The following is a 144,179-nucleotide window of genomic DNA, read 5'->3' on the forward strand; positions in this document are numbered from 1 at the left end:
GGCCAGCTTCCCGCGCCTGGGCCATACCTTGGCCAGCATGGGATGTGACACACATGCATCTTTGTCCTCTGAGCCAACCACTCCAAGGTGGACCGGCAAGGTTCAACTACTGCCACCAAGAGATACTTCGGGCGTCCCTGGTGCTTCTGTTCTGTCTGCAGAGCCGCCTCCCCTTTTCCAGTGACTGGTTTCATGGTGACAGTGCCACCTGTGCTCCTTGAATTCACCTCTTTACACAAACCTTCTAATGCCTTTATGTGCTATGAGGTCAATACTGGTATGTTTCTTTACTAATCCTTTTTAATAAATAAAATGGCCTCTGCGCTGACTCTTAATTCCTAGAAACACTTAGACTGAACAGTCTTAAAAGGGAACTTAATTCAAATGTGTTTCTACATAATATCTTTTGATGAGTTTTTCTTAACCTACCTTTTAAAATTCTCTAGAGCAATTTTTGCATAATAAACTGACACTTATAAAGATTTAAAAAGCTAAATACAAAAATGATTTATCTAATACATAGTACCTAAATCAGTGCTTCTTGATCTTGAATATGCATACAAGTCACCTAAGATTTATTAAAATGCAGTTTTTTCTTTAAATAAGGTGTTTTAAAATTGACGCAGAGTTGATTTCCAATGTTGTTAATTTCTGTACAGAATGATTGTTATATTTTTTTATATTCTTTTTCCATTACGGTTTATCACAAGATAGTGAATATAGTTCCCTATGTTATACAGTAGGACCTTGTTGTTTATCCATTCTATACAGACTAGCTTGCATAAAATGCAGATTCTGATTACTATCCTGGGATGGGAATTTACGCGGCTAACAAGCTCCCAGGCAACGTCCAGGCTGTAGGTCCTCAGATCACACACTGAGTACCAAGTGGCCATAATCATCTTTAATGCAATAGGTGCAATATATATGCTTTAGATCAGCGGTCCCCAACCTTTTTGTCACCAGACACGGGTGTCGTGGAGGCCATTTTTTCCACGGACGGGGGTGGGGGGATGGTTCAGGCGGTAATGTGAGCGATGGGGAGCGATGGGGAGCGGCAGGTGAAGCTTCGCTTGCTTGTCCGCCGCTCACCTCCTGCTGTGGGCCCGGTTCTGGTCCACGGCCTGGGGGTTGGGGACTCCTGCTTTAGAGAATTCCAAACTAATACTATTTTACACTAACTTTAAATACAATTATTATTATTGACTCTTACACTGCTTTCCATGTTCTTCATGCCCTAGGAACCCGGAAGTGTTTGCAACAAGTACTCCTACACACACATACCCCATCCTTTATTCAAATGCTGGGAGGACAAACCTGTCCAAAGTGCTGCAAATTGCGGCTTCTCCATCGATACAGAGTTCCCACAACATAAACTCCTCTCTCTCCTGCTTCCTTCAGCTCCTGCTCAGCCTTAGCCCTCAGTCTTACATTCTACTATTCTTTCAAGGCGGCTACTCCTTTATATGTCTGCCTTAGGCAGGACTGAGATCCCTCCTACTCTCCAGAGCCCTTTTCCCTTCCCTTGGCTTGCGTGTTTGTATACATCAGCCTTCCCCCATCCAGACGATCAGTTCTTCCGGGGCACTGTGGTGGAGAGGTTCTGAACATCTGCTTGGAGAGTTCTGCCACTTACTTTCCTTGAGCAAGTAAACTGCCATATTAGCCTGTTTCGTCTGGTAAAATAGAAGTCATATAAGGTTGTGAATTACAGGAAATAATGTTTAAAAAACATTTAGCAAAGTGGCACCAAATTAACACCGACTAGATGGAAGCTACTATGACAATAACATACAGCATTCAGTATAATTTCTTTCACATGAGAAATTCTCAAACGTTACTTAAAAAGTCAAATTTGTTCTGCATTTTAAAAGGTATTATTTCTGAATAGGGGAAACTCAAAATATTGGAAGTCTCTGCATGGCGCACTAGGATTTGCAAGGTCCTCTCATCTAAAATTCCCCCAGTTTAGGATGCTGGACATCTTATCTGGAAAGCTTGGTAACTCCTCTCTTCTCTGAGGGAGCTACCCAAATATATTTAGTAACTGGAAAGAACAATAAGGCTTGAAAGGAACTGTACGGTTCTAAAATCGTTAACTACTGTATTCTGTAAGTTTACAGTATTCTCTGGTGATAACCTTATGGAAATTTAGTCTGAATTGTTATTTATAACCATAAACATTTCAATATTTGAAATTCTATGATTCCACAAAATTTTATTTAGTTCCCTCATCAAAAATTCTCTCTCTTAAAAACCTTACAGGTTTTTAAGAAGAGCATACTGCAGAGATAACATCTGAAGACAGAACAGACAAGAAACTTGCAGAACTGGTAAAAAGAGCGATCCAGACTCAAGAAGCACATCAAATTCCAAGCACAAAATAAAAATAAACACCCACATACAGACACATCGGAGTGAAACTAATACCCGCCCCTCCCCTCTCCCCGCCCGCCCCCCCACCCCCGCCAATAGCCATTTCTAGGTTGCTATGTGTTGCAAATTACAGGGTAGGGAGAAAAGATGAGCTTCTGAACCTGAATAATGATCAGTTCGACTAGAGTATCTGAATACATTCATCCTTCTCTAACTGGTTTAAAGGGGGAAAAAATTACGGAACTAAAAGGAAATTTCTAGATTTCAAATTCCATTACAGATGACGTTATTCAGTCTGAAACTTAAATGACATTATTAACAATAGAAAAGTCCTTGATTGTGCCTCTGTAATTTCAAAACAATATAGAATGTAATAAATAAAAATTCAGATTTAGGTGATCCAATTAATATTTCCAAGTTAACTTTTAGAACAATTCATAAGTGAGAAAATGCAACTAGTAAACCATGGTAAAATCAACCCCACCAATAAATAAAGATAAAGCATTATTTCACATGCCTTAAATTAGCAATCATTAAAAGGAATTCCCTCTGACAACTGGAGATTGAAGAAAGAATGGCCCACATGTCTTTTTCGTACTTGTAAATATTAAAATAATCCCTTTAAACAGTAATTTAGTTGAGAGGATAAAATGCTAATCCTTATAAGCCATCAGTGTGATTTTTTTTTTCAGAATTTGTTCCAAGAAATAACACAAATGAAAGGTTATATACAGCAAGGTACTCAAGTAACACTGAACTATGAAAAATGTTAAATGACCATGAGACTACATAGCAATACAGAAAATATCTGAGACGTACCCAAGTTCTTAAGATGTACATTCTTGACTCAGCAATTCCATTTCTAAGAAGCACGACGCCAAACCCCAAGTGTGCAAAAGTATAGGTAAAATTTCTGATGTTGAAAAATTGGAAACAATCTAAATGTTTATCATAGGGATGAAACATCACTGTAAGAGAATACAGATATTTGAAATTGAAAGAAACCCATGATATACTGAGGAAAATGTTACAAAGTAGTAAGCATAGCATGATTCCATTCTGGAAGAAGTCTTTATATTCACTTATACATGGAACAAAATCCAGAAGTACTTACAATATACCTGCACAGGATTATAGTTCTTTAAAAAACAATTTTCTGTATTTTCAGATTCTTTACAGTGAGCATATATTATTTTTACAATCAGGAAAAATAATAAATGTTGTTCCTATTTGGAAGAAAATTATCTGGGAAAAGTACAATATTAAAAATTAACCAGCTATGATCACAATGCAGAATTTCATATGGGCAAAAAGCAAATATGGAGAGAAAAAAAACCAAAATTAGATCACTGGGGATAAGAACTCTGAGTTTGAGTTCCATTAAATGTTTGTGAAAGGTTTTTTTGTTTTTTTTTTTTAAACTCACAGTCTTCTTACTAAAACTGCTGGAACTAAGAGCTTCAAGGGAGGAATACAATCTGAGAGGATGAATCTTAAAAGTCAGGCAGACTTCTAGTCCTGCCACTTACTAAACAGCTGTATAATCTCGGCGAAGTAGACACCTAAATGCCAATTTTCCTGTGACAAATACTGCCTGGAAGTTGTTGTGGCCATTAAATGATATCAATTATATGAGGTTCACCTCACAAAGTTGGTAATTAACAAATAGTGGCCATAACATTAAACTATATGATGTTGTTGATACCTGGTACTTTCAACCTACAAAAACACAAGTTTGTTACGTTCAACCGAACAGCTGTTATTCTGAAATGTCTCATTCCAATTTCCAAAGCTTAACTGTTCTCTAAACATGTATACCAAACGACTGACGTTCTACCATGTTTTACCATTTGGAAGAGATCTCACTTTAAAGCTGGGGAACTGGCATCTAACTTACCTGCTTGAATGCCAGTTAATGGCAGAATTTAAGACTGAAACACAGGAAACTTGACTCTGGGTTAGTACTTTTCAGACTCCCAATCCTAAAGTTCAGTTAAAAAAAAAAAAAAACCATTAGCATACTACTTAAGAAAAAAGTAAGAATTTGAATCTTTCCTCATTAAATAAGTGAGACTAAAATAAATATTAGCTTCCCCCTAGGGGGAGGGGAGGGAAGAGTGGTGGTAGTGGTGGTGGAATTACTGATTGTAAGGAAAGTAAATTTTCTTCTGGGTTCTGGTGATGATTAATGAAAATAACTTAAACAACAAAAATGACAGAATAACTGAGACGGATATACAAAAAATAATGGTGACTACTACCAGGAAATAAGATTAGGAGTGTGAAGAACTAAAAACAGTTCACTATTTACCTTTTAAATTTCAATAGGCAGTAGAGTAACTAAAATCCAATTACAAAAAATACTGTCTTAAAACCAAGCTAGACCAACATGGATTTCGAGAACATTGAAATATACGGAAAAATAACCAAGTTAAACAAAGAGAACCAAGTTATAAAACCATACATTTAAAATAAGGGAGGACAGTGAGAGGCATTTAGAGAAAGAGGTATATAAAATAAATGCTAACATTTCTGAAAGATTATACAAAAACACAAGAAACTGTATTTCTCTGGGATGTGGGAATCAAGTCACAGGAAGGAGACGTACTTTTTCACTTTGTATATTGCATACTTTTTAAACATCATAAACATGTATTATTCTATGGTAACATATAAAAAAACCTTTAAAGTCTTTAAAAAACCTGATTGTACCCACAGCATTCTATGAAACACTGTATAACATCAATTCGCAATCCTTTGCTGCCTTTTACTTAATGGTCATTTAGTCAAAATTAGAAGGCTCCTTGGGTTGTTTGCTTTCTCTGTCCCTCCATTCAAGATTGAGGGAAATGTTGAGAATTTAGTTTAAGTTTTAACTCTCATTGCCTAAACTGTAATTAAAGAATTAATCAATGGACATCTGAATCACCAATTAAAATATTTTATCTAGGATCACTTTTCCTTGTTACAAAAGCCTGAATCACTGCACTCTGTTTTCATTAAACTCTATAGCCCTGTGAGTTGGACAAGCACAGGTTTCAAAAATATAGTTAAATATATATTGAATTTTTATCCATTGGCATAAAATAAGCAAAATACATAGAGGTTATCAAGTTTGAAAGGAAATACATTTTTGGCAAGAGTCTTCACCAGAAAATATCATCATAAATTCAAATCCTACAGGACTCCAAAATTAGAACAGTTAAGAGGTGGCATAAGAAGAGCCCTTTTATGTCCACTAATGATTTGCCAATTCAAAGGCCTTAAAACATGTCTGAACGTTTGAGGCTCAGAACACTGTGAGTGGTAGGCTAGTGGCCACCATGAGAGTATGAATACCCTTCAAACTATATAAAATTGGAGTTTTTAAAACACTGTGATGGTCAAACAAAACACAACTGCAGACAGAATTCAGAGTATATGCCATGAATGTGCAACCTCTACATTAGCACAATAACTGGACTTTTTAAAACCAGAATTCACAATACTTGGGTCTTTCCAGATTAAATACTTCAGTGCCCAGTACACTTCTAGAAGTAAACTAGTGTTCAAATGTTTTCTGGATTAACAACATAAAACAAAAGCTTCTTCAAATATTGGATACAATCACCAAATAACCAGTATATTTAATGAAATGGGTTGTGGGATTACACATCAGTGCTGTGTGCTGGAGCTGGCCTGAAAAGAAAGGCTGGTGTGTGTCTCTTTCTAACGCCAAATTTAATATCAGACTGGTAGGTGAAATCAGCCATGGTGAGAGTATTTATAACCACAAATGTCAGTAAACACTACAAAACAGGGCACTTTTTCGTAAGAGAAGAGCATTCACCAGTACAATATATGACCAGTACATCTTGGTCATATTTTCATTTGTTCAAAACTATCACATACAAAATTTTAATGAATGACATGTTTTAAAATATACAAAGAAAACATTTTAACTAATGAAGATAAATTCAATACAACAGGCTAATAAATGTAACACAAATGTTAGTAACAGCATCCTTTCAAAAGTAAATTTTACTACTGTGTAGGGCACAGACTTTATCAATAAAGTTGAAATGTTTCAGAAAACAGGAGTCCCTGTGATACTTCAGATGTCTCTTTAGTTTAAAACCTGATCCACTAATTATTCCATTAATTTACTTGTGAAGTTTAAATAAAACCCTAGAGAATAAACCGTACTGATTTCAGCAAATTATGAAGAGAACCCAGATTAAAAATGATTAAGTTTATTTAGGTATATAGGATATAGAAAGCAATTCTCTCAGAATTTCCTAAGATTTTGTAAAAAATCTACTTACACGTAAATGTAGACAGCATTTTAATCCAACAATAAAATATTTGCTCCCTAGAGCAAAAGCTCTGTCGTTAGCCTGTGCCTTGCTTCTTTCATCCTTAAAGTATGAGTGCACTTTAAGGACTGTATGAGATAATACATGAAAAGCATTTAGCAAGTTTCTGATACATTGAAAGGGCTTAATAAGCCACACTCTGTAATACCACCACCAGGTTCTTTTCAAGTCATCATTTTTGAAGAAATATATCTTTATAAAGTCCCCTAGAGATTAATTTTCTGATGTAAGTCTGAGACTACAAGTGGAGGCCAAACATGAGGTGAGTCACTCTGAACGTGAGTTCAGCAGAGGAACACAAATATATGGACAAAGAGGCCCCAGAAGGAAGGCACAGGCCGGCCTGGGGACGGCAGGCAGCGTGTTCTGCGGTGTGCCAACAGCAGCAGCAACAGAGCCAGAGCTTTTTGTGGTGACTATGTACCTACCGTAAACTACCTTTTACAAAGTCACTCTGTCTTCAAAAGAATTTTAAAACATTCTGTTTAAATGAGAAGCAACAAGTGCTCTCTCTAAAAATGGACAAGGTATAAAAAAACCACTGGGGGAGAAAACCATAGCAAACCTCTTTCTTAAGAAGTAAACACATTCCTTTAATTGTAGCCGACTTCCTGAAGGGTAGTGATTTCTGTTAGAGAAATCCAATTTTCATTTAAAACATATATATACATACACAAACAAAGCTAAAATTCTTTGTTAACTATAAGCATAGGAGAGAGAAGAAATTATTCTTCATTTTGAACTTTCTTTAGCAAGGTGTTTTAATTTTTAAATAGCTATTTGATACTCCCCCAAAACAATTAAACAATTTCAAAGTGGTCAGAATAGTAAATAATTCCCAAATAAACACTCATAACCAGGAGTCAGAACTTGTAATATCCCTTTTAAAAAGGAGCTATTCACTAATTTCAGCATTATTGAAATACAGTCAAATAAAAATAAAAGAAAACCCAGAAAACAGTGTTTAAAAAGTTTACAATTTCAACTGAAATTTCAATTCTTCCCACCAAGTCAACAAAAACACTTAGAAGTTCAGGGAGTAGTATATTTACCCTGAAACTAAACATTGTTGTTCCAGAAAATACAAACGTAAAGTGTAGTGTGGTCTCAGGACCCTTGAGGGTCCCCCCAAAAACGCAAGGTCAAAACTATTTTCATAATACTAAAATGTTACATGTCTGTTTCACTCACGGTTTCACAAGTGCACAGTGGAGTTTTCCAGTGCCCACATGCCATGTCATATAAAAAGAACTGTCATGCAGAAGTAGTATGAGAATCCCACTGCTTCTATTGGGCCAGATATTAAAGAGATGTGCAAAATGTAAAACAATGGTCTTCTAAATAACTGTTTGTGGAAAACAGTACTTTGTCATCAAAAAAGGTATTTATGTTAACATGTAATGGGTTTATTATCGTTATATTTAAATGAATAAACATGTTTTTAAAATATCTCAGTATTAATTTCTAACACAACAAATTCTGAGCGATATAAGTTACATAAACAAGAGCTCTTTGGGGATCTTCAATAACTTAAGAGTTAATAACAGTCCTGAGACCAAACTGTTTCAGAACTCTTGGTACTGTGACAGGAAAGCAGCCAGTTACTGCTTCCATTTTACCAATTTACAGGAACTGTACCAACGAGGATGTGTACTGGGAGCAGGGGCAACACCCAAGTAAAGAAAGCACTGATATGCTTCTTCAAATTTACAGAAAGAATTATTCTACAGAAGAAAGTGATTACCTAATCTCTATTTTCACAAAAATGAGAGTAAAATATGCCTTTAAACTTATCAATAAAGTTTGTCACCCTAAAAGAGAAGAAAATTTTCTTTCCTCAGCAAACAGAGAAGACCTGATTCAACGGGTAAGTCAGGAAACTCGAGTCTTCATCCTTGCCACCTCTGAGTATTTTCTCCTCTTCAGTTCTCAACACAATTCTGATGGTCTGTGCAAAACCAGAAGCAAATCTGAATATGAAAGTCTAACTGAAGATTTTAATCCACATCAAATCTGGATCACTTCTTACACTAAGCATTTCAATTTCACAAGTTTTCATTTAAAGTCAACAAGAGTTCCCACTTAATTACAAACCTCAAGATTTACCCAGAAAAAAATAGTCTTTAAAATTATTTTATTAACAACTGTTTAATTAACTTGTTTCTTAGATGGAAAGCCTGGTAGGTTAATTGAATAATGGCCTACAATTTTATAGCATAACTTTGTACATGAGTTGATTGGGACCCAATACAATCTAAAACATAGGAATTCAAAGACATTTCTTAAGAATTCCCTCCATGAGAAGGGGTCTGGAAGGACACCCCCAAAAAATGCAGACATTTCAAGTATACACCAACACACACCCAGACCTTTGCAGCATTCATTTAATTCTAAGAGGCATACTGCTCAGAAAAGGGGCAGCGATTTCCCAACTTTCTTGCTTATCAAAATAGTTCAGATAACCATACATTCAGCTAGATATGCACTGGACAGCAATGTTTCAAGAAGTCGGGAACTCTACACAGATTTTAATATAGTATGAAAACAACTCCTGTAGTCACCATTCGGAAAGGTATTCAACATGAATAAATAATGTTTGAGGAAACTGATGTTCACCTCTTTTAATACCAAGCTTTAAAAACAATTTAAATCATTACAAGAAAGTTTTTCAAACATGTATCACATATTTATATACGTAATCTCACCTTTTCTTGATGACACAGAGTCACAGTAATAGACAATTATCAGAAAAAGATGTAATATACTGATGCCCTCTAAGCTGGGCTGGCTGTCCCTACACTAACTGGTCTTTGACAATATATGCTCTTTTGGTCTGGGAAATCTATTAATCAAAACTTCACATAAAGACAAATGCATGAGCTCTAATGTATAGACATTGTGACTTATAATGGGCTGCTCAAAGGCATTTTTTAAAAAAAGTATTACAAGTTTCTCAGTTGTGTTCTGTTTTGATGAGATTGCCAGATTATCACTGGATGAATGAGGCATTATATAAATATTTAAACAAGTTCATTTGAATATTAACATAAAGCTATAACTAAACATTAGTATTGTTGCCTTTTTAAAACAAAGTATTCTATAACTTTAAGGTAACACTGGGTTCCAGTTTCTTTCCCCCTAGAAATGAACATAAACAAATGTCCTATTAATATCAGTTTGTCCAAACAAAGAAAAAAAAACTGAGGTGCAATCATGTCACAGTTAATGCATGTCTGCTTCCAATACATTCAAAGACAGTATTAAAAAAAAAAAAAAAATCAATAGTTAAAATAAGCCTTTTGCAGTCTGAGAATTCAAGATACTTTAAAAATTTTGTAAATACACATACATGCAAATTCTTCATATATACAAATTTTCACAAAATTAAGAAGTTGCAAAGAAATCAGAAGGATTACGGTGAATCTAACAAGCTACACTTAAATGCTTTACCACTGACATATTCCTGAACATAGCAGTTTTAATAAATTTTCTACATGGCCTTTTTATAAAATTTTCTCTTTTAGACATAAAAGTTAGTCACTAGAAGTCTTCTGAAATTCTAATTTAAGAATTCAAGATGTTCTCAATTCACTACTGATATTTAAGGCCACTTTGGTAAAGGCATTGCAGCAAGAACACAAAAACAATAGCATATTTTCTAGTATTTATTTTTTTTCACCTGCAAACTGTAGCAAAACATGATCAGCTTTATTATGCAGACAGGTATCCCTCTACATTTTTAAAGAATTTAGGCATGTATAAATAGAAGAGCTCTTTAGAAAGGAAAAATTCAAGAATGAATAAAACCTTCCAATTTTGACTCTAACTTTCCAGAAGCAATGGTTAAAGTGATTTTAGGTCATTCATTCCAAGATATATGACAGCACCTTAAAAGTGGCTGATCCATTTCCCCAGTAACATTTCTCACATAACAATGTGTTAAAGTTACAAATACTGATATGCACAAATAGCTAATTTCTAAGAAAAATATGTACAGTACTGCAGCATAATGAATGTGGTATCTGCAATAACTTAATATTAGCCAATTTTTAATATACATGATACCGCTACTTTTTTTGCCAATTCACAGGTTAAAAGTTGTTACTGGAGCCCTCTGTTTTGCACATATTTCCTGGTGTTTAATACACAATGCAGGCTTTTTAAAGACTTCTCTTGTGTTTAAAGCTAAGATCAGTGAAACAAGACAACAGTGCAAGAGGCGGAGAGATGTAATATGTGACCATGTAAAAGTTCGTTCCAGTAAAGTGTCTATGTAAGGCTATAAGAAAGGATTGGTTGATGAGCTTCCTGTTGGAAATTGTCCTGTCGGTGCACCAGTCTAAAGGAAAACAAGAGACAAAATAAATAAACAAATAAGAATGTGTGGAGAAAATATGAAAATATTTAATGTTATTTAATTAAACTAGATTTAATTAAATAGTATTTAGATTAGGAATTGTTTCATAATTATTGGCAATCATATTTATTCATTATTGTTATTAGCAATATACTTTAATAAAGCGATAGGTAATCAGGTACTGTGTTGTGCCTCTTATATCTATTATTTCATATAATTCTCATAATAGATTCTAAGAAGGAACCTGGCCCTAAAAAAATGCATTTATGATTGAAACCAAACCTGGCTCCAGGATTCCTTTTTCACATTGTTCACTAAATCTACAGCCTCTCATAAAGCATTATTTTGACAAGAAAGCAGACAAGTTTCATGTCTAAAATAGCTTATTTACTGTCAGTATTTTGATTTGCAACTGATTAATGTGTTTTCTGGGTTTTTTTTTTTGAATTTTATTTTTTTAATACAGCAGGTTCTTATTAGTTATCCATTTTATACATATTAGTGTGTATATGTCAATCCCAATCTCCCAACCAATTCATCACACCACGCCCCCAGCCCGCCACTTCCCCCCTTTAATGTGTTTTCTTAAATCAAAAAGAGATCGTGCACAATGGCTGCCTCGATTTGTATAATCGTGCAGAATACCAAAGAGCATCTAGGCGGAATCACATCCTGCTTTTCCCAATTTGAAAACAATGCAACAACTTATAAAGTGCTTAAAATTGAATTGCATCTCACTTACCATAAAAGGATTACTAGATACTCCAGCAGCTGCAACTTGACCAAAAGGGGTTACCACTGGCTTTGTTTGTCCAAATGCTGCAAAACCTGCACCTTGTTAAAAAAACCCACCAATTATAACCATACCTTTGAGACAATCTGATGCTTATAAAGCTTCATAATGAGTTTCAGAAAAATTCCTACCAGAGTAACAATAATAAAAAAGTCAATGTTAAACTGTTGAGTCTCATGCTCTTTCAAATGGCAGTTAAACTTCCACTGGCATGTCTTAAAGAGCTTACACTGACTCTCCAGAAATGGTTAATTCCAGTTTGTCTCAGCTACGTGAATTGCTGGCAAAGGATTTAATCAAGAGATAAGCTTGTGACTATTTGAGAGGGGCTGTGATCCAGGGATTTCAAACTTTAGCAAATGAGTGAAATGGGCTCCCCCCCACAAAAAAAAAACCAAACAAAAAAACCCCTAAAAACAAAAACTGGTCTCTAGTGAATCTCCCTGAAAACAAGTAACAAACTCCAACCACAACAGTTACCTATTTAGAAAATGAGTTTATGTCACAAAAAAAACCCCAAAACAACAACAACAAAAAACGTACACAAAATGGAACAAAAACAGTTCTTCCAATGCAAAACAAACAAAAACACTCTAGCTCTATAAAGTGTCCTTTTAAAAGCAAGAGGCATATTAGAACACAGAAGATATAAGAAAGACACTGGAGATTCTGAGAAAGAAGAGGTACTCTTTAGTTCCTGATTTCTCCTAAACCTATAACCTGGTCACAAAAACTTACTAAATCACTCAATCTTCTGTGGCCCAAATCACCAACGGCTTCTATATTTGCGTAGTAAACATTCAGCAGATAATGCTACAGCATTCTCCAGATAAGTCTTTTTGTCCAAACATTCACATTATGATACATAAAGGATACCTGCAGTGGACCTACAGCTAGCCAAATGTTAGATCTTACCATTGGGCTGCTGAGAAAAAGCTGTCTGTTGAGGGAAAGCTGCTTGGGCTGGGAAGGCCGGCTGCTGGAAGCTGCCGCTGAAGCTGGTGGGAAGACTGTAGGGAGCAGGAGTCCCGAACCCCGCAGGCATGCTCATGGATGCGGTGCCAAAGGTCGCCGCTGGCAGGAGAAAAGGAAGGCTGATCACTTACAAACGAAGGATAGGTTTTCGTATACTCATACTCAACATTATGAAACAGACATCATTTACCTTAAAAACAGCACGATGTATTTTAAATTCCAAAACTCCCAACAAACTTAATAGTAAGTTTTAGCTCCAGTTTAACATAATCTATATCTGTTCTCCTGAAACCAATGACCAGAATGAAACTAATAAAGCTATCATTTGAAATCACAAGAAAACTTCTCAGAGTAATTATATAGTTTGAGTCTAAACAGCAGTCTACTTTTAAAGTCCATCATCATGCAATTCACATGTATACTAGTATATACACTTTTAAGTTTTGTTTTGCTATATGCAGTAAAATAGTCATTTAACTGTATCCAGTGAATTGTCTGCTATAAGGTAATATCTGTGTTCCTGGAAAAACATTTAAAACCTCTGCAAAACAGTTCACTATAAATAAAACTGACAGGAGAAATGGGGTCACAGGCAGGCCACTCAAAACCGATGCAGCTTTCTAACCCAAGGCAAAAAAAGGGGTGGGGCGGGGGCGGTCCTAATAAAAACACTAACACAATTAAACTGAAAACATATGGACTCCCATTCCTTTTTTTGGAAAGTAAATGAACACTGCTTTGGATAAGGGGTATAAGGAAGGTTAGGTTAGGACTGATGAGTTACAGAAACTGGGGCAGAGTACATAAAAATTGAACAGAAAGTGAAATAAGCATTCTTACAAGAGACAAAGAATGTAAGGTGAATGACACTGTGTCCAATAACTTCTCCATGGCTTGCCATGTCCAGCCACCATAACTTGATGGAATAAAGCATTCATTCACAAGTTGGGGAAATTCGTGTGTGAACTACAGCTATATATATACATGGTATGCTGCCATCACTCCCCCCATTTACGAATTACTTATGAACTAATTCACATTATTACATTATCATATTATTTATATAAACACACATAGTAGCAGAACAGTATTATTACTTTTTGCTAGTGAAGATTCAAAATAGAACCTTCCAACTATATGTTGTAGGAAAGGCCTCAGTGAAATAAGAGCCGATAATGGTGCTTTTAATACAGAACACTAGTAATTACATAGTGAAATATTTTCAGCATGATGCTATCAAAAAACATAATTCACTGAATTTCCTAATTTTAAGAAAAAATTACCAACTTGATTGCTGATTTAAGGCACAAGAAATTAATACTAAAAGTGCTACACAGAATTATCTTTTATTAAAAAAAAAAAACTAAAAATCATGTTACGGATGTTGCCCAAAGTAATTCTCATAATCCTAATTTTTACAACAGTGCAATTCTCCGCAATGGACCTAATCAGATTTTCCAATTTTAAATATTACTTTTTATTACTGGTAAGAAAAAAGGGGAACTAAGCCACTGGGAAGCAAGTGAATTAAAGAATAATAAGCACACTGCAAGGGAAACAGGAGGGTTTCAGAACAGACAAACAACAATGCACTGACATAACTTTGACAAATCACTTTTAAGAAAGCAGTATAAAGCAAAAGTTGGATACAGTTAAGCAAAACCAAACTCCATGGAATAATGTGGTAAAATGGTTTGGTACATCGAAAAGGTGTGTCACTCAAAGTACTATGAATTCAAACTTAAGAAAAATAATTGAGAAAGCTATTAACATTCTAATGTGACCACGGAGGTAAGCAATATGCTTTTCAGTATTAAAACGCCACAGAAGATTTTCATGTAACTTTAAATATAATGTATTCCCAATGCCACACATCCATGACCACTCCATTTTAAAACATGGAAAAAACTTAATTCCACATGCAGGGATCCAGAACACCAGCAGAAGCTTCCACAAGCAGGTAGACAAATTGCCACACAAATCTAGATATTAGTTGTGGCCACCTACCAAAATGAGCGTGAGGAAACACTTGAGAATGCATTGCTCCAGAAAGGCCTTATGGAAAGCCATAAAGAGACCAATGTCAATTAACTTATGAATAACTACTGGCAAAATAAAAGTAAATTTGTTTCATTAAAATGTTCTAAAATTAGAATATACTGTTACAAAGTAGGTAGCATCAGAATACATAATAAAGACACATCCAACAGAGTCTTTTTATTTCAACTATATTCATGACAGTGGTATTTACACTGTTTGAAATAAAGGGGAGATTAGAATAATACCAGAAAAACAAATATCAAATGAAGAAACATTTACGAAATCCATCTTTTAGACAAATAACATTTTTTTCATGTGAAGATACAATAATATCCATAAAAAGACTTTCTAGGCCTCACCACTTACACCCAAAAATGCTATTCATAGGATCATCTAAAATGATCTAGCATCTACCTTTAGCATCTAAAAAGTCTAATCTAAAAAAATAAAATAAAATAAAAACTCAAATCTTGGAGAAAGCACTTGAATAATGTTTGATTGTTTTATTTATGACTCCATACATTAACTAGAAAAGCCTAACGATAACTCAAGTGAACTAATTAAATATTACGTAGGGAAAATTATTCAATGTAGTTCATTAGAAAGGCGAGCAGCACTTTCAGTTTAAAATATGATGGCTAAAAAGAGAGAGAAAAGAAAAATACATCTTGTGCAGATCTTACCTGGCATGACTGAGGTCAGACAGGTTACATATAAACAAATGTAATTAACAGAAAACAAATTTAGGTTGTTAAGTACCAGAACCGCTGTTTTAACCATCTGGAGTGGGGCTGTTTCTAAAATATATGGCCATGCATTTTAAATTAACATACTCAACACCAACTAAATTTGGGGAAACAAAGCGACTGAGAGATTAGAGTGGTTCTGTCTTGGTTCTGTAGTATTCTAATTACAGGATACCACAACTTCTTTAAGCCTCAGTTTCCTCATTTGCAAACAGGGGGTGGAGGGACAGGGATAGTATAATACGTATCTACTTTACAAAGCTGCTGTGATTAAAAGTGCTACAGCGTAAATATCCAAGGAGTGTTATTTTTTTCTTGCTAACTTAAAAAGATGTTTACAGTGTGTTCTAAATTCAACAAAAGGGTTGATTGAGGGGGAAGGGTTCTGAAACAAGTTTGGTCACTTTATGTTTATCTCCTTTCCTAGAGCACTTTATAAGCTCTGAGAAATCCTGCATTAATAATACTGGTTAAATTTTGTTTAACTCAGCATTTCCCATATATATTTGGGCATAGAATCCCTTTCCACGAAGCACTGATAACACCATCTCAGGACACATGTTCTACAAAATAGGCTTTGGCAAAGACTGACTTTTAGTCAACAGTGATTGTTAACCAGTATTAATTTCTGTACCTCAATCTGCAACAATGATGCCTAGTCCTGGGCTGCTATAAAAATATTTTAGACTTGTTTTAACAAGCTTTTTGATATATAATTCACGTATCATACAATTTGTCCACTTAAAGGGTAGAATTCAGTGGTTTTTTTTTTAACATATTCACCAGGTGTACAACCATCATCACAATCTAATTTTAGAACATTTCATACCCCCCTCACTAAAAGAAATTCCATACCTATCAGCTCTCCATTTTGCCCCACCTACTTTCATAGATTTGCCCATTCTGGACAGATTATAAATGGAATCATACATTATATGTCACTCTGTGACTAACTTCCTTTATTTAGCCTAATGTTTTCTAGGTTCATCTATGTTGTACCATGTATCAGTACACGTCGTTACTTTTTATTATCAAACAAATTCCACTGTACGGCTATACCACATTTGGTTTATTCATCCATCAGTGGATGGACACCTGGGTTGCTTCCACTTTTTGGCTATTAGGAATGATGCTGCTGTGAGCATTTGTATACAGGTTTTTGTGTGGATATACGTTTCATTTACTTTCCTATGAGTGGAATGAGCAGAACCACTGGAAACAGTGCTGGTTTAGAAGCACTCTGGGTACTAATACTAGATTAGTCATTGATTAATTGTGGACCCTTAAGGCAAATCCATCAAATTGGTTTCCACCTAAGTAATAAAGACACCTGGCTAAATGCTACCATGATTCTTTCAGCTCTACACTTCTACAAGTTTATCTCCTTGTGGGGGGTGGGAAATCTTCTAAAATCATTTTTTCATTAAATGAATGTTAGAAAATAAAGGTACTCATTCAGGGACAAAGGAAAGATTTAAGAGTTATACGAGAATTTCCTAATAACTGAAAATTATATTAACTTTATTAATTAGATTTAAGGGCTCAAGTGCTCTGGAAAAAGAATGCTAAATATTATAGAATCCTAAAATAAAAAAGGTCTTAGGCCACAATGGCTAGTTTACTGAAGGTTTCTATATAACATGGTAAAAGAAAGCCCAAAAGCTTTGTAAATGCAGGAAAAAAGTTATTATTAAAATGTGCATTTTAAGAATGAAATACATCAGTAAAACTTTTTAAATAGTTCACATTGAACTATTATCAATACCCTCTTTCAAAAGCTACCTCAAATGGAATTTAACAATACTAATATATTTGAGAACAACACAAAATATTTCCTAAAGAACTAATATTAATTTTGATGGTATAAAAACACTGGAAATACCTAAGCACAGTGTATTTGTCAAAGTGTTGTTTATATTTCAGCTTCAACAGAAACATGTTATATAGTTAACATTTACTTTGACTTAGTCAATTCAATAATAACCTAGTAAGGATGATCAATGTGATAAATCAAAATGGTTTATAAGGGGAAAAAATTTTTTACCTTGAAATAAAAATTTGTGGACACAGCAGATTTACCTTTCAATAAATTTTGCTTAGGCTAATATTAAAATTACTTTATATCATCTGAACATACTTTGTACACTTTATATTATTTCACATCCCATGTAGAACCTTAACTTTAAAGGACTTTCATACTCCAAATAATTAGGGTGGGGGGGGCGGCCTTAGCTCTAATAACAGAACCAGTCTGGAGGTACAGTCATGAAAGGAAAATAATAGGAATGATTTACCAAGTATACACAATAATGCAAAGACCATGCATGGTGATTTACATCACCTAATTCTCAAAACATCCCTGCCAGAGAATAGTGTTCACATTTTACAGAAAAGGACAACAATAAGGTTCTGAGGAGTTACATCAACATAACCTTGGTCAAGGTATAACTTGAGTTTCCATCCTTCAGTTGTCAAACGGGGTTATAACAGCTATAAACATCTCAACAGTATCTTGCAGATAATATATCTTCCTATCACTTTTCCTCCATTCATTAAAAAAATAATATACAGAAAGCATTTTTAGGATTACCTAGCAAGTAAATCTAAATCAGGATTTGAACACAAATCTGGCTGTACCCAAAACATACGCACTTAACTTTTCTGAGCCTCAGTTACCTCAGCTGTCAAAGAGTGATTAAAACATTTATTAGATGAGAGTTAAGAGGACTAAATGAGAAAATGTAGAAAACCCTGTGTCATGAGACATTTTATAAATTCATTCCACGAAGTCAAAATAATATGCTTAGAAACAGAAATATTACATAGATCACAAGTGATGTATAAATATTTTGTCCAAAACACAACAGAAATTTGAAACAATCGCTGATTATGTATATTTGAATTAAAATAAACCATTTTTAAAAATCAAATTATGTGCAAAATTCAAATAGTTATTAAACATCTATTATGTGAGATATCAACAGATTATGACTGAATACATTTATATGAAAAGGAAAGTTATGGTTCAAACTCCCAATATCACATATTCTCAACCTTGCCAATGACAAAAAGATATGCTAGTAATTACCAATTCTTAATGGTGCAAATTTATTGTGATGTTACAAACACCTTAATCTCTCAAAATACCACATCAACAAAGGCTATAACTGAAGTTCAAGGCTTTAGTTCTAAAATTATCTAAATCTAAAAACAAAACTGACGAATTCAGTTTAATGGGTATTGGGCCATACCACATGCACCTGTTAATATTCCAAGGTACTGGCAAATAACTCTGGTGTTCAGGGTAATAAGACAAAAATCAGAGAGGTACAATACAAGAAATACGTAGCTGGCTTACACTGTGAACCAAAAAGAAAAAAGGGGGGAGCGATAAAGAGGATTTTAAAAAAATTATCAGAAGAGAAAATATTCAAATCTTTTACCACAAATTAAACCAGTTTCCCACAACCTAAAAAAATGTGAACACCTAAAAGAAATATGTACTAGAAAAAGACCTCATTATTAAGATCTCATGTAATAATGCCCATCCATTCCTTGCAATCCCATGAAAAGGAAAAAAGCAAAAAAACTTACACATTTTTTCTATTCAGATTGAGTTATAACCAATAATTGTGAAACCAGACCAACAAATAAGCCAGAATTACAATGTTCAAGTACCATCTCTGTCATATATTGGCTGTGGGCTTTAAGGCTTTAACTCTCATCTCCATGCTTGGGCTTCCGCACCTGAAAAATGAAAGCTTTGAGTGGTGGGTGCTAGATAACTTCTCTGGTCCATTTTCAAATATTAAATTCAAGGATTCTATAAACTTTCAGGTACTATATGTCTTTACGGACAAAATTAATCCACTTTACAGTCACTTCAGTAAGAAAGGAACCTTATTTTCTGATGTTCTTCACATGATGTCTTTGCAGTATATACCTTTTCCAAAGCTTACTGTTCTATAATTTATATTTATTTCTTACCTGTTGCTCCTCTGGCACTGGTCTGAAATGGATTTGTAGAAGATGCCACAGAAGGACCAGCAGCAGCAACAAATGGATTTGTGGAAGGTGTAGCTTTAAAAAATTATAAAATACACTATAAAATCCTAATGCATTTGTATTCAATTATTTAAAGTATTTGTTCATATATTTATGAAGATAGAAAAAACTAGAGCTTTCTGATAATAAACTGGTGCTTTGATTGTCTTCTGGTATCCCTAAGAAAATGCGATACAATATGTATTAGGGTTCTTTATAAAAACCAGTATATATATACCAGAAACACGTACCTCCAAATGGAGCAGGCACACTTGAAGAAGCAGGCTGTGTCTGTGCAGAAGCACCCACTGGCACTGTTCCAAAAACATTACTGAAAACAAGTATTGAAAGAGTTCATGTTTTGAGGGGAAAAAAAAGCAATGGTAATCTATCTACAAGGTTGCCATAAAATATGGAAACAAATAATATTGAACATATCATGTATCACGTCAGTTCTCAAACTTTAAGTCTCAGAACTCATTCACATTCTAAAAAATTAGTGAGAACCCCAAAGAACTTTAAGTTGCTATATTTACCAATATATATTGTACATCAATTAACACAAATTTAAATAATTTTATTCATTTAAAAATAACAATAAAGCCATTACATGCTAACCTAAGTAGCATTTTTATAAGTAAATATATTTTCTAAAACAAAAGGAACCTAATGAGAAGAGTAACACTGTTTGATACTTTTACAAATCTCTTTAATGGCTGGCTTAATATAAGATCAACCTGTTGTGATATGTTGTTTAGGTTGATGCATATGAAGAAAAACTGGCCTCACATGGTAACATAGTTGAACAAAACAGGAGGATTTTAACACCTTTTCCAGATAACTGTGGATATTTTCCTTGACATCATACAAAAAACACCAGGGATAGTTTCCTAAAGGTTAGTTGCAATATGGAAGTTGAAACCATATCAATGGACTTCTATGTAAAGTAACATCCACTAGTCTATCGTCTATCTTACACTTTAAATGAATCTTTTACTAACTTTATATCATTTGGAAAATACTTGATGCCAACCTTCAAAATGTCAACATATATCCCTATGCAAAATAAAAAATTACAATCATTAATATCACCATCCATCTCATCAGAAAAGTAATGGGAAGCTTAATTTTAAGCCCACGGTGGTCCCTAAATTTTCCAAAACTCTACTATTTGCTTGAGAGTATGCACTTTAAGTAGTTATTTTCCTTAAAGTGACAGACTTAAAATTTCATTTTTGAGAAAATGTCTACCAAATATCCAAATCTGAATAACCATGGTTTGTCTATCAATCATACTTTCAAGGAAAAATGGTGTTCCATAAAACAAGTGGCTGGTTCATTCCACAACTCAAACAACCACACAAACTGATTTTTTACTCAAGACAGCTTTATACTTCAGTATATAGCAGAACTACCTGATGCATACCTTACTTCAACACACAGAAAATTAAGAAGACATATTTAAGGGTCAAGACTTAAATTCCCTTACTGCTTCATAAAGCATATTCATAATAAAAACTGCATCAAAAATATTCCTAAGTAAAACTGAATGTGTGGTGGTAAGGAATATAATGACTATTAGATGACTGTACGGCTTGGTGCCAAAGCTGTAAATCAATGCTAAGGCACCAGCACGTTTTACCTGTCATAGTTTTTGCACCATCAATACAAATGTCAATTACTGAAAACACAAATAACCCCTCAGAATTATTATGAATTTAGGTTTTAACCTCACAGACCTTTTGAATGGGTCTCAGGTACTTCAAACATTCCATGGGTTACACTCTGGGGACCACTTATGATTATAATGTAGTACCAATAAACCATTTCATTACATATACCTGTCTATGTTTCCAGACTTTACGACCACCTTGCTATAGTCCACTATTATATATGTGTAATGTAGACAACATTAATAAAGCAAAAAATATATAAATACTCTAAATTTTATTCTTTGGATTCAATTTTTCCCATCTGCCATACAGGAAAATTTGTTACTGGAGAGTGAGCCAAACTAGTTAATGTTACAATCCTACCATTTCTCTCTGCAAAAGGTGCTAAAGGGAAATAAAAAGCTACTCGATAACAAAAAAAGAAGAGACAATCTGCAGGAATGGAAAACTAAGAGATGGGTAAGACACTGTACAGGTAAGTCACCTGTACTTCTAGGTCTGCTTCCTTGACCCAAAGATGAAGAAGTCAAAACTAGAAGAGTTTTTAAAGACTGAACACTGTTACAATGCAGTAGACTTTCTGCTGCCAAGAATTTCTTACACCAGATCTATCTGAACACAGTAACAGATATGTCTATTTGTAAATACCAGTATGACAAAAGAGATACAGAATTGGTCTTGGGTTCTGGTGCAAACATTTCTAAAACTGCTTATTTACAACTAAGGCTATAACATGCTACTTTCAGTGTTTAATCTTCATGACTGAGAACTGTACATTAAAAGCAAATAATTTTGTAAATGGACTCTCTCTGCTGAGTACAATTAAGTGTGTACATGACCATCCATTTCAAGATGTGTATATACTCTGAATTACATTTTAGTGTTCAAGGGGAAAAGTAACAAAGCCTTCGATTAAATAAAAAAATAAAACTATGGCACTTACTCAAGGATTATATTTTAATTAGAAAATTTAAACACAGTTTCCTCAAACTTACAAAAATATTCAGGAATCTTTAAGCCCCAAATGATCATTACTTAACAGCATTATTATTCAGAGTTGAAAAAAAGTTTAAAAGATAAAACACAAAGCAGGTACACAGACTAAGACAAGCTACCTGCTAGCATTACTTGTGGAAGAATATGCGTTACTGGAGGTGGCCGCGGAGCTGAAAACGCTGTCCAGTTCTGCCAGGGCTGCATACTTGTCTGAAGATGCACTTGACTGACTGGGAACTGAAACCACAGAACCAACAGGAGCTTTACCTGTGGTCCCAAACCCACTACCCTGATCACCACCTGTGAACAAACAAAAACATATTACATCAAAAATTTTAACTTACGCTTAACTTACGCTTTCAACTTAACAACCACATTTGCCATGAAACACATGTAAATTTAAAACCGATCTGGAGCTTAGCAAATAAATGGACATGATTCTAGAGTCTTATCCAATAAATAATCCAGAAAATATTGGACAAGATTAGTGCTATACGTACCACTCTGATAAAGACAAAATACTGTTTCTGTAACAAAAACTAAGATCCAGTACCAATAACATGTCTAGATTACACATAAAGAAGAAATTCTCAAAGTGCTACATTAAATCTGCAAGATGGGGACATCTCATTCAAGTGAACATATACACTCATAAAATGCTTGAACTATGTGAACAGTCTATTAATAATATCATTTTCCCAGGGTTGTTCATGAAAAAATTAGAGATAGTAGTAAGAGGAAACATTCACAGAGCACTTAACGATGTGCCAGGCACTGTTCTAAATGCCTCCCATGCAGTAACACATATAATACAACTTTTTAAGTTCAATGCTATTACTACTGCCCTCGTTTCGGAGGGTGGATGAGAAATCAGGCTCAGAGATCAGGATGCAGAACCCAGTCTGAAAAGAGACCCCCTGCTGTTCCCCCACTACGCTACGCACTTTGAGAGGCAAAAAAACTAGCCTTAAGACCAAAACTAGGTATAAAAACACACTGTAAATATCTTGTTTTTTTTTTAATAAATACTAAAATATTAATAGAACATAGTTCAAAACAAATATATCACGGAAACTACCAAATAATCCTCTAGTCGTCTCTATTAATAGGATTTCTTGGCCCTTTGTGGCCTTAGAACAATAAAGCAAGCTTTCTAAGACAAAATTAAATTTTTGTCAATTATTTTCTTTTAAATCTAGACGTTTACAAATTCGTTTCTAGGCCTTCCATTGTGTAGTTATTTCAGATCCAAAATGTGCCAAATAGTCACGAACATTTAGTGTAAACTAAACGGCTATACAACTAAGGAAAGCACACCCTCAGATTTTAATAAATACAACCAAATTTAGAGGACTGTTTAATATACAAATTTGTATTCGTTTGTTTAAAGCTTGATACCTTGCCCGGCACTGAAGATATTGTCTAAATTAGCAAGTGCCGCATATTTGTCTGTAGTCTGTAGACCAGCTTTGTTCGCTGAAACTTTACTAACAGCTGATGCTGTCTGATGACTCTGGGAAGTACTGAACGTTCCAAAATCAGCACTGGAGGATTTGGGGAAGTTATCAAAATGAGCAAAATTAGCATTTACTGATCCAGCACTTCCACCTGTAACAGAATAGACAGAAAACTTGAAATTGCTAGACTTTTCCCAATATCCTTTGATAAAGATTATATGATCATTTCTTCCTACATTAAGTGTTCTAGAAGCAATCCTAAATTCCTAAAATTAAAAACTGGCAAGTGGCATTCAACTTTAATTATCTACACGTGACTTTTCATAATTTACAAAACTAGATTTTCAAAGGCCCTGGCAACATATAGGGCAACAAGTTTCTGTGTGTAATTGTCTACCCTGGAATGAAGAAAATAATTCACAGGAGAGTGTCTCCATGCTACCTAATTTGAAACTCAGTTACTTCATAGAACATTCAGCTATGTATACTATGACCTTTTACCAATTCTCCCTAAACAAACTCTGTAGGCAAGATGCAAAATATCTTACACTACAGAAGTTTTTGTAGTTACAATGGAGACCTGGTTGAAACAAATCCCAGGGTAGAGATTTAAAATGTTTACAATGTACTATTTTGATCCAAATTTCTTAAAAGGTGGTTTTTGAGCTTTAGACTTATTTTTACTTGAAGAGCTATTACTTAATGCCACATAATAATTTAATGTACACACAACACCACAATGTCTTCAGTAAAATTATGCCCTAATATATAGTTCAAGGAAAAAATTATAGCACATAATATATAAATAATATAAATATTACATCAACTTTATCCTGCTAAGATTTTAAAGACTGTTCTGTATTCTAGAGTACTCCCTAAGGTACTACTAAAATACTAAGACCAGTATATATTCATTCTACACTTTTGGTGCTACACTTTCGATGTTGGTTCTTTATGCCTAAACATTAGTCTCAGCAATCAAGATAGTAGGTATAGATATAGATATTTATATATTAAAGTGAGAGCAAAGCACACTTACAGGTATTTCAGAAACAGAAAGGTTACACCCTATTTTTTAAGAAACCACAAACACTTTCCCTCAATCAGTTTTTTATGCATTCTAAAACAAATATATTTCTTTCAGGAATTAAACTCTAGTTGTTTTCGATTAAAACTAAGTAATGTTTGTATTTAAAAGACTGTGATCTGTTACAAGGAGCTGATGAACAAAGTACATACTGAGCTTTCAAAATCTGTATGAAGAAATTTATTTCAAATTAATAAAAACTGAATTATTAAATCAACTAACTCTGTTATGGTATACTACTGTGTTCTCTGAGTTTAGCAATAGTGGAGAGAGTAAAAGTGAGAATTTCTGAAGGATTATCGTTAAAAGATGATTAACATTCTATAATTGAAAAACCTATAAAATATAGCACAAAACATACAAATTAGTAAAAGATGCCTACTTGACAACAGAACTTACTGTTGGAAGCCTGGAGAGGAAAAGCTGAAGTAAATTCACCAAAACTGCAGCTAGATGAAAGCATTCTAAATGCTGGACAGCCAGATATTATGTAAATGATGAAATTTAAAGGAAAAAAAAAAAAAAGAAAATTGAAAGAAAAGGCTTTAAGACAATACAGAGTTAAAAGTTGAACGAAAAATAATCAGCCAAAAGATCTAAACAAAGGTTCAATGAGTTTCTGAAAACAATACAGTTTATGGGAGAGTATTCAATGTTTAAAGACCAATTCCTGCACAGAAAACTATTTAAAGTTTATTGAAGTGATTGTTAAATAATCTAACTCAACTAATAATATTTATTTTCTGAAGCCTGTCGCCCTGAAAATTACTTAACGTTTTTAGTTCTATGGAAGCAATCAACTAGCTTCCTTTATTCAGAGCCTAAATCGTAATGTGTTTTGTGAACCTAAAAAACTTTTAGTACTTTAATACCTCTGTGCCTAAGAAATTTAAGGAAGATTCATGTGCAGGAAAAGGAGAATAGATGTGAATTAGACAAAATACTAGCGTTCAGAAAAACGAACAAAGAAAACTATAAAGATTTCAGGTTTCCCCAGAGCTTTGTAAGACAGAACTATTTTAGAACCAGATAATCACAGAATTTAAGTTTAGAGTAAATTTACCAAAACTACCTCTAGAGAGTTTTTTATTTTTTGAAGTAAACATTTAAGCATAATGCTGGAGAGCTCTACCTGTAGATTGGGGCTGAAAAGAAGAGTGGCTTGCTGTGGGGAAACCTCCAAAATTACTCGAACCACTAGACTGTCCAAATGCATCAAAGTTTGCAAAATCTGCATTTGCAGAATTCTGAGCTGTAAATGGTAAGGAACAATATATGTTAATGAATATGAAAATTATAAATGAAAAATATGATAAATGAATTTAAGAATTTTATGAAAGTTTCTATGTCTCACACTTACTTTAAAGAAAATTCATTTAGAAATCAGATTTTAAATTCTACCAGTGTTTATTTCACCCAACTTCAAGCAATTTATCAAAGGGTATCCAGGAATTTCCAAAAACGCTTTGTACAATGATAAATTTGTACACAATAGCCTTTGAGTGACCTCAGGAATAGTACTGTAAAGTGCCTCTATTAAAGGAAACTCTGAATTAAGAGCACTAAATATTTAGTTACAGTAAAGCAGATAGAGATGCAGGGTACAGGATACATTTGGAAAATTCAGATTTAAAATAGTGATAAGTGATTCATCAGTTATGTGACTCTAAAATAATGATACAAAGATGGCTTAATTACATTAAATCTTTTGGTTGCTTTTTAAGTTTATAACTATGTCACACCATAGCATATTTAAAAAAAGAAAACTCGAGTGTATAAAAAGAAGGACATGATCACCAAATAAATTGAAGATACTCATATTTTATTAGGAGCCTGCCATTTTAAAAAACATATTAAAACTTAAGAAACGATAGAAACGTAAAAATCATAGCATAAATGCACCTCATACCCAGTGAAAAAGACCAACTGGTATTTCCCAACTGGTCACCAACCTAAGAGCAAAATTCTAGGCTTCCCTAAAGTTAAAATATGTAAGTAAAACGAAATAACTCAAAAGACTTTTTTTAAGGCCAAACAGATGCTGGATAAGATTTTTATAGAGGATAAGATAAGAATAAGAAGTGGTTGGCATGCAGGAAAGGGAATGCTAAGTGGTAAGAACGAAAAGCATGTCCAAAAGATGGAGAAAGGTTATATGTCACCAACAAAGTGAGTGAGCCACTTAAACCCTCTGCAGGCAATTCTACTTCTAGGTAGTTTTTGTAAAGAGATAATATTGCAAATGAGCATGGCTGAATCTAACAGCTAAACAATGTGTTTTTTGTAATAATGAAAAACTTAGAAACTCAAATGGCCAACAAGAGATCACTTAAATATATTATGGAACATCATACAATGGAATATAATGCAGCCATTTAAAAAATTCATGTAAAAGAATATTTAGCCCTATACAAAAATACTTACAGCAAAGTAAATAAGATAAACAGGTTAATAAATTCCAGATACATTTTCATCTGCTAATTTCATTAAACATGGCATCATGTGCATAGAAAATCTGCATTTTAGTTAAATCGAAGTAGTGAGATTTCATGTAGGTATCATTTCCTTCTTTGTTTGCCTGAGTTCGCCAAGCTTTTTCAATGAATATGTACTCTACTTGTAAACAAACCAAAAGAAGTCACTAAGCAAAAAAATTTTCCATTAACAACGTAAAACATTATTCTAGGAAGAAAATCAGGAAAACTTAACAGTATTTCATGTAATTGCTGTTTTATCTATCTAAATGGATATGATGGGGGCGGCTGGGGGGAATGTACCTAGAGTAACCCCCTTTTCCTACACACCTGTGCCACTTCCCTTCTAGTGTCTTCGAACCCACCACTTCTGACGAGTGGAGTGCTATCCCCACATGTCATTGCTCACACTGCGTTCTTGAAAACTTTTTTGAAACACATCTGACCTGGCCCTTAAGCACTATACAGAAGAACCTAAATTAAAAGGCTGCTTACTGCTTAACAATATAAATTCTGTATTCTGGACTCCCTACAATATTTTGTCTGTTTTTACTTAATATGATAAAATTCAACTCCTTTACAGGCTGAAATTTTACTTTCCCCAAAAGAAATATAATGGAAGAAATACTAATAGATAAATAATAAATTTTAAAAATTAATTTCCTAAAAAATATTTTGAAAGGAATATCTATACCAGTTTAAATATAAGCTTAAATACAGTTACCATTTAGCATTGCTGAGAACACCAGTAAGCAAGCACAGTCTAGTGAAAAGGGAATCTAAGATAAGAATCAGGGAACTCCATCCTAACAGAAGTAACTGTAAACCGTTGGACGAGTCCCTCAATTGTTCTGGCTCTACCAGTATTCTCACTAACAAAATGAGAAGATTTGCTAGATGGTCTCTACTAGCAAAACCAACAAACACTATGATTCTACAACTTATGAAACAACAGAAATAAATTTCTTAAGAGCTCTGAAATACTAAGCCAAAGAGAAGAAAATTCTACTAAAAGACAAAACGAGTTTAAGGCCAAAATAGATAATAAATAGATAATGTATACAACTATAAACCAAATGAATAGAGAACATGATATAGGAAATTCTCAAATTTAGAGTGGATTATATTCCAAAACGCAAGTTTCCAAGTTTTTTGAACACTTAGCTGTACAGTTGAGAACAACAAATGAAACATCTGTCCCTTGCAGAAACAAGAACTGGATCCCTAAGCTAGTTTGTGGCTTATAACCTCGAACATATATGTAGCCTATAATAATAACATACTCTACATTTAACTTATATTTAGAACATCATATGGGAAAATTTTGCATTTAACATGTTTCAAACATCATCGGGGAAAAAAATCAGTTCAATGCAATCCATTTTGTTGGGCCAGCCTATTTCGTCACATTTATATTTTCCCAGTGTTTTCCAACCAGAGCACCACACACACTCCTCAAGTACCTACTCACTACAGCAAGATAGGGCTTTGTAATGCTACTATCCGTTTTTATCTGTAGACACTGAATTTACTGTCTTCAACAACTGATTATAGTAACTTTCTAAATTTGTAAAGTGTTGTGGAATGAAACTTTGATAAACACAACTTTGGAAATTAAACGCTAATAAATTCAATAAACAAAAATTACTATCTGGAACCTCAATCAATCTCTACACAAAGAAATCCAAACTAAAAAGAATATGACAAAATAATAAAGATGTTTTTTACATAGTCTTATTCAACAAGTACAAAGGAGTTCAACTCAGAATTTAGAATTTAAGGCACCAAGTTCATGAGCCTGAATCTTGCCAAGAGTTGTCTTTACTCTTCGTTGAGCAACAGATACTCATGAGAAAGGAAAACAAAAAACGTAGAGACCAGAGGATGGAAACAGGCAACCCTCATCAAATTCAGCTAACCAACAGACTTTGTTTCACCTATATGATAGTTTATTTTCATTAATTCCTAACATTTAAAAAGAGAGCATTTCACATTACATAACAAGTTTTCGTACTTCTCTTAAAAGAAAATCGGTGTATTTAGTAATCCTGAGCCTGTATTTTCATGTGGCAACAGGAGATTATAGACCATCCCCCTTTGAAAGGGGCACTGCATTATATTATTCATTTGTGTTAACTGGGTGGCAAGGCAGTTGAGTTTGACATCCCTCATATAAGGTGTGGCCAAAATCAATTACAGTTTTGTTTTGTTCACAGGTTTTGTGATACGTTTATTACCAGGCAAAATAACTATTACATGCTGTAGTAAATTATGTTTCTAACTGCACGCCTATTTCTGTAGAAGATGACTTTTCCTGAACGTAATACTGACCCCACCACTGACACATATCCACACACACACCAACTCAGCCAGAATGTTCAAATAAAGAAGGGTAAAGACTTCTGGCTTTTAACCCATTGAACTATCTGCAAAAGAACAGTTTTCCCTTTAAAACAATGCCAGCCAGATTGGCGTATCTGAATAATTACTGTTTGCTATTAAAAGTTCCATTTGTCACATCAATGTGCTCAGGAGAAAATTTTCACCAAATGTGTTTTTTTTTTTTTAAATGATAATTTCAGGGCAAAAACTCACCTATCAATGACTTTGTATCTATGAACCATGTATGGAAAAGTAAAAATTCAGAGTGCTTGCAAAGGCTCCGGAAAAAGACATTTCAGATTGAACCGTGACACCGATTTAAAACTTACTTAAGGTAAAATGTGAAAGATGGTATCAACTATACTAGAAGGAAAATAAACGGGTAATTTTATTAGCTTGTTCTTGCAATATCCATATATATTTTATGCTCCTGGGATCAATCAAATGAAGTAAGAAAAGAGTGATGTGAGTAGTCATCTGTAAATACAAAAGAACTTCAGGCTAAAAAACTATTACTCTCAGGCAACCTGACCTAATCTACATGGTTATTCAACTACTTCCTCACAGACACATCTGTCCTACCATTTCTGCCACATGTGGAAAAGAGACAAAACAGTTAAGATATACTACCTTCTATCAATCTGATAAAATCATACATTTCTCTCTTTTAACATTTTCTACAATCAAATAATGACAATTATTTTCAAAAAGCATTTTAAGGGAGTTATTGAAAGTATGAGGGTAATCACGGTACAAATTAGCCTGTGGAGCTGCACTGTCTTGTCTATTTTTGGCTAATATGATTACACAGAAAAGTGTAACATCAATTCCCTGACTTGCAAATATTCACAAATTGCGTTTAGAGACAAAAACACAAAACAAAAACACACACACACAAGGGAAACATGAAATAAGTCATGAAATAAGCTGAAAATTTACAAAAGAGTTTGGCAGTTACTTTTCCATCATTTCAAATTACATTTCCATAAACCTAAAACTGAGATAAATGCAGAATACTCATAAATTACAGAAGGTTCACTCTATTCACTGAGTCTTCCACCAACTCTTTTGGCCACCATTCGAAAAGCAAGAGGGGAAACAGAGAGCTAGAGCTCCTGTCTGCTCAGATAGGGAACTGGCTTCCCACCTACAGTATGAAGGGAAAAGAGTCTCCTCAGTCTCCTTCTGGACTTCTGGGCTCAGCTAATGTAAAGCAGATGGAAATCTACCACAGCCCTAACAGCGTGAGCCTCCCGATTTTTACCCTTCTCAGTATAATCTCTCCTGAAATTCTCATCCTAGAATCCCTTTTGAAAAAGCAAACACACACACACACACAAACATACATAAGTCGCACCACAACTTCCTTCTGTAGCATATTCTTACAAAATGTTTCCACTGGTATTTAAAACAAAAAATTCCTTCAATGCTTGATAGAAAGAAATGTGGCTGAAGAGCAGGTTTTCTATAATTTTCCAAACTATCTCAAAAGGCACATTTCTGGATGCATATATACATGTCATACTTTGTACCATTATTATCCAACTATAAGCCAGGACATGAAATTGAAAGGAAAAAAAAAGTGGGATAGCATCACAATTTCATAGGTGAATAAAAGAAGGTAAAATAAATCCCAAAATACAAATAGGAAATCAATTCAGTAAGCACTGGCTTCTGTTATGCTTATAAAACAGTGAAATATATACACGCAAAAAACATAAAGCAAAGTTCCAAATTATCAAATAAAACTGCTTCAAAATGACCAAATCAATTCTTAAATTAGTGTACAACATTTAATGTGATGATTATTCACTCACTCTGGCAAAAGCTGCTGGGAAAAAACTTACCTGCATGACTGTTGAAATGTGCAAAGTTTGCAAAATTGGCTGTAGCTGTTGACTGTGGTGCTGGAGCAGCAAAGATGTCTGAGCCAAGATCACTTAAAAGGTCAAACTGCTTCTTTTCCTGCTGCTGCCCTTGAGAGCGACCTACAACAGGGGACTATAAACCACATATTAGCTATAAAGAGCTTCCAGTCAGATCTGCTGAATTTTTATAACACTATTTCCAATTCACCAAGCTTAAAACACAGTTTAAAGATTACATAATCTTCTATTTGTAGAGTTTTGAGTTCTTTGATGTTTTTTGAAAAGCACAAATTTTCAACATCTATTCCCATATTATCTTTCAATGTTAAGTACAGAGTCAAAAGCAATGAAATACAATTACAACAGTTGTTACACCTCATGACACGAGACAGACTTACTGCTAAGACAGTATGATGATAAGGCTTTCACAGAACAAATCTTTTATCCATGGGAAGAGTTACGATATACTGACTTTACCCTTCTCTTCATTTTCTACTCAAACCTTTGATGAAAGTGGAGCAACTTATCTAGATGCCCTAGTATACGCATTATTAAAAAAGGTGGAATTTAATTCAAATAGTACCATGCCTCAGAATCATTCGTGTGTGACAGACATTGTAACGCCACACAGTAACAGATCTGTCACAGCTCCCTGACTATCATGAAGTACATACAGAAGCATAAACTCTAGACACAAACTGCTGAAAAGACTTCAGTTTTTTAGAATAAGCTATGTAATGCAAAGCCACCTGCGTTTCAACGATAAACATGCTTCACAATCAGGATGGAGAAAAAATTCTATGCTTGAGAAATCCTTTCCTGTAAAAGAATATCACAGAGGCCATACTGTTCTAACTCTGATGGTCACCACAGATTCATGTTTTACCACTGTATGTTATATGATACATATGATACATATATGTTGATAGATAGCGATAACAATGTTCCTGTACAGCTTTACAAACTCGTATTTGCAATAGCATTCGCAATAGCAAAAAGAACAAACATAGACACATTCTAACCACTTAACCAAGTATCTTTTAATGTATTATAAACCATTAGGACATAATGCTACTGGTATACAAGGTTATGCAACTGTCTTAATGAATTCCCAAATTCATGGTACTCAATCCTCCTTAAATAGAAGCCTCTGCAAAGACTTAAAAACTACTCACCTGACTAGGTGTGCCCTTATTTAAATGCAGTGCTGGTGCTGAATCTCCTAAAAGAGATTTCAGTGGTTTGACCTCAGGTGTGCTGCTTGTGCTACTGGCAGAGGACCCTGAAATAGATGCATGAACTGATGCCACCACTTTGGCTTGTTCTGGTGGGACATACCTAAAACATACGCAAAGTTGAACAGGCAGTTAACTAAGGAAGATGTAGGGAACACTAAGCTCAAAATGATAAGCTTAGTTCTAATTTTGTACAAGACTGTTTTGATATTAATCTTATTTCAAAACCATCTTAGAATTGATAGCTTAAGACTGCACTTAATTAAAATATTCAGAGAAAGGGTAATAAAGACTAAACACAAAACTTGTTTCGATTATTTACTTACAGTTTTTCTAATAAATACAATATATTAAATAACTGCTTTTTTAAAAAAAAGAGAGGACTCGTAGTTAATCATGATGACAGTTAATAACTCTAATTTTTAAAAACCAAAGTACCGTAAGCTCATAAATAACGTTTGAAAACAGAGCAGAAGGAAGGAGAAACATTTATTATATTACAGTTAGTAGCCCAAAATATAAAGGTCTATTACAAATCTGTAAGATTAACAACCCAATTTTTAAATGGACAGAAGCAATTCACCAAGGGAGACAAAGAAATGAAAATACTTGTAACCGAATAAAAATGTAAATTAAAATGACAGTCGCATTTGATCTGAGTATAAACTTTACAAACTGTGTCACTCTCTATTAAAATACATAAATAGGTATACTCTGTGCCCCAGAAGTACCATTTCCAGTAACTTATCCTTAGGAAATAACTGACTAAGTGTACACAAACAAATGTATACGTAGGTTATCACAGCACTCTTTAAAATTTCAAAAAATTGGACAATAAACCAAAATTCACCAGGAGAAAAATGCTTAAAAGGATTATACTAACATCTATATAATAGAATAATACATAGCTACTCTGTCTTGACATGGAAAGATGTCCGTAAGACTTTACAGGTCTTTCACATTTGATCTCAGTCATGTAAGAATTCACGGGATCAAGGGAGTAAAGGAAGGAAAGAGAGGTAGTAAGAATATAATGCCCAAATATTGGCAACACTAATCTCCAGAGCTGGGATTGTGTGAGAGTTTTTGCTCTCTGTATTTCTGGGTTTTGTTCTACCTACCCTCCTTCCCCATATAACACAGGTGGGAGAAGTAGAAAAACAGAGTTTTTCTACTCTGTTCTAGAATCTGAGTTCAAATCCCAGCTCCATCACTCGATAGCTATGAAACGCAGGGCAGACTACTTCAACTCTCTGTGCATCCAAATTTTCTTCTGAAACACTGACATATGGTTGCTATGAGGTATAAACAAGTTAACATTTATGGCACTTAGAACCGTTTTCTGGTACAGGTGTTAGCTACACAAGTGTTGGCTATTATCAAATTATATAATAATCACGAACAGTAAAACTGCTTTGTTTTTTCCAGTATATGGGAGAAAACAGTAAGCCACACTTTCCCATAATTTGGTCTATCAGTGATAATGCCAATTTCTGAGTATAGCCAAGTCTTATTCAAGGATAAAATCAGATAATAGTCTTTGGCTCAAAGTCTTGCTTAACTAAAAGTAAAACAGCTAAGCATGTATAGCATAGGAATTGAGTCTGAAAACTGGTTAAAAGAACAATTTCAAAATCCCTTTAGATGATGGCAACAGGCTCAATGTTTTAAGTGTAGTTGCCCATAGTGAGGGTTTTTAGGGAGACTGCATTTGGATAGTGCTTATGTCCTGTTAAAAACCCACTGCACCACTCTAGTTACATGTCACAGGTATGCAGGTATGCAGGAGCGTGAGTTTAAAATGCACAGGTCCCAGCCTAGCTGAATGTTGGTCACTCCCTCTCGCCTACCCACCAACTGAAGTTTGTATTTGTATTACTCTTATTAACTATCCTGTTTCTCAGGACAGAAAAGATAACACAAATTATAATTATTGGAGGTTTACAATTATTTGAGGTTTACAATTATTTGCTTACTGTTTGAATGAGTAATTTTTATTATTATTTTTATTTTGTTGTTATTATTATTCATGTCGGGGGGGGGGGGGTTCCTGGTTTTAATTCTATAAACCTTATTCACACACACTTTTCTCTTACTAGTTGAAGCTAAACTATCTGAAATCCCAGCTAAGTCCTATTCAAACTAACTCTGAGCTGGTAAAAGTAAAACTGTTGGGAAAATCAAAAATTAGGCCAAGGCTATCAAGCAGAAAGGTCTTAACTACAGGAAAGGGTCTAGGAAAAGGTCTAGGAAATTAAGAACTAAAATGATAAAAAGATAATTATACACTTCATTTTAAGAGAATCATTTATGGCACCATGTTTTTACTATCACCGCATCTTCTAAGTTTTTTCTTTCCTGAACTAAAATCTTACTGATATGTTTTCTTCTATATTCATACTTAATGTTTCTAGTAATGCTGAATATATAGCCCTGGCAAAAATTAGTCTCCTCTAGGGAACAGCAAGAATACAAAGTTCACAGAACATACAAATCAGAGCCACTTCTTTCTACTATGCTCACCTAATGAAGGTAGAGATACCTCACTCAGAACCACGGCAAGTATTCCCTCAACCAAAACAAGCTCTTGAAGATATTCTCTGGGTTCAAATACAGCTCCTCGGGGAAACAAGAGGCCATGTACTTCCTCATTACCTAGCCCTTCTATTTGTGACTCTCTCTCTCATCTTCTTAACGTCCCAAGAAGGAAAATATACACTACTGAATATGGATAAAGAAACAACCAAGAATCCATCATTAATGAGTCTTAGTAAACTGACTTAAATTGTACTCATACAGGTAAAAATGAAGAGCTCAAAGTAACTGAACACTACTAGTTCTACAAATATACCCCCTGCTCTGCTTTAAAAGGCTTACTAGCCAATATATACCTGTTTTAATTCCTTTTTAAAAATTAACATCTGACAGATTTAGTTAAAAAGGTATAAAATCTTCCTTCTTAAACAGGTAATAAAATGACTTCTTGGTTGGGCAGTGAGTGATTGTTTTGAGCAAAGAATTACTACAACATGCAATTAAGTGAATGAATAGATTGCTTCATGAGTGCTTTAGCATAGTGCCTAGTATATAAAAGATACTAAATAAACACTTGCTAAATGAAGGAAGATTTTAAGAAAGGAGACTTTATAAGACTAAAATGTCCAGAGAAGCTAACAGGGATAGAGAAGGTTTAGAAGGAAGAATCCCTAACTTCCCAAAAAAGGGTAGGAGGCCTGGTGATAAGAAACAGGCTACTGCTAGGCACAGATGAGTTAAGATAAAGCAGAAGTAAAGGTCTGTGGAAACCAAATTCAATAAAAAGCCAAAGTATAATGAGTATCTACCTATTTCCTTATTCCCTATCTACCTACCTACCTATTTCCTTCCTTCCTTCCTTCCTGTTATACTAATCTTACCCATAATTAATGCGATTTGGGGCAGCTTTGCTCTAAATACAAACTATTCACTCACCATCTTTTCTTTTCATATTTTTCTTGTAGGAACTCTTTCACTTTTTGTGGATCCCTGAAGTCTGGAATTGCTGAAGATCTATCATCAAATAATCCTAGCCAAATCTGTTTACAGACCTTTGGAAAGAATTAAAAAAACAAAAGTGTTAAATTCGACATCTTAACTTAATGAAATTTTAAGAGATAATTAAGATTCTCTCAGAAAGATAACCTACTTAATTTTAATAACGTTGCTTTCAATGAGGATATTTATCACAATGAGCAATGAAGAAGCAACAAATGAAGGAACTGAATTGATGTTAATGTTATAGCAGTAAAATCTTACCAACAGCATCACAAAAAGCAGCCCCTCACAGGGGAACAAACAGTGAGATGGCATTTAAGAGGACCTCAGATTGCTTGGTCTTAAAATAATCATACACTGTAAACAATGAGCAAAGTCATGCAACCTTTATGAACCTCAGTTCCTTCACCCCGTAAAACAGAGGAATTAGACCAGTGAGTGGCAATTTCCTGAATCCTTGACAAGTTTAAAAATCAACCAAAAAGAACAAATAAAAAGTACTAGAATCATAAGTAATTTGCTATTAAAATATAACATAACACAAATACAACGCAGATAGAACTCTTAGCTTTATAATTACCTCCTATGCTTTTTTTCCCTAATGGCTAAAAAATGAGAATCTGAGATTTAAGTTTTCAGTAAAATCAAAGAAATGAAATGATGCAGAACTCAAATAAGACACAAAGCATAAAGAGAACTGTAAAGAAAAAATTTATAAGGTGGGCTTCATCAAAATTTAAAACTGTTGCTCTTCAAAAAAATTAAATGAAAAGGCAAGCCACCAACTGAAAAAAGGTAGTTACAAAATGTATAAAACCTTGAATTCTTAAAACTCAGTGATAAAACAGACCCCAAATCAATATTTTTTTCAAAGAGTGGGCAGAAAAGTTGGCCACTTCACCAAAGAAGATATACAAATGGCAAATAAGCATCCCAACATCATTAGTCATGTAGAAAATGCAAATTTAAAAAACACTGAGACCCCACTACACAGACACCTATACATACCACTAGAATGGCCAAAAACAAAAAGACTAAAGGAAGGCAAAGCAAGGATTTTTTCATGAACTATGTTAATCAAAAATGCAATGGAGAAAATGCTTCATTAGAATTTCCCCTAGAATAATTTTCCTTCTCTCCTCTATAGACCATTAACTCTCTTGTGCCATTTGTAAGTTTTTTTGATACATAAGAACTTTTAGAAGTTCTTATGAATGAAATGAATGTATGATTATTGAGATACTTGGTGTTTTGACAAATATTTATTACAGTCATCCAGAAATAACTATTCTAACCACCTCAAGTTACACTGGATGGTTATTTCTGAAATAATAACGGTTCTAGCCAGGAAAAGAAAAAAAGACTGACCATATCATATGTTGGTGAGAATGTGGAACAACTAGAACTCCCAAGAATGTAAAAATGGTACAACCAGTTTGGAAGACAGTTGGTAGTTTCTTAAAAGTTAAACATATACCTACGATATGACCCAGCCATCCTACTTCTAAGCATTTACTCAAGAAATATAAAGGCACATGTCCATACTCAGATTTGTACACAAATGTTCACAGCAGCTTTACTGTTAGTAACTCCAAACGGAAAACAACCCAAATGTCTATCAACAGGTAAATGGATTAATTGTGGAATATCCAAGTAAGATACTATCCAGCAATAAAAATGAACAAATTATTGACACAAGAAACTACATGCATAAACCTCAAGACAATTATGCTGATGGAGAGACCTCAGAACCACCCTCTACAAAGTACATACTATGTAATTCCATTCATTTAAAATCTTAGAAAATGTAAACTTATCTACGGTGATGGAAAGCAGATCAGGAGAAGCATTACAAAGGGGCACAAAAAACTCTTGGGGATGATGAAAATGTATGTTATCTTGTTACTGTAATGACGGTTTAACATATGTCAAAACTCAAATTGTACACTTTAAATATACACAATTTATTATAATTATTCCTCAGTAATGCTATAAAAACACATCCACAAGTTTCCAAAATTATATTACTTTAAAGAATAACCAGTTGTAACACTGTGAAAAGAAGGCAGTATCTAACTTCAAAAGCCTGACAAAGATTTGAGAAATCAGAGACAGAAAGGTAGCACCCTTCTCAAGCTTACCTCCTCACTGAAGTGGGTAAGAGAAATAAAGATAGGAAAAAAGGATTCACCCTTTTCCTCTCTTATTATGTACCCCAAGCATGTTTCAAAACAGCATTTCTTGTGGTTCCTTCCTACTCCAGGCTCAGTACAGATACTACAAAGTCATTAAGGCAGTACAAGTGACACAAGTGAGGCCTAGGTGAAGGCACAATCTCATTATAAAAACATTTCAGTGGCAAAGCCCAAGAAGTTCAGATACCCAGGAATGGTAATGCAACTTATGCTAGAAATACTATATAAACCCTGTAGAGGGCCAGCTTCTCCAATAAATATTTAGCTACTTTTAAAAAACCACATGATCCAAAAGGATACATGCATCCCAATGTTCACTGCAGCACTATTTACAATAGCTAAGATATGGAAGCAACCTAAATGTCCATCAACAGAGGAATGGATCAAGAAGATGTGGTATATATATATATATATATATATATATATATATATATATATATATACAATGGAATACTATTCAGCCATAAAAAAAGAATGAAATAATGCCATTTGCAGCAACATGGATGGACCTAGAGATTATCATACTAAGTGAAGTCAGACAGAGAAAGACAAATATCATATGATATCACTCATATGTGGAATCTAATTTTTTTAAATATGCAAATGAAGTTATTTACAAAACAGAAACAGACTTACAAATATTGAAAACAAACTTATGGTTAAAGGGGAGGGGGGGATAAATCAGGAGCTTGGGATAAACAGACACACACTACTATATATAAGATAGATAACCAACAAGGACCTACCGTACGGCACAGGGAACTCTACTCAATATTCTATGATAACCTATATGAGAAAAGAATCTAAAAAAGAATGAATATACGCATATGTATAACTGAATCACTTTGCTGTACACCTGAAACTAACACAACATTGTAAATCAACTATACTCCAATAAAATTAAAATATTAAAAAAAAAAAACCAAACCCCACATGAGACTCTCCTCAGGAAAAGATTCTGTGGCTTTACAATTATATTCATAAAGGGAGAACTGGTAGTTTCTAATTCTTTTATTTTAAAAATTCCCAAGTGAGAAAACAAGAGAAATTTGCTCAAAGACTTATTAACTGTAATTGACAGAATTAGTTTAGGACAGACATTTAGTCCTTCATGACATTTAGTCTTTGCATTCCAAAACCCCTATTAACTAACATATACAATTTTTTTAACTAAAAACAATTAATGAATAGTAAATAATAAACATATTGATACAAACAAATAAAAAGGAGATAGGTTAAAGACAGATCATAAAGTTACTGTCTTGGCACTCATCATGGGAACACAAAGCAAAGATGGAGTGCTGGATGATACATTTTATAGCTATCTGATATTAGCAGCCTGGACGAGTCACTCAAAATTCTGTACTAACTGCTGGCGGTTCTGATCCTTCTCTCTGACAGCTCAAACTGCTGGGGAAAATCATTAAAACTCACTGCTTGGGTCCACTACAAATTCCTGCTATCCTACTATCAAAGTTCCATGCTGTTGTTAGTCAGCTCTTATTTCTTCTGACTATGCTATCCCACAATAGCTATTTGCTATATTGCTCAGAATCCTAACTCTACCTGCCACTCTTGGCAGCTGAATTCTTACTCAAGTGAAGTGACTCTCAAAATGGGATTCCCCAATTTCCTGGACTGGCGGCATCAGTGTCACCTAAAAACGTGTTGTAAATGCAAATTTTTAGGAGCCACCCAAGACCTGTGAAATCAGAACCTCTGGAGGTGCTACCCAGCAATCAAGCCCTTCAGGTGACTGTGAAATAGGCCAAAGTTTGAAAACCAATGCTTTAGTAAAATCTAGGCCAGCAAATGGAAACTTCCTTTCCATATAAATACTATACATAGTTTTCCGCACTTCTCCAATTTACTTAGCCACTAAACCTCTTCTTGAGCAAGATTCATTAAATAAAGACAGTGTTCCAGAGATACTTCTGGGAAAACGTCACAGTCTCTATCTCTTTTGATTCATTCACATTTTAGTCCCTGAAAAGTTGGCTTCTGCTCCCACCATTCTCCTGAAACGGCTCTTTCAGGTTTGTAGATCTGCTGATAGGAAAGGATAAAGTTCTCTTTTCTCCATGTTTGTTTTAGGTTTTTTTTTTTTTCTTTTAAAGTAAAATAATAAATACCACCAACTGAAAAGGGAGGGTTTTTCAGAGCTGAAGAAAAATGGGAGAGTGAACCAACTAAAACTGCAGGCAGCACTAAGGTTTTGCGGTCACGAGTATTTAAAGTCAAACTAGTCAAGACAGTGGTGTGTTTTCCACCAGTCTCATCTGGTTGTTTAGGTACAAAGTAGGTAGAGTATTGGCTTTAATCAGGTAAAATACAACAGGAGTTAAAGTGAGTGGATATATAACAACAGACCACAGAATCAAAGTTAGGTTAAGAAAAATGACAACACAGTAAGGATGCTACACAAGAAAGAAATTCAGCGTCAGAGGACTGGAGGCCTCCTGTGGTTGACCCAGAGCTGCTGGAGTAAGAAATTAGAGGTAACGAGCTGGGAGGAGAGAAGCAGTGATGGTCAGAGAACAGGATGCTTACACCTGAAATCTGAGAAGTAATACAGTTACTGCTAAATAAAGTCTAAAACAGAAGGAAGGATTACTGGACATAAGAAGTCAAAGAATTCCAGAGGCTGAGTTATCTGTGTAGACACTGGGATTGGCAGAAATGATTAACACTACTGGAAGAAAGACACTCACTACGTGAAGTGCTGAAATCTATACTGAATGAGGGGGGCTAACTGGTATGACTGCAACAGATGACAGAGCAAGTCTGCAAGAGGAACACCGGGCTGCGGGCCTTGAAACATCACCGAGGAGCAAGGAGGACGCCTAAAAAGCCAGCATTTGAAAGGGCTGCATATGTGATGGATTCGTTTTGATGATCTCTCTGGAGAGGTGGATAATTAGTTTTAATTAGAGAATAATATTGTAGGTATGGTAGTTATGAGCCTAGACTAGGAAATCAGACTGCCTTAATGTGAATTCCAACTCAGGTAAGAGAACCTGCTGCATTGAGATGTTGGAAGGGTTAAATGAGTTAATATGTTGTCTACTCAGAACAGGTATATGTAAGTGAATTTTAAACAGTATTAGTTATTATTACTTTGGGGCCTGGTATCTTATGTGGTTTGCATTGGTGTGTTATGGGGTGATGAAGTAAGCAAGGACTGGGAAATAGAGGCCTTACCAGAAACACAGGAAACTGTAGGTCTCTCTTCAGTCCTGCTGCAGATGGAATCAAAGTGGTCTTAATGGAACAATCACCCTCTCTGAACTACTATAGCACTTTGTAATTCTCACATGAAACTCACCACAAACTGCTTTTTATTAGAATTACTGAGCATGTGTCTCACCTACTTCTGAATTCCCCACAATACTGAAAACAATGGGTTGTGCCATATTAAGTGTTCAGTAACTAGGCCGATACTACTCAAAACCAGATCTTATGGAGGAATTAAAAATAAAATCACACATCAACCAACAGAATAAATTCATGAAATTGTCAGAATAATTTTTTCCCTTATTCTAGTGTTAATCCACTTTAGAATTGCAATCACAATAACCACTGACAGAATCTAAAATACTTTAAAGTATATTTATCAGTCAGGGTTGACTTAGGAAACAGATGGCACACTCAATTTGGGTAATTTGAGAAGTTTAATAGAGACTGTTTAAAGCGTAGGTAGGCTGTAAGGAAATCACAAGTGAGAGTATAGTGTCCCAGGGTTAGCAACAGGAGGACCTGCCACCACCCGCTGGCAGTGAAGGTAGAAGGAGAGGAAGTGGTTGGCAACCTTAAAACTAAGAGGGCTACTTGATGGGAGTTTTGACCTTCAATGAAAGGAGGCAGCCAGGCTACAGAAATCCCACATGAAAGAAGTCTAGAAAGTAAGTATCTTAACCTTTCCCTCCTTCCTTTCTTTGATCTGCTGACAACATTCTCCCATCAGCGGAACCCCCTCCTCCCAGAAGCCAGGAGGCAAGAAAGCCCGTTCGCGTATCCAGACAAACCAGGTGCTTGGAGACAGAGCAGGATAAAAGCTAGAGTTAGAAGGGCAGCTGAAAGCTATGCAGCACTGAACCTAAATCATGATAGTAAATACATGCAGTGCAAGCAATTTAACAAACTCAATTATGAACACCAAAAATAGGGAACATCCATACTAATTCTCAATTACTCACATATAAAAGGAAGAGTAAGAAAACAGTGTTGCATCAGACAAATAGATATGAATAGAGATAACATGTTATAGTTTTATAATCCTCTCAGGGACAACAAAATAGAGTGGTGGAAACTTGCTGGAATAGATACTTACCTTTAAGATTCAGACAACCCCTTATTTTCATAAAAGAGATACAAAGAATAAACAATGTGACATGACCCTGCTTGCAACATCTAGGTCCAAAGATATAAAAATAAGGAAAGGACAGAAAGATGCTCTGGAAGTAGAGAAACTTTTTTCATTAAGCCAATCTATACACATCAACTAGAGTTCAGACTCTTTTCTGTCCTTTCTCTCCTCAGTAGAGAGATGGAGTGCCTTTTTCTGTAAGATATAATTACAGCAGTTAACAGTACTGCCCATAAAATATAGGAACAAATAGGAGACTTAAAGAACTGAAAAATTCATGAGCAAGTAACTAACATCCACTTTTTGGAAGCAGAAAGAAAAATTTAACAGAAATAAATATTAACATTAGAAGCTCTCTGGAGAGTTATGATAGACCTACACAAATTCTATCAGCAACATAACATTTTTTCCTAAAAGGGAAAACAAGGTTTGTTTTTTTTTTTTTTTGCCCTATTTTGTCCTAAAAACTAACAATCAGAAACAATATCTCATATATATGTCATGATTTAAGTTAAATACTGAAAAAACAAGTACATTATTAAAATTTTCTACACTCACCGAAGTCTACATGAGCATGACTATGCTAGTATTTCTAGGTCAACAGCTGACAGGTTATTTCTCAGTGATGACCTATCTATAAAGGATTTATACTCATTAATAATGCTTAAAGAAATAACACTATCCATGTGCCTTATGCAAAGAAACAGACAGTCTTGCAATTATTTACATCTTTTTAGGACTGTATGGTATATTCCATCTTAAAATTTGGTTTTAAAAAATGTTTTAGCAAGAATTAGAGCATATGCAACTGAGTCATTGAAAACAGGCATGCACAAGCTGTATGTGCAGACCACTGAGACACCAGAGCCTTTGTGAACCAGACAGATAATTTGGGTATGTGAGGGAGTATCAGATTTATGAGACATCAAATCCAATTTATTTAATCCTAGTTTGCTGTTGTTGTTTTTTAATTTAAGCACGAACTACCTTATAATGGCTTCCTTAGCCTAAGAATCAAATTCTTCATCACCACCTGTTTAGGCCCCATAGGATCTTACGCCTGATTAACTCTCCAAACTCATCTTACATCACCGCTCTTTCCAGCCACAAAGGCCCCCTCATAAAGTCTTCCCTGACCACCCATTCTAAAGGGGTAACATTCCCCACACCAAAACTCATATACACGTTATCACAATGTATTATTTATTTTCACAGACCTTTATCTCACAACTTCTAAATGTAAATTTCACGTGGCAGGAACCTTCTCTCCGATTCGCCACTATCTGTATTCTCAGTGCCTGCCAAACATAGAGCAGACACTAAATAAATATCTGGTGCATGAGTGGAAGCAACTTCCTAACAGCCCTGAAATATATGTACAGTAGAAATTATCTTTTTCCCCCCTTCGTTCCATCTAAAATATACATGCTGACCTAGAACATTCAGCTTACCAACTTACGCAGAAGTAATAAATTCACGGATCCAAATTCTCAAATCAAATTTAGGCCAGAGGTTAGCAAATTATACCTCCCAGGCTAAATCTGGCCTACAGCCTGTGTTTATAGCTGAAGTTTCATTGGAACACAGCCATGTCCGCTTGTTTATCTATTGTCTAGGGCTGCCTTGCTAGGTAGTTGCAACAGAGACTGTATGATACAAAAGCCTAATATTTACTATCTGGCTCTTTATAGAAAACGCTTGCCGATGCCTGAATTACGTGCAACGTGGACTTACTATGATACCATCCCAGCATCCAAGAATAATAATGATTTAAATAGTATAATAAATAAAAGCCTGTTTTTGAGGTGTGTGTTATAATGTGCATGGGGAATAACAACAGAGAGATGAACATAAAAATGAAAGAAGCCTTTCCCTGCAGGAAGAACTTTCCAAGAGTGAGGACTATCTAAGGGCCAATTTATAATACATACCCATTCACTTGAGAATAAAGGAGAAAAGCACCAGAGTTTAAGTTTCAGGGAGAGAGTAACACTTTTCAAAATAACTGATAATTACAAAGAAATAGAAAAGATAAAAGAAGAAAATATTTAGGATACTAGAGAGAAATTAAATGAAGTGGAAATAGCAATAAATCTTAATTTCAAGTGTTTGTGAGTTGTGAAGGAGACCAGCAGATCTAATTCAGACACCTACGGTAAAAGTCAGTATATACGACTCACAGCACACTCCCATGCCTTGTTTCATTTAATGTCTCTAATGTCAGAATTGCATTCCAGGTAGGTTGCAAAGAACCAAAACTCAGCCACATTTGATCAGATAAAACAAGTCTATGCAAAGTGAACAGTAACACTTAAAACACGGGAACCTGCGCTGCAAACAGGAAGCCATCTGGGACCTAGGCAGTCTGATAACCTGTTTCCAAAGCCCTTCTCCACAACCCACCCCCTGCAAACACATAGTTTATCGCTTTTGCTTCTCATACTCTGTCTAATCCCTGCTCTTGCTTATCTTAGTACAATTTGTTTTTTCCTGTTTACTTGTTAAGACTGCACATGGCCCAACTACATACTGCCTTTTCGGTTAAGTGATTCATCTTTTCAGTCCAGCCTCTGTGAACCTTAATTCAATTTCGTAAAAGAGAGAGGATCTGATTAGTCCCTGGCCCCTAGGGTTAGGCATCCATTCTTACTCCAAACAGCTGTGTGCTTTGTGTGTTGTGTGTGTGCGTTTTGTGGTTTTCCCAGGAGAGGGGGCCTTCCCCCCTTTCTTCAGTAAGGAGCATGAGCTTGGTAAGCTGCCCCCCACCTCCTAAACACACGTTTATTCATGAATGTGCTTTATAAATTATAAACAGCTTTATAAATGTAAGATTTAGTATATTAGCAAAGGGGCAAGTAGTTTGGAGAAAGATTATCAACTGCCCTATTTTATCAAACTAAGATGACATATGTAAATTACCCTGTACCCTGTACTGCTCTTTCAATTTTGTATGCTATGTCTTTAATAAGTTTCCATGTTTTAGCTAAATTTGCCAATTTTTACTTTTGTGATTTCTTCCATTGCTTTTAGTCTATAAAGTCTCCACACATTTAAATGTTAAATATGTAGTCAGCTAACCTTAAACATTACCATTTAGTTTTGCCTGCCTTTTAGTTATGAAATAATCTGTTTTACAGAAAAGTTGCAATTGTAGTGGAAAGAAGTCCCATGTACTGTTTACCTAGAGTCTCTAAGATTGACATTTGCTTTATCATTCTCTCTCCAAAAAAAGTTTTGGAACCATTTAAATTACAGACATGAACCTTTTACCTCTAAATGTGTATCTCCTAAAAATGAGGACATTCTTTCCTATAACCGTAACACAATTATCAAAATCAGGAAATTAACACTTTATACTACTACTATCTAATCTACAGACTAACCATTATCTTAACAGTATCCTTAACAGCAAATGGAAAAAGTTCTCCTGGTACAGTATCCATAACTGTCTTGTCTCCTTTAATCGGAAACCGTTCCTTAGTCTGTTTTTGTCTTTAATGACCTTGACATCTCTGAAGAGTACAAGTCAGTTATTTTATAGTATGTTCCTTAATTTAGGTTTCCTCATAATTAAATTTGTTATGCATTTTGGGAAGGAATACCACATAAGTGATGTTGTATCCTTCCCAGTGCATCATATCAGGAAGCACATGATGTCAGTTTGTCCCATTCCTGGTGATGTTAACTTTAATCACTTGGTTAAAACAATACAGGCCAGATTTCTCCACAGTAAAGTCACTATTTTTCCCCTTAAGATTAATAAGTATCTTGTAGGGAAATACTTTGAGACTACTTTCTATATTTTTATGGCTTCCTAACTCTAAAATTTTTCTGAAATTTATTTTGGCATACCATGTCAGTTAACATTCTAATTGACTCTCCATTTATTGAATAACAAATTCCTTCCACAGCAGACTGCTGAACTTAATTTATTTTACAATAACTTCATATACATATTTAATATACATAAGGATTATAGTATATCTCAGGATCTATTCTACAGATCTAGTCTACTAGGCCCTGCACTAGCTTCAGATTACTGTAATTAATTACTTCAAGTTTGCATTGCAAATTATTGCCTATAAACATAGAGACACATTTAGTATCTACTAGAGCCAATCCTATTTACTCTTTGCTTTATAAATTCTTTCCAGCTAGTTTTACTTTTTTTGAGCTTTTGGATAAACTTTAGAACCATTTTCTAAAATGGTATTAAAAAAAAAATTCCCACCACCGTTTTGGTTCCATTTGTTCTAAACTTAATTTGTGAAGTCTCTTAAAGCAAAGCATTCTCATTCCCTAAGACAGTATGAATCTGATAAGCAAGCTTGCCAAGAAGGAAAAATTACCAAAGGTTTATGTTTCTCTCCCTACAGGGCAAGTTTTACATTTTTTACATTTTTCAGAATATAACAAGAATAAACACAGAGGTGAGAAAGGGAGGAGAATGGGCAAGTTGGTCTGATACTTCATTTAGAACTGAATATTAAGAAGTTTTATTTACTTGTCTTTATATGAAGTAAGAACTGTTCGTGGATTATCAATGTTTAGGGATAGCATCAATACCAGAGCACCACCTCCAGCATGAACACTACTCATCCACTGTTTAGCTTCATCTAAGGCTCAATAATAGTGATTGATTTGGACTGACACTCTATTGTCTGGTTGTCCTGGTGACTGAAGGCATGCATTTGCCAGGCCGTTGACTAAGGTTGGGAATGTAGCCCTTGGCAAAGGAACAGAGAGATTAACTGGCCCAAATGCAAAACAAGTCTCTGAAGTAAACGTGATCTGTACCATATTCTACATAAATCAATCATGAGAAGAAACATTTAGTTTTCTTTGAATATTTGCAAATAGACAGATGGCTCACAGGTTAATATAAAAAGAGGAAAAGGAATATTTAGGGAAAGCTCTTCTAAGTAAAAATGAGATTTGCAGAAGTGGTAAGTTATAGTAGGTTTCCAAAACAGATTATCTAACTGTCCAAAGGGGACAACTGAACATCAACAAGAATAACTGCTACTGACTGAAATAAGTCAAATAAACAATTTCACAATGATATATATATGACCAATTTATTGTATACACACACACACACCCTGATTGGTCACTGTGGGAGATGCTACAGAACTAACTCATTTTGAAAACAGTTAAATGTTGAGGATCATAAATGGCTTTGTTTATGTGCACTCTATCTACTGATATTTATGAAAAACAGTTTTAATGTACTTTTTTTTGACTTTTTAGAAGCTTTATTGAGATATAATTTGTATGACATATAATTCACCTATTTAAAGTGTACAATTTAATGTTTTTAGTATATTCAAGAGTTGTGCCACCAGCACAGCTCAATTTTAGAACATTTTTATTATAGTCTAAAGAAATCCCATATCCATTAGCAGTCGCTCTACATTACCCCTACTCCCACATCCTAGGCAATATTAATGTACTTTTAACACAATAAAACTCTTGTATGTTAATGTAACTAACTTTTAATCGTAAAAATAGCTATATTTTCTAAAGCAAAAATTAGTGAGAAGGGTGGCACTGCTTTAGATTTTTGCAAATTTCATTAATACCTGTTTAAATAGAAGACAGCTGATTTCTGATCAGCTTCTGCATTATGTTATGTAGCTTCTGGAAAACTCCACTGTGTACTCATGAGACTGGGAGTAAATACAGCAAATCAAGTCTTAGAATTATTATTAAAAAATTTTTTGACCTCAGAGAACCCCTGTAAAGGCCTTAAGGATCCCCGTACAGGTTCCCAGACTAAGTTATCACCCTTTTACAATCCCTACTAATGGACGTAGGCACAGAGTATTAGCCGCCCCCTCTCAACACAGACAGAAACACGAAAATGTGTTTCTCCACAAAAGAACACACCACCCACCCTATGAAACACTCAGTCTTCCCTCTTCCCTCAATTAAATGTGAATCTTAGGAAGCTACTAGATCCGACTATCAATTTATAGGGAACTGAGATGACAGAGGAACACTGACACTGCATGGATGGAAGCAGCAAAATCGTGATAGTGGGACACTACTGAAAAATGACTGAGCTGAGAGAGGGAAAAAGGGAGGGGGAGAGAGAATAGGAGTAAATAACTGAAGGGGAAACTTATAGAATAAAAAAAAACTTAAAAGACAAGCAGAGCAGGTTCCGCTTCCAGTGACGTCAGTATAGCTCAAATTAAAACCCAGCTCCCAGAAATTAACAACTATAAACTCAGCACACATTATAAGAATTATCGGAAGACACTAGAAAGCAACCACAAGGTAAACAGATTCTGGGGAAGAGTCAACACCTGTAAGAAAGAAACAGCACTAAGTATCTACTCTGTTTTTAAGGATCATCATTTGAAAGCAGACCTCTGCCAAGCAGAGCTGCCAAAGCTCAAGGAGAAATCCACAAATCTAAAAGCTTAAAGACAGAGTTCACAACCACAGCAACTGGAAAGTGAAGGGTATGTCCAAGAAGGGAGAGCTGCAAAACCTGCATAACAACTTTGCACAAATCTCTGGCTCACCCTTGATCGAGGCGTGTACAGGGACAATTCAAAGCAGTTCAATTAAGGACTAAAAGAACTGAACAGAGATTTCAACTGGCTCCCAGCAGGAGAGGCAGAGTTTGCTAAAGTAAAAAGTGAACAAAACAAACAAACAAAATCAATACTTTCTGGACAAACAAAACAGAACCCAGAGGCTCTACAACCTACCATTTGCCGATGCTCTAGATATAATCCAAAATCACTAGATACACAAAAAGAAACAAGAGAGCGTGATCCATAATCAGAAGAAAAGGCAATCTGTAGGTCCTTGTTGATTATCTATTTTATACATTGCAGTGTGTATGTGTTAATCCCAAGCTCCTAATTTATCCTTCCCCCTCACCTTTCCCCCTTGGTAACCATAAATTTGTTGTCTAAGTCTGTTTCTGCTTTGTAAGTAAATTCATTTGTAACATTTTTTTAGATTCTACATATACTTGACATCATACAATAAGTCTTCTGACTTACTTCACATAGTACAAGAATCTCTAGGTCCCCCATGTTTGCTGTAAATGGCATTATTTCGTTCCTTTTTATGGCTGAGTAGTATTCCATTGCGTATATGTACCACATCTTTATTCATTCATCTGCTGATGGACACTTAGGTTGCTTCCATGTCTTTGCTATTGTCAATAGTGCTTCTATGAACATAGAGATGCATCTATCTTTCTGAATTATAGTTTTGTCCGGATATATGTCGAGGAGAGGAATTGCTGGATCATAGGGGTAACTCTATTTTTAGTTTTTTGAGGAACCTCCATACTGTTTTCCACAGTAGCTGCACCAATTTACCTTTCCACCAAGAGTGTAGAAGGGGTCCCTTTTCTCCATACCCTTTCCAGTATTTGTTATTTGTAGAACAAAAAAAGCACATTCTTAATTATTTTCTTTATACGAGTATGAATAAAAATCAAGACAGTGGTTGCCTCTGGAAAGGGGAGGGATTGAACAGGAAGAGATGTTAGGGGGACTCTGGGGGAATGATGGTCATGTTCTGTATCTTTATAGGACTCTGGGTTACCAAACTGGATACATTTATCAAAACTCTTCCACAGGTACACTTAAGACTTTTACATTCACTGTGCATAAATTATACCTCAAAAAAATCTTAGCAAATATCGAATTCTAATTAATGATATACAAAAGATTTTTTTTAGGGGTGATATGAACTAATGTTTGCAAATTACTTTGAAATGCAAGAAAAATATAAGGTGGATGATCAAATGCAGACACACACAGATATTTGCTAGTGCAAATACAGCACCATGTTTAATGTACCTGCATAATTTTTAAAGTTTTATGTATTTCTCATAATAAAATGTTGAGAGGTGGGGGGCAGAAGACAGCCAAATATGGCCATTGTGCTGTGGCTTTGAGCAGCCTCCGCCGGGGACAAGATCTAGCTATGGCCATCCATGAGAGGGGGTAGAGACCAACTTAGCAGATAACCCAACCAGGCCCGCCTCAAGCAGAGCAGCTACAGCACTCACACTACCAGGAGACCTTGCTCACCTTCAGTAAGACTTATGGCACCATACTGCAGTTAGGTGGCACAAAGCAGGACAGGTTCTGGTGCCAGAAGATGACTGCTCACAGCCACCCCATCCTTGGAAAAATCCTAGCATCACAGGCCAGTAAGAGATCATCCCTGGCGAACTGGTGGAGCCCATCGTCTAGGAGAAAACTGACAAAAGATACCATCTAAATCTCTAAGAAGTTCCTGCCAGGCATGGCCTATGGCTACTACTACCCAAAGATGATCTTGCCTGTGCAGGATGGCTTGAATTTCATGAAACAGAACCAAAAAGCCTTCGATATCATCACCAATTCCTCCAAAATCTATGGCCCCAGAGCTTGTCTTAAGTTCCTTCTTACCAGATCATAAAGCACCCTGCATCCAGATGGCATCTTCTGTTGCCAAGATGAATGCCAGTTGTTGGTTGTTGGTTGGTCCTAGCAACCAACTAGCATTCCTGCTCTATAATAAGAACCCAACATTGATTTTCAGCAGCCTAGTAGCAGGTGATGCTGGAGCAATGGAAGACACACGTGAAAGACTACAACTCAGATATGTACCGGGGGAACTTGTACTACGAGTTTCACTGCAAAGCTTGGAATTCACCTCAACTGCTATGTTTCCCAGGGACTTGAGCTGGCAGGGCCCCCAGTTACAGGTTATCCAGCCCCAGAGTAACCACCTGGTCTGAGGCCCCCACTGTCCTGGCACAAACCTGACTCTATCCCATAGACCAAGTGGTACAGGCCCGAGGAAGTTGCCTGGTCCCAGCCAGGCCTAGGCAGGCCAAAGTCTGACCCATCTAGCCTCCAATCCTTTGTCAGAGTTTCAAAACCCATATTAACCACTCATAACATGTGAGCCTTGCTTGCATCTCTATTCAAACATATGCTTAAGGGAAGAGAAAAAAGGAAATTTATGAAATAAAAGGAAACTTGAACACTAGCTATGTAATTAGATTACTATTAATTTCTATGGATATGAAAACGATATGGAGCTATATATTCTTTTAGAGTCCTTTTTTAGAGATAACATCTAGTTCCTGAATTTACAGAGGAAAATTGTATGTCTCAGATCTGCTTCACATAATAAAAAAGGGACAGGAGTTTGGTACATTATTCTGTCTACTGTGTAGATATATGAGCAGCTCCACAACAAAAAGTTTTAAAAAGAACAAAAAGAATGAATAATTTTATTTTTAATTAGATTCAAGTAAGATTTTTTTTTTTTAAAAAAAAGATAACATACTTAATGGCAAGAAAGAAAGAAACAAAAGCTGACAGATAAGAGGAAGCTAGAATGGCTGAAGCAAGGAGTTAGAAGGAAATAAATAATGTGACCTGGGATACAAATGCAATAAAAAGTTAAATAAATGCCCAGAGTAGTTACAAACTACCTTCCAGCTCCTTCTACAATACTCTTGAGTTTTCAGTCATCATTCAGAAAGATCCACATGCTACAATAGGTACAAAACAAAGATAACATTTCCAACATTCTTTTTGTTAATTAGTATTATTAGATATTTCTCTGAAAGCCAACAACTAATATCAAAGAATGCACTCTGAATATTTTAAAGATTACTATGTCATTACTGATTTGATTCAGCAGAATTTTTAGAAACTCTTAACACTCGCCTTTCTTTCAAAATAGAGGCCAGACTTTAAAGTATGTGTTTCTTCATAAATATGCATAAGTTGAACAAATAGCCTCTTTAATACAGAACATGCTTCGATATTTTAGCTAGATGGTTTTAAACCTCAAATATCTCACTAGGAAGCTAGTCTCTCAAATAATTACATATTTTTAGTTAAAATTTTTTGAAATGTTACTATTATTATTGAATTAACTTTTCATACTGATTAATACCATCATATTGACTGTAATTCTGCAAAAATCTCCCTAAATTCAGTTCAAAGCACACCATTTTCCTATACGATACTTTTTTCCCCCTGAGCTTAGAAGTCAATGAAAAAGTACATCTGCACTTAAAACTGACATCTTACATCTACATAATACATCAGTTTTCAAAATGTTTTCACATATACTACCTTCAAATCAACCTCATCAAAGAGAGGCAGGACAGGTACTTCCCATAGAGCACAAAGGAAAATGAAGCTCAGGGAAAAGTAGTTTCCCCAAGGTAACAAGGCTGATCAGTTAGTGGTGCCGAAACTAGACCACAGATTATTTTGAGTCTAGACTGGATGGAGCCTTTAGTTACTATACTGGTTCTCTCAAAAGGTGGTCTGTAGCCATCAGCAACAGAATCACATGGGGCTTCTGGCTGAAAATGCAGACAGACACTCCTCTGCCTCACCCCACACCCAAGGTCAGAATCTCTGAGGAGTAAAGCCCAGGAATTTTTACAAATATAATAATAATAAAATAAAATAAAATAAAATAAAACAAACTAAAAATAAAATTAAAAATAAAATAAATACACACACATTTACATATACATATATGTACACACACACACAAACACAAACACACACATTCATCATTCTCACTGCTCTAGGTATAATGAAGAAGTATACAAGATTATGCCTTGGAAATGTCTATAATGTTTGGAGGGTAATAAGACCAATACAGAAGAAACTATGAGAGCAATAAAAAAAATCTGTGTAAAATCTTAGAGTCAATGCTATATTAAAAAAAAAAAAAAGTTTAAAGTATGGGGGGGGCGGTGTTAGTCCCTGTGGGCTAAAATACTCCTGAAAGACTTGATGGAAGGGTAAAAACTTTGATAGGTCTTGAAAAAAAGATTCAGGATAAATGATTCAGCTTGAGCAAAATGGCAAGAAAAGTGGGATACAGACAGCATATATAGAAAACAAACCAGAAACCACTGGCGTTCAAACATTTCTATTGGTAATGAAGCAAGAAAAAGATTAACTAGGGAAAGAAGCAAGGTTATAAAAGAATTTATATTGAGAACTGAAAACTTTGGAATTCCATAGACCAGGAGTCTATAACCAACCACCTGCAGATCAAATTTGGGTCACTGGCCTATTTTTGTACTGCCCCTGATCATTTGGTTTATGCATATTTAAAGGGTTACTTTTTTAAAGATTTTTTCTAACAAGAATATACAACAGAGACTGTACGTAGGTGGCCTTCAATATTTACCATCTGGCCATTTACAGAAACAGTTTTGCCAACCTCTGTACAGACAGCAAGGTAACTGTAGACCCTGGAGTAATGAGTATGTAACTGAACTCTGCCACTCAATAATGACATTTAATATGCTGTTACTAAAATAACTGCCAAATTTTACTAATATTATTTAAGCTCAGCATATAATTAAAATGCTCCAAGAGTTTAAATACATAACCTAAATATTAATGTAAATGATGCTACTGTAGTCTAAGAAAAGTGAAAAATTCCCCTAATGAAACCACTCTGAGCAAAAAGTCAAAAAAAAAAAATAATATTGATAATCCTTCTATACCTTCTACTATCTTAGATTCTGATTCAACAAAAATCTGAATATCTATATTATTCTATAAGAAATATGCTGGGAACTTTCACAGGTTGCTTGCGCTCAAATTATTCTAGCCTTTCTATGTTAAGATACTGTTATTGTTTTACACTTATAGAAACTGAGGCTCAGAGGCATCTTGTCCATCGTTCTCAACCTGCCAAGTCCAAATCCAATCCTCTCTGCACAAGACCACTGCACTTCAAGGACTCTTTTCATAGGCCCAGCCCAAATTTTATCAATTTCCCTACAGAGCTGCAGTTTGGGTTAGATTGTTTAGTTTTTAATCAAACTTAGAAGAAATGAATACAACACTTTGAAACTCCCTGACAGTTCCATGCCCTGATTCAGGATTAATTCAAAAGCTCATTGTCTTTACTATGATAATGGCCTACGGGCTCTTTCTGATATTGGCCTTCTATTTTACAGAGTCCACTGTTCTGTACTGAGAATGACCATCACTTATTGTAGTTTATAAGACAGGATGATTTAGGAAATAACCACTAGTGTCCTGTTTAACAGCGTAATAGATTGAGTATAACATATCATAAAATGATACCTGAATATTCCAGCAAAACTGTCACAGCATGTGGATTTGGAATTTTAAATTTTTTAGATATCAAAATATTTTTCTTTGTGGCGATGCTTGTTTCTGATTATAAAATAGCTCTAATCTTCCCAAAGATTCAATTTAACTACACAAAAGGCCTAAAGAGCTGTCTCATAAAATAAAGCCTATTTAAGCCATAAGTATAACTTCTTGAAAAAAACTATCTGCATAATCCCAAGCATTTACAACTCTAAACTGAAGCCCTTTCTCACTCTTAGACCAAAATGGAACTGAAAAAAATGATTTTTACTGTCTCTCTCCCCTACTAGACTGTAAGCTTTACCTGAGGGCACAAATCATGGACAGTATCCCTAGCACCCGAGGACAATCCCTGGCACATGGTAGATGATTAATAAATCTCTGCTTCAAGAATGAAGAGTGAATCAATCATGAATGTTAACCAGGGAAAAGCACACCTTACCTTATGGGTCTACTGTTTAAGAAGGATTTTTTTTAAAGCTTTAGCTTCTGGGTTGGGGCTTATCTTTTTTCATCTAGCATAAAGATGATCAAATACTGTCAATCAATGCATGATTTTATTTCTACATGTAGATTTTATGCCTGTGGAGCATCAGCAGTAACCCTTTTACTCTCAGTCCTGAAACATAATTAGGAAGATTAATTTATTGCTAGAAAAGAAAAACTGTATGGTTCAAAATAAAATTACTTCTACATTTTCCTTTTACTGAATTATCTATAGCACTGTCAGCCAGCCTGCCTTCCATTAAGTTTGATAATGAGAAGTTAACCCAATAGTGAAATTCCTTCAACTAGAGGACCACGGTTGACCCACAACATCATAAAAGAGGACATATGGAGCAAACCACTAAAGATTTTTTTAAAGTAACATCATGATACAAAAGAAAGCATTACAAGATAAATACGTGAAAATTTTTTGTGAAATATTTGACTTTCGGAAAAAATGTCAACACCAATAAACACAAAGTGCTTTGCTATAAAATATTTTACTAACATCTGGCAGGTATGTTCTAAAACCTGATAATGTACATATCTCCTCCAATGAACACACTGTAGGAGTCTAAGAATTCTAAAGCAATATTCAAGTAACTTATAAACTGTATCTGTAGATACTAATGATATGTTATAAACATCAAGGGTGTCCGTGATACATACTTATAAATACTAATAACATCATCTGCTTCCACAGCTACCAACTCAGACCAATTCAGATGTACTTTATTAATGACTCAAATATCGTGAGTAGTGCTGCCATCAGTTTTGTGACTTGCCAAAAACAGTGAACAATTCTTAGTCAAGTTCTGAATGAAAAGTGAAATCTTTCCCAGATACACAAATGCGTCAAGTCACTGCATCAACGGTCTCAGTTAATGGCTTCCTGTATCCAAGCCCTCTGCCCTGGAACTTGGTAGTCCCCTCCCACACTTGATTCTGGACTTGGCAGCATGACTTCTGGCAATAAGTTGTTCACGACTATTAATGAAAGCATATAAAACAGATTTAAGTTATACATGCAGACCGACTGTAAGGAGGTTTTTCCCACTTATAAAGGTCTGGAGGAACATCCAAAGCATGTGGAACATAGGTTAACTCTATTCAACACCTTGTGAATCATCCAGCAACCATGGTGCTTGCCTGCTTAAGCCAGCAACATTTCCTACTCGTGACAACCAAACATGCCCCTCACAACGTTAAAACTTCCTCATGGGGGTAGAAGATCCAAGACTTCTGCCAGTTAATATACTTTTTGATCTTTTAACTTCAGGCATGAACCCATTCATGCACAAGATGTATGACAGTACCTTCTTTTTAATCCAAAATTTATATGATTGAGTATGGTCCCTTCCAGACTACTGAGAGAGAACACACAGTGCAAATATGGCAACATAATTTGAAACAAAAAATAAAGAACTGTATTTTTTCTCTATGCACGTTATACTTAAGATTTAAATGTTTAAATAAGATAAACTGATAATAAAGCACTTGCACTTCAAGTCTATAGTTTTTTATTAAGTTGTACCAATCATCCTGCATTTCATGATATCAATCCTCACCTTCTATACATCTCTTGAAATTTTAAGAACACAGATGTTGCTAATATTGTAAAGAATCAAATATACCTAGTCCAATATTTTGGTTCTAAGATGTCCTTAGGGACACAAGAAAGTATGTTTTTCTCCCTTAACAAGTAATTAAATGGTTGGTACACTTTCTAGCAGTAAGAACCATTGCAAATTTCTCTTTTTCTTTGTGCACTGTGTTTGCTCTGCCTGCAATATCTTTTCCTGCCAGCCTAAGTCCTAGTCACCCTCAAAAGCCAGCAAATGTTCAGCCCCCTCTGTGAGATTTTCCCAATCCTCTCCTTTTCACCAACAGATTGAGTCCCTCCTTCCACATTACTTCTGAAACTTCTTATTCTTTATCATTAATTATCTAACACACTGTTGTAATTATTTGTTACATACCTGTCTCCCTAACTAGACCATGAGCTCTATGTCAGCTAAGCCTATGTGACATTTCTATAACTGTATCCAAGTACCGAGGTACAGTGACTGCCATGGTGAGGGCTTTAAATGGCCTATTAATTTGCATGACTCCTTTTAGGATTTAAGATTCATAAATCCATTCCAGTCATCTCTATTGTTTGTATTTTGTTTCTACTATTTGATATAATGAGTTACCTAAAATTTCTTTTCATATATTCTAAATTTATTTTGATATTACAGTCTTAATAACTGTTCCTTCAGAAATCCTGTCATATGCAACAGCATGGCTGAACCTTGAGAACATTATGCCAAGTGAAATAAGCCAGTCACAGAAGAACAGTACTACGTGACTCCACTTAAATGAGGCAACTAAAACAGTCAAACTCACAGAAGCAGAAAATAGAATGGTGGTTGCTATTCAATGTATATAAAGTTTAGTTATGCAAGATGAGTAAGTTCTAAAGATCCATTTACAACACTTTGCCTATAGTTAACAATACTACATTTTACACTTAAAAATTTTTTAAGAGAGTAAATCTCATGTCAACTGTACTTCCCACAATTTCAGGAAAAAAAGGGCCTTCAATCGTAGTATTCGGGAACCAGTCTCCACCTAATCTTATCTACTGACAGGTTTGAATGTTTTTTACTTACTTCTCCAATGCATTGTTTGTTACCTTTCCAGTTCTACTACTCTGACTTTATCTACTGTCAATAGATTTTTAATCTAAGAACAGATAATATTTTTTCATTTCTGACTCCGTTCTGATGTCCAAAATTTTGTATAGAAGGCCAAAATTCTAAGAAAGTAATTTAAAATATGCACTGCTAGGCTAATCCCAAACTTTATACAAATAGTTCAAATTGTCCTTTAATCCAAAAATACATTTCTACACTCACTGTCATTACACACCTTCTGCCCTTTCATCTTGCTTTAGATTTTCCTGTAATGTACCTACATCAGTCTGGAACTTGATTACTCAAGATAATTTTTTATCGGCAAAATCTGGAAACTTCAAAGTGTGTGCTCAATTCTCTAAATCATGTATTTAAAAATATTTCATAATCTTAAATTTACACTTCTTTACTACTTTAGAACCATATACACACATGAATCACAAGTAGACAAGCAAGTTCAAGATGCTACTATCAAAGTGTTAGGGAAAAAAAGAGGAAGAGTACAAAACGCTTGCACATATCTTCTGAGGGTGAAAAAGAAGATTGAAGTTAATAAAATCTTAAGACTTAAATTCTTTTCTGTGTCATATCAAAAACATGCAAAAAAAAAAAACCCAAAAAACAAAAACATGCAACCACTGTAGTACAACTAAAGTAATATTTCCTTTCTAGGAAGTGATTAAAGTGTCTATTAAATAATAATGGCTATTACTGATCAATTGGGTTGACTGGCTCATCCTTGCCCCAAGATTATAAAATATAAAACATGCTTGCTTTCGCCGTTAATTTTATAGATTTTTTAAAAAATAGTAGACCACCACTTTTACTAATAAAAAAACATGGAACTAAAATAAGAAAGGAAACAAACAGAATGGAATTCCTGGAAGCCCATTAAAGCAGAGCAGAAAGAAAAGGCTCCCCTGCAAATCTTTACTCTACTGAGTTCCTCATGACGCTAGGCTGCCCCCTCAGAACTACTAACCTCCTCCCTACTGAGCACCTGCTCAATATTAAACATCACACATACATCTAAAGTTAAAAACATAAAGAGGAAACAGGGGTCCTTAAGTGAAAGCTGATCATACAACAGCCTAACAAAAGTTTACTACAGTAATACCATAATGTTAATTCCCTTTCTCCCTCTCTTTTTTTTGTCTTTTAAAGCAAAAACTAACAGTTACTCCAATACTAGATGTCCTCCAAAAATGCCTTTTACATTCAATACTGACAAAGTTTACACACAGGTTTCATCTCAGGTTTAAGGCAAAGTATTTATGTAGTAGACATTAATTCTAAACACATTATTAAATGAGTACTTTCTACAACATCTAAATATACAATACAAAAATAACTTTTTAGACAGTGAAAATTCACCATTCTAAACAACTTATTAAATCTTATTAAAATGACTACCAACAGAAAAGTTGAAAATTGTAAAAAACACTTACTTCATTTCCATGTTTTTGAAGGAATTCAATTTCCTGTTGTGTGAATGTTGTCATGGAGATGGATTTCACCCTGTGTGGTGGATTTAACCCTCGCCTGAAAGATAAAATATTTTACAGATTTACTATTACAAACTATAGTATTTTAAAAATTATGTATCAGATAATTCAAAACATTTTTAATTAGCACATTTAAACTTGGAACAGTGTTTTCATTCCATAAACCACAAATATTTAAAAATTATCTTAAACTATTAATCCCCACAATAGATATGTCAATGTAAATTTAGTCAGACCCACACTAAATAATATATTTAAAGATAAATTCAAGTAACCACCTAGTTAGAAGCAAACAGTACCCGTAACACATGAGCTTCTTGGAAACACAAATATTGCTTTAGTGTATGTCTGATGGAAGGAGAATAATATATATACGACGGGCTAAATGGTAAAGAATTCAGTTATTAATTATTAAATATTTTCATATTTCCTAAGAAAATGACAATGATATGTCAGGTTTGGACGTTATCTGTTTCACATTTCGAAGTAGAGAAACGTTAAGTTAGGTTTTGTTGTTTTGCTTGAAGTTTTAAACTAATAAATTACTTTCCTTCCAGCTCTTGGTAAGTCATAAAATACAGAAATGAAGATTGCACAGTAGGAAAAACTGAACACAGCAATTTCATCCTAGTAAAACTTCCAAACTTAACTATGAAGAAACAACTACCATATGAATTACTTTCAGGTACCTTTACAACTAGCAATCACAAATTAAGGCTTTAACGATATCATCTAAATTTCCAAAAGTGAAAATTTAGCAAAGTCATTATTATTCCTTTAAAGCAGGACATTTTGTTTTACAAATTCATCTGTATTATGAGAATAAGACTAAATTCATCATATTCACAGCTTATTCATTTATGATATTTATCCTAACAAGTCCTATCTTGTTCCAAAACAATTTAAAAAGGAATTGACTTATTATTGTTCTCTCAAATTCCTCTGCTCCCTCCCTCAGTTAGCATCTTTGTCTCTCCTTATTCCCTAATACTGCCTCCTTGTTCCAGCCAACCCTCTACCCTTCCATCTCCCTTATAGTATCCTTTCAATAAAAAAAGGAAAGTAATAACTTTCTAACAAGGTAATGTCAAACACTGCTACAAGGGTGTATGTTCTGAATAAGAAAGTTGGAGCAATGAATTATATCCCTCTACTTCTCAAATCATCAAATGAGGGAACCCCCTGACTCTTAAAAGTTACACACAGATGTAATCTCATGAAAGCACTGAACTGTATAGCTTATTCTCTCATACATCTCAAGGCCCTACCATACCACAATGTCCATTTTTGCATAAAGAAGGTATTCATATTACTTAAATAAGTGAACAAAATTTCTCACTTATGAAACAAACAAAACCATAACATACTCATAACCAAAATATGACAGGACATTTTCCCACTTAACAAGAAGACCTATTACAGAGCTTCTTTAAATGCGCTCTCTCAGTGCATTTAAAATAAGATTCAATTTACAAAACTGGTAGACACAATTTTGCAAGGCCAGATTACTTACATAAATTGAGTAACTCCAAGGAAATTTTACATTTGTTCATATTGGTTTCTCTAGTTACTTTTATATTCCATTAATTCTGATAGATTAACTGTATTTTCAGTGCAAAAATTTTTCCTTTTTTAGCTTCCAAAAGCTTTGTATGTGGATATAACATGACTATAAAATAGTTTGGTGGGCTTCCCTGGTGGTGCAGCAGTTGAGAATCTGCCTGCCAATGCAGGGGACACGGGTTCGAGCCCTGGTCTGGGAAGATCCCACATGCCGTGCAGCAACTAGGCCCGTGAGCCACAACTACTGAGCCTGCGCATCTGGAGCCTGTGCTCCGCAACAAGAGAGGCCACGATAGTGAGAGGCCCGCGCACCGCAATGAAGAGTGGCCCCCGCTTGCCGCAACTAGAGAAAGCCCTCGCACAGAAACGAAGACCCAACACAGCCAAAAATAAATTAATTAATTAATTTAAAAAAAATAGTTTGGTAAAAAAGTAGAAGGCTGACTCTATCAATTTCTTAAGAAGAATGCAGACTGATGAGGCTGTAGTAAAAAATGTAGTCTCATACACTGACGACAGTAGGATAAATTCACCAACATTTGAATAATCCTATTCATGCGTTTTGACCCAGTAATAACATTTTAGGAATCTATTCTAAAGGAGGAATCTGAAACTTAACTATGTACAAGATGTTTGTTCATCAAACATCACTCATACTAAAAAAAAATAAATAACATAAACACTTCATTATGAAAGGGGAAGTGGTTAAGTGACAATAAAACTGTACAACTATGCATACTTACGCTTGTTTTTTTTTACGACGAAAATTATATAGTATTCTCAAAGCCATATTAAAAATATCTTCAAAGAAAACAGACAAACTAAATACCCCAAAATGTTAACAGTCTTTGCTTATAGATTATGGAACTGATTGATTTTTTTTTCTATTTATAATTTTCTATTCTCTCCAAGTTTTCCACAATGAAAACTTGTTACTCATTCTGTTACTTATTCTGTAACAGAAAAAAAAAAACTGCAAGAAATAATAAACAATTCAATTAACTAGTAGTAGTCAAAAAATTTGGACTTTTAGTCCTGGCTTTATGGATGTGAATGTCTGTGCTGAAGAATTACAGAAAGAAAATGAAAGAACAGTTCTTAAGGCTTTCTTTCAGTTTTTCTAAAAAACCTGGAAAACTTTCCTCCCAAATATAGCCACCAGCATCAACAATTTATCTTTACCTCATTTCTCTAAATCAGGCACTACTGACATATTGGGCCAGAGAATTCTTTACCATGAGGGGGTTGTCCTGTGCACTGCAGGAGATAGGGCAGCATCCCTGGCCTCTACCCACTAAATGCCAGAAGCATGCCCAACCCAGTAGGAATAATGAAAAATGCTTCAAGATACTGATAAATGTCCCTCAGGGGTGTGGGGTGGGACAGCAGAGACCTTCTACTTGAGAACCACTGCTCTAAATATACCAAATATGTTAACTACCAAGTGAAGAAAGAAGCAGAATTCCTTTGGATCACTACTGAGATATAAATTCTACCTAGGTTCAATCTTCTACAGAACATTCTACACATTTACCTCATATACAACAAAAAACTTAAATTTTCCCATAAATTTACTATTTCCAGAATAAAAGAAAATAGAAACCCTTAGAAGAGATTAAGGAAAGTGTCCACAAAAAGTAACCATATGATGTCAAGCACACTTATACAAATTGGTAGACAAAATATAATTTAATAAGACAGAAAGAAATTAATATTTGTAAAGTAACCTAGACTGGCACTTTGCATATCTAATCTCATTAATTTCTACTTACAATAGTATAGCAGACTAGATATTTTGCAAGGTTCCTCTGCTAAAACATGATACCCCATAAATTATTTAAAAGAAAAAAAAAAAAACCCTAATTGTTAACATTTCTAGAAAGTAAGGGGGCTCTCCAAGAATTCCCCCTTCCCAAAAAAAAAAAAAAAAAAGACCAAAAAAAAAAGAGTGAGCTGAAACCAGAAGAGTGGCCCATGTCATACAAGAAAATTCAGTGTTGCTCAGAAGGCAAATACCAACAATAACTAAGACAAGATGAGAGGTAAACCTGAGATATCCCTGTTAAACCCAAGACCCTGGATGGAGAATTAAGTAGCTTCAGGGTGGTAGTATCCCTAGATCGCAGAAGAATATACAAATCCTCTCAAGAGAAATGCATTTCTAATTTATAAATTATGCTATCAGGATTTGGAAATATTAATTTCAATAAAAGATGAGATTATAATAAAAATCATCACACAACAACAAAACAAATCACTGGGCTTGAGTCAGTAGAAACAAAAGCTTTATGCCACCTCTTCCCAAGACTTTAGCCATTGGATTTATCAAATACAAAATACAAAGTCAATATAGCATGTAGGAAACGTTAAAACAAACAAAAGATGGAATAAAAATGAAGAGGAAATGTGTAATTATCAGAATAACCATTAAATTTAAAAGTCAGAACTTTCAGAAATGAAAAATTATAAATGTGGAAATTAAAAATTCAACAAATTAGTTAAAGAGCAGATAAGACACACCAAAAGAGAGATTTGGTGAATTAGAAAACAGAAATAAGAAATAACCCAGAAGGCAGCACAGACACTTAAGGAGACAGAAAAAGCAAGCGTTTTTAGAAAAGGAAAAAAAAACGGGGGTGGGGGGGCTAGTCTTGCTTTTGAGAGACAGAATTGAAAGAATGAAGGAGAGGCAATATTTGAAGAGCTAATGGCTGAGATTTTTAAAAATCCAATGAAAGTCATGCGTCTACAGATATAGGAAGCACAGCTTATCAAAATCAGGACAAATAAAATTCACACTTAGAAACATTTGGGTGAAACTTCAAAGATAAACAGCACATCTTAAAAGCACTCAGAAAGAAAAGACAAAGGAAACAAAATCTGACTGAAAGATTTTTTTCAATGGAAACCAGAAAATAGTGGAATATTATTATCTTTAAGCAGTTAAAAAAAAAAAGTTGTGAACTCAGCAAAAATATCTTTGAAGTCTAAGATCAAAATGACATTTCCAGATAAACAAAAACCAGAGTTAACCCCAGGAGATCTTCACGAAAGAAACATACAGTTGGCTCTCTGTGTCCCTGGGTTCTACATCCAGGAATTCAACCAACTGCAGATCAGAACCACTGGGGGAAAAAAATTCCAGAAAGTTCCAAAAAGCAAAATTGGAATTTGCCATGTGCCCAGCAACTATTTACACAGTATTCACATTGTATTTACACCTATTTACATAGCATTTACATTGTACTTACGACCATTTACACAGCGTTTACATTTTATTAGGTATTATAAGTAATTAGAGATGATTTAAAGTAAACAGGAGGATGTGTATAGGTCATATGTATGCATCTTATATAAAGGACTTGAGCATCGTCAGATTTTGGTATCTGTGGGGCATCCTGGAACCAATCCCCCATGGATACTAAGGGATGACTGTATACACTTTAAGAAGAAAAATAACCCCAAGAAGGTCGTGGGATGCAAAGGGGTGAGCAAAACAACTGGGAAACACATTGGCAAATCTAAACAAATAGCATCTGATTTCAAAATGTCCTACGTATGGTGGAGGGGAGGGGGCAAATTTAACATTTTACCAAAAATAACACTTAAGTGAGAGTACTTTGTACTTTTAAAGACTTTGTATTATTAGGGGAAGGTTGAAATACTGATTAACTCTAGAATGTTAGGATGGATAATAAAATTTCAAGAGTGAACATAAGATAACATAGAATTTAGAGCTTCCTAACCAGTATAAAGGGGAAATCAAATCAAAACAAACAAAAACAGTCTTTTTTTTTAAAAAAAATTAAACATACACTTACCATAAGACCTAACAATTCTACTCCTAGATATTTACGCAGGTGAAATGAAAACTTGTGTTCACCAAAAAATCTGTATATAAATATCTGTATGAAACAACTGGGTTGTTTCATATGTATCAAAAACTGGAAAGAACCCAAGTGTCCCTCAAATGAGGAATGGGTAAACTCCCAAGCAATGACATACTACTCAGCAATAAGGAGAAACTGACTACTGGAATATGTATTGGGTGGGCCAAAAAGTGCCTTCAGTTTTTTAAGTGAAAATAGAAGACACATTTTTCATTTTCGCCAAGAACTTTATTGAACGACGTATTCACCCTTTTGTTCCACTACCTTCTGCCATTTTTCAGGCACCTTCGTAATTCCATCTTGCCAAAACTTTTTATCTTTTTGAGCAAAGAACTGTTCCAGGTGCCTTTTACAGTCTTCCAAGGAATTGAAATATTTTCCATTAAGACAATTTTGTAAAGACCGAAATAAATGGAAATCCGAAGGTGCAATGTCTGCTGAATACGATGGATGAATCAGAACTTCCCAGCCAAGCTAGAACAGTTTTTGCCTGGTCATCAAAGAAACATGCGGTCTTGTGTTATCCTGATGAAAGATTACGCGTTTTCTGTTGACTAATTCTGGACGCCTTTTGTCGAGTGCCGCTTTCAGTTGGTCTAACTGGGAGCAGTACTTGTTGGAATTAACCGTTTGGTTTTCCAGAAGGAGCTCATGACAGAGGACTCCCTTCCAATCCCTCCGTGTATACGCAACGTCACCTTCTCTGGAATGAAGGCCGGCCTTCGGTGTGGTTGGTGGTGGTTCATTTCGCTTGCCTCACGATCTCTTCCATTCCACACTGTTGTACAGTATCCAATTTTCATCAGCAGTCACAATGTGTTTTAAAAACGGAATGTTTTCGTTACATTTCAGTAGAGAATCGCATGCGGAAATACGGTCAAGAAGGTTTTTTTCACTTAACTTATGTGCAACCAAAACATCAAAGCGATTCACATAACCAAGGCTGGTGCATATGATTTTCAACGCTTGATGTGGATATTTGGAGTGTGTCAGCCATCTCCTGCGTGGTATAACACAGACTGTTCTCATTTATTGTTTTGATTTGATCACTATCAAGTTCAACGGGTCTACCTGACCATGGAGCACCATCCAACGGAGAAATCTCCAGCAGGAAACTCTGCAAACCACTTCTGACACGTTCGATCAGTCACAGCACCTTCTCCATACACTGCACAAATCTTTTCGTGTGTTTCAGTTGCATTTTTATCATTCTCAAAATAATAAAGCATAATATGCCGAAAATGTTGCTGTTTTTTCTTCCATCTTCAATATTAAAATGGCCAATTTTGGTAAGTCTTTTTTTTTTTTAAATAAATTTATTTATTTATTTTAGCTGTGTTGGGTCTTCGTTTCCGTGCGAGGGCTCTCTCTAGTTGCGGCGAGCCGGGGCCGCTCTTCATCGCGGTGCGCGGGCCTCTCGTTATCGCGGCCTCCCTTGTTGCGGAGCACAGGCTCCAGACGCGCAGGCTCAGTAGCTGTGGCTCACGGGCCCAGCCGCTCCGCGGCACGTGGGATCTTCCCAGACCAGGGCTCGAACCCGTGTCCCCTGCATTGGCAGGCGGACTCTCAACCACGGCGCCACCAGGGAAGCCCATTGGTAAGTCTTTTTAAATGCATGCTGATATGACAGCTGCCACATACAATCTAACAAAATTGTTTCAAATGAAGTTAAAGACAACTAAGTGCTACTAAAGCCACCTTACAGAAAAAAATGGAACCAACCTTTTGGCCCATCCAATAACAACTAACCTGAATTAATCTTAAAGGTATTATGCTGAGTGAAGAAGGCAACCTAAAAAGGTTATATACTGTATAAATGACATTCTCAGAAAGAAAAACTATAGTTGTTGGAGAATAGATCAGTAGAGGCCAGGGGTTAAGGAAAGACAAGGGTTAGAGAGTCTTGAGGGGTAACTGAACAGGTCCATTCCATGTTCTGATTGTGGTAGTAGTTACATGAATCTATACAGATGTTAAGACTCCGAAAACTACACAACAAAAAAGTTGGTTTTAATGTACGTCAACTGAAGAGTCCATGTTACTATCTATAGAACCACAATTTTTACACAAACTAAATTTTTTTCATTGGCAGACTACCTTCTCCATCTACCAAATTTGATCACTGAAATGAATGAAATCCTCAATCAAAACTGAATTATTCATTTATCTAGTTATTTTCAAGATCTATTCCTGGAAGCTGGTGCCACTTCCCCTTTTTTGCTAAGCCAAGTTTAGCTATCATGTGAATCCAGTGTTTATAAAACACTTTACTGTAATGACATTAGTCACAACTATTGGATGAAAGTGTTAGGCAAGTAAACCACATCATTTTTACTGTGCCAATATTGACGTACCACCCATTCTGGATCCTAAAATACACGTTTTAAGTCTCCAGTTCAGGGCAAAAAAAAATTTTTTTAATGACTCATTTAATAACAGCAGTATTAATATTTTGAAAGCATGGTTGTCACTTAATTGGTTTCAAGAAGTTCCAAAGTTATCTACTGGTGGAGCCCAATATGCTTCTGCAGTATAATTAAGTCATATGCAGATTCCCAGGAGTTTTAGTTTTAACGACCACCACCCAGGTATGACTGCAACCAGATGGTGTGACTCATTCCATATGTCCACCAGTATGCTACTCTTAACTACGCCTCAAACAATCTTCCAAATAGCCATTTGTTCAACTCAAATTACAATGTGTGCCAGATGAATAGGTAAGAAAGCTTATTTAGCTAGTTTTATTAATTGTTTTTCTCCTGCTGAGGGAAAAGCTGGTTAAAATATTTTACTAGGCTGTGGAAATTTAGGTGGTTGTTAATGCTGGCATAAAGTAATAAAGCTAATCTGACATTTAAATCTATTCCAATCTTAGTTATTTAGTAAAAATATTACATACAATGTTTCATATTATAAAAATTATACATTTAAAATCTACAACAAATGGAAGATGCCTTTAACAGGTTATCAAAAATCTACAGACTTTTGATACCAAGATATGTATGTATTAGATAGTCCAGAATATTAGTTTATCCAGAACCCAACTTTAAAACACTGAAAATACACACACACACACACACCCATGGTGCAAACTATAATTGTTATTTCGGGTTTTTGTTTTTCAAAGCCAGAAACACTACACTGTAAGGTCCTTGTAACATTTAGGGCAAGCACCTAAAAAATAATACCAAGCAACAATTTAAACCTAATTAAGGTATTCTTGCTAAAAGTGGACAAAACCCAAGAATGTCTTTACTACCTCTCTAAACTCTACTGAAATGATAGCAAAGTAATAAAAAGGCATTAACCCACAAAGAGAAGAACAGAGAACAAAGAAGGAACCCAAAGGCATACCAAAAATCTAGAAAATTACCAGCAGTAACTGACTGTGCAAACTAAAGAAAGCCAAAACAGATGCTCCTGTAGAGGTGGGAGAAGCCAACTAAAGATGATTCCCACCACAGAACCCCTGGAAGATTCATGAAAGGAATCAAGCCACAAGTTGGGGGATTTACATAGGGTCAAAAATAGATTCCCAGTTTCCCTACTTCCATAAGACTACCCCTAAGAAGTCCTAGGCAGAAGTCTGAAGGAAAATCTGATCTGGAGAGGCTAAACCAAACAGACTCTGGACTCAGGCACAGCTGAGGATCACTACTGGGTACTATGCTAAAAAATGGAGGCTTATCTGAGACTCTACACACTGAATGATAATAGGTTCTATGCCCCCAGTTCCCTCCCTCAACTTGCGCCTAGAAGAATGACAGCCAGGTTTTTTTTATTCCCCAGTAAGAAGACTGGAGAAAAAATATCTATAAACTAGCCAAGCGTAAGTTTCCAATCCGACAAGTCCAAAATAAAGCCCAAGACATTGAACAAAAAGACCTATACCAAAATACTTCAACGTAGGTTCAGAATAGCAGGGATAAAAAGATCATATATATTCCCAAAGAGGGAGTGGAAAATAGGGCACAAAGAATGAGGAATAAGAATAGAATCAAACTTCTCAATAGCAGTACTGAAGGATTAAAGACAATTAAGCGGGACTTCCCTGCTAAGAGCAGTGGTTAACAATCCGCCTGCCAATGCAGGGGACACAGGTTCGAGCCCTGGTCCGGGAAGATCCCACAGGCCGCGGAGCAACTAAGCCCATGCGCCATAGCTACTGAGCCTGCGCTCTAGAGCCTGTGCTCCACAACAAGAGAAGCCACCGCAATGAGAAGCCTGCGCACCGCAACAAAGACCCAATGCAGCCAAAAATTAATTAATTAATTAATTAAAGACAATTAAGCGATGCCTTAAAAATTCCAAGGGTAAAGTATTTTCACCTTTGTGAATGTGAGGGCAGAATAAGACATTTTCAGCCCTGTAGCTCTCAAAACTGATCTCGCATTAACCTTGAATCAGGAGGCTGATGGAAATGCGGGGGTCCTGGAAAAAGAGGTTTCAACACAGGTTAGGCATGAAGGGAATTTCCACAATGAAGGCAGGAGAAAGTCCCAGGATGACAGCTGCGGAGCGGGCCTAGAGAGCAGCATTTCCAGACCAGAGGATGACAGAAGTACCCAGGGAAAAAAGAAAAAGTACCTGACATATCTGGTCATATTGAAAACAGTTATATACCTCAGCCAGAGATAATTTATCTGGGGATATATTAATGATACACACATGGAAAACAATGCAAGCGAAGAAACCTAGACAATTACAAACTTCAGGGGGAAAAGGCTGTACAAGAAAGAAAATGCAGTAGTAATATACTGTACGACTTAGCTGAGAACAGTATGTACATAATGCAATAAGGTAAATACTAAACAGTGATTTAACCAAAAATTGTGATGTTATACTGAAGGAGTAGATGCAGAGTATACGTGGAGAGTGAAAGTGAGAGGAGTGTTAAGAGGGCCAAAGCCTTATCTTCCCTCTTGTACAGTAGTCAACAGATAAAAGCAAAAATTGAAAAATCAAAAAATAGCTGTAAGCATGTTAGCTAGAAATACCAAGGTAAATAAAGAACAAAAGAACCGACTGTCTATGGTAATCAGAAACAGAGAAAGGGAAGAGGCGACTGCTGCTGCTCGCTGTAAGTCTTGGCCTTTTTAAACTACGCGCATATATTCTTCTGATAAAAATTAAAATTCAATTGAAAACTAAACATAGGGGCTTCCCTGGTGGCGCAGTGGTTGAGAATCTGCCTGTCGGTGCGGGGGACGCGGGTTCGAGCCCTGGTCTGGGAGGATCCCACATGCCGCGGAGCAACTGGGCCCGTGAGCCACAACTACTGAGCCTGCGCGTCTGGAGCCTGTGCTCCGCAACAAGAGAGGCCGCGATAGTGAGAGGCCTGCGCACCGCGATGAGGAGTGGCCCCCACTTGCCGCAACTAGAGAAAGCCCTCACACAGAAACGAAGACCCAACACAGCCAAAAATAAATAAATAAATAAATAAATAAAATTTAAAAAAAAAAAAACTAAACATAAAAAAGAATGGAAAATAAATGGTTCTTTCCCTTCAAAATCAAATTTAACTGACATATACATAGGCTGGTTTCTTTGATGAAAAAACATTCCTAGAAAACATGAGGAATTTTTAAAATTTTAAATCCCTCCTATTTCAAAAATATCAGGTCTCTTTACGAGACACTAGCCATCTTTTTATAGAAGTACCTACTGAACACAACTGTTCCAAGTTAGAGCCACCAAGATTCACAGAGTAAGAGATAAAGGTTAGAAGAGAGAAATGAGGAAGTTTTCACATCTTCCCACATTATTAGTTCTGCTGATTTTCATACTTCCCCCATCAAAGATCTTGCAAAATTTAACCAAAAAATGGGGGAAGAACAAGAATTTTTAGAATCTGACACTACAAGGAAAATTCCTCTTCCTTTTCTAAACATGTATGTTTCTCTGTAACTTCCATACCTGGTCTTGTATCTCCCCCTACAGAATAAACCTATTACCTTTTCCACATAAAGGCCTTAATTTACCCAAAGACAGTGACTACATGAACAGCACCCCACCCTCACTCTCTAGTTTTTTCTTCTTTAAGCTAATATAATAACACTTCTGGTCCCTGCAAATATTCCTCTCATACAGAATTTCAAATCTCCTTATCCTAATCAACTTCCTTACACCATGCTCCAGTTTGTTAATTCATCTCTTAAAATAAGCAACTAGAATAAAAGCAAAGTGTAACTATGACTTCCCTCCCTCTAAAAAGCAGTTATGGTACCAATCAAAAAGAGACCATGTCTTACTCAGGAGTCTTTGGAAAAATATGTTCTAACTTAAAAACAAACAAAAACTCATTCCCCATACATAGAGCAATTCAAATAAGGTTCCTATCCCTCCTATAAGTTAATAAATTTCATTCTAATCATGTCCAATCAGGTGTCTTTAGGGCAACAGCTCTAATGTGTGAGGCTGTAAAGAATGTCACGAGGAACCTATCAACAAAGTACCCAAAGTTATGAATGATTTACTTTTTTAATATACATTAGAAGAATCCAAGGTTTATATTCCTAGATAATCATCGATTTGACCATGTAGATTGGGAAATGCATTACGGAGTGGAGGAAAACACAGGAAGGGTAATGGCACCTAGTCCTGAATATCTCCACAGAAGCTTCTCAAGAATGTAAGCATTATGCATGTTGCATAGAGAAGACTGAAAATTATCAGTCTGGGGATTTGCTTATTTTCCAAAGAGTGTACTGAAATTAGATACAGAGGTTTCTAAAGAGGCAATAAATTTTAAATTGAGGTCCAGAGATCAGCAAGTTCCTTAAAAGAATGTTTCAATTCTTTTTATTTGTAATCCAACTCACAAAATTTTAATATAGATTTAATCTAGATAAATTGTACAACCACTACTTTGAAACTGACTAAAGGTCAAAGTGTTTACAATCACACTGATCCAAATTCACAGACAAATGAGAGAAGAACGGATACGAACTTGATATAAAAGTGCCTTGGTACCTATGTGCCAAACTCAAAACACTCAGTATCAGAACCAGGCAGCACCATATCCCATTACACTCACAATACACAGCAACAGTTTCTAAATAAGTCAATGAACAGACATTTGAAGCTAACTAAAACTATTTAAAGAAAAGCATGACCTAACTATAAAACAAAAATGCATGATACATCCGTAAAGTACCTGTTCTGCCTTTTAAAATCCAATGAAGTAAAATCCACCATTTAAATCCCTCAAATATAGAATTCACAACAGTTTACATCAAGCTGTAAGTTCTTTAAATTTAAAGAACATTTAAATCAACTGTAAGTTCTTTTACATTAAGAGTGTAAGCTACATTTTACAATTTAAAGTTGTGGAGAATAACAGTACTTTCCTTATATGATTGTTACTAGAATAATGCCTGACACAGAGTGAGCACTCAGTAATTCTAACTAGTAGTTATTATTATCTTATTTTTCATTTCTTTAATTTTTGTATCCCCAACACATGTACTGGTGCCTGGACTTAATGAATATTTGTTTAAAAAAGAAAAAAAACCTCTGCCCTTCACAACCGAAAAAGTATCAGTTTTCCCACTCACACTAAATGGAAGTTGTCAAAATATCTCACTGAATGTAGCCAGGTTAGAGTACTAAAAAAAAGTGAAAAGGGAATTAAGGATATAAATCACCGCCAACTGTGAGCTCATGTGGTACTGAATATTATAAACAGAGTTCCAAAAGGGTATTTGATTGCAATCCACTCAAATGCTAATGAGTGTATAAAAGCAAATGCCTCTTTTCATCTGTCCAACTTTAAAGTCAAAATTCTTATAAGATTCACCAAAAGACTCAAAATGCACACAAAATTAACAGAGTATAAGTTACTATCTGTCTACATTTATCCTCCTGTGAAATTCCAAGTTTAAACGCACTGTTCACATAAAAGGGCTGGTATTAAGTGGGACACGGTGTTTCTCAAATTTTTTATTTTTATCTAAACTCTCTCTGAAAAGTTTATGAATCATTTTCAAAGGATAGAACAATTCTCATATTATTTACTGATTACACAAATGCTAAAACTCTCCACAAAATAAATAATTTGGTCTAAACGTAGTCTTTAAATCAACTGTAAGTTCTTTAACATGAAGGTAATATTTTATGTTGGCTGTAACAGAATGCCATTCATAATTCTAAATATTTCTGTAGACAGAAGCAGAAAGAGTGACAAATCAATCTGTTAGAACAACCCCATTCTACCTCAGTGACAAACAGTTTAATACATCTATCTCAAGTCTATTTTAAAGTTTCACAATCGGAATTCAGTTACATATTCTAAATAAGCATCATACAAGCAAAGAGTGCAGTCATCTGAAAAAAAAAACAGGAAATAAAAGATCAGCTGAGTCTAGTAACATTAACAATAAGATACTTGTTCGATTTATTTAAACAAAGATACTGCTAAATAAATGATAAAAGGCATGTGACTATCCTAAAATTTTAAATTCATGATAGTAGATACTCTTTACTGTGTATCAGCATTTTTTAGGCACATCAAGGTTTCTGACCGGCAGCTAACATGACTCAGTTCATATATGTATATCCACTGCTTAGCCCCATACTCAAAAATAATATATGTTCAATAAATATTCAATGAATTGTACCATTTAATCCTCAGAACAACCTTAAGCTATATATTATCATCTTTTACCACAAATAAAGAAACTGAGGCTGAGAGGATGGGTCCAGGCCAACCTACACATAGTGGCCTTAATACTTTGCCCTAAGTCACAAAGCTAGTGGCAGTGTCAAAATGTGGCTTCAAAATTCATATTCTTTCAATTATACCATGTCATCTAAATAGCAAAGACGTTATTATTAAATCCAATAGTTACATTATTCTTAAAGTATTTTCCTGTATTATTGCTTTCCAAAGAAAAAACTCCTCAGGAATTACTGTCCTTTCAATATTTCTGCAACAGACATTTGATCCAGGATCCATTCTTTCCTTCACAAGGATCCCAGATTTCTGATTTGGGAACTCTATTTGGAGATTCTTGTTGTTCCAATAACGTCATCATAGAACGCATCCAATGAGGGCACTGGTTCTACTTAGCCATATGACCTAAGCTAACCCAGACGGAATCACAACTTCTGGAAAAGTTGTAACAATGAAATAAATTAAGGCAGTACGTAGCCCCAGGAGCTGGGAGCAGCCATCTTTGGATGAGGAAAATCTAGGCAACATCATTAACCGCTGGATAAAGTCTTATTTAAAAACAAACAATAAATTCCCCTCATATTTTTAAAGACTTTTTGATGTGGACCATTTTTTAAAGTCTTTATTGAATCTGCTACAATATTGCTTCCGCTTTTTGGTTTTTTGGCCTGGAGGCATGTGGGATCGTAGCTCCCTGAGCAGCGATGGAACCTGCACCCGCTACACCGGAAGGCGAAGTCTTAACCACTGGACCGCCAGGGAAGTCCCTCCGCTCATATTTTTAAACCAACTTGAGTCAGGTTTTGAGTTACATCTAAAGAATCCAAACTGACAGATTTTTTTATAAAGCTGCTTCTCATTTCAGCATCTTTCACATACTGTTCCCTACTCATGGAATATCCTGTCCCCCTTGTTAATAATAGCCCCTCGTATACTGGGGAGCTATTGATATTATATATCCCAGGCATCATGTGAGATGTCAAACATACAATATCTCTAATATTGAGAACTAATCTACATCCCAAATGTATAAGGTAAAGCTTATCCTCACCTTTTCATAGATGAGAAACTTCAAACTCAAAGAGACCAACATTCTCAGTACCACACAGTTAATAACTGGAGCCAGGATTCAAAACGAGGTTTATCTAACTCATAAGTACTTGTTCTTTCAACTACATGAAGCCACCTGCCATGTGGATCTTGTCTTTAAAGGTCTTTGCTCAGGCATCAAATCTTCTGTGAAGCTTTCCCTATACATTTACATATTTCAGGGATAGCTCAAAGATATGAAATATTACAGTGTATCATAACTATGTTTACATACTTAGAATGCAAGCTCCTTAAGGATAGTGGGATCCAAGGAGGACCAGTGCCTCCCACAGTACATGACAGATGCCAAGTGAGCAATAAATATTTGTAGAATCACCACTAAACAGAGATATGGAGTCCTATCTGTTACAGATTAAATTCCAATAAAATAAACAATTGTCATGTATAACGAGATATCCTTTCATATATAATGTTTCGGAAATGTGACCTCTAGGAAGAAATTTGTAAATATTTTTCATATTACACATTTGCTGCAATAAAGTAAATTTATACTTGCAAATAGCTACACAGAAATGTCAGAAATCCAGAAGAGTAAATATATACATACTTTTCAAACTAAATACTTTAAATGTATCAAAGGACCTTGTGTTTAGTAAAAACACTGGCATACTTATTATGCACATAATAAAAGTATACTCAAAACAAACTGGACTACTGGCTTCATTTTAAAACCAAAAGTTACCCACAAACTAAGTCTTTATTTGTAAATGAAAAGAATGAACCAGACTATCTCCTAAATACCACCTAGCTCTAGGATTGTGTTGTACTTCAATAACATCACTAATTATCAACTTCTCAGAGTGCTTTCTTGACTCTACAATCTAAAAGTAACCTCTGCGGCTTCCCTGGTGGCCCAGTGGTTAAGAATCCACCTGCCAAAGCAGGAGAAACAGGTTCAAGCCCTGGTCCGGGAAGATCCCACATGCCGCGGAGCAACTAAGCCCGTGCACCACAACTACTGAGCCTGTGCTCTAGAGCCTGCGAGCCACTACTGAGCCCGCGTGCCACAACTACTGAAGCCCGCAGGCCTAGAGCCCGTGCTCCGCAACAAGAGAAGCCACCGCAATGAGAAGCCCACGAACTGCAACCAAGAGTAGACCCCGCTCGCCGCAACTAAAGAAAGCCCGCGTGCAGCAACGAAGACCCAACGCAGCCAAAAACAAGATGAATTTTAAAAAAAAAAAAAAATATATATATATAAAATAAAAGTGACCTCTCTGAGAAGGTCTCTCCTATCATACTATTTTAGTGCATACTTGCCCCTGACATTTTTCTCATTTGATTACTTATTATGTGTTCCCATCTCCTCCACTCGAACGTAAGCACCAAGAGAACAAGGATTTTGCTCTAATCATCAGCACAGCCCAAGGCTTTACAAAGAACCTAGTAGGCACCCAATAAATGTTTGTTGAAGAAATAGTAGTCATGGAAGAGTAATAATGCTTCTTTGCCCAACTTAAGAAGAAAACAAAACAAAAACAAATCGTACACTACTAGGCATACCTTGCATTTTCCAAGAATGAGTTTTCTCATATATCCATTGCCTCAGTATTACTCTTACAAAGTTTTTTGGGGGAAAGGTGGGGTACCAAATTACTTTATTTCAAAGAATGGTACAAGTGAAAGAACTTAAGTAGATGTTTGGTAACCCAAAGGTTTTACGAACATTTAGTAACTACCACTTCATCAATAACTTAATACAAAATAATTCAGCATATAAAAGCAACTTATTCGGTTCCAAAATCACCTGCAAACTCTCCAAAAGAAACCTTCAATCACAGCAACAAAAGTCTTATGAAAACGCAGCTTAATGGAGCAAAGAGGAAGAAATACAAACCATCCCAGTAATTCAAGACGGTGGTCTCCCTTTTTCTGAAACAATGCGTCTTTCCATGTCTCCTCATTTCTGTACACAGCCAGGACACTTAGCTATTGACAGAGAAATCTTACAGATACCACCACCATATTTACAATGACACAGCTCCGAGTCAATACTTTATTTCCACTAAAACTTCCCCCAAACTCCTCAAGACTCTCTTTGGACCATAAAGCTAAAGCCCCGCAACCTCACGTCTGCTTTCTCTGCCTCCCTCTCCCGCAATTAATCTTAGCTAACTTTTCCCCTGGGAATCACATCTCTGCCATCAAGACATTTTAATCCCGCTACTATTCCTAAGTGCCGGCTTCCTCGCACTGACCTAGGTACTCTCGACCCGAGGGAAAAAAGCCCAAGCTAAGCGTCCCTGCTCTCTCCCACCCCAGCTTCGCCCCCCACCCCGCAACGGCGCCCGGCAGGTGTATCGCTCGGGACCGCCGCGCCCCGGCGGAGAGGCGGGGCACACAAAGGACCCACACGGCCCTCCCCAGCCTCCTCGCGTCTTTCCCCTGCAGCCCCGTCGGGTCAGCGCCCGGGAGAGCCGAGGCCCGAGGGAGGCGGCGCCGGCTCCGCGGGGACCAGAGATGCTCACGCCGGGCGCCCCCTCCGGACCCCAACCCCGCCCACGCCCCACCCACAAAGGCTGCCCCGGGCCTGGACCCTCGCCCGGCGAAATCGAAAGCGCATCCCCAGCCCGGCGGCCCGGGCCCAGCGCATCCCGGCCCCTGCCCTCAACCGCCCCGCCCCGCGAGCCCGCGCCGCAACCGCCGCCGCCGGCCGGACCCCCGCAGGACCCCCACCCAGCCGCCCGCTCCCCACGCCCGGGGAAGGGCCCCCCGCCCGCCCGGCGGCCCCGCACTCACAGGCTGCCGGAACAGGAGGTACAGACGAAGGAGCCGACCGTCATGTTCACGTAGGTGGGGCCGCGCTGGTCGCAGTCGAAGCACTTTCGGTTGTGCGGGAGGCCGGTCATGTCCCGCAGCATCTTCAGGTGCTTCTCCTCCTGCTTCCGCTTCGCGCTGGCCGCCATGGCTGCGGCGCCGAGAGAGGAGGCCGGCAGGGCCGGGAGCCGGGCGGCGCTGCGCCGGGGACCCGCGGTCCCACCGGCCGCCCTGGCCGCGGCCGCCGCCTTCCGTCAGCGCGCGCCGCCCGCGCCGGACCCGGCCGCCGCGGCGGGACTCGACTGGGCTGGGCGCGGCGCGGACGCTGCGGAGCGTGGGCTGACGGGCCACACCAACCGGCCCGGCTGGGACAACCGCCGCCGCCGCCGCCGCCGCCGCCGCCGCCGCCGCCACCTTCCCGACTTCTCCTGAGGGGAAAAGACGAGGAAGGAGGACGGCAAGAGAAAGCCCGCCCCGGGCGGCCGGAGGCCAAGTGTCGGCCGGCGCCCTCTGCTGGCCAGGAGGAGTTACTGCGGCCACGCTTACAGGGCTAAGCGCATTACTTGGGTTGCCTTCCCCCGCTGCCTAAAGCTCTCCAAGGGCTGCCCACTGCTTTGGGGATAATTCCAAGTTCCTCACCGTGTGCCCTAAACAGCGCTCCATCATCTAGCCCAGCCTACCTCTCTCACTTCATCCTGGTTTATTCAGCCTCAGTGGATTTCCATATGTATCCCGAACACAGCAAGCTCCCTCCTGACTCAGGACCCTTGATCCTTGCTGTTCTCTCTACAGCGGGGTTTCTCAACCATGCCACTGTTGACGTTTTGGACTAGTTAATTTTTTGGTGTGGAGGCTATCCTGTGCGGTATTAGGATATTGAGCGTCATCCCTGGCCTTTATCCACTAGATGCCAGAACGACCTCCCCATCCCTCCCACAGCTCTGGCAACCAAAAATCCCCTGACATTGCTGTATGTGGAGCGATGATAGAGGGAAGTGAAATCAACGGGGCTGAGGACCACTGCTACACGTGGAAGGCCACGGCATCCATGCATCCATGCAGCCTGGAAAGTGCAGTATTTCCATGTGAATATTTCCACGTTCCTGGAAAGTCACTCTCCATGAAATGGCTGTGTTGTCTTGTCTTCATAGTTCTAGCTGTTTAAAATCCTACTCCTTTAGTGTTTACTATGTTTTATCTGGGATCTCCCTTTAGGCTCCAAAAACAGCCTGCAGCCCAGTGTTTTCTTCACGACTCCACCCTCTGCCCCTCCCAGAGCTGGAGGCTAGGTGCTCAGTATTTATGGAATGAATGCATTATCTCATTTAATCTTCACAAGATCTCTTCGAGGTAAGCATTATTGTTCTTTCCATTTTACAAATCTGGAAGCCAAAGCTCTGGAGGATTAAGTAAATTTACCCTAGGATACACGTGGGTTGGCCCAGACGGTCAGACTGCCGGACTCAAATCTCTTAATCACTCCAAGAATCCACAACCAGCAAGACGTTAAAAATCATCCCTGCCCCTCATTTCCCAAAAGAATACAGGGAGACCCAGTGAGTCCAAAGTCATTCAGCCGGTGAATGACTGAAAGTAAGATTAGAATCCAGGTTTCCTAATTGCCAAGGCCAGCCTCCAGATCTGCCATGAAAGTGACTGGATAAATCAACCAAATGAGACTTCATATTAATATAATACTGAGAAATGGAATATTGCCTGCCATATCAGTAAACAAAGGATGTCACTGTCATCAGTGATTGCAGCCACAGCCGATGGTGGGCTGGTGACCCCTGAGGAAACTCAGGAAGGAAAGAATACCTGCCGTCTAGCAGCCATCAGACTGCAGCCACTCCCTACAGGGAGCCCTGAGGAAACTCAGGATGTGACAACATGGGATATCGGCCCCAGATAGCTGAGGTGCCTATCAAAGGAATGATTTCAGTGAGCCCGGACTCTTGCCTCTTCCCATACATAGAAAAGCACTAAATTCCTTAACTTGGGATATCTGGTATTCTTTAACAATAATTTTTGATGTTCAGACTACCTGCCCTTTGTTGCAAAACTCCTATATACCCTGGCTTCCCCCCTCGCCTCCTCGGAGCAGTTCTCTCAGGGTTACTTGAGACGCTGCCTCCCAGACTTGAAGTCCTAAAACTTCCCACCGAATAAAACATAACTCTCAATTTTTAGGTTGTGAATTTTTTTTCAAGTCAACAATACTATTAATAATAATCTTTTTAATATTAAAAGAAAGGGATCGACAGATTTTGGATTGGCCAATGGATTTTTAACTTAACCACAATACCATTAACACACCTAAAAAATTAACAATAATTCCTTAAAACCATCAAATATCCCATCAGAGTTGAAGTTTCCGATTATCAATGTTTAAAAAAGGTTTTTACTGTTTGTTTGAATCCCCACCTTGCAACTGGGTAATATGTCTCTTAAAATCTCTTTTAGTCTACGGTTGCCCCTCCGTCTCCTTTTTCCTTGCAATTCGTTTTGTTTTTAGGAACTGGACCCTTCGTCATGTCATTTCCCACAGTCTCTGTCATTTAACATTTTTCTCTGTCCTCTCTGCTTCCTAAGAATATGTTATTGGATCCAGTCCACGTGTATCCAGTTCGATTTTTTTGCTGTTGTTTTTTGGCCAAATTTTATCTTTGTGTTCTTCCATCAGGAGTCGCATAACGGGGCGGGGTGGGGGGGGTATCTTTCTATCTTTTTATGACATTGGCAGCCATTGATGATTCATGTCTAGAGTCATTAATTAATTAAGGGTTCAAAAATGGTGATATTCTAACTCTGTTGTTCCTTCTTCATGTATCAGCTGAAAGAAAAGCTTTCCTGTAAAGAAAAACTCTCCCTCAGCTGCCCTTTGGCACAGTTCACATCAGAAAGGCAGGGTGAATATTTGATTCCTTTCATTTATTCACAAATTTTCAAAATAATATATTGGTTTCCTAACACCTTGCAATGGTGATCAATATTTTTTCAGTGTCGTTACAAACTCAAGAATTTGAAAACATATTTGATATAGTTCACATCCTTGGCACTCACATCGTCTCAACATCAGATAGGGGGAGCCTCTTAAAGTTGACTCCCGAGTCTTTTTGACAAAACCCTTGAGTTAAGGTCAACTGGAGTGTCATTGCCCCAGGATCCCTGGCTGTTTAGGAGAGGAGAGTACTGAAATGTTCAATCCTGGACTGATCAAAACAAGGCTTACTCAGCCCCCCTCTGACTAAACGTGACACCCAGCAGCCTCTTTTTCATCACCAACAAATGCACTCAACCCACAACCAATGGCTTTCTTGTTTCTATGTTTGTAACGCTCACTTGCCATTTGTATGTTTTCTGTTTGTTCACCTGTGCACGGTCTATCGTCTGATAAATGCCAAAATCAGAAGGCGCGACCATAGCCCCGGTACAAACAGTTTAATACATGGTTGTCGTATTATTGTGTTGTTGTTTAGAGTCAGGAGAAGGTACTTCCAGACTGTCGTTCTGTAGGAAGGTGAAGTTCAGGTGAAGTCCAAAATGTTTTCTCCAAATAAAGCCGAAAGTGGTTATGACCTGCTGAATTTTAGCTTTCTTATACCCCATATAATATCAAAGTAGGCTTCTACTTTCTCAGATCCCAAGGAGAGTTTGCAACGTGTCAAACAAAACTATTTTCTTTAATTTTCTTAACCCTCACAACAATGCAGAAGGAGGTATTATTATCCCCATTTTATATACGAGGAAACTGAGGCTCTGAAATGCTGGCTTGCCCAAGGCCTCGCCATAAATGAAGCATGAAGCTGGAATTCAAACCCAGATCCGGCTGCAAGGCGCCACCTTCTTCTTCCAATAACTGAATACCGATCCTGCATATTGGATTTGCAAAGCAGAAGTTACCTTCAGAGAAGTTAGCTCTGCAGCCAGAGTGATCTTTCCAAATGCAAATATGATTCAGGCATCCTCAGTCTCCTCCCCCTGCCTTTCAGAGACTTCGCATTGCTGATAGGAAGATAGAGACCCTAGGAGACCCAGAGGCCCTGTGGTCCAACCCAAGTTCCTGTGCCCGATGCACAGTGAGGCCAAACAAACTGAAACGTTGAAGTCTGGAGCAGAGAAAAGTTTATTGCAAGGGACACGCAAGGAGAATGGGTGGGTCATGCCCGAAAGACCTGAACTCTTTTTTTTTTTTTATAGATTTATTTATTTATTTTTAGCTGCGTTGGGTCTTTGTTGCTGTGTGCGGGCTTTCTCTAGTTGTGGCAAGAGGGGGCTACTCTTCGTTGCGGTGCGTGGGCTTCTCACGCGGTGGCTTCTCTTGTTGCGGAGCACGAGCTCTAGGCGTGCGGGCTTCAGTAGTTGTGGCACGTGGGCTCAGTAGTTGTGGCTCGCGGGCTCTAGAGCGCAGGCTCAGTAGTTGTGGCACACTGGCTTAGTTGCTCCGCGGCATGTGGGATCTTCCCGGACCAGGGCTCGAACCTGTTTCTCCTGCATTGGCAGGCGGATTCTCAACCACTGCACCAAAAGGGAAGTCCAAGACCTGAACTCTTAATGGTTTACAGGGAAAAGTTTTTATAGGCAAAATTTGGGGGGAGGTCTGCAGGGTGCATGATCTTCCTCTGACTGGTTGGTAGAGAGGTAACACAGTGGTGTTCCAGAGCCCTCAATCATCAGCCTTCTGGTTCCTACCAGTCTGGGGTCCATGTGCTTGTGTTCAGCCTGAAGTTACCATCCTCCACGTGGGTGGTGGCCTTAGTTCCTGTGGAAGAACTCAGAGATTCGTATCAGATTGTTGTGTATATCCCTTAAGGAGGAACTAGGACCCTGCCCCATCATTGCAGTGTTATTTCTTGACTGCCTTTCCCTTGTTTCTGCATTCCCTCACGCCTCTAATTAGTAACAGCATGAATTTGCCCTTTGGAACTCAGGAAAGATCTAGGAGGCTGAAACCTTTTTCCTACAAACAAGGAATAGGGGACAAGCAGAGGCTTTTGTGCCCAGTAGGGCCCCATAAGGTCTTGCTCGGTTTCAGCCCTGCACAGGCAGCCTCCTTCCTGCTACCCATGCTGGTCTCCCCGACCCTGCCCCAGCTCCACCCTAAGTCTCCACCAGTCTGCTCCAACCCCCCTGCCTTCTGAGTTTTTTATATTCTCTTCTCTCCCACTGCAGGGCCTTTGCAAATGCCATTGATGCGTCCCAAAACAGCCTTCCCTCTCCTCTTTCCCTTCTCATTTCTCAGATCCAGCTCAATATCTGTTTTTCAGAGATCCTTCCCTGTCCTGCCCAATCAAGTCAGACCCCGTAATATGTGCTCATGGTACTGAAACAGGACGGAAGGGGGCAGGGCACAACCTCTAAAAGAATGACATAGCCCTTGAGGATACAACATAAACTGGTTAGAACCCACTAGGTCCAAGATGTCGGAAGATTCCACTTCCAGTGGACCTTGAGCCTCATTATGCGCTCACTGTTATACATTAGCATCTAAATTACTTGCCTACAGGTGCCATGACATTTCCTAGGCTAACCATAAAAGGTCAAAAAACCATAAAACTGGGCAGTAGCCCAGTTCCTGGAAATCTCCGGCCCTTCCCCAAAATACTTGGAATAATCCTCCCACTCGTTAGCCTATGAAATTACCCAGCCCATAAAAACTGCCCATCCCATGTTTCGGGGCCTCTTGCCTTCTGAGTGGCCCACACTGTCTGTGGAGAGTGTTTCTCCCAGGACCGCTCTTGTGTTTTTAGACAGACTACATTCTCTCTATGGAACGTGTATCTCTCTAAATAAATCCACTTCTTACCTATCATTATGCCTCTCGCTGAATTCCTTCTGTGCTGAGACATAAAGAACCTGAGCTTCATTTAGTCCTGAGACTAGGTGTGCGATTTTAATTAAAAGACAGTGGGTTTGGGCTTCACTGGTGGCGAAGTGGTTAAGAATCCGCCTGCCAATGCAGGGGACACGGGCTCAAGCCCTGGTCCGGGAAGATCCCACATGCCATGGAGCAACTAAGCCCGTGCACCACAACTACTGAGCCTGCATGCCACAACTACTGAAGCCCACGTGCCTAGAGCCCGTGCTTTGCAACAAGAGAAGCCACCGCAATGAGAAGCCCACGCACCGCAACAAAGAGTAGCAGCCCCTGCTCACCGCAACTAGAGAAAGCCCACGCAGCAACGAAGACCCAGTGCAGCCAAAAATAAATAAATGAATTTATTAAAAAAAAAAAAAAAGACAGAGGGTTCAAGTCCCAATCTGGGTTTTGGCTGGGTTCGAGTCCCATCTGAGTTGTGCGGTTTCAGTACCATGTACCTCTCCTCTAAAGTGTTTGCTGCTGTGACTGCTTTGGGATTTTCAGGTAGGGTTTCTAGCACCCCTCCCTCCCCAGTACACTGTGGGTTTCATCAGGATGGGGACCCGGTCTGTGTTTGCTCACCACTATTTCTCCAGCTCTTAGCACAGGGCCTGGCACTTACAAGGGGCTCAGTCAGTATTGGTTGAACGAACAAATAAATGCAACAATGGGAGTCGGAGAATAAAGCTTCCCTCAGTCTTATGCAGTGGGTTCCACGTTCTGTTTATTGCTGTCTCTGCTGCTTTGGCTCCCAGAATGACTACAGTTCTGCCAAAGCGACAATAGTTTTGTTAAGGAACTTGCAAATTCTGAAATCAAACCTCTGAGGGTAAGAATCTAAAACCTGACTTGCTTAGAGGCTCCCGCCTGTCTTATCGCCAGGGGTGACTCAGAGAAAATGTCCTGAACAAACCCTGGTGTTTGGAGAGGCCCCATGGAGCCAGCGATAGAGCTGCCAACTCATCCTAGGCCGCCCCACCCTCAGGGCCTGTAGGCGAGGCCCAGAGAGGAGGCCCATCTGAGTCTTCTTGGGAGCAAAGCAGGACAAGCAATTACAAGTATCAGAACAGCGGTGGCTTGGTCGCTCGGGGTATTTGAGTGAGGAGAGAAGAGTCCCCCCATTTTTATGTGAAGGACTCAAGTTTAGACTACTGACAATATACCTAACTGAGTTACACACAGTGTCGAGGAGATCCACTGGCAGAATAGAAAGAAAATGTTGCCAGAGACACACGCATGGCCTGTGTGCGTCTTCACAACCTGCAGCGCACTCTGAATTCATACTTTTATTAAGTCCTGGATTTACCTTGTGAATAACTCAATTGCTTTGTTTGCTTGTATATTAAAAGTGCTAATCTGTTGAGTGTAACTATTTAAAAATACGCCGCAGTTTTTGTGGTCCTGTTTTGACAGCTTTCCATGTTTTGATATACTGGGAATTTTGAAAAACTTGAAGCAGACATGAACCCTCTCTGAAGCGAGCCCCCTCTCTCTCCAAGCCCCCAAACCCTCAATCGGCTCTGCCCAGCCCCAAACCTCAGAAGCTCCCAATCCTCCCTCAAGGCAGCCCATTTCTCGATGCCTGGGGTCTTCTGACCTTCCTTCCCCTCAGGATCCCTTGATGCCTGAAGCTGATTTTCTTTATGGAGAGGAGTTACCTGATAGCTGTGATCACTTCCAAGGTAGGAAACTGGAGCTGTGGGCCTTCCCCTTTTATTAACATTCTTCCCTCTCCAGAGCGTGACTTCTTCCAGCTTGTGACCAAGGAGCCAATGCTAATTTTTATGGCCCATTTAAGTAATGGCAAAGGAAAGTCACATCGGCCCATTAACTCCCCCAGACCGCAGCAGGTTTCACAGAGTGAATAATCACAGGGCCTGGGTATAAAGCACTGTGGAATAATACTCAACTCGATTTTTTCCCCCTTTTCTTCTTTTGATACTGCCCTCCCTTAGCTGTGGTTTGATTATTTTTACATTGCTTCCTGCCTTGCTTTTTAACTTGCAAGAAACAGCAACATAGAAAGGGAAGAGGGAAAGAACCTACAGAGAACAAGCAGTTGGTGCACACTTCCTGGAAACATCGGCGTGGTTTCTGGGTACACTCTGCACAGAGCCCCGGGAAGCCACGCACCTGACGGGCAACGCCGTTGAGCTGACAGGCAGTCGGTCAGCTGGCCTCCTCCTCCCGGCAGATCTGCCCCCCAGCTGTCCCCACCACCATCGAAGCCCCGCTCCTCTGCCTGGGTTCATCTTACTCTGTCCTCTGTGAGCTTTGTCTCACCAGCTGAATGGCATCTGCCCATAGAGCAGGTCCTGAGCTCTGTGTCCCTAGTTTGCCGGGCCACAGAAGGACCGTGCCCATTGGTTGACTGCTCTAGCCTCAGGCCATTCTGGAAACCCAGAACAATTGCAACTAGACTTCAGTTATCCATTTATCAGAAAGGCACTTTCTGGATGTTAGAGAGAAACCAGAGGCAGTTTTCAGACATCATTCACTTATTCATTCATTCATTCATTCATTCAATTAATATTTCTTGAGCACCTACTGTGTGCCAGGCACTGGGGACTCAGCAATGAATAAGACAGAGTCCCTGCTCTCCTGGAGCTTGTGTTGCCGGTGAGACGGAGACCAGACCTTATCCATGTTAATAGAAATGGGCCAGGTGACGCTAAGTGCTCTAACCCAAAGTGAAGCAAGGGAAAGGAATAGGGTGTGAAAGGAGAGGATGCTGCCGGGTGGTCGGGCAGGCCCAAAGGCCGGTGAATCAGGGAAAATTCTAGGATGTGCACCTGTCAGAAATCACAGGACAGATATCATATGATATCGCTTATATGTGGAATCTTAAAAAAATGGTACAAATAAGCTTATTTACAAAACAGAAATAGAGTCACAGATGTAGAAAACAAACTTATGATTACCAAGGGGGATTGACGGGGGGAGGGATAAACTGGGAGATTGGGATTGACATATACACACTACTACATATAAAATAGATAACTAATAAAAACCTACTGTAGCACAGGGAACTCTACTCAATACTCTGTAATGACCTATATGGGAAAAGAATCTATAAAAGAATGGCTATATGTATATGTATACCTGATTCACTTTGCTGTACACCAGAAACTAACACAACATTGTAAATCAACTGTACTCCAATAAAAATTAATTTAAAAAAAACAAAGGAAACCACATGTCAAAGGGCCTGGTGTGGAGACCCTGCAACCGAGCAGCCCCCTTCCCTTTGTCAGTTTGTGCCAGAATTAGGAGTCCTGGCCCCCCGGGGGTCACCTATAGAGAACGTGAGTCTTCGGAAACCAAGGGAGAGAAAAAAGGTCCCTGCGTCTGCAGCAGCAAGAGACTCTGGGGTAAGAAACGTTCCATTCACGGCGTCAATGGAACGTTGTTCTTGCCCATTACTGAAAAGAGAAAGGGGACCTTCCCTTCTGGTTCAGGGTAAAGAATGGGGCTCCTGTGGGGAGAGAAACCTGCTCTGGCTTCAGAAAAGAAACACCAGCAGGGCTTGCAGGGCTACCCAAGAGGAGAATGGACCCTAGCAGCAGCCGTCCGTTTTGAAGGGGTCAGATGGAGATGTTGTAAAAGTGGGTCTCTAAAAACACTCATCTTCTTCCTTTTCTTTTTCTCACCAAATGCCAGCAGACAGGTGATGGCTCCTACGACAGGGGGTGATCTGAGCGCAGAGCAGTTCTCTTGAGCCCAGCTGACTGACGTTGCCATCACACCCCAGCCCCTGAGAAGGGAAGCGATCGCACAGAATTCCCTGTTGATGCCCAGTAACGATGACGAACATTTCCTGGGACTAAGCACCAGGCACTATGCAAAGCACGCTCTGTAGAGTGACTCCATTTATCCTCACACCAGCCTTCAGCGGTAGGCTGTATTAGTTATGCCCATTTTACAGATGAAGAAACTAAGGCTGCCGAGCGGAGGACCTTGCCAAGGTCCTACGACTGGGAAGTGATGGAGCTGGGATTTGAAGGTCAGTGGGGTGACTTCAGAGCCCAGGATTTAATGCCTACAGTCAGCACTTCGCTATCTGTTAGATGCTCTTGTCAATCAAACCTGGCCCTACATGAGAGCAGGAAAAGACAGGAGTGTGTGCTTTCCTGGTCTTGATCTGGCCTCTGGGGGTACAAACTCCCTGGAATACAACCGGGATGGTTTAGCCCAAGGTTTCTGCTTTGGGAGGATGCCACCCCACCCCCAGAGCTTCAGGCTGTGCACTTGAAGGACCTATTTTCATTCAAGAAGTTATTCAGATGAGGGAAATTACCTGAAAAGTTATACACACCAAGCTTCCCCCAGTGAAAATGTCCCAAATACTCATTTAGGTAGTTGTTGCAGTACAGATTTGTCCTCACAGAATGTGCAGACAGCCACAGAGCAAAGTCTGCTTCGGAGGTGGGAGACCCCCTGGAGCAGGTTTACAGGAACAAGCCTATAGCCATGTTTACCATAAAGAAAACCTACTGCTTTATTACTAGTCACCCTCCCAGACCTGGGGCCAGCGATGATTCAGAAGGTTTTGATAAGGATTGAATGAGAAAAAATAGTCAGCACAGCACCTGACATTTTGATGTAAGTACTACAGTCATTCTTATTATTTTAAAGATGCCTATTAATTCCCTTTTCTTCACTCAGTGAGTATTGCTTGTGATGTACAAGCAATGCAGTTTAGCTGCAGTTTGCTAGAAGCTACTGTAAAACTGTAAGTGAACCCCCTTGGGTACATGGCTACTTTGACCACAGCGACATTGCACTCTGGTTGAAGTCACTTGTGGTCTGAGTGGTCTGCAAGGCAGTCGGTGATGCTCATGAACAACTATATTTCATTCAGTTCATACTAGTCTCTATTTGTTCTAAGTGAATATCTGACAATGTCTAGTTCAATGGATTCTGCAGATGCAATGCTCCAAACACATCTAACCATAGAAGCAACATGTTCCTTTATTATTGTTGTATTTGGAGGGAGGAGGGGAGGATGTGGGTCTGTGTGTGTTTAGGTGACAAGTTTCTTTAATCAGACCCCTATCTCCTATGTCTGTCTGCACGTGAAGAGACAGTACAGCAAGGGCTGTTATAAGCACAGCTTCTGAGTCAGACTGTTTGGATTCCAATCCTGAATCTCCCCTGGGAGCTTAGGCAAGTAACTTAAGTCTTCTGTGCCTCAGTTTCCTCATCTGTAAAATGGAAATGATTGTATCACCTACTTCATAAGGTTGCTATGAGGATTAGGTGATTTAGTATATAAAAAGCACCTAAAATAGTGTCTGGCAGATAGTAAGCACTCTATAAGTGTTAGCTGTTATTATAATATTCCTCTCTCTTCCCATCAACCACCTCCGCTACAATCCAGCCAGAGTAAGCAAGCAAATGTGTGTGTGCGTGTGTGTGTGTGTGTGTGTGTGTGGCTTCTTATAATACACTTTGCTGTTGTTGTTTACTTTTGTTTTTTTAATTAATTAATTTATTTATGTATTTGTTTATTTATTTTGGCTGCGCTGGGTCTTCGTTGCAGCACGCGGGATCTTCATCGTGGCATCTTCATCGCGGCACACAGGATTTTTATTTGTGGCATGCCAACTCCTTATTTGCGGAATGCGAACTCAGTTGTGGCATGCATGCGTGATCTAGTTCCCCGACCAGGAATCGAACCCGGGCCCCCTGCGTTGGGAGCACGGAGTCTTACCCACTGGACCACCAGGGAAGACCCTCCTTTTGTTTTTTAATATCTTAAGTAATACATGGATACAACCTCTTTTTTTTAAAAAAAGGAACTTCAAACATTGCTGGTACAGTGGTTGAATAATGTCCCCCATTCACCCAGAACCTCAGGATGTGACCTTATTTAGAAATAAGGTCTTTGAAGATGTAATTAGTTTAGGATCTCGAGGTGAGATCATCCTAGTTTAATAGAGTGGGCCCTAAATCCAATGACTGGTGTCCTTGTAAGACAAGGGGACACACACAGACACACAGGGAAGAAAGCCATGTGACAACAGAGGCAGAGATCGGAGTGATGCCGCCACAAGCCAAGGATTACCTGGGACCACCAGGAAGCAAGGAAGGACCCTTCCTTAGAGACGTCGGAGGAAGCTTAGCCCTGCTGACACCACCATTTCGGACTTTCAGCCTCCAGAACTGTGAGAGAATAAATTCCTGGAGTTTTCAGCCCCCTAGCTTGTGAACATCTGTTACAGCAGCCCTAGGAAACGAATACAGCCGGCACAGCAAGCGTTCTCCTGTCCACGGCACATGGCCCCCATCCACGTCCCTTCTCCCAGCACAGTGTCATTTTGTTACCTTTCCAGACCTTTTCCCATGCCCTTACACACATAGCCAACATATTTTGTCTAATTGACAACAACATTTGGCAACTGTGGCTAACCGTTTTCATTACATTCTGCAGCCTTGATTGCAGCCGAGTGGCTGGACCACATCCAAGGTGAGGTCTGCTGCTGTGCTGCCTCTCCCAGGGGACCGCAGGGACCATCGCCTGTGTCTCCCCTGAGCATTGCCTCCGACTGACAATCATTAAAAGACACGGGAATCCTCTAGAACAATGTCTCCTTTTTCATAACTCGTGAGCTCTCAGGGAAATTTTTAACAGCCCTACTTCCTCTCATGCAGGTTACATTTTTGTCTACCTTAGTCATCTTCTACAGATCTGATTAATATGGGTCCATTAACATTAATATGGGTCCGTGCTCTGTAAGAACTGGAAGTTGCCGTTTGAAGAGTGCTTTGCCATATCTTCAGCTGTGAGCATGATACAGAGTTATCAATTACATGAAAAGGGATCTTCACATACAAAGTTTCAAGTTAAAAGAATATTCAAAGTCTCCTAACTCTTAAGAATCTTATAGGGATTTCCCTGTGCTCCAGTGGTAAAGAATCCACCTTCTAGTGCAGGGGACGTGGGTTGGATCCCCGGTCAGGGAGCAAATATCCCACATGCCACTGGGCAACTAAGCCTGCGTGCCACAACTACTGAGCTTGCGCGTCTCAACTAGAGCCCGAGCGCCACAAACTACAGAGCCCACGTGCCCTGGAGCCTGCGTGCCACAACTGGAGAGAAGCCTGCATGCCGCAACGAAGAGCCCACGCGCTGCAACAAAAGATCCCACATGCCTCAACGAAGATCCCGCGTGCTGCAACTAAGGCCCGACACAAGCATAAATAAAATAAATAAATAAATAAATAAATCTTTTAAAAAGAAAAAAAAATCTGATAAAGATGCCAGCCCCCTCCCCTGAACTATGCACCAAACATATAAACTAGAATCTCAGGCCAGTCCTTGCGCCCAGGTTAAAGTCCCCCTCATTTTACAGTTGAGAAAAATCAGACTCCGAAAAAATAAAGCAAAAAATGTCTCAGAGGGATCTGGTGGCAGAACCAGGATAAGAACCCAGATTCTGCATGACCTACCATCTCCCTGTGACCCTATGTTTCAGTCAGAAGACCGCTTTGCCAGCAGATAGGACAAAGGTGGGGAAGAGGGCATTGTGGGAAGGAAGACCCTGATTGAAGGAGCCAATGGTCAGAAGCTGGAGAGAGAGTTCAAGGTCTCCACACAGATGGTGGCCAGGACACCACGGTGGGTTCCTCAGACATGGCATTCTTCCAGTGTCCACCAAGGCCAAGACAAAAGAAAAGAACTTTACATTAAAGCAGCAAGGCCTTAGCTAACACAAGGAAATTTATTTTAAGTAACTATCTTTGCATTTCTAAAAGGAATTTATATGATGTCCTTTGCGGGCCTCAAAAATAGAATAGCATCTCGTCTATCTAAGACGATTTGAATGTACATAGATATGGAGACAAGAGGCTGGTCAGGAATGTTAAATACATTGTCTGGGCACACCATTCCTACCTCCTTAGCCCTGAGCGGACATCACTCACCCTCATTGTACTATTTCTAAACCAACAACAAGTGTGGCCTCGGAATCCTTCACAACTCAGTTCCTCCGAGTTGTCAATAAGGTCTGCAACCTATATGCCATCCTATGGCTCAATGACCTTCCAATGTTCTTTCTAGTCTCTTGTGATTAGGGATTTCCCTGTAGGGATTTCCATTTAAACTTTCTGATGGCTTTACTCAGTTCAGCAGAGGCCTAGGGACCTCCCTTTCTAGGGCAGGAATCTCCCCTAGGATTTCTTCTAATAGCTGTACTCCTACATTCTCAGTCATGTGAAATAATTAAGAGAGCCCTAAGAATCCTTGCTTATAACTTATGTTTACATAGACTACAAAGGCAGCTCTTTAAAAGTTTCAAGTTCAGGGGACTTCCCTGGTGGCGCAGTGGTTAAGAATCCGCCTGCCAATGCAGGGGACACGGGTTCGAGCCCTGGTCTGGGAAGATCCCACATGCCGTGGAGCAACTAAGCCCGTGTGCCACAACTACTGAGCCTGCGCTCTAGAGCCCATGAGCCACAACTACTGAGCCCACGTGCCACAACTACGGAAGCCTGCACGCCTAGAGCCTGTGCTCCACAACAAGAGAAGCCACTGCAATGAGAAGCCAGCGCACTGAAACAGAGTAGCCCCCGCTCAGTGCAACTAGAGAAAGTCCGTGCACAGCAACGAAGACCCAATGCAGCCAAAAAATAAATAAATAAATAAATAAATTTATTAAAAAAAAAAAAGTTTCAAGTTCAATATTATTATTGCCCATAGAGCTTGTGTCTTGATTTCAAAACCCTCTTTTGTATCAGTGCTCCCTCTCTACCTCTCTCTCTCTCTCTCTCTCAACTACATCTCTAATGTTAGATTTTGAAAAAGAAACAAGTAGACTGATACAAATCTAAGCTGCCTCATGAAGTTCAAAGACAACGACAGGGTGAGGTACAGTGTGGGATTTTACATCTTGTCACCCTAAACATTAAATGGGAGCTCTCCGCATCCATGACATTGATTAGATACATAGAGGGTAGAGCTCAATGCTGGGCCCCTTTCTTGCCTCTTTTCTTTGCTTGCATCACCAAGCATTCCAGAACTACTTCTGGAACTTTCCAACCTTGTGTTTGCCTCAGTGCCCCTTGACTTGATGATTTGCCTTCTGCAACACAGCAGTACTGCCCCCAAAGGGAACAACCAAGTTAACTTATATCTCCAAACTGGAAGAAGCCAAGTGCCAGGAATGTCGCAACCTGTGATGGGAGGGTGGTCAAGTTCTCTGTGCAAGAGAGGGACTGAACAGGAGGTCGTGTTGTGTTGTGTTTGGTCTTCTAGTTGTAAGTCTAACGTAAACCAAGAAGGTTTTAATATCTTCCGATGTGACTTTGAGAAATCCTTTCGTCCCCCTGCTTCCACACTCATGTTCCTCTACTGTCCATCCTCCGCCCAGTACGTGGTGGGGGGGGGGGGTCCTTTTTAAACCATAAGTCGTACCACGTCACGTTGCTACTCAAAATCCTGTAATGCCCGCCTCCACGCCTGGCTTCCCCTTCTACAAGGCTCCTCTTCTTCCTCTCTCTGCCCAGCCATTCTGACCTTGCCACAGGGGGAAGGCAGCAGGCTCCTGCCTGGGGCATTTCCTCTAGCTGTTGCCTCTGCTTTAAGCCAGATGTTTGTTTGGCTAACTCGCTCATCTCTCTCCATCTCACTTTCTCAGCAGGGCGTGTCTCGATGACCCTATTTAATATGGCAACCAGCCTCACACATACGCACGCCAGTTCTCCATCTCCTTAAACTTGCTCGCCTTTATTTTTATTTTTATTTTTAAAAATTTTTTTTCCAGAGCACTTATGAACTTCCTAAATACTATATTGTTCTTACTTACCATATTTATTGTTTATTATCAACTATCTCCCATGAGAATGTAAGCTGGAGGGGGGTGGGGTGGCAGGAATATTTTACGCTAATTGTCTTTTTCACTAATGTATTCTAGGTGTCTTGAATTGTACTAGGTAGTTTAGGTGCTCAATTAATAGTTGATAAATAAATGGTTGAATGAATAAAGAAATGAATGAATAAAGCCTTTGTTCTGGGATGACCACCAATTAGTAGCATCTAGAAACATCACCTCTAACAGCGTTTCTAGAGTAAGGAAGGGGTGGGTGAAATCAACATTGTAGAAAAGTCTGAACACTGATGATAGATAGCATTTATTTCTCTGCATAATACATACTCACTGGTGGTGGTGACCTATTTTTATAGAAGCAAAACTGACACAACTTCCAGCAGGTAGTTTTAACAGTAATTTTTTTATAGAGTGGTAATTTTAATATTTGATTTTGTTTTATAAAAGAAGGCTGCAGCAGTTCTCTGGGTCTTTCTGGCAAAAAAACAAGTGGTAGCCTGGACTACTCTAATAGCACTTCAGGTTTTCCTTCATTGGACAGAAAGCAGAAATGCATGTGCAAGGAAGTTACTTAAAAGGCATAAATATTTTGTCAAAAGGAAGATGCTTTTGTGGTTGAATGATGGAATAATTTATGCTAACTACCTTTCAGCGACTCTATTTTTGCATGTGGAGGTGAGCTCATGTCACTAGGAGCCAAAAAGCCTTAGTAAGACATGCTCTCTGGACTGTTAATGAAATGACAGGCCGAAGGGTAACACCAAGGCAGTGCAATGCATCATTATCAAATAACCATCATCTCATCCAATTAATTTTTACAGAGGAAGCAACCTTGAATGTAAACGCTAACAATAGTGGGCTGTATAAAGACAGCATGATTCTATTGAAAAGAAAGTTGACACTTGAGGCCCAATGAAACCGTGTCCATAAAACTCTGAATTTGAGAGAGGATAGGAAATATCATGCAAAATAAGATGACAAAGTAAATGTACCCTGAGTCTGTATGCTTCAGAAGGAAAATGTGCATTTTTATGGCAATTTGGGCTTTAAAGACTAAAGGGTGTTTATTGTTTCCTTCAATGCACTTTGCAGAAGTGCTTTTCACAATCTAGATGCCGACATGATTAATTAAACATACACAGAATGACATTCTACTGTGTGAGCTTAGAAAAATTGCAAGGCTAACCTTTTTAAAAAGTACACCTAACCGCTAACACCTAATGAGAGGCGACACCAATGAAAGATTTTCAGATGAATCTCTGGTTGAAGTCAAAGGTCACCAGCATATCGTGGGCAGAGAAGGGATTAACCTTGGTTTCTTAGACAAGAGAGCTTCCTAAGAAAACCTCATGCCGAAAACTCAGCTTCTGTGGACCAGTGCCGAATCAATTCTCGGAGACAGATTCTCAGAGACAGGTGAAGTAGAAAAGAAGAGCTTTTTTGCTTTGCCAAGCAAAGGGGGACACAGCGGGCTCATTCCCTGAAAAACTGTATGTCCCAACCTGGGAGGATTTGGTGAGGAGTTTTCTAGCTATGGTTCAAGCTCGGGGCTGCTGATAAGGATGGGGTGTGTGCAGGGCCTGCACTCCTTTCATCTGGCCTCAGGTGGTCTCCTAATGAGCTTCTCAAGGTTATCAAACTGTTCCTTCTCTCCGGAACATCTTCCATTTGGCGGGGGTTTTAGTTCCTCGCAGAAGAGCTTAAAGATATTGTTATGTGTATCCCTTGAGGCGGAACCAGGACGCTGCCCCAAGGCTGCACTATTGTTTCTTGACTGTTCCTCCCTTTTCTCTGTATCCCTTCCCTTCCCTGATTAGCAACTGTTGAAAGGCTTCCATGCCCAGGAGCCCCAGAGGGTTCTGCTCAGTTTCAAACCCAGGCCACGGGTTTCAATATGGCCTGGATTTGCAATATCTAGAACCCTCCTTCTTGCTGCCCTCACAATCAAAAGGCATTAACCGGGCTCGGTGCCAGGCTGCTCTGTGTGACCTCTCTGTGTCCACTGGGGCAGCCCTGTCCCTGTTGCCCTTTCATCCCTAAACTTTTTCATCGCACAGGGTTTCTCTCTGACTGTGCCTCCTTCTCCTCTTTACACCACTTCTTGTCAGGAGAGGAAGATCCTAAGTTTTCCTTCATCGTCTCTGTTCTTGTGATGCTTCCTGTCATCCCCATCCCTTTTACCCCCTACCCTGCCTCTTCAAATTGCTCCCTCAAGACGCTCTCTCCCTTCCCCAAAGAAGGAGCCACAGAATCCTAAGGTGAATGTGCGCTAACCTACCTCCATGTGCCCAGACCTTATGCATCCCCTGAGTGACTCAGCCCCCCAAGCCCCTCCTGGCTCCTGGGGGCCTCTCCTACCCCCATCGGCATCAATAAAACCTCCTGTCTCCAGTGAAAACAAACAAACAAACAAAAACCTGTTCTGTGCCCAGGTTATGAGCTGAAGCTCAGGAACCAGACTGCTTGGATCTAGCCCCTGCTCCACCCTTAACCGTCTGTGGGACTTTGGGTTCATCACCTCAACTCTCTGTGCCTCAGTCTTCTCATCTGCAGAATAGGGATGACCACACTAACCATGTCTGGGTGGGTATTAAATGAGACAATACATGGAGAGTGCTTTGAACAGTGATTGACACATACTGACGCTGAAAGCTCGGCCTCTGTGCACCAGTGCTGAATCAAATCTCAGAGACAGAGTTTTGGGTGAAGGAGAAAAGAAGAGCTTTATTGCTTTGCCAGACAAAGGGGGACACAGCAGGCTCCTGCTTGGAAAAACTATGTGTCCCCACCTGGTAGGATGTGGTGAGGAGTTTTATAGCAATAGTTCAAGGTGGGGTTTGATGATAAGATTAGGGTGTGTGCAGGGCCTGCGCTCCATTAATCTCATCTCAGGTGCTTGGTCTCCTAATTTTCATGAGCTTCTCTGGTCAATTTAATCTCGCCTTAGGTGGATTCTTGGCTACTCCTCCATTGATCAGCGACTGTTTGAATTTGCCCTTTGGAACTCAGGGAAGGTCATGGAGGCTGGAGTCTTGCCTACAAGAAACGGGGGACAGAAAGGCTTCCATGCCCAGGAGCCCCACAGGGTCCTGCTCGGTTTCAATACTAGCCACTTGCTACCATTTTCTTCAAAGGCAGAAATCGATTTATCCTTCAAGCCTCAGACCAGATTTTAATCTTCTGTGAAGCCTTGCCAGATTTTTTTCAACCACATGTAATGGTTCTTGTTTAGTTATTTGAACCCTTGTAATACTAGGTTGGCGCTTTTCTTATCCCCTTGGAAAGGTACCACTTACTAGGTAACTAGATATGTCAGGTACTGAGCTCAGCACTTCATGTGTATTGTCTTATTTGCTTTTGAAGAGTATGTATTACTACTTGCATTTTACAGATGAGGAAACCCACCCTCACAGAAGATAAGCTACTTTTCCAGATGCACAAAGCAAATGTGACTAAACTTATGTGTCTCCTTAACTTCACTTCTAGATTAAATGCTCTCTGAAGGCAAAGTCAGCATCTCTTACTCAACTTTCCACACCCCATGCCTCACTTGGAGAAGGGGTTCATAAACACCAAGCATTGCTGATTTGAAGTGAACATATGGTTTGGATACCAGAGTCTGGTGATGTAGTAAAAAGACACAGCAAACATAGCATTGTACGCTTTCCAGTGCATTTTCACATACGTTATCTCATTAAGACCTCTCAACAATTCTGTAAGATATGTATTGTCTCCATTTCTCAGGTGGAAGACTGGGAGGCTTATTGGCTTTCCTCAAACCAAACTGCCAGTTGTGGCAGAGCAAGGACTCCAATTCAGGTGTCCGTCCATATGCCGTCCACTAGAGCAACATTACCTTCCCCCGAGTCCCATCTAAAATCCAACCAATGGCACAATATCTTGGAGGCAAAAGAACCTTTATAGGAATCTCAAATCCTGCAAAAGAGGCAATGACCACAAATTAGCAGAAAACCTGAAACTGTCTTGCCAAAATTCAGTTCTTTAGAAGGAAGAAGGCAGATAAACCCAGAGCCAGGCCAAATGCAAGAAATCTAATTCTCATTCTGTGGGAAGAAATAGTGAGCTCAAATAACTCCTTTAATCTAACTATGGATTTATATAAAGTAACAAGACAGCAGGTTTTTAGGAACTCTGAATGTTGAACATTCTCATTTGTAAGAATTCAGTTCTGGAGCATTCTTCCTTTTCTTTCAGGAAGGTCAGGCGTGTCATTTCAACATGTCCCTGGCAGTGGTAGCCTTACAAAGGGGTTGGGCTAGGTGATGTAACCGTTTTTATATTTCTAAATATGAAAGTACAGGTTGGTGTGTTATACAACAGTGAAAGAAAAAGAACGGCTGTGTCTTTAGTAACGTGTCCCATTTCAAGAAGCAGCTAGGGGGCTTCCCTGGTGGCGCAGTGGTTAAGAATCCGCCTGTCAATGCAGGGGACACGGGTTCGAGCCCTGGTCTGGGAAGATCCCACATGCCGCAGAGCAACTAAGCCCGTGCGCCACAACTACTGAGCCCACGTGCCACAACTACTGAAGCCCATGCGCCAAGAGCCCGTGCTCCGCAACAAGAGAAGCCACCACAATGAGAAGCCCGCGCACCGCAACGAAGAGGAGCCCCCACTCACCGCAACTAGAGAAAGCCCGCGTGCAGCAACGAAGACCCAATGCAGCCAAAAATAAATAAATAAAATTAATAAATTTATATTAAAAAAAAAAAAGAAGCAGCCAGGGTTTATTAGGGAGTTTGTTCACCATAGAAAGATAGAAAGAATGGAAGCAAAAATGCTGACACACATTTGCAAAGGGAATGATTGCAACATTAGTCCAGGGAATTGAACGATAACTGGACTTTGTCTTTCTTCAACCTGATGGGGCTGGAGAGGAGCTTGATTGCATTATCTTGCTGTCCAGAAAGACTTCCTCAGGGTAGAACAAATATCAGATGTGGACTCTGTATCTAAAAAGTCATTTACTTAACGTGTGATCTGAATGCAGTGTACAAAGTCCTAAGTCACATGGTATGGGAAATACAACAAGGAACTAGAGGCAGATCCTCCCCTCAAAGGGTTTTCTGGTTAATAGGAAGGGAGCATAAATGACCTCAAAGCAAGACAGAAAGTGAAGTGTCACAAGAGCGGTGAGATACTGTGCTAACGCAGTTCAAAGGAAGGTGTGATTCCCTCAGTCTGGGAGAAGAAGGGAAAGGAGACTTCACAGAGGAGTTGGCAGTTGAGGTGGGCAGGATTTGGAGGGCACATGGCCCTGGGAAGAAAGAACATCCCAGGCAGAGGAAACAACCGGGGCTAAGGCTGAAAGTAGGAAATACAAGAGGCAGAGCCAGAACAGAGAATTTACTTCATCCATGATGTAGGATGCTTGAAGGTCAAACTTCTTTTAACAGTAATTTCCGTTAATAAGGCTTAGAAGTCATTATGAGGCTGTCTTTCAATAAAGAGAAAGTCTTCTCAATTACCCAGTCACTTGTCTGACCCTCTCTTAGCAATCCTAGTAGAAGATTTTTTCACACATGTAAAGCTACATGGATGGAGTAGCCAGTGGGCCAGGCACCCACTAGGAAGCATTTCATGGAATAATATTTAGATTTCACAACCAAGTACCTGTCCTTGGTTCGTACAATATGAAAAGTTCTGCAAGCTACAAGGAAGCGTGTAAAATCCACACTTCTTTATAGAACTTGCTAAGGCAGCTGTTCGATTTTAAGTGTTCAATTGAACATTAACACTGTGCAATACTTGTACTGACACATCCATGCCTCGTGCTTGATTTCATAATCCAGATGTGTTGAATCAACTTTTCTGATATGCGTGAACACTGTAATAAGAAAAAAAAAAGGGAAGGAAGGAAAGAAGGAAATAAAGAGGGAGAGAGGAGAAAAGAAAATTGGCTTCCTTTTTATCTCCAAGTCTCAATTTCTGCATTTCATAATTCAGCTGAATCTAGGAAGCATAGTGTGATGTCTTTCCCAAAAAAGAAAGAAGGTATCTTCCTGCCAAATTGAATATATAGATTTGACTGTGATTTTTAAGCCACGTGGTAACATATTTCAAGACTTCTCCTTTTGTGACTGTATCTTAGCTCCATCTATACACAGATGTGTACTGGACTTCACTACAATAAAAAGGATGACTTTTTATTTCGTCCTGAGTCTCTAACATTTTCTACCTTATGAAACATGTACACTGCAATGTTGTGTTTGGCCCAGTCTACTAAAAAAACACAAAATCTTTCTTCAGGAGAATCTGACCCTGTTCCCACTGTTTTCTCAGCATGTTTTCAGCATCAGCACATTGATTGTGCTGTCATTAGCCAGAATACTGAGACAGGAAAGAGATCTATTAGATCATCAAAGTCCATTCCTGGAGTGGGCCTAGGTCTCCTGGGAGAGACTGTGACATAGCATCTTAGGCAGATGACCAAGGAGAATGTAGAGGCATGTAAAATTTTACCTGCTACAGTTTTTAATTTTTGAAAGTTTCTGAAATAACTCCCAGAGACTGAAACAACAGCTCAAGCTGAATTTAGGTCAGTGGTTCTCAACTGGGGGCAATTGTGGCCCCCAGGAGATATTTGGCAATATTTGGAGACCTTTTTCGTTGTCACAGCTGGGGTGGGGGGGGGGTGCTACCGGCACCCAGTGGGTTGAGGCCAGGATTGCTGCTAAACTTCCTACATTGCACAAGACAGCCCCCCTACGATGAAGAATTATCCGGCCTCAACTGTCAATAGTACCCAGGTTGAGAAACCCTGGTTTAGGTCCTTTTCTAACTCTTTTTCCCTGAAGTTTAACTGTTTACTCAGCTCCAAGCAAGTCAGATTGCTTGACTACGTGGCACCAAAGAGCACACACTATTCTGAAATAAACTATTTCAAATAAAATCCCTACTAATTCCGGTTCTTCTTCAGAATGCAAGCAAGTATCAAGAATCATACGGAGAAAACAAAAGCACCTTTTCTTGTTATTTCAAGAGTTAGACTGTGTTGAATTTCAGAAGGCTCCAGATCCAGTAAATAACATTCTAGAGACTTGAGGAAAAGGAACCATTACACGCTTTAGGAAAAAGAAACCATCATACTTTCCTAAATCATTAGAGCCTTATTGTTCATCAGAAGCTTATGTTTTTGTTTCTACATATTCTTCAAATGTTTATAGGCAGAGTAGATCTTTAAACTCAAAACCTTAGGTGAAAAACTTTTGGTAACAAACAAACAGCTCAGAGTACTCAACAGATACCCTCCTGCCCTTACCCCAAATCATATCCATCATTCATTCTTTTTTAGGAAGTAAAGAAAGGAAAAGAGAATATAAGATAGAATGGAGGGATAGAATAAGGGCAAGGTAAAGAAAGGAAAGGAGAGAGATAAACCAAAGTTTTGTTTCTGCAGGTTCAAAAGGACCTTGGCTGACAGAAACTTCCTGGTGGGTTGTTCAACACCCAACTTTCTGTGCGATGTGGCACTGGCCTTGGCCTTACCTTAATGTAGATTTCAATATTGCACATCAGGGAAGTTTGTAAAGGGAAAAAATGGGTAAAACGTTTAAAACAGTTATGAATTGTTAACGAAATACTAGCATCGAAAAAGTAAGCAGTACTACAAATATATCAGCTTAAGTTTATCCCATGTTGTAATATTTTTGCTTGCTTTGAGTTTCTAGTTTTGAGAATCTAATTTGAGCTAATATTTTCAAAGACCGAAGGAGTTGTTACAAATTCCAGATTAGCTCAGAGGCTTTGAAAGTGTGAGAAGCAAGCCAGATCCACTGCAAATCCTTTTTAAATACATGGGGCTTTGTTTAGCTCATTGATTTCAATAGCAAAATGACACCTGTGCATTTGAAACACGAAAGCCGTTTACTCTTTGCCTATTATGGAGTCATTCCTTTTTTGAAACTGTGCCTTGACTATGACATTCATCCTCCTCCCCTGCCCCAAACAGAATCAAGGTTGAACCTTTCTGCACTATTAGGATAACTTTAATTAAAATCTGTCACTTGTGTTCAGTTACAATTCTGTTACATTTCCTAATGAACTGTGTCTGATCTTCCTGCATTTCCTAGGGAATTTATGAGAATGGTGCAACTAAGGCTTAGTAGAGACTTCATGGTGCTATTTAGTATGTGAAGCATCTTTACAAAGCATACAGTCTAGAATCTTCATTCTTTTTTGTTATTAAAATCAGTCACCCACACTCGTCTCCTACTGAATGAGTCACGCCCGGGATAACTCAAACACGAATTCTTCACAGGGATAGCACTGATCGTAGCAGAACTGGGAACTGATAAATCCAGTCCTAACTTTCTCTATAAACCAGGAACACATTTAATAAACTCTTTTCCTTTCCTTTTATTTTACTGAACTTGTACAAATTACAATAGTCATATAAGCTCATGATAAATGAAAAAATATCTACCACACAGAATGGTAGTGAAAACAAAATTTCCTTTCTCTACCTGCCCAACCTCCAGCCCCATTGCTCAGAAATAAGCACTATTAATAGTTCCTCATGTGTTCTCCTAGAAGTTTTCAGAGACAAGAATAGAGAAAAAAATTTTTTTCTGTGCCCCAATTCCTTTTTTTTAATTTTTAAATTTTTTTTTTTTTTTCAGAGCTCACAGTACTTTATATCACCACTAAATCTTTGCCAGGTCAGTCCCATAAATATCTCAGGCAATTCTAAATAAATTAGAGAGATAATTAAAGAAAATAATTTCTTAATATTAGTGGCAGACATTAAATAACATTTTCCTCAGACCTTCAATGGTTTCTCTCTCTGTTTATCTGCTTTTTAATTCAAGTCCCCAAGTTCATTTTGAATTTTGTAGCTGTTTTCTTTCATTACACAAAGGGCTTCATTTAGTGAAATTAAGTGGAGACAAACTAACATTGATCCTGCAAACCCATGGAGACAGTGTGGAAATAGGGTATTCAGTAGCAGGCCCACAGACCTGAATGTGGTACTCTGATAGCCTTGACTATCTTGTTGCTTCAAGATGCTGTACTCTCACTATTTTTATTAAATCCTGAAACAGGAATGCACGCCCCTGGTCTGTCTTCCTGGCCGATTTCCTGTTCTCCCTGGATATATCTTGAACCTTTTATGTTTTTAGAACACATACCACTACTGTATCTAGGTTTGACCCCAGTCTTTTTGTGGAGTCATTCTGGCCTCCAGACTACTTTTAGGGAAACTCACCAACTTCCCCCAAGCCACTAAGGGGCTGCCACTAGGTGATAGGCCCCTGTCTTCCTATTACCTGCAAGGCACTCTCTAGCTTTCCGTCCACTTGGAATTGGAGCTGCCCCTGGGTCATCTCCCCACGGGCCTGTGCATCCCTCCTGGTGACATTTCAGTTAGTAACATATCCCATCTGGCTCATCTGGCCTTTTAGTTGTGGACAGAAGACACGTGCAAGAAAGTTTTTCTCTTTTCTTAAATCCAAGTCAGCCCAGAATTTTTTTTTAAATAAATTTATTTATTTAATTTATTTATTTTTGGCTGCATTGGGTCTTCGTTGCTGCGTGCAGGCTTTCTCTAGCTGCGGCGAGCGGGGGCTACTCTTTGTTGAGGAGCATGGGCTCTAGGTGCGTAGGCTTTGGTAGTTGCAGCACGCGCGGGCTCAGTAGCTGTGGCTCGCAGGCTCTAGAGCTCAGGCAGGCTCAGTAGTTGTGGCGCACAGGCTTAGTTGCTCCACAGCATATGGGATCTTCCCAGACCAGGGATCGAACACGTGTCCCCTGCATTGGCAGGCGGATTCTTAACCACTTCGCCACCAGGGAAGTCCTAGCACAGAATTTTAAACCCCGGGTACCACCCCATAATAGAAAAACAAACAATAAATTTGCAGAAAGAGAGAAGCATAAGTAAAAGCCACAGCATGAGGGAGGGCTGACAGCAAGATCAGGATGGACTTTATTATTAGCCCCCATTACCCCTCCTGAACAACCCCAGTTTTGCTCAGGACAACCCTCAGGTCCTTGGAAGCAGCTGAGCCTCCAGGATGGGAGAAGGGCCTGGTTGGTCTGTCAGGAATCCCATCCCCTCCGCCAGCAGTTGGTTCAGTGATGGGCTTGTGAGAGGAGAGGTTTCCTGCAGCATCCTGTAAAGTCTCCTCACTCTAAGGAGAAAGGGAGAGGAAGAGAGGGTCTTTCTCTTCCTCTGGAACGTCTCAATATTCGCCTACAGATGAGTTCAGCCCACAGGGGAATGCAGAGCCCGAGGGAATGGAACTAGAGCCTGTGGATTCAGTCAACCCTGACCGTGTCCTATCAACGCTCCAGTTGTGGGAGCCAAGACAGTTTCTCATTGTATAAGCCAGTTAAGTTTAGTATGTGTTACCGGACACCGAAAGTGTTCTAAATGATACAAAAATAGGGAAGCCAGCATCAAAGGAACAAAAACAGAATTTCTACCCCACAAACCATATTTTGTCCTCTTGGGCAAAGTAACTGCTTTGGAAAAAAGCACACTGTGGGTACTTGTTAATACCCTTATGATTTCTTTCAATTTCTGTAACATGTATTTGTTTTGGTCTGCTGTGTTTTGTTTTGTTTTCTTTATGAAATGAAGACCCAAATTGTGTGGATTTTTTTTTCTTTCTTTCTTTCTAATTTAGAACCATAAGACACAGCTAAATGTATATATATATTAATATCAGTAAGAATAATAATTGCATTTAAAGCACTGGACTAAATATAGGGGTTATGGAAAGAGGTATAAAGAAAGATAAATAACATGGTGTTAGACTTAAGATGTTCTCATTCTAGTCCTATCCCCAAAGAATCACGGAGAAAGAGCACTTAATGTAATTCTAACTGACAATAGCCTTGAGAAGAGGTGACATTTGATCTGAGCCTTAAAGCTTTTTTTTTTCATAAAGGAAATTCAAACATAAAAAATACAGAGAATTACGTACTAAGCACTTGTGTCCTCAATAAACTTTTTTTTAAATAAATACTAACATTGCTGTTTTGGCTTTAGATTCGTTTTTTAAATTAATTTTTAAATTTTGAGATAATTGTAGATTCATATGCAGTTGTAAGAAATAATACAGAGATTGTTGGGGTAAGTTACACGTTAAGCTTTACTAACGACCAGGGAGATTGGCAAAGAATACCAGTTCCCCAGTTGGGTGTCTCTATGTAAAGGGAAACTGTTGGAAATTATAAGATGCCTTGTTTTAGAAGTTATGTGATACCTTTAGTATGAAATAAAACAAATTCAAATTAAAAAAAAATAATAATACCAAGAGATCCCAGCTCCCCCAATGGTAACATCTTTTTTTTTTTTGGCGGGGGGGTATAGTTGCTTTACAATGTTGTGCTAGTTTCTGCTGCACAATGAAGTGAATCAGCTATAAGTATACATATATTCCCTCCCTCTTAGGTCTCCCTCCCACCCACCCCTCATCCCACCCATCTAGGTGGTCACAGAGCACTGAGCTGAGCTCCCTGTGCTATACAGCAAGTTCCCACTAGCTATCCATTTTACACATGGTAGTGTGTATATGTCAATCCCAATCTCCCAGTTCATCCCACCCACCCCCCACCTCCATGTCCACATGTCCATTCTCTACGTCTGCGTCAGTAGTGGGATTGCTGTGTTATATAGTAGTTCTATTTTTAGTTTTTTAAGGACCCTCCATGCTGTTCTCTGTAGTGGTTGTTATCAATTTACATTCCCACCAACAGTGCAAGAGGGTTCCTTTATCTCCACACCCTCTCCAGCATTTATTGTTTGCAGATTTTTTGATGATGGCCATTCTGACCGGTGTGAGATGATACCTCATTGTAGTTTTGATCTGTATTTCTCTAATAATTAGTGATATTGAGCATCTTTTCATGTGCCTCTTGGCCATCTGTATGTCTTCTTTGGAGAAATGTCTAGGTAACATCTTGTAGATGTAGGTAATACATTATCACAACCAAGACATCGACATTGATACAGTCAAGATATAGAACATTTCCATCCCCCCAAGGATCCCTCCTGGTGTCCTATTATAGCCACACTAATATCTCTCCTATTAGGACCCTCTCCTTAAATCCTGGAAACCACTAGTCTGTTCTCCATTTCTACACTTTTATCATTTCGTAAATGTTATATGGATGGAATCATACAGCATGCAACTTTTGGGATTTTCATTTTCACTCAGCATAATTCCCTGGAGATTCATCCAAGCTATTGTGGGTGTTAGTAGTTCATTTCTTTTCGTTGCTGAGTCATATTCCATGGTACAGATGTGCCACAGTTTGCTTAACCTTTCATCCACTGAAGGACATCTGGATTGTTCCCAGTTTTTGGTTATTACTAATAAACTTTATTATTATTGTTACAAATATTCATGTACAGGTTTTTGTGTGAACATGTCTTTATTTCTTTGGGGAAAAATGCCCAGGACTGCAATTGCTAGGTCATAGTACTTGCATGTTTAATTTTTTAAGAAACTGCCAAATTGTTTTCTAGAGAGGCTGTACCATCCTAGATATCCACCTGTAGTGGATGAGTAATCAAGTTTCTCTGCATTCGTACCAGCACCTTGAGTTGTCACTATTTTGTAGTTTAGCCATTCTAATAGGTGTTTAGTGATATCGCATTGTGTCTTTTTTCATTGAAGTATAGTTAATTTACAATGTATTAGTTTCAAGTGCACAACAAAGTGATTCAGTTATACATGTATATATATTCTTTTTCAGATTCTTATCCATTATAAGTTATTACAAGATACTGAGTACAGTTCCCTTTGCTATAACAGTAGGTTCTTGTTGTTTACCTGTTTTATATATAGTAGCAGGTATATGTTAATCCCAAACTCCTAATTCTCATTGTGGTTTTGATTTGCATTTCACTAATGAATAATGATGTTGCCATCTTTTCATATGCTTATTTGCCATCCGTATATCCTCGTCTGTGAAATGTGTCTTCCTGTCTTTTGCCTATTCTTTAATTGGATTGTTTTTTGCTTGTGTGTTTGTTTTACTTTTGAGTTTTGAGAGCTCTTTACATATTCTATATACCAATCCTTTGTCAGATATGTGGTTTGTGAATATTTTCCCTCATTCTGTAGTTTGTCTTTTCATCCTCTTAACAGGGTCTTTTGCAGAGAAAAAGTTTTTAATTTTATGAAGCCCAATTTATCAATTTTTCTTTTCAGGGATTGTGCTTTAGTTGTCAAATTTAAGAATGCTTTGCCTAGCCCTAGAACCTGAAGACTTTCCTATACGTTTTCTTTAACAATTTTTATAGCTTTATGTTTAACATTATGTCCATGATCCATTTTGGGTTAATTTTTTATAAAGTTTGAGGTTTACGTTAGGTTTCATAGTTTGGGCTATAGATGTGCTCCAGCACATCTGGAGCTCCAGCATCATTGGTCGAAAGGGCTATATTTCTCCCGTTGTACTTTTGTCAGACATCAGTTGGGCATATTTGCATGGGTCTATTTCCGTTACCTTGATCTATGTATACATCCTTCCACCAATACCACACAGTCTTGATTACTATAGCTATATAATCAGCTTTAATATCAGTTAGGCTTCTTTCTCCTACTTTATTCTTCTTTTTCAAAATTGTTTTAACTAATCTGGTTCCTTTTCCTTTCCATATAAATTTTAGAATAATCTTGCCTGTATCTATAAAAAAATCTTACTGGGATTTTGATAGGAATTGTGTTAAAACAGTATATAAATTTGGGGAGAATTGATATCATCATCTTTTTTTTTTTTTTTCCGGCCGTGCCACGCAGCTTATGGGATCTTAGTTCCCAGACCAGGGATCGAAACTCAGACCCTCAGCAGTGGAAGTGCAGAGTCCTAACCACTAGACCATGAGGGAATTCCCCATCATTATCTTAAGTATTCCAATTCATGTACACAGTGTGCCTCTCATTTTTTTTAGATTTTTAAAAATTTCTTTCATTAGCAGTTTTTTCAGCATGCAAGTACTGTACATGTTTTGTTAAATTTACATTTTTTAATCTATTGTGAATTGTATTGTATTTTTAATCTCAGTGTCCATGTGTTCATTGATAGTATATGGAAATACAATTGATTGTTGTAAGTTTACCTTGTATCCTATGACCTTTCTAAATCCACTAATCACTTCTAGGAGGTATTTTTTTGTTTGTTTTTTCCCTGCAATTTTCTACGCAGACAATCGTATGATCTTCATGAGGACAAATTTTGATATGTTGTTTTTCCATTTTCATTCACATCGAAGTGTTTTTGAAATTTCCTTAGAGACTTCTTTAACCCATGGATTATCTAGCAGTGTTTAGTTTCCAAAAGTTTCAAGATTTTCATATTATCTTTCTATTTTTGATTGCTAGTTTGATTCCATTGTGGCTGGAAAACACACTTAGTATAATTTTGATTCTGTTAAATTTTTGAGGTCTGTTTTGTGGCCCAAGACATAATCTATCTTGGTATGTGTTCCACTGGTACTTGGAAAGAATGTGTATTCTGATGTTTTTAGGTGGAGTGTTATATAAATGTCTGTCTGGTCCTATTGGGTATTGGTGTTGAGTTCTACATCACTGCTGATTTTTTATTTAGTTGTTCTATCAATTGTTGAGAGAAGGGTGTTGAAGTCTCCAACTATAATTGTGGATTTGTCCATTCCTTCTTTCAGTTCTAATGTGTTCTGCTTCACATATTTTGCAGCTCTTTTACTTGGTGTGTACACATTTAGGATTGTTATGTCTTCTTGGTGAATTGGCCTCCCCCTTTCTTTTAATTATATAATGCCCTCTTTATCTCAGGTGATTTTCCTCTGAAGTCTACTTCATCTGATATTGCTATAGCCACTCCTGCTTTTCTTTGACTAATGTTTGCATGACATATTTTTTCCATCCGTTTACTTTCAATGCTTATATCATTATATTTGTAAGAGCATATAGTTGGGTCATGTTTCTTAATACAATCTACCAATCTCTGTCTTTAAATTGGTGTATTTATATCATTTATTGACATGTTAGAGCTTAAATCTGGCATTTTGTTGTCATTTTCTCTTTGTTCTATCTGTTTTTGTTTTTGTTTTCTTTTTTCTATCTTCCTGTGGGTTACCTGAACATTTTTTAGAATTCCATATGTTTTTGAGTATATCTCTCTGTTTAGCCTTTTTAAAGGTTTCTCTAGGTGTTGCATTATATATAGTAACTTATCACGGTCTACTGGTGTTGTCATCTTACCAGTTTGAGTAAGGTGGAGAATCCTAACCTCCCTTTACATCCATTTCGCTCACTGTTTACGTTATTATCTTAAATATTTTCTCTACATACATTGCAAATATTAGACAGTGTTATAATTTTTGTTTCACTTGAAAAACATAATTTAGAAAACTCAAGAGAAGGAAAGCCTCTTATATTCACCCATAGTTTATTTACCATGTTCTTTCTTCCTTAAGTTCCAAGGTCCCTACTTTTATCATTTCCTTCCTTTAGTCATTCCTTTAGAGTAGGTCTGCTGACAATCATGCCTCTTAGTTTTCTTTCATCTGAGAATGTTTTGATTTCCCCTTCATTCCTGAAGGATATTTTTGGTGGATATAGGACTTGGGGTTGACAGTTCTTTTCTTTCAGCACTTGAAAAACACTGTGCTTTTTCTTCTGTCCTCCATGGTTTCTGGTGACAAATATTCTGCCTTTCAAATTATCTGTCCCCTACAGGTAAGGTGCCATTTTTCTCTGGATACTTTCAAGATTTTTTTCTTCATCTTTAATTTTCAAAATCTTAATTATAATGTGTAATGGATTTCTTTGGGTCTATCCTATTTGGGATTCAGTCACCTTCTTGAATCAGTAGGCTTATGTTTCTTGCCAAACTTAGGGAGTTTTCAGCCACTATTTCTTCAAGTATTTTTCAGCCCTGTCTTCTTTCTCCTCTCCTTCCAGGACTGCAATGACATGAATGTAGAATCTTTTGTTATAGTTCTAAAGGGTCCTTAGGCTCTGTTCATTCTTTTTTTCAATCTATTTTGTCTCTGTTATTCAGATTTGGTCATTTCGGTGTTCAATCTTCCAGTTCACTGAATTTTTTCCTCTGATCCCCCCATTCTGTGGTTGAATCCATGCATTTGGGTTTTTACATTGTCAGTTATTGTAATTTTCCCTTCTAAAACTTTTATTTGGGACTTCCTGGGTGGCATAGTGGTTAAGAATCTGCCTGCCAATACAGGGGACACAGGTTCAATCCCTGGTCCAGGAAGATCCCACATGCTACGGAGCAACCAAGCCCGTGAGCCACAACTACTGAGCCTGCGCACCACAGCTACTGAAGCCCACACACCCTAGAGCCCGCATCGCAACTACCAAGTCCACGCATTACAACTACTGAAGCCCGTGCACTCTAGGGCCCATGCTCCGCAACAAAAGAGGCCACCACAATGAGAAGCCCACGCACTGCAACGAAGAGTAGCCCCCGCTTGCTGCAACTAGAGAAAGCCCGCGTGCAGCAATGAAGACCCAACGCAGCCAAAAATAAATTTTAAAACATTTTTAAAAAAATAAAAAAAACTTTTATTTGACTCTAGTTTATCTTTTCTAATTCTGAGAATGTCTGTTTCTTTCCTGAGGCTTTCTGTTTTCTCATTTGTTTCAAGTGTGTTAGTAATTGCTTGTTGTTGCTTGGTATGATGAGGAGTTTCTCATTAGACATTTTGTATTCTGTTATGGGGCTCTGGATCTCATGTAAACCTTCTGTTTTAGCAGGCTTTCTGTGACACTGCTATGGCAAAGGACAGGGGGATGCCACCTCATTGTGCCAGGTGGAGATAGCAGTCCAGGTTGCCCATTTGGTTTCCATTGACACCTGAGTGGGGGTTCCTTGTTGCTGCTGGTCAGAGGGGGGAGTTCTGGCTCCCCAACTTGTCTCCATTGACACTTCAAGGATTGGCGAGGGGGGGCACGTCTCATGACTGACTGGCCGGTATGTAAGTCTCAACTCCCTACTTGGCCTTCTCTGACACCATCCCAGTGGGGTGCTGGGCATGTGGTTACACGCTCACAAGGGTGGAAGCCTAAGCTCCTACCTCAACCTTTGCTGCCTGGTGGAGACGGGAACACAGTTTTCTATATGGAGCTTGGCTGGAGTAGAGCAGTTGCTGTCTAAAAGTTTTCTGTCCTAGGCTGCCCCTTTCCAGGTCCTTTGGCTAGGGTGAGAAGGCTTTTGTTGGGAATTTTTTTGTATGTGCCTGTTGGCATTTCTGGGTTACCAACTACTTCAGTTCCAAGTCTGCCATATGTATGCAACAGAAAGAAGACCCAGAGAACTTACCACGGTATTATTCCTTGGGCCCTGAGATTCCTAGCAGTTCTGCCTTCTCTCTACCTTTCAGGGTCTTCTTTTGCTTGTTTTATATATAATTTCTAGGGTTTTTAGTTATACCTAGCTAGGGGAATACGGGAAATTACATGTACCCCAAACTCCAAGATATTTTTAGGGAAATAAAATGTTATAGTTCCTGCTGGACACTTCTTTGTAAATTTTACTTAATCTTATGGTCTTGTCTCCTATTTCATGTATCTATCATATTTGTTTTTATTTTCATAGAGTGGCATTTTTATGCTTTAAAAATTTACATGTCATGTCTTACACAAAAATGAATCCAAACTGTATGATAGACCTAAATGTAAAACATAAATTTATAAACCTTTTTTTTTTCATTTTTAAATTTTATTTATTTATTTTTGGCTATGTTGGGTCTTTGTTGCTGCTCACGGGCTTTCTCTAGTTGTGGCGAGCAGGGGCTACTCTTCGTTGTGGTGCGTGGGCTTCTCACTGTGGTGGCTTCTCTTGTTGCGGAGCGCAGGCTCTAGGCACGCGGGCTTCAGTAGTTGTGGCTCACAGGCTCAGTAGCTGTGGCTCGCAGGTTCAGTGGTTGCAGCTCGTGGGCTCTAGAGCACTGGCACAGTAGTTGTGGCACATGGGCTTAGTTGCTCCGCAGCATGTGGGATCTTCCCGGACAAGGGCTCGAACTCATGTCCCCTGCATTGGCAGGCAGATTCTTAACCACTGCGCCACCAGGGAAACCCTATAAAGCTTTTTGAAGACAACCCACGTTAAAGTGTTCTTAGACTTGATGCAAAGAGCAATCATCCATATAAGAAACAATTAGTAAGTTGTACTTCATCAACACGAAAAGGTTTTATCCTGTGAAAGACACCTTTAAGAGAATGAAAAGAAAAAAGAAAATGGAGAAAATACTTGCAAATCATATATCCGACAAAGGATTTCTGTGTAGACTATATAAAGAACTCTCAAAATTCAACAAGAAAACAAATAATCCAGTTTTTAAAAATGGGCAAACGATTTGAACAAATACCCCACCAGAGAAGATATACTGATGGCAAATAATTACATGGAAAGGTGTTCAAAATGTTAGTAGTTAGAAAAATTCTAACTACAATGAAATACTACTATACCTATTAAAATGACTATAATAAAACAAAAACTTGAGCATGCCATTTACTGGTAAGGAGGCGAAGCAACTAGAACTATTACACGGTCTCTATGGAAAACTTGGCAGTTTCTCATAAAGTGAAACATGTTTACTACAAGACCCAGCTATCCCACTTCTATGTTTTTACCTAAGTGAAATGAAAACGTATGTTCACACAAAAACTTGTATGCAAATGTTTATAGCAGCTTATTTATCATTGTCAAAAACTGAAAATTGGGCTTCCCTGGTGGGGCAGTGGTTAAGAATCTGCCTGCCAATGCAGGGGACACGGGTTCGAGCCCTGGTCTGGGAAGATCCCACATGCCGCGGAGCAACTGAGCCCGTGAGCCACAACTACTGAGCCTGCACGTCTGGAGCCTGTGCTCCGCAACGCGAGAGGCCACGACACTGACAGGCCCGCGCACCGCGGTGAAGAGTGGCCCCCGCTCACCGCAACTGGAGAAAGCCCTCGCGCAGAAATGAAGACCCAACACAGCCAAAAATAAATATAATAAATAAATAAATTTTTTTAAAAAAACTGAAAATAACCTTAAAACCTCTCAACTTGGGATTGGATAAACAAACCAAGGTCTGTCCGCCCAATGGAATACTGCTTAACAATGAAAAACAAAAAACAACTATTTGATACACTCAGTGACTTGGATGGATTGCAAGGACATTCTGTTGTGTGAAAAAAAGCCAGTCTCAAAAGCTTATATTCCCTATGATTCCATTTATATGGCATGCTGGAGAAGGCTATAGTGACAGTTTACAAATCAGTGGCTACCAGAGAGTTAGAGGAGGCTGTGGGAACAGGGTGAGGTTTGACCATCAAGAGGCAGCACAGGGACTTCCCTGGTGGCGTGGTGGTTAAGAATCCGCCTGCCAATGCAAGGGACACAGGTTCGATCCCTGGGCTAGGAAGATCCCACATGCCACAGAGAAACTAAGCCCATGCGCCACAACTACTGAGCCTGTGCTCTAGAGCCCGCGAGCCACAACTACTGAGCCCGTGAACTACAACTACTGAGGTCATGTTCCACAACTACTGAAGCTCGCGCACCGACAACCCGTTCTCCGCAACAAGAGAAGCCACCGCAATGAGAAGCCCGTGCACCGCAATGAAGAATAGCCTCTGCTCACCGCAGCTAGAGAAAACCCGCGTACAGAAACGAAGACTCAACACAGCCAAAAATAAAGAAAGAAAGAAAGAAAAGAGGTAGCACAAGGCAATGTGTGTGTGTGTGTGTGTGTGTGTGTGCGTGTGATGAAACTCTTTTGTATCTTGATTGTGGTTGTAATGATATAACTGTATGCATTTGTCAAACCTCAGAACTGTACGGACTTTCCTGGCAGTCCAGTGGATAAGACTTTGCACTTCCAAGGCAGGGGGCATGGGTTTGATCCCTGGTTGGGGAACTAGGATCCCACATCCCAAATCCTGCATGCTGCGTGGCGCAGCCAAAAAACACTCTGAACTGTATACCAGAAAAGAGTGAATTTTACTATATGTTACTAAAAAGTAAAGAAAAAAGTTTACATGAGTGTTGTCATCCTTCTGCAACATTCTTATTCACTCAACATTGTTTTATGTCCCGATCTACCTATGTCTTGGAAAAATTCCAGTATGTGGACGAATGCATTCCAGGTGGTAGGACTATTAGGTACAAAGATTCAGAATTGATATGACCTTGGAGCCATCTATGCACTTGATTCTAAAACGAAAAATATCATGAAATAGAGCAGGTTCAGATGATCCCCTGGGGAACATCACTTTGACAAGAAGGTTGACAGAGGTTATCCATCACAAGCCATTGACTCTAAACTTAAAGGCTGTTATTCTCAAAAGGTGAATTCTTCCGGGGATCTCAGCTATTTCAACATTAAGTTAAAAACATGGGGGAACTAGTCTCTACATGTGCTCTCATTTGTTTTTTTCCAATCCCGTAAAAATCAAATGTATTTATCCATACTGCATTAGAAAAAGTACCCTATAAGTTCTTGTCCTATTTTACCAGCTAAACAGTTGGTGACGTTGGCAAGTCACTTAACTACTCAGAATCGCTTTCCTCTTCCTTAAAAAGTTGCATTGTGCTAGATTATTTTAAGTCTCTTCCACCTATAAAATACTATAGGATATTAATCAGACCTCTGAAGTATTCAATTGTCCAGTCAACTGCCTGATGTGTCTCAGGAACTTATCTAGGTGCCCTAGATACAAATAAGAATAAGGAAGAGTCCCCAGTTGAGTGTGGACAACAGCATAGCCATAGTACAATGGGTTGGTCGGTCAAGGTCTTGCGGGAGAACCACCAAGAGAGCAGTTCATGGCCATTTTGAGAGTGGGGAGAGGATGTGAAGGATGAGAATGCCAAATAAGTACCCAGACACCCCCAAATTCACTGCTGCTTCTCTGCTCTCCACATCTGATTTCATTTGAGAAAGAAAGGAAGAGGACTTTCCTCTGCTTCCATTGGTCTGTCCATGGATGTAGAGGAATAAGAAGCTACAGACTTCCAAACATACTTAATGCCCAGATGCATATCCTCTCAAATCTTCATTTCTTATTTAACTAAACATATAATGAAAGCATCTGAAACTGGAGGACCTAGTGCTTCAGTAAGTGTAAAGCTCTAAAAGCTTTCCCAGTGATGAGTAAGCATTTAGAATCTGGTTATTTTGCTGGGGTTTTTTTGTAAGTGGTAACAGCCTAGCTTTGAGAAATGTGTGCAGCACATTTTCCCACACTTCTTTTAAAGAAACAACAAAATAAATAAATATTCCGGAAGACGATTTTAGAGAATGAATATAATTCCCGCCCTTTAATTACCACATGATTTGACGCCAGGAATGTTCATTTAAAAACAGTTAACCCAGAAGCTTAAATGACAAGGAAAATTATTGTGGTAAAAATCTAATGGTCCATTAATACAATCTCACATGTATGTGGAAAAGCATAAAAATATTAAATATGGAATAAATGTTACATTAATACTAGGAATATATTTGTCAAAGGTTAAACAGGGTTTCTGTGCATGCTAGAGAAACTCCATTAATCAGAAAGCTTCCATTCAAATTTAAATAGGAAACGGGAAATTTTTTTTTAGCACTTTTACATCTATTGTTGAAACTCTTTCTAAAATATATAAGCTTTCCTTACTTTCTAAGCACCGAAAAGTTATCACATTTGAGTTAACCCTTGAAGATTGAGATATTGAAACATCTGTGATGATGGCTGAGTACAGCAGATGCCAGGATTGAAGACCAGCCCTCAGAACCTCGGGTGAATCCTAGAGAATCCTTTTGGAGAGATGAATTCCTGATCCCAGCTTTACAGCATTAAGTTCTCTCCTTTCACCAGGGTGTAGGGATCCAATACCTAAAGTTTGGCAAAGGAAAACTTCCACTTCATCGACCCTGGCCAACTGAGATTTTACTGTCTTCAGAGAAGGAAGCTCATGAGTTGAGATGCTGAATAATGTACTGGATCTCAAAGAATATTCCCTCGAAATATTTTTTCATTATAAAGGCTAAAATAGTAACTTTACAGTGGGGAAACCTGCAAGATAACACCTTAACCAAATAACCAAAGATAACCTTGCAGCAGTGGAACAAATCTACATCATGTGTCTACTAATAGGATACTCTAAGAAGAACTCAGCATCACTCCTGTGGGATTCTTGTCCAAAGTATATTACCTGAATCTAGTCATGAGGAAACAGCCAACAAACCCGACTGGAGGGATGGTCTACAAAACAACTGGACTATACTCTTCAAAAATGCCAATGTTGTAAGAAAGAGAGACTCAGGAAACCATATCCAATCCCAGGAGACCAAAAGAGACAAAGGAGACAAGATGACTGAATTCAAATGTTGGATAGTTTTTACTATAAAAAACACGGTAGGGACAATTGACAAAATCTGTAGATTAGATAATAGCACTGTTTCACTGTTAATTTCCTGATTTTGATAATCATCCTGTAGTCATGCAAGAGAATCCATGTTTTTAGGAACTACCAACAAATATTTTGTAAAAATAGGGAGTAAAATGTCATCATATCTAAACTTACTCTTAGGTGGGCACAAGAAAACTTTCTGTCTGACAAAAGAGTTCCATATCTTGACCGTGGTGATTACAATGGTTACATGAATGTATTTATTTGTCAAAGGTCATCAAACTTAAGTGCATGAATTTTATTGTTTGTAACCATATCTCAATAAAGCTGATTCAGTAAACTGCTGTTCATTTTGATATTGTATAATATTGTTCATGAAGTAGTTGTATAGGTAATAAGTCATATGAACTAAGTTTCTGTTTTTTTATGTGTATGATTTCATAATGATTGATTGATTGGTTGCCTAATCTGATGCATGAAATTCACTAAGATTGTCACTGAACTTTTACAAGCCCACCCTCTCCATTATGTCATTTTGTCTGATCTATTTTAAGTAGTTTGCAACTACACATGCAAGTTCTCATTCAAATCTTGCTTGCTTTTTATTTTTTATTTATTTAATATATTTATTTATTTATTTATTTTCGGCTACATTAGGTCTTCATTGCTGCACGTGGGCTTTCTCTAGTTGCGGTGAGCGGGAGCTACTCTCCACTGCGGTGCACAGGCTTCTCATTGCAGTGGCTTCTCGTTGCGGAGCACGGGCTCTAGGCGCATGGGCCTGGGCTCAGTAGTTGTGGCATGGGGGCCTCAGTAGTTGTGGCTCGCAGGCTTAGTTGCTCCGCGGCATGTGGGATCTTCCTGGACCAGGGCTCGAACCCATGTCCCCTGCATTGGCAGGCGGATTCTTAACCACTGTGTCACCAGGGAAGCCCTTGCTCCCTTTTTAAAGAGCTGCAAATATTTTCTATCTAAAAACATGTCTTCTTGTCAATCAAAGATATCTCCAACATAAAACAATTCCTTTATTTTGTTTTATATTATATAAAAGTGAGAAAAGAAGAAAAGCATGTTGGCTGCTTCAAAGGAAATGAAAACTAGTATTGGGGCCGTTTCTGATCATTAAATAATAGGCACAGGAGCTTAGCTATTAACTCAACTTAGGAAGAGGATTGCAGAACGGACTGCTTCTCGTTGTGAAGAGATTCTGATGCCTTTACATGGCAGTACCAAAGGCTTGAAGAAAGGTGAACGGCCAGGGTCAGCAAACACCATAGAAATTGGCTCTCAAACCTCAGGAGGGAAATACTGTTAGCACAAGTTGAAGTGATTCTGACCGACACGTGGATTTGGACCTGACCCACATTAGCAAGGCAGGGGGAGGCTGCAGCCTGCCTCCAAGGGCCAGAGCTTAATGAGAAGTGAGCTGAAAAGGTGAAGGCTTTCCTTTGTCCTGGCTCTACCAGGTTAACCAAGTGTCCTTATACCATGTTCCTTCTCTGTGGCTCAGCTTCCTCATCTACAAGATGAAAGGCTGCAGCAAATGTTCTTCACAGTGAACATCCTTTGATTCTGAATCCCAGCATCTTCGATGTGGAACACAGAGGCTTTTTTCTGCTTCCTAACTTCTGCCTCTTCTCTCCCCTTGCTTACCAAATCTGACAACATTGTTCATGCTCATTGTCTATAGTGCTGCTTGGGACATTCTTGGGATAAGAGGAAACATTTAAACTGTTTACACTGTGGTTTTTGCTTACTGGGAGATAGAAAATATTTCTCTCTTTGTTTTTTTCCCACTAATTCCTGGGAATACCCATAAAACCCTCCACAGCATGTACAGACATGCTAAGAAATGGATACAGACACAGCTAAGAAATAGAAATAATTTATGTTTGCTTAACTTACATCTCCTGGAATTTCTCAGTAGTTGAATAACCTTAACCAGCAGGTAGTAATATTATCTATGTGAAGGAGCTTATAGGTTCTCTTATCATCATTTACAAATTAGCAGATTCTGGATTTGAAATTGAGGTGCTTAATGTGGGAATATTCTTAGCATATAATCAAGAAATGCATCGAAAAAACCATTCCAGGCAATGTAAGAGACCAGTTCAAGCTCCAGCTTAGACTTCACACAGCTCTACCTTATGGTGAAAATGACTACTTTAAATATGGACCAGCTTTTGAAGCTGAAAAGTGCTGAAGGGTACCGAAATCTGCCACCCCAAAATATAACTCTTTGGCATGTGGATTATTTTAAGAACCACAGATGCAGGAAAAACAGGGCACACAGCTTTCTTTTGTAAAGGAAATTTACATTTACAAAGGAAACTTCCATTTGTAGAGATGTTTCCCTCTCCTGCACCAGGAAGAAGAGGACTCAACTTGTATCAGTGGAGAAGGCACCATAATAAATGTTACAGCCCTTGTTTTTGCCTCTCCATAACTTGTCTCCCCTGCCCAGAAGCCCAAGACCCCTTTTTCTTGGTTTGGCCTACAGTGGTTTATAAGCCCAAGTTCTAATCACCCCTTTGGGTTACTCATCACTGGGTGCTCCCCTGCATATGCGTGATGCACATGTTAATAAATTTCTGTTTGTTGTCTCGTGTTAATCTGTCTTCAGCCAGTCTAATTTCCAGGCCCCTGTGGGAGAACCTAAAATGGGTGGAGGAAAAGATTTTTTTTCCTCCCCTACAGTGCTAGAGTATTAGACTAAAATATTAGAATAAACATTTTTAACCTTAAAGAAGAGAAATGTGCCCAGACTGATGGAAGAAGCCACTTTTTGTTCCTTTTGTGATTGCACTGGGGCACTGTTTGTCAAAGCGTCTTCCTGAGAACAACAGTCATGGAAGATAGATGTGCAGGGAAAAAGATTCTGAGATCAAAGAGGCAGAGAAATACTGCATGCTCTACCCAGTATGGGAGAGTCACAATCCACACTGCCCATGCAAGGCTCTGAGATGTTCTGTATTCATTAAAATACAATTAACTTTATCATTAACTTGGAGCATTTCAAACCTAAGTGACCTCAGAACGCTTTACCCACGTAAACCTTTCCTGTTTTGCAGAACACACTTTGGGAAACCCAGCATCAGGGTTCATTTTACTGATGAAGAGTCCACTCAAGATTTGGTAAGAAAATAGGGTTGCTCATGGAATTTGGGGTTGGGCCCTGAGTGGGTTCTGCTTTTTTAGCCTTTTGAAAGTCATATACTACAATCAGGGAATATGTCGAAAACTGAACTCAATTTTCTTTGCAATATTGCTCCTCCTGTTCCTCCCCCGCTCAACCCCACCTGGCCCCCTTTCTCACCTACGTCCTTATACACATATACACCTGTTAGAAAGTTTACTGATAGAAAGAATGTGTGGCACACAATTTGCGAATATAATAAAACACGCAATAGTCTTTACTGTAGATTCCATGTGGTCTATCTATTCTTACCGAATGCTTTCATTGACTTTTACTGGCTTCTTGTAACCACAGCCCTCCTATGGTACAACTGCTGAAGGAGTGTGGCCCTGTCACCCATGCTATGCAGCCCAGGCCCCAGGCACAGAAACGGTGTTTTTTTTTTTTTTTACCATACAGGCTAGTTGTGTTTTATCGACAGGATGCCACAAAGGCCCGCAACAAAACCAGGCTGAACCAGCTAGATCCAAGATGGCGAGCAAAGTAGGCTAATGGTCCCTGCTTTCCTTGCCTTGATTTATCTCTGTGTTTCCATACCAACACCTGAGAGCTAAGGGACACTTACCCTGATTTATTTCTCTGTTTGTTTTCAAAAGTACCTGGTGTCTGGCAGAGATGCTTTGCAGCTGTACTTTAAGAGACACATGCTTTGAGAGATATATGATGGTCAGCTGCCTCAAACCACATCTGACTTGACCACAGGAACGCACCTGTGCAGATGAAAACTGGAGGTGTCTGAGAGTTACCTTTGCTTCATTACCATGCTAAGATCTCTACCCAAAGTGGGCATTTGCACTCTGCTAGGCACAATTTGTGCCGTGTGCAAAGAAGTGTGGAAGGCTGTGCATGCCCCTTTCCTAGAGCCCTGATGACCTGTCTGCCTCCTAACCCTAAAAATTCCCTTACTCCCATCCCTTTTGGGAGAAGGAGCTTCTAGAGCATGGGCTCCCCCTCTCCATCCTCTGGCCATTGAATAAAAGCCTGTCTTGCTAGCACCAAACTCAGTTTCATCCTTGGCACTGCAAACCTGAGAGGGAAAGAACTTCGTGATGGAGCTGAGGGCCTTCAGTCTAATTTGGTAACAGCCCCGAACAAATGCTGGCTAATATTTTTGTTTATAACAGTGAATATGAAGCAGAAGGCATATATTGAACTTCACTTGTTCATCAGTGAAGCTACTCACTTCTTAGCTGAATCAGATAATAGATCTAAACATTGGAAGAATATTTCAAGTTTTTACACTATTATGTCATGGCTACAGACATAAAACCCTTTAAAATTTAACTTACATTATTAACACTTTCTGTATCACTTTCTAGTCTAGAGCAGGAGTTGGCAAACTATGGTTTGTGGGCAAAAAACCAAAACAAAAAAACTGGCTGCTGCCCGTTTTTATCAATAAAAATTGACTGGAACACAATCACATTTATCTTTTATGATTGTCTATGGCCACTTCCACATGACAACAGCACAGCTGAATGGTTATGACAGGGACTGTGGAGCCCAGAAAGCCTAAAATATTCTCTATCTGGCCCTTCATAGTAAAAGTTTGGTGACCCCTGAGCTAGAAAATCAACAAAACAACAAATTGAGCCCTAATTTGTAGCTTTGACCAACTTCTGTGTTTATATATTTCCACCATGGCAGATTTCAAGCTACTAGGGTGACATCAGTGATGGAATCAGGAAGAGAGACGCAGAAGTGCACCATGAAATGGTGTGTCCATCAGACAGATATGGTAGATGCAAATGACCTCCAGAGCTTGGAGAACAGTAAAATGTAGTAAAATAATTGAGGTGATGACTTCTGAGAATGTGTTACCATTGCTTTGAATAAAATTAATTTTATTGTAAATGTATATAATTTAATTTTTAGTGACGGCAATGTAAACTTACAATTGGATCGCCTGCTGCTTCCGGCAGGCCACTGTTGAAAGATCACGTGAGCACCCCACCTCCCTCATGCCAGCCCATCAAATTGGTCCCCAAGTCCTGTAATTCCATCCCCTAAACCTCTGTAACATCTGTTCTCCTTCCTCAGTGCTAATGCTTTTTACCTCTGGGCATTTTCGTCTCTTGCCCAGACTATTATGATACTTTCTGAAATCCTCTCTTGACTTCAGGACACACACCTCCAACCCATCTTCTAGACAATGCTTCTTAAACTATGAGGTACGCCTGAGTCATCGGGATCCTTATTAAAATGCAGATTCTGATTCAGCAGGTCTGGGAGGGGCCTGAGATGCTGCATTTCTAACAAGCACCCCGGCAATGCTGATGTTCGTGGGTCTCAGATCACACTTTAAGGAGCAAGGCAGCTAAACACTCCTGCAAAAATGTGAATCTGACCGCATTACTCCCCTGTTTAAAACTATGCATAGTTCTCCAAACATAACAGGCTGTTTCACACCTCTGTGCTTTATTAATATTGCTCCCACTGCCTGAAATCACTCCGCTCCCTCCCGCATCTACCTGGGAAACGCCTTCTCTCCCAAAGCACAGCTGTGTGGCAGCCTCTTCTATGACACCTCTTCTGATAAGTACCCTCCCCTCTGTCCCCCGCCCCCTCTCCCGTTCCAGTCAGGGCATCCAGCTTCCTGACATTGTTGCATTTATTTGTTTGCATGACTTTCTCCCTCATTAAACTCTGTCAACCAAAATGCCCTAAGCCATATTCTGACCTCAGCTCAAATGTCATTTCCTCAGAGTTTCTCTGACATCCCCAAGAAGCCTTCCACCCCTACCTCGTCACTCTTTACACCCTGCCTGTACCTTTCAGAGCGCCATTCAGAGCCTGTGATTATTAGTTTTTAGTAGAAGCAGCCTTATTTGACACAATTGACACCAGTAGTTGGTAAGTTGATTAAAAGTTAGACACTAAAGTTGGGGAATCATAAAAAGTGACATATGTGTATGTTAAATATTTTTGTGAAAATATAAATAAAGGCACATTCATTTGCCACGGACAAGACCATCATCCTGAATGTGAGTTTGTTGATTCAAGTTCAGCATCATCTTTCTTACATAAACTATATCCATAAAGCATCATCTACAATTTCCAGTTTCAGTTTCTTTAAAGTGGAGCATGAACATATGGAAACTTGTAAAGCAAGATTGAAAAAAAATTTTTCCATATCTTTTACAATTAGGTCTTGCCCACGCCTAATTTAACAGCATTGTTTAAAAGCAACCCATCATTATCTAATCTTCCAAAGTGTGTAATTTAGTATTTTTTTTAAACAGACATTTTATTTTGGGTTAATTTTAGATTTACAGGTAAGTTGCAAAGATAGTACAGAGAGTTCCTGAATACCCCTCACCGAGTTCTCCCGTCTTTACCGTCTCCATTTGTCAAAACTAAGGAACCGACTTTGTTACATTATTATTAACTAAACTCCAGGCTTTCTTTGGATTTTACCACTTCTTCTATTGTCTCTTTCTGTTCCAGGGTCCAATCCAGAGTGCCACATTGCACTCAGTTGTCATGTCTCCCCAGTCTCCTCTGGTCTATGACAGTTTCTAAGTCTTTCCTTATTTTATTTTTAATTAATTAATTTATTTATTTATTTAGGCTGCATTGGGTCTTCTTTGCTGTGTGCGGCTTTCTCTAGTTGTGGTGAGTGGGGGCTACTCTTCGTTGCAGTGCACGGGCTACTCACTGAGGTGGCTTCTCTAGTTGCGGAGCACAGGCTCTAGGCGTGCGGGCTTCAGTAGTTGTGGTGCACGGGCTTAGTTGCTCCGTGGCATGTGGGATCTTCCCGGAACAGGGCTCGAACCCGTGTCCCCTGCATTGGCAGGCAGATTCTTAACCACTGCGCCACCAGGGAAATCCCAGTCTTTCCTTATTTTTCATAACCCTGACAGTCTTGAGAAGTACTGGCCAGGTATTTGTAGAATGTCTCCCACACAAATATGATATCTAAACTAGTAATTGTGAGAGGAAGAGAGTACAAATGCAGGATATTTGAAATTCATTTGAAATTAAGAGATCAGCAACTTAAAACAATCATGTTTATTTATAGACAGCTATATCAAAACCTCATGGTAACTGCAAACCAAAAATCTATAATAGATATACACACAGCAAAGAAAAAGGAATCCAAACACAACACTAAGGAGTCATCAGATCACAAGAAAAGAGAACAAAAGAGGAAAGGAAGAAAAAAATACCTACAAAAACAAAACCAAAACAATTAACAAAACGGCAATAAGAACATACATATTGATAATTACCTTAAGTGTAAATGGATTAAATGTTCCAAGCAAAAGACATAGACTGATTGAATGGATTAAAAAACGAGACCCGTATATACGCTGTCTACAAGAGACCCACTTTAGATCTGGAGACACATACAGACTGAAAGTGAGGGGATGGAAAAAGGTATTCCATGCAAATGAAAATCAAAAGAAACCTGGAGTACCAATACTCATTATCAGACAAAATAGACTATAAAATAGACTGTAGAATGTCTCTCAATATCTGATGTTTTTCTCATGATTAGACTGGCGTTATGGATTTTTAGAAAGAACACACAGAGATGAAATGCTCTTCTCAGACACATCATACCTTCTTGCGTCACTATTGCTTGTAACCTTCACCTAATTTAGTTTTTATAAAATAATGCTCATCCTTTGAGCACTTAGTTTTATTGGTTTACATATGATTTCATTGAATAACGTAATCAGAGATATAAATAAAAATGGCAGACACAGGATTGGGAGCAAACACAACTGACTCTGGATCAGTGTGGGTTTCCACAAGTGGGAGTACAGCGTTTGGCATCATGCCTGTCAGCCTGACAAGGGTATCCATCAGTGAGGTTTATGATGATGTGGAAAGCAATGGCGACTTCAATTTTAGAAATGCACTGAGAAGCTAAAGGATCATTAACCATTTACATTAGAAATTAAGAGTTTAAATCTCTCCCTGCGGTAAGTGGAAGTGCATTAAGAGATTCCCCATGCTTGTTAATTGTGTTTATCTCTCTCCCCCTGAAGCCAAGGAGCTTGTCTGGGTTATTCGTCTCAGCGTCCCCAGGACTTAGCACAGTGCCTGGCGTCCAGTGGGAACTGATTACATGCTTGTTGAATGAATACACGAACAGAGCAAACTTTAAGAGTAAGTCAGTCAGGTTCCAGTTAAGAAATATTTGAATTGAGAGGGCTTAATTGTTAACAAAGTACAAATTTGTGGACTAGAAACCAGAAATGGCAAAAAGATAGCACCAAATTATCAGGGAAGTAGCAACTGTAGGAAACAGCTATGACCCCTAGGGCTTGGAGAACAAAGAGAAGAGGCTGAAATGATTGAAACGTAGATGCTTGGAGGAAAAGCCCCGCAGAGCTGCAAACCAACCCTCAAAGAAGGATGCCAGCTGGCTGGTGCTGATGTCTCTGAGGGCATGTGATGAGACCAGCTCTGTAAGTGTTGAAAATACCGCAAACTGGATTTGGCAGTTGCCATGGGCAGGAATTGCTGCTTCCAGGGTGAAGAAGCGTTGCTGGGGTGCTGCTCCCAGGAGCAGGAAGTGGTCAGGAGGGAGCATGACCTCCTCCATCCTCCTTGCAGTATCCCCCTAGAATCCCCCCATAGGCACAGCTTTACAGGGAGCCATCTCCAAAGCAAAAATGTGGTTTGCAGATACCCAGCCCCAGAATAACAAAGCAGAATGGAGAAGGTTGGGTTTGGAGCCGAGAGAAGATAGCTTTAGTGATCACCTGGGTACAAATTAGGTTGCAGTAATTTTGGGGGTGGGGCATGCCGTGTAGCTTGCGGGAAGTTCCCTGGCCAGGGATCGAACCTGGGCCCTCCACAGTGAAAGTGCATTGTCTTAACCATTGGACCGCCAGGGAATTCTCACAGTAATTGTTAATACAGCATTTCACTACCTCAGTTTCCCCTTCCTACCCATGCCAATGCAGGGCATCAACCTTATTTCTTGGTTCCTTTCCCTTCTGGTATCTTGGGGGTCTCTAGACGTGTCTCAGCTACTGTTGGAAGATTTCAACCCTGCCCTTGTCTCCAGGTCAATGACCAGGGTTATGATGATCCTGGCCAGTCTCATCTCATTCCTCCCATTACAGAGCCATTCCTCCCCTTCTGGGTTCTGCTGCCTTAAATGAGTTACTTGGACCCAAGATGTAACATGGTTAACTACACTATTCTTTTAATTTTATATAAGGTCCTTTCCTCCCCAGGCCATTGACGCACCTCCATTTTCTGACTGGGTCAGGTATAGGCTCAAGGACAGGTGACTCCAGATTTAGGACCTACTTTGTTTCTGGATAATAGTCACAAATGGAACAGGCTGAAGTCAAACCTTGACTATCTATCCCACTTCTGGAAGCCCATTCAAACCATGAATCTATAGACATTTATTTTGACAATAAAATAAAATCCAAGTTGATGCATTTGTAAACAGTTGAGAATGTGAACCCACACATTTAATATAAAAGCTGTTTGGCAAATGGTTTTGGAGGAGATTCTTCTTAACTGAGATCTCCTAAAATATAAATCCAGTAGACTTTGGACTGAAGATCCCTTTTTTTCCTGGTAAATCTGCTCAGCAAATATAGCAGTTACTCATTGCAACAAGGACTTTCAAATTGAATTAAGAATTAGGATTATCTTTCTTGAAAAAAAATGTGATTGTCAACCTGTTGAGCACTAAGGCTTCCAAGTATTTTGAATGGTAAATGCTGGGAGAAGGGATTGGAGGGGAAGTACTAATTCCATGAAGTTCCATGGCTTCACTAATCCCTTGCAAGCTGTTTCATCAAGGTTAACTGCCTAATGCTATTCAATAATTTTAGTAACCTCTGGAGGAAATCTTTGCTCCTATATCAGAATCTGCAGTTTCTCCCTGAACTCTGATGTGATGCCAACTGGTTCACTTCCTAAAATGATCAAATCATTCTTTACTTGGGCTACAGACATTTTAATGAGCCTCTTCTTAACCATTTCAAAGTTAAAACGATAATGCCAATAGGCAGAACACAGAGGATTTTTAGGGCAGTGACACTATTCTGTATGATGCCATCATGGTGGATTCATATCATTATACATTTACCAAAAATCATAGAATGTACAGCACCAAAAGTGAATCCTAACATAAACTATGGACTTCTGGTTCATTGATTCTGGTTCAGTGCAGGTTCATTGATTATAACAAATTAACAAAATGGTGTGGGATTTTTATAGTGGGGAAAGCTGTGTGTATGTAGGGGCAGGGGTATATGGGAAGTCTCTGTACCTTATGCTCAATTTTGCTGTGAATGGAAAACTGCCTTAAAAAATAAAGTCTAGGGAGGGATAAATTGGGAGATTGGGATTGACAGTATGTACACTACTACATATAGGATAGAAAACTAAAAGGAATCTACTGTAGAGCACAGGAAACTCTACTCAATACTCTGTAATGACCTATATGGGAAGATAATCTAAAAAAGAGTGGATAAATATATATGCATGGCTGATTCACTTTGCTGTACAGCAGAAACTAACACAACATTGTAAATCAACTATACTCCAATAAAAATTAAAGTAAAATAATGCCTTTGCTGAAATTATTTCTTGGTTTACAGGTATCCACCATGATGAATTTTTCTCCTAAGGAACCCCATGGTTTCTCTTTTTTAAAAAAAATTGTTATTTATCCTTTTACGCCCTTTGAATAAAGCTTTTTAAATTCCCATGAAATAAGTAAGTATACGTGTTTTAGAGAAACTGAAATGGGAAGGTGTGAGGTCTACTTACTGCTGCATATTGGAAGCCGCACCTTCATGAGGAGCCATGGTTTCCCTTTTAATTTAGTGTCTATTGTTCACCTCCACCCTTCCAAGCCACATTCACCAGACCTAGGAAGGAATGGCGAGGGAGAAGGGTCATGTATATAGGAGTTGTGGTCACCAGACAAACTTTAGCTTTTGACATCTGGGAACCCATGTCACCATAGGCCTTTCAATGGCAGAGGCCAGGTCTGATTTATCTTGGCTTTCCCAGCACCTAGCATAGTGACCAGCACATATCACTTGCTTAATAAATGTTTATTGAGTGACCAAATAAATGAACAAAAAAGAAAAACAAATGGAGATTCAAGAGTTGAGTAGAGGCATTTAGTGGAGAAAAGCTTTGGAGAAAAAAGAACAGAGAGATGACAAAGCTTATATTTTTAGTATCCTTTCTTCTGTTCCTTGGCAACTCTGATGTGAAGAGCGACAGAGATTGAGTCAGGAAACCTCACTCCAGGTTTAGAAAACATTGTCAGGGTGACAGAAAAAATCTAGTCGCATCCTTCCTGCTGGCCTAGCTCAGCCTGATTTCTTGCTTGGGAACACGCAGTTCAGAAGCTGACATCTCCTGCCACAGCGGCTTAGAGAACCCCAAGAATTTCAGTCTCCAGAAATAAAGGGGAGAGAGAGAAATTGGGTATGAGGCTGGATGGGTCAGATACAGCCAGAGAAACACACATGTGCAGACCCCACCCAGAAGCGAGGTTTTGAAATTGGTAATGAAGAGCACACATGAGTTCAGAGCGGTTTTGACCTTCAACTTTGCAACACAGTCTGGCCGGGGCAGGAGTCGCAAACTGGGAGCCCATGGCTGGATCCAGCCCATAGACAAAAAAAGTCTGGCCTGGGTGGTTTTTTAAAAAAAATTGTAATACATTGCCAAGATTCGGACATTGGGAAATTTCAGATCAAATCTGGATTTCCGGCTTCTTGTGAAAAAGCAGATCTGGGAAGAACTGGCCTGAGTTTCCTCAGAGCCTCATGTGCTAGTGGGGGAGGGAGCTTTCACCTGACTGGCCTTGCTCTTGACCCCAGCAGCCTGGCCTTGTGGACACTGGCATTTGCGTGCACACACACACACACACACACACACACACACACACACACACACACACACACACACACACACACACACCCCGCCGCCCTTGCCTCTCCGGGCACTATCCAGAAGGGTCCTTCCAGGGAATGAAGCTGATGGTGAGGGCAGACATGTGTGAAATATTCCTGAAAGGATAATATTACACTGATGAGCCATTCTGTTTAGTAGGAATCGAAGCTTCCTGGAGGCTTTCAATTATAAGCTCAAATAGAGGATGTCACAGGATCATAATTGTATTGGGTGATTTAAAGATACAAAGGTCAAATTTTGTAAAGAGGACCAGTGGCTCCTCTCTTTGCTCTGGTCCATTTGACCTGTTCTAAATGGCAGGAAGAATGCCTTCATTTTTATATCACATCTATACCTGGGCCAGAGGTCCAAAGGAAGGTAAGTTTCTTCCACATTGAACATTCCACCCTCACTCAAATTAAGGCAAAATTGCTATGAGAAATAGTCTAAGAAATTGGCTGAATTATGAAATTTGCGCTTATTTGAAATACCATTTCCTACTGACATTCCCCTTCCGGCTGCCTTGGCATTAATGTAAGAATTATTTATGACTCAGCATTTCCCCACTGCAGCTGCCCATGGGGCAGGGCATGAACTGAGGAAAAGAAAAGAAACAGCTGACTCCACTCTCTTGTCTGAGAAAAGACAGCACCCTCCGGGGGACGGGGTACAGGCTTCATGGGGGCCAAGCTGGGTGCAAACCCTGACTTGGGAATGGACCAGTTCAGTGACCTTGAAACTGTTGTCTATGACAGGGCTCAGCCAACATCTTCTGTAAAGAGCCAGCTAGTAAATATTTTCCACTTTGCCAACCTTTGTAATTTCTCAACTCTTAGCAGCTATCGTAGCCCCAAAACAGCCAGACATAATACATTAATCTTCTACTGCTGCCATAATGAAGAACCACAGGCTGGGTGGCTGAAACAACAGAAATTTGTTTTCTTACAGTTCTGGAGACGAGAAGTCCAAGATCAAGATGTTGGCAGGGTTGGTTTCTTCTCAGGCCGCCCTCTGTGGCTTGTATTATGGCCATCACCTCACTGTGTCTTTCACATGACCGTCCATCCCTCTGTCTGTATTGTCTGCGCCCTAATCTCCTCTTTTTATAAGGACACCAGGCATATTGGATCAGGGCCTACACTAATCAGCTCATCTAACTTAATCACCTCTTTAAGGGCCCTATCTCCCAATGCAGTCACATTCTGAGATACTGGGGGTTCAGACTTCAACATATGAATTTGGGTGTGGGGGAATACACACACAGTCCAGCCCACAAGAGATAGCAGTATGTGGATGAGTAGGTGGCTGTGTTCCAGTGAAACCTTCCAGAACCAGACCTGCGGCCAGATTTGGCCTGTGGACCCAGGTTTGCAGATGGCTGGTCTCCACTGGCTTCATTCCCTCCCTTCCCACCCCCTCTTAGCCAGCTCTCACTGGACTCTCATTCGCATCACTCCATCTAAGACCTCTCCTAAGGTCACCCATGGCCTCAGCTTTCTTTTCCCTCAGCGGTGTCAGTTCACGCAGGTGACTTCCTATTGAGCCTTCCCTCCCTGGACTCTAGCGAGGCCACACTCCCTGGACTCCCTCCTATTTCTCTGGCTGGCCCTTCTCTGCTTTGCTGGCACCTCCTCCTCTTTCCACCCACTCAGTGTTAGACTGTCTTAAAGCTCAGTGCCGGGCTCCTTCCCTTCTTGCTATGTCATTTCTTCTAAGGTGATCTCATCAACACCCCCAATTTCAATTACCCTCTATAAGATGAAGACTTCCAAATATATAGCTCCAGCCCACACCCCTTCTCTGAGCTCCTGCCCATGAATCTAACTACCTCCGTCACATTTCCTCTTGTCAGTGTTCCTGTAACTTTTGTGTTATGTGTCCTGCCTATTTACCATTTGTTTTTCTTTCACGACGATCATCGCCAGGTGAATTCAGTTCTGCTCTAAAACCATTTCCAGGGACTAATCCTCCCTGACCTCCCTCCTTGCCCCACAGCCTAGGTTAGAACCCTCTTTTACCTGCTCTCCGAGCACACCGTATATTTCTTCCTCATTCTTCAGTTTGTAATCAGAAATTTATGTGAATTTGTCTTCCCTGGAGGACAGTAAACCCAAGAGAGGCAAAGATCCTATCTATTGTCCTCTTTGTATCTGAGCACCTAGCACAGAGCCCCAACTCAGCACATGTACTGGGGCTCGATCAGTACATGTGGAATGATTGAAGAACTTTTTTTTTTTTAACATCTTCGTTGGAGTATAATTGCTTTACAACGGTGTGTTAGTTTCTGCTTTACAACAAAGTGAATTAGCTATATGTATACATATATCCCCATATCTCCTCCCTCTTACGTCTCACTCCCACCCTCCCTATCCCACCCCTCTAGGTGGTCACAAATTTTGTCGAAAGCTTTTTCTGCATCTATTGAGATGATCATATGGTTTTTCTCCTTCAAGTTGTTAATATGGTTTATCACCTTGACTGATTTGCGTATATTGAAGAATCCTTGCATCCCTGGGATAAACCCCACTTGATCATGGTGTATGATCCTTTTAATGTGCTGTTGGATTCTGTTTGCTAGTATTTTGTTGAGGATTTTTGCACCTATGTTCATCAGTGATATTGGCCTGTCGTTTTCTTTCTTTGTGACATCTTTGTCTGGTTTTAGTATAAGGGTGATGGTGGCCTCATAGAATGAGTTTGGGTGTGTTCCTACCTCTGCTGTATATTGGAAGAGTTTGAGAAGGATAGGTGTTAACTCTTCTCTAAATGTTTGATAGAATTCGCCTGTGAAGCCATCTGGTCCTGGGCTTTTGTTTGTTGGAAGATTTTTAATCACAGTCTCAATTTCAGTGCTTGTGATTTGTCTGTTTATATTTTCTACTTCTTCCTGGTTTAGTCTTGTAAGGTTGCGCTTTCTAAGAATTTGTCCATTTCTTCCAGGTTGTCCATTTTATTGGCATAGAGTTGCTTGTAGTGATCTCTCATGATCCTTTGTATTTCTGCAGTGTCAGTTGTTACTTCTCCTTTTTCATTTATAATTCTATTGACTTGAGTCTTCTCCCTTTTTTCCTTGATGAGTCTGGCTAATGGTTTATCAATTTTGTTTATCTTCTCAAAGAACCAGCTTTTAGTTTTATTGATCTTTGCTATTGTTTCCTTCATTTCTTTTTCATTTATTTCTGATCTGATCTTTATGATTTCTTTCCTTCTGCTAACTTGGGGGTTTTTTGTTCTTCTTTCTCTAATTGCTTTAGGTGTAAGGTTAGGTTGTTTATTTGAGATGTTTCTTGTTTGTTGAGGTAGGATTGTATTGCTATAAACTTCCCTCTTGGAACGGCTTTTGCTGCATCCCATAGGTTTTTAGTCGTTGTGTTTTCATTGTCATTTGTTTCTAGGTATTTTTTAATTTCCTCTTTGTTTTCTCCAGTGATCTTTAGTAGTGTATTGTTTAGCCTCCATGTGTTTCTATTTTTTACAGATTTTTTCCTGTAATTGATAACTAGTCTCATAGCACTGTGGTAAGAAAAGATACTTGATACGATTTCAGTTTACTTAAATTTACCAAGGCTTGATTTGTGACCCAAGATATGATCTATCCTGGAGAATGTTGCATGACCACTTGAGAAGAAAGTGTATTCTGTTGTTTTTGGATGGAATGTCCTATAAATATCAATTAAGTCCATCTTGTTTAATGTATCATCTAAAGCTTGTGTTTCCTTATTAATTTTCTGCCTGGATGATCTGTCCATTGGTGAAACTGGGCTGTTAAAGTCCCCTACTATGATTGTGTTACTGTCGATTTCCCCTTTTATGGCTGTTAGCATTTGCCTTATGTATTGAGGTGTTCTTATGTTGTGTGCATAAATATTTACAATTGTTATATCTTCTTCTTGGACTGATCCCTTGATCATTATGTAGCGTCCTTCATTGTCTCTTGTAATAGTCTTTATTTTAAAGTCTATTTTGTCTGATATGAGAATTGCTACTCCAGCTTTCTTTTGATATCCATTTGCATGGAATATCTTTTTCTCTCCCCTCACTTTCAGTCTGTATGTGTCCTTAGGTCTGAGGTGGTTCTCTTGTAGACAGTATATATACAGGTCTTGTTTTTGTATCCATTCAGCCAGTCTGTCTTTTGGTTGGAGCATTTAATCCATTTACATTTAAGGTAATTATCAATATGTACGTTCCTTAATTGTTTTGGGTTTTTTATTGTAGGTCTTTTCCTTCTCTTGTGTTTCCTGCCTAGAGAAGTTCCTTTAGCATTTGTTGTAAAGCTGGTTTGGTGGTGCTGAATTCTCTTAGCTTTTGCTTGTCTGTAAAGGTTTTAATTTCTCCATCGAATGTGAATGAGATCCTTGCTGGGTAGAGTAATCTTGGTTGTAGGTTTTTCCCTTTCATCACTTTAAATATGTCCTGTCATTCCCTTCTGGCTTGCAGAGCTTCTGCTGAAAGATCAGGTGTTAACCTTACGGGGATTCCCTTGTATGTTATTTGTTGTTTTTCCCTTGCTGCTTTTAATATATTTTCTTTGTATTTAATTTTTGTTAGTTTGATTAATATGTGTCTTGGCGTGTTTCTCCTTGGATTTATGCTGTATGGGACTTTCTGCACTTCCTGGACTTGACTATTTCCTTTCCCATATTAGGGAAGTTTAATCTCTTCAAATATTTTCTCAGTCCCTTTCTTTTTCTCGTCTTCTGGGGCCCCTATAATTCGAATGAGCTGAGACTGCTAAGTTTTCACTGCAAACTTTATGCTGTCGTACCTTCTGCCCAGCTCCCCAGCCATACACGCACAGAGGAACCATCCTGCTCTCTACAGCCTGGCTACTCACACTCGATTGAAGAACTTTAAGTAAATTAATTAAACTCTCTGAGATATTGAGAATTGTTGTCTGATTTTGGTTCATAATATTTTGTGTTAGGCTGTGCTAGTTTAGTTTAAGTTATGACCTCAGAAAGGTTCTCCTAGTTTCCTAACTTAGTTTCAATATATATTCTGCCATTCCTTCTATTTTCCTAAATACTACTTGTGTAGAAAATTGAGGTCATTTGAAGAGTGAACACACTCGCAGTCTATGTATTTCTTTAGTTTTTGTGTACAAGAGAAGGGATAGAGCCCTAGAGGCAGACAATCCTGGTTCAAATTCCAAGTCGACGATTAACTAACTGCATGACCTTGAGCAAGTGGCTTAACCTAATTACTCCTCAGTTTCTTCACCTGTAGAAATATGATGCTGACACTTGTGTTAAATGTAGTGTATGGACAGGATCTGACACAGTGCCTGGCATTAGTAGAGGTTCCTTATTTGTTTAACAAATATTTTTAGGTGCCCACAAATGGGACAGGTGGTGTTTCAGGCACTGGGGGTACAGCAGTAAGTGAATCAGACCAATCCTATGCTTGCGGGTCTCACATTCTGGTTGGGGAAGCAGGCAGTAAAGACAAAGCTGGGTGAGGGTATAGAGATTGATAGTAAGGAGCAGAAGTGGGGGGAAAGCTTCCCCAAACCTCCACAGGTGGAATCACCTCCACTCCTAGGTGAATCCAAGTAGACACAAGAATGAAATGAGGATCCACAAAGGACCAGTCTTCTCCCTTTCTGCTCTCTTGCAGGGAGGGCTCCTACTCCACCTGGTTACTGGGGAGAATGCCTCACCCCAACTTGACCTGTCTGGGTGGGAGCAGCACCAACAGAAATTTTAAGAGGTGGGATTCAGGGGGCTCTGGGCTGTTATGGCCATAGACGTTCCACCCCCATTGGGGGTTCAATGTCAAGGTCTTGAGCTTGGTATCTGTATTCCATAAGAATTGGTATGTAAATGTGAGAGGGTACTGAGAAATGCCCCTGTGTAATGGAATTTCTTCTTGGAGAACAACAGTTAAAAGTAAAACTCCAAGAAATCCCATGTCTCGTTCAGTGGGTTTGAGGTAGGAGTTGGCAGGTTGGTTTAGCCTTGGCTTGCTTGGGAACCAAATGAGTCAAAATGCAGTCGGAATAGAATAAGCAGAACCTTAGGTCTACACCAGGAAATCTCAAGAATTACCAAGGCCCCAGGGATCTAAGGAGGCAGTATGGTTAGTTTGGCTCTGCCGGGGGCATAGCTGCTTGTCATTCCACACTTGTGCCTTCTCAAGTAGGACTGGCTGGGTTGAGTTATTGCCCTGGAATGTTCTACTTGGATAATATTGGAAAGACTCAATATCTTTGCAGTCCATAATTTCTCCCCAGCAGGCCCCATACACTTTCTTCTCTATCATCAACTGAAGGGAAGGAGGAGTGAAGAACAACATCCCCCATGAAGAACCCAGATACATTTTATAGCATCAATGAACCCAAAGGAAAGGACTGCCCTCCAGTCTGCAGGATCGCTCTCCAGCTGCACAGCCTGCAGCAACAAGCAGGCGGGACCCTATTATGTGAGAGACACATTGGCTGCCTGAGGGCACCCGAAACATCAACCTGATGGCAAAGGAAGCATTTCCCAAATGAAAGGAAGCATTTCAGTGAGATAAATGGTTGAACCACAGGAGCGGTTGAGAAACTAGTGAGGGTGTTCATACATCAAGATTTTAGAAGCTGAGACTTTTTTTAGAAGGATTTGATTAGTCACCAAGTCACAAGTACTTACAGCTTTCCAGTCTCAACACAGCCAGGGGTGGCGGTAGGGGTGTGCGGGGGTGTGGCATACACAGGAGAACCACGTCCACTCCATAGGCTGAGGAGGGGAATTTGAAAGCTGGTCTGCATCTGAGGCAAATCCCTTAGCAAGGAAATCAGACTCTTCTCTCAGACATCTGAAAGTATCCAACAAAATTTGCCTTGGCTTGCCTGGGAACAAAATGAGTCAAAGGCAAATACCAATTCAGTGTCAAGGTGTCTTTCAATCTAGGTCAAAGTGAATAGTTTTAATTAAAAATTGATAAAAATTGATAAAATTGATAAAATATGCTGTAGAAAAATTTTTGGTTTTGTTTTGGTTTGTCTCCTTATTACAGTCAACATTTAAGGAGGGCCTACTTTGTATAGGTTAGTCTTCTAGATGCTATAGAACAATAAAAAGACAAATTTGACTCACTCTTAGGTCTGGAAAGCTTTCCCTTAGGGGTGGTAGGAGGTGGAGTAGGGCATAGAAGAAGAGATAAGTGACTCATTTCTTGGGCCTAAGTGCTGACCTCTGGCTAGGAGCTGACCAGACCTGCTGCATGTTGGTCAGGCTGGGCCAGGCCTGTTAATTTGAGATCAAGCCACTGGACCAGCTGCTGTGGTTCCATTCAACTTTAAGCTTCAGGAGCATAATAGGTGTGTCCTCCCAGACCCAACCAATTTCCTGGACCTCTTAATATGCCCCCAGTGACCAAGGGTCCCCTCTTAGAGTACGGTCAGGTGGATCTCCAGCTAGCTTTTTCCCTAGGTTTCAATAACAAAAGAACTCATCTTAAAAAACTCTATTCCCTATTTTTGAGAATTGAGGCCCTTCCCTCCATTTCAAAGGGGTATGACTAATAGCCATAACTAAGAAATGATGAATTGGACATTAAGGGATAAGAAACATGCTGTATCAAGAGGAAACGGGTGGGGAGGATAAATTAGGAGTTTGGGATTAACAGATACGCACTATTATATATAAAATAGATAATTAACGAGGACTTACTGTATAGCACAGGGAACAATACTGAATATTTTGTAATAACCTGTAAGAGAAAAGAATCTGAAAAAGAATATATATATTATAAATATATATATAACTGAATCACTTTGCTGTACACCTGAAACTAACACAATATTATAAATCAACTATACTTCAATAAAATTTTAAAAAAATAGAAAAATGGCATATCAGACTCCAGAGTACCTAAAAGATTTCCAGACTGATTACAAGTTCAGTCACATTTCTGTTAAAGCAATTAAAACAAGAACCAAACTAATTATGTGGTCTAGCCTCAGGGCTTTCATTGGACAAACCATTTTGGTACATTCATTGTATTTTAATGTATCTTTTATACATTGCGGAATTCATCTGAATTTAGAAAAAGATACTTTCAAAAGCCATACAAAGAATATCTCTGCTAATTTATAAAGAGATCATCTCTAGGAAGACTTAAGACTCTGCTTCTATTGAGAGGAACCAGGTTCCTGGGAAACAGGCGATGGGAATGTGGAGCTTTCCCACCATACTCACATTTGAACTTTTTGAATTTTGTACCATGTATACGGATTACCTACTCAAAAATAAGTAACTTTTTATTACACATGAATAAAAAGCTATGTATTTATTTTTGTCATGAAGTCACTCTCCCACCACTTTTCCTCTAAAGAAATTCTCTCAAAGACTGAGGAAAATGATGAATTAAACTTGCTCTGACAGGAAAGGCAAAGTCTGAAAATTAGGCCTGATGGGGAGAAAGAAGAATCCTGGCAACAGAAGCGGTGCTGACAGACGAAGAAAAGCACGTCTGACAGAATTTGGACTATACACGGAAGCTGAGCTAGAGCCAGAAAGCGACACGTGTTTAGAATGACATCGTCCCTCTAAGTGTCAGTTTACTCAACTAACCAGCCCCCTTTTGGGTCATGGCACCTAGTCTCCAACCTCATCCAACTAACTGTGTCTTTTTTCATTTCTTCCAAACTGATGGACACAAAAGTTGAGTCCCATTTTTGGTTGGAAACACAGTGCTGTCAGGATGCATTTTTCACCGCGCGGTGGTTCCCAGTGCCCCGGGGGGGGTGAGCTGTGAACGCCGCTGTCCCAAAAATTGGGAGATCGAGCGATGCGACAGAAAGTAGAGGAAAGGATTAGCAGCAGAACTGCCCGCTGTAACACGTGGCGGGAGGAGAGAGGTGCACTTTCCTAGGACTGTTTGGCAGAAATGTGCAAGGTTTATGTATTAGGTCACAGCTTATGCGCTGTTTTTGCTGTGCCCTTTGATCCTTTTTGGAAGGCGAGCCACATGCTACCAATGACACACCCCGAACTTGAACATGCACACCCCAAACTTGAACTCAGAAGAGAGAGCGAGGTGCTGGGCATCGCAGGGCCCTATGGACTTTGTGCTTGCACCATTCACGGTACGATGACAGGGTTTTCCTGGGGAGGGTTCGTGGTATTACCATCTAATGGGTGTTATCTGGGTAAGAGACGGGGGATGGTTTATGTAAGAGATGTAGCCTGCTTCTCATTTCCTCAGATCCCAATTTTTCAAATAGATAATGGCCGAGCAGGCTCTAGGACACGAAGAAGCTGGCAATGTAATAAGACAGGATGCTGCGGACTGGGATCTGAAATAACCGTGATCTCCCCCAAAACATCTCCTCCATGTTGTATGGGATGCGGGGAGTCAGAATTTGCTGCTGGATAAATAGGTTAGGGACCGCTCCATTCAAGAGGGAGCAAGCATTGTTCACTTTGTTGAGTGAACCCCCAAATCATTTGAATGCAAATAGGGGAGGCCAGAGACCATGTCTATGGCAAAGAATGAATGCTTCCATCATCCCCTTTCATTTGGTAGAAGGTTGTCGCAATCCCCACTCTCCACTAAACAGTCAGATCAACTGCAGCCAGATGGTATCTCTAAAAATGTGGCCTGCAGCCATGCTTGGGAGTTGAATGTGTGACTTGCATTCTCTCTCTCAGAATAAGAATACATAATGTAACCTAATTAAAAGCTTTTGTGCAGCAAAGGAAACCATCCATCGACAAAATGAAAAGACAACCTACTGAATGGGAGAAAACTTTCGCAAATGGTACGACCGATAAGGAATCAATATCCAAAATATGTAAATAGCTATACAACTCAACATCAAAAACACAAACAACCAGATTTAAAAATGGGCAGAAGACCTGAAGAGACATTTTTCCAAAGAAGACATACAGATGGCCAAATAGGCACATGAAAAGACGCTCAAAATCACTAATTATCAGAGAAATGCAAATCAAAACCACAAGGAGGTGTCGTCTCACACCTGTCAGAATGGCCATCATCAAAAAGACCACAGATAACAAATGTTGGCTAGGATGTGGAGAAAAGGGGACCCTTGTGCACTGTTGGTGGGAATGTAAACTGGTGCAGCCACTGTGGAAAAGAGTATGGAAGTGCCTCAAAAAACTATAAACAGGGTTACCATATGACCCAGCAATTCTACTCCTGGGTATATATCTGAAGAAAATGAAAACACTAATTTGAAAAGATACATGCACCCCAATGTTCATAGAAGTGTTATTTATAATTGCCAAGATATGGAAGCAACCTGTGTCCATCAACAGATGAATGGATAAAGAAGATGTGGTGTGTGTATACCACACATTGTGTGTGTGTCTGTGTGTATGACACACAGACACACACACAATGGAATTCCAAAAGAGAATGAAATTTTGCCATTTTCAACAACATGGATGGACTTGGAGGGTATTATGCTTAGTGTCAGACAAAGAAAGACAAATACTGTATGTTATCACTTATATGTGGAATCTAAAAAATAAAACAAACTGGTGAATATAACAAAAAAGAAACAGACACACATATTGAGAACAAACTAATGGTTATCAGTGGGGAGAAGGCCACGGGGAGGGGCAAGATAGGGATAGGGGATTAAGAGGTACAAACTGTGTGTAAAATAAATAAGCTACAAGTATATATTGTACAGCACAAGGGATATAGCCATTATTTTATAAATGAAGTAGAACCTATAAAAGCATTGAATCACTCTGCGGTACACCTGAAACTTATATAATATTGTAAATCGACTATACCTCAATTAAAAAAACAAAAACAGATAATGTAGATAGCGCTGGTTGGGAGCGGCTGAGAGAGAAAAGAAACTGCAAGATGGGAACACTATGTGACTGAGGTTATTGATTTGTGCCTTTGTTTGCTCACCCCTCCCTCCTATTGGAAAGTAAGCTTCAGGAGGGCAGGGCTGGCGCCGTCTGACTCAGGGCTGCATTTGAGCCCCTTGACTCATGCCAGGCACATAGCACGTGCTCGGTAAGTTTTCCTCAAATGAATGAGGGGCTTTCTCAGAATAAGGTTTCTGCGATCGGGGATCAAGACAGCGGCAGATTCTCTGCAGTCGTGAAGTCTATCTTTTCTGAATATCCCCACAGAGGCCGTGTCTTGATTACAGCCATCAGGAGCCTAGATTGCTACACAGACGGCCACGGTTTCAAACACAAGGATGAGAATTCCTCCCAGCTCCTGCCAGGCTGCCTCCTCACGCTGACTTTATGTTCGGGCCTCTTTGATTAGGTTTGGGGCCAATCTTGCCCCTTGCAAACGTATTCTATGGGTCCCTTCTAGGTCCGGGAGTTAAGTCAGACATTCCTGCAGAGGGTGGATGGCTCACCCTCGCCCAGGTTGACTCCTGAGAACACACCGCCCTCTTGTGTCTATGATGCATTTGACAACATAGCTTCCAAGGGCCGCTAAAGCGCAGCCAAGTGAAGCCTTTTATGGCTCTTCGCAGAAAGACCTCAGTATTAAGGGGGAGGGAGAACAAACATGCCCAATTGCCGTGAATGTCCAGAATAGTCCAGAATGTTTTGAAGATGGTACTAATTCAGAGTTTTGAAAATGAAAACAAAAATCAGGCATGATAAAATTCAAATTTAAGAGCTCATAGACAGAAAATTCTACCTTCTAATGGGGCTGGGCATTTCCAGAAACTGAAACTTAGACTATGAAGTAGAAGCATGAAGCTGCACTCCTAGCATCTTCATATTCCAATGTATCGCCTTTTGAACCGTCTTCCACATATTTTGTGTGTGTGTGTTGTCCATTCACACCACACACAAACACACACACACTCACATGTGCAAGCTGTGTGAGGGTACAAATGTACCCATTCGATGGGTCCGTACTCTCAATCACAGTGTAAGACTGTTCATCTTGCTCACACACCTTGTCTCGGGGAGAGAGGACCTTGGATCTCTACTGCAGCCAGTCGTCTCCACTCCAAGCCTTTCAGCAGGTGCAAGGTGGGCTTCTGGCACAGCCAGACAAACACCTGAATCTGAAATGCGCATGTTCACTGCCCAAGTGTGGTCTGGGTGAGACTGGTGATCTGAGCCTCTATTCATTTGTTTTTAAAGTAGAGGCTAGAATGAAAGACACTTCCATCACTGACATTATAAAAATCATCTTCTGAACACCCGATGGTATGTGGTCCTGGGTTACATACTGCAAAAAAAGAGTAAGAAGGACACACTTTGTGTTGTAGGAATATGCATTCTATGGCTCCACCCCTCATACAGGTGCACCTCACCTTCAGAAAATTGCAGTTAGGGCCTCTGCAGGAGGCCCTGGATGCGAAATAAACAGTGCCCCTGAAGGTGTGCAGTGCACAACCTGAACATCCTTACAAAGCAGCCCTGATAAAATACGTTCTCTAACAAAGGAGCACGAATGTTTAGACTATGCCTTTAAAACTCCATTTTGCTCACTACTCAGAAAATTCAAGAAGTAAGTCAGGACTGGGTTTTCCTACCTCCCCTCTTGGATTCTCATCCCACCGGTACTGTGTCTTTCCTTATTGATCATTATGCCTCCTCCATCCTTTGTCTTTTTTTTTTTTTTTTTTTGGCTATTTACCTTTATTTAGGTTAAAAAGGAAACCCATGGTTTTTCCAAAAAGTTCAGGGAATATAGTAACGTAGGGCTTACAAAGTAAAAGTTTCCTGTGTTTCACTTCCAGAGAGAATCTATTTATATCAACAATATGACATGTATTTCCCAGACCTGAGAGTACTAACATATGATATACACATAAATATAACAAAAATGCTGCCATTCACCTTCTCTTCTACAGCTTGCTTTTTCACTTAACAATACTCAAAACTGACTATACAACTTGATAATTTTGTAAATTATACATGCATAGAAAAAATAATAAGGGGAAATATAACATAATGCCAATAGCAATATTCCCTGGGTGTTAACATTGTGGAAGAGTTTTTTCATTGCATACATTTTTTGCCTTCTGAATTTTCTTCAATGGAAGTAGTACATTACTTTTTTTTTATTGGAGTATAACTGCTTTACAATGTTGTGTTAGTTTCTTCTGTATGATGAAGTGAATCAGCTATATGTATACCTATATGCCCTCCCTCTTGGACCTCCTTCCACCACCCCCATCCCACCCATCTAGGTCATCACAGAGCACTGAGCTGAGCTTCCTGTGCTTTATAGCATGTTCCCACTAGCTATCTATTTTATGCATGGTGGTGTATATATGTCAGTCCTAATCTCCCAACTTGTCCCACCCTCCCCTTCCCCCCCACCCCATATCCACATGTCCATTCTCCACATCTATGTCTCTATTCCTGCCCTGCAAATAGGTTCATCCATACCATTTTTCTAGATTCCACATATATGCGTTAATATACAATATTTGTTTTTCTCTTTCTGACTTACTTCACTCTGTATGACAGACTCTAGGTCCATCCATGTCTCTACAAATGACCCAATTTCATTCCTTTTTATGGCTGAGTAATATTCCATTGTATATGTGTACCACATCTTCTTTATCCATTCCTCTGTCGTTGGACATTTAGGTTGCTTCCATGTCCTGGCTATTGTAAATAGTGCTGCAATGAACATTGGGGTACATGTGTCCTTTTGAATTATGGTTTTCTCAGGGTATATGCCCAGTAGTGGGATTTCTGGGTCATATGGTAGTTCTATTTTTAGTTTTTTAAGGAACCTCCATACCGTTCTCTACAGTAGCTGTATCAATTTACATTCCCACCAACAGTGCAAGAAGGTTCCCTTTTCTCCACATTCTTCCAGCATTTATTGTTTGTAGATTTTTTTTTAATAAATTTATTTTATTTATTTATTTTTGGCTGTGCTAGGCCCTCACTGCTGCGCGGGCTTTCTCTAGTTGCAGTGAGCGGGGGCTACTCTCTGTCGTGGCGCACTGGCTTCTCGTTGCGGTGGCTTCTCTTGTTGCGGAGCATGGGCTCTAGGTGCGCAGGCTTCAGTAGTTGTGGCATGTGGGCTCAGTAGTTGTGGCTCACGGGATTAGTGGCTCTGTGGCATGTGGGATCTTCCTGGACCAGGGCTTGAAGCCGTGTCCCCTGCATTGGCAGGCGGATTCTCAACCACTGCACCACCAGGGAAGCCCTGTTTGTAGATTTTTTGTTGATGGCTATTCTGACCCATGTGAGGTGATACCTCACTGTAGTTCTGATTTGCTTTTCTCTAATAATTATTGATGTTGAGCATTTTTCATGAGCCTCTTGGCCATCTGTATGTCTTCTTTGGTGAAATGTCTATTTAGGTCTTCTGCCCATCCTTTGTCTTTCAAGGTGCACCCTGCTTCTAACAGGGCACAATCCCTTATCTCAGAGGAACAAAGCTCTGCTGGTGACCAGCAGGTAAGGGAGGTATTTGGGGTAGCATGACATTTCTGATAGCCCTTTAAGCAGGCTTTCTATGCCTGTCTTTGTCATCTCTGTGAAGAGAAGCCTCTCTCTCTCTCTCTCTCTCTTTTTATTCTCTTATCCCGGTCTCACTGATCAAAGGACAGTTGGCCCAGTTGCGGGAATAAATCTGACCTTTCCCTCCAGGGGCTCCAAAAGGCAGTAGTGATCACACCAGGGTACCTAGGATAAGAGGAGTATTGTTTGCTCTGAGCTAAATTATTCCAGTAATTGTTTTTTTCTGATTTCTCTTTAGCGTAAATTGAGGCTAATGGTAAAGGGCAGGGCCCTTGGGTTCATAGTTTTCTTCTGTAAAAGGGATTAGATTAAAAACATAACAACAATTCCGTCTCCAGCCTGGCTCATAAGGTGTAGGATACCTAATCGGACTGGTTGACTGGCATTTCAAAGTGATTCCTGAAGACATTTCCCTTTTCTGAGGCCTGAGAGGGTGCTCTTCTTGGGTGAAGAATCTAAGAGAAGTCTCAACATAACACTTGTCTCCATCCCTCAGCCCACACTCGTCAAGCCCAGCGCACATTCCCACGGCTCTTTCCGGGTCTCCACATTGCTGGATGCTGTGCACCACGCCTGGCCCTCCTCATCCCCGTGCTCTCAGCATTGCTCACCGTCTCCTGAAAACATTCTCCTTCTTTGGCACTTGCAGCCTGCCTGCCTGGTTTTCCTGCCACCCCTCTGCCTCTCTTTCTGTAGCTCCTATGCTGGCTCCTCCTCTTTGGTTCTTTTCTGGTCCCAGGACTGACCTTCCCACAGCCTGCTTGATATCGTCATGTAGACGACGCACAGGTATTTCCAATCCTACGCGACTGGCCCGAACGGCACAATCTTGCCCTCACCCCAAACAACCCCAGCAAGGAAACTGTCTTCCCACACCTGGTCACTCAGAACCTGCAGCAATCTTGACCCCGCCCCTCCCTCCTTTACGTGTCCTCCTAAACATATACTAAACCCATTCACTTCCTTCCACAGCAATTTCCGCCCCTAAATCTAATCCATCCCACCTGCCTGCCTATCGCAATGGCTTCCTTTCTCCCCATCTCCACCCTTTTCCATCCCATTCTCCACATGGCAGCAAAGGGGCCACTCAATGCTAGGCTAAGAGCATACGCGCTGCCCCCAGGAGAAAGGCCAGGATTCTCACCGATCCTGCAATGCTGGGCAAGACCTGCTCCCTGCTGCCCCTGCGGTCTCATTGCAACAACTGCCCCTTCTTTCTCCACAATCCACATCCTCCAGCTTTCTTTCAAGTCCTCTAATTCCAGAATGTTCCTACCTGAGTCTCTGAACCTGTTCTTGCCTTTGCCTGGAATGCTCTCACTCCCACACGTTGGTGGCCAGCTCCTGTTCAGACTTCAGCCGGCAGCTGTCTCTTCCAAGGGCACCTTCCCTGACCCACAACCTTGGTTAAGATCCCTCTGCTATAAGCCTCTCCTTCGTAGCACCCCTCGCCATTGGAACCAAAATATATCTTTCGTTCTTTGTAACCACAACTGCCTTCCAAGGAGGGGAGAACCCATGACACTGCTGGACGTCTTGAGGAGTCCGACTGTGAGAGTGTACGGGAAAACTAGAACATTCCGCCTAATACAGTAACGACGACAATGCTGGGTTTCTCGGAGATATCCAGACACAGGAGCAAGGAGGGATGGAGGGGTGGATGCTATGGGACAAAGGGTACAGAGAGGGCCCAAGTGGAGTGACCGGAAAAGCCCTTTGAAGAACAGAGTTAGCATACTATTAAAACATCCTATTTACCCAGGGCTGCATCAACAGATCTACCTGTCTATGTAAAAGACTTCTCCCTGGATAACGTAACTCCTATTGAACTTGAGTCCA

The 144,179-nt window shown here is 38.9% G+C and overlaps 1 protein-coding gene across 5 annotated transcripts; it reads right to left on the reverse strand.

Moving 5' to 3' along the window:
• Nucleotides 1-10,383: 10,383 nt before the first annotated feature.
• On the reverse strand, nt 10,384-77,986 carry AGFG1 (ArfGAP with FG repeats 1). Of its 5 annotated transcripts, none has more exons than XM_068544301.1 (14): nt 77,739-77,986; nt 59,706-59,799; nt 36,330-36,445; nt 32,799-32,961; nt 31,603-31,756; nt 26,032-26,151; nt 25,299-25,370; nt 23,754-23,963; nt 22,475-22,655; nt 19,938-20,017; nt 19,630-19,722; nt 12,797-12,955; nt 11,831-11,916; nt 10,384-11,070 (listed from the first exon to the last, which is right to left on the reverse strand). In XM_068544301.1, exons 1-14 carry the CDS (start codon nt 77,903-77,905, stop codon nt 11,011-11,013), a joined length of 1,755 nt encoding a protein of 584 aa, XP_068400402.1. In that variant the 5' UTR covers nt 77,906-77,986; the 3' UTR covers nt 10,384-11,010. The 5 variants fall into 5 exon arrangements, with proteins under 5 accessions (XP_068400402.1, XP_068400401.1, XP_068400404.1 ...); XM_068544300.1 differs by having other exon boundaries at nt 11,831-11,922; XM_068544303.1 differs by lacking the exon at nt 25,299-25,370.
• Nucleotides 77,987-144,179: the final 66,193 nt, after the last annotated feature.

The sequence above is a fragment of the Eschrichtius robustus genome, chromosome 5, assembly GCF_028021215.1.
Source record: "Eschrichtius robustus isolate mEscRob2 chromosome 5, mEscRob2.pri, whole genome shotgun sequence".
Lineage (NCBI taxonomy): Eukaryota > Metazoa > Chordata > Mammalia > Artiodactyla > Eschrichtiidae > Eschrichtius > Eschrichtius robustus.

Bases quoted from the DNA above. Each gene is read 5' to 3' on its own strand.
- AGFG1 (XM_068544300.1), bottom strand. From the start codon at position 77,905: ATGGCGGCCAGCGCGAAGCGGAAGCAGGAGGAGAAGCACCTGAAGATG. The intron at 36,446-59,705 runs GTAAGTGTTTTT...TTCTTTCCAAAG, and splicing joins TTCAAAAACATGGAAATGAA to GTCTGTAAACAGATTTGGCT. The intron at 22,656-23,753 runs GTATCAAGCTTT...GTTTGTTCACAG, and splicing joins TATCTTCAGTGCCGGGCAAG to GTGGTGATCAGGGTAGTGGG.